At 34.9% G+C, this 144179-nt stretch overlaps 1 protein-coding gene across 6 annotated transcripts; it reads left to right on the top strand.

Moving 5' to 3' along the window:
- The first annotated feature begins 34979 nt into the window (after positions 1 to 34979).
- On the top strand, positions 34980 to 140623 carry POT1 (protection of telomeres 1). Of its 6 annotated transcripts, none has more exons than XM_004478252.4 (19): positions 34980 to 35412; positions 45722 to 45794; positions 51025 to 51116; positions 62506 to 62613; positions 63577 to 63624; positions 68329 to 68443; positions 87761 to 87891; positions 89391 to 89681; positions 96125 to 96280; positions 101115 to 101284; positions 102317 to 102405; positions 111182 to 111238; positions 114401 to 114557; positions 115838 to 116043; positions 118281 to 118416; positions 129030 to 129118; positions 132369 to 132460; positions 133761 to 133866; positions 139508 to 140623. In XM_004478252.4, the coding sequence occupies exons 5-19, from the start codon at positions 63616 to 63618 to the stop codon at positions 139618 to 139620; spliced, it is 1917 nt and encodes a 638-aa protein (XP_004478309.1). In that variant the 5' UTR covers positions 34980 to 35412; positions 45722 to 45794; positions 51025 to 51116; positions 62506 to 62613; positions 63577 to 63615; the 3' UTR covers positions 139621 to 140623. The 6 variants fall into 6 exon arrangements, with proteins under 6 accessions (XP_004478309.1, XP_058153301.1, XP_058153297.1 ...); XM_058297318.1 differs by having other exon boundaries at positions 35083 to 35412; positions 115838 to 116001; XM_058297314.2 differs by lacking the exon at positions 51025 to 51116 and having other exon boundaries at positions 35106 to 35412.
- The last annotated feature ends 3556 nt before the right edge of the window (positions 140624 to 144179 follow it).

Here is a 144179-nt window from a genome sequence, read left to right as displayed (position 1 = left end):
GGGAGGTCCACGGTTCAAACCCCGGGCCTCCTTGACCCATGTGGAGCTGGCCCAGGTGCAGTGCTGATGCGCTCAAGGAGTGCTCTGCCACACCGGGGTGTCCCCCGCGTAGGGGAGTCCCACACGCAAGGAGTACAGCCTGTAAGGAGAGCCGCCCAGCGTGAAAGAAAATGCAGCCTGCCCAGGAATGGCGCTGCACACATGGAGAACTGACACAAGATGACACAGCAAAAAGAAACACAGATTCCCATGCCGCTGACAACAGAAGCGGACAAAGAAACACACGCAGCAAATAGACACAAAGAACAGACAACTGAGGCGGAGGCATGGGGAAATAAATAAAATCTTAAAAAAAAAAACAGTACTGATAACACTTTTTTAAATTAAAAAATTAATTAAATTTTTAAATTAAAAATTAGTCCTAAAATAAATTTTAATATTTTTGAATAAATTAGCAGAACCGTAAGAACAATATCAAAGACCAAATACAAATATTTAAATTCTCTAGAGATTTTCCTTGCTGTCATAGTTCCTAGCAGTTTTTCTGATGTATGTGTATTTACAGAAGCACTTTGAAGCTCAGTATGAGATAATTATTGAACCCAGGAAAGAGGAGTATTTATGACTTCATTTTCATTAAAAATATCTTTGTTCCTCAGATTCAGTTTAAACTTTACATGCATTCTGTATGTGGCTAACACATTGTGAGGACATACTCTTCTCCCTGTCGATTTTGCTATGTTGTGCACAATCTAAAATTCCAGTTACCGAATAACAAAATAGCTAGTCTCTCTGGTTGCAGAGATAGCCTTCATGCTATAAATCAATGCACCAGCTTCTTGTAAACTGCTGTGAAGCCAGACAGCCTGGAACAATTTAACACCAAGAGAGGTGTGAATTTCCTTTATTTATCTTAATAAAGTGCTAACTTCAGACTATTTAAGTGTTTACACTTTTATTCTAAAATAAAAATGCTCAGATCAAAAAAGTTATAGAAATTTCTCATTTCTCAGTGTCTTTCTTATGCTCTGCTATTTAACTTCTACTACATAAAAAGCCATTTCTCCAGAAATTATGGAAATAATTGGTAAATTAAGTTTCTGAAAATAAACATAAGAAGCATTTTACTGTATGGCCAAAACTTTATCAATAATAACAATAACACTGAGTTTATCTATCATGTAATAAAACTACTATGTTATTGTGGATTTTTATGTTGGTATATAGTGGTGATATAGCTTGGTTGTAAAGAGTACTATGTCTGGAGTGAGATTTTATGAGTTCAGATCTTGGTTCTATTATTTACTGCCTGAAACTAATCTTGGAGAAGTGATAAAATCACTCTGCACCTCAGTTTAGTCATCTATAAATGCAAATAATACTGGTACTAACTCACAGAACTCTGAGTTCAAGAAATACTTGATCTAATAACAGATTATTAGATCATGTAATGATTAACATAATAATTTCCAGTTTTGTGATGTCTACTTTCATTCTAGATATTGAATTGTTCTAAAGAATAGCTATTCCAAGTACAATTCTCATCCAGAGGAAAAATAAAAGTTATAATTATTAAATTTGTGACTAATCAAAACTAAGAGTTGTTAATAGTTTGGACAACACATCCAATAAGACCAGCTAGAAACAATGAGCTGGTTCATTTTTATCTGGCTAGAATCAGCTCATTGTTTCTAGTGGATGTGGCTCAACCGATTGGGTTCTTATCTACCATATGGGAGGTCTTGGGTTCTCTTCCCGGGTCTCCTTGTGAAGTCAAGCTGATGGTCCATGCCTGTGGAAAGCTGACAGCCCACTCCTGCAGAGAGTTGATGGCCCGCGTCCACGGAGAGCTGGCACAGCAAGATGACACAACAAAGGGAGACAAGCAGACACAGAAGAACGTGTAGCGAATGGACACAGAGGGCAGACAGCAAGCAAGCGGCAGCTGGGTGGGGGTGGGGGAATAAATAAATAAAATAAATCTTTAAAAAAAAAAGGAATCAGGGAAAATAAAGTTCTGCATTTAGATTTTTAAAATAAAGTGCCAACTTGAGAATGCTGGAATTTAGTTTGACAGAGTTTCAAAGTTCTAGTAAATGGCAAGTTCAATTTAACCAGCCATGTTATAGTTGTCCAAAATAATTGCTAAACTTTAGACTGCATTGATAAATATGTATTGTCTGTTATAAAAAAGGAAAAGAGAGGAAGGAAGGAAGGGAGGGAGGGAGGAAGGGAGGAAGGAAGGGAGGGAGGAAGGAAGGAAGGGAGGGAGGAAGGAAGGAAGGAAGTTACACTGGATCTGGACAGTTCTGAGCATTTCTAGAATATCAAAGAACACCAGAGAATATATTTTAAGGAGGACATTGACTAGCTGAAGTATGTGTGAAAGAAGTCAGGACAAATAGAGAATGGAAATCTTAAACCTCAGTAAATGTGAAACAATTGAAGTAAATAAGCCAGTTTAGTCTGAAAAAGAATATATAAAGGCACATGATAGCAGTCTTCAATATCTTCAGCTTGATCAAGTTCTTAAAAAGAATACCTTTTGAAAGCAGAATTAGTTCCAAAGTGATTAAACATCCTTATTTTAACAAAATTTTCTCTTGCTAAAATCTGTCTTGACACATACAATGGTAGATTCCTTAGTTCAAGTCCTCACTCTCTTTACGGTGCCCACAACTGGTCTATCTTAAACCTTCTTCTACCTTTTCTTTACTACTTGCACCCTCCTGCTTCTTTGCCTTCCTTTGCCTTCTCCTTCTCATGGTCACCTTCCTCCTTGCATTCTTTAGTCCAGGTGTTCAGAAAGGTTCTATGATTTTTCTGTATATTCTCTTTCAAACATAGCTATGTTCTCTCTATAGCTGTAAGGACACCACTGGAACCGTACTTATATTCTCTCCATTCATCCTTACCCACCAGTTGTGTCAATTCTTTTTCAGTGTCTGCCACATTCATTCATTCATTTTCTTTAGCCCTATCTATTGGTGTAATATCAACATCCTAGTAACCCAGAATTTCTTTTATCTCCCAAACCATCTAGGAACAGCAAATTACAGGTAAAGATATAAAGGAGGAAATGCAAATGAAAAGAGGAAAGGCAAAGAGAGAGCCTCAGTCATGTACCTTCAGTCTTAAGATGCAGAATATTCAAGTGGCTAAAAAGAGAAATCCAAGACATTGGGGTTTTTTAACTGCTTTTAAATGAGTGATGATATCAAGGTAAACTATTTTCATTAAGAAAGAAACTTAAAATTATAGGAAATATTTACTATTTATATCTAATGTAAGTACAGCCAAATAAAATTGTTTACAAGTGTGAAAAAACAACTTTGTTCATATATGCTCCATTACTTATTACTATAAACAATGTAATAAGGTAATTGACAAGCTAAAAAGAATTGCACTGGGAAGCTTTGATGGCAGCATTTGCACAAACAAAAGCATTTCCCAGAATACACTCTGAGAAAAGAAGAATTCTTATAAACTAAGTAAAAAAAGGATTGTGCTGACTTCCCTGTGTCAGAGGTTCACAAGGCACATTCTCATGTTAAGTCCTCTGAGAAGTCCAGCATTTAAGAAGCTCGTTTAACTTTTGTGGAAATAACGACAATTATCCAACTGAGAATAAACAATCTATTTCTTCAGAGCTTGCTATAGATAGCAAGGGAATCAGCCAACATCACTTGCATTTTGGCAGACTCAAAGGCAGGCAGGTGAGTGAGAAAGCTTTATAGTGAAAAAGGGAAGAGTTTAGGTGTGCTCTGATTGGATATTGTGGGCATGGGGAAGCTCGAGGTGAGATAACTGGAAGTGGAGACTCTTCTATGATTGTTTTGGGGGAGCATATTTAGCTTTCTCAAAGCATCATTCACTACAGTCCTGAGTTGGAAATGAGGGGGAAAAAAATTGGGAAGGTGGCAGTCATTGTGCAAGTCCTCATGATTCTGACAGATTCCTGTAGAAGTTGTGGTTTGGCTGGTTGCTGCAGAAGTTGTGGATTAGAGTTCTGTCATATATGGTCGGGCTATTGTCCATTTGTGTATTCAGTCTCTCACTTCATTTAATCCAACATTCTTAAAATTATTATTCTGACCTTGTGTAAGAAGATGAAAAAATGGCCCAGGTTTCTCTGTGTCTGAAACAGTTTATAATATTGGGGATTTTACCCATTCCTTAAAGGTTTGAAAGAACTTGTCCATAAATCTGCTGCCTTCATATTTTCTCAATTAATTTTCTTTAAATGTCATGCAAATAAGTTTTATTAACTTCAACAGCTCCAGGGATATAGTGAAAATGAAATCTCACTCTCACCCTTGGAAATTAGTCTCCTGGTTCTCCTCTCCAAAGGTTAGTTCTCATGGCAGATTTATATGTCTTTGCATACATGTATGTAATTCGTTTTTCCTCTTGCAAAGAACAGCACCTTGTTCTTTTTAAATTTAATGTATCTTGGTGGTCATGGTAGATTAGCACTTAGTTAGGTGTTTCGGTTTTTACCAGTCTTCTCTTTTTATAGAGAAGGCTGTTGTAAATAGTCTTGTCTACACATCCTTGCACTTATCAACCAGTCTATTACATAAACTAATTCCTATTTCTGGATAAGAAAAATTTTAAAGTTAATAGATACTACTTTGTCCTCCAGAAAAACTGCATTAATTTTCATCCCTACCAACAACTTTAAAGATTTATGTCCCTACTCTCTTAACTTTTGTTCTACTATTTTTCTAACAAGTTATTTTTTTGCGCTTGACAATATTACTCTCTTATACCTAGTCAAACAATTGATGTCCCTTGCAATTTAAATAGATTTTGAGTTAATTCTCCTGGTTTTTCAGGCACACAATTTTCTTAACTATTATTAGCGAATAATAATAATTTCGCTTCTTTATCTCTTATTCCTGTGTCTAGCTATTAGCAGCTAATGTCACCACTAAGGTGGCATAATGTACCTCACTTTAATGAAAATACTGCTAATGTTGTTGGCTTTTATCCTGAGATAGAAGAAGGATAAATGGATGGATGGACAATGGATAGAGAGAAGGAAAGAGTGGAAGACAGAGAACATGTAATTTTAAGGTAGTATAAAGAAGCCATCAATTTTCATTTTATTAAGAATTTTTTTTCTCTTAATACAGAGTGGATTTTGACATTTATAAATGAATTTTCAGGATTCTTTTAATCTATTATTGAACTGCATTAAGATATGCTATTATGGGATACCTTTACATTCCTGATATAATCCCAGCATAGTTATTTTCTTAATGTGCTATATGATTCTAATCAGTAATGTCTTATTTAACTTTTTCCATCAATACCTGTGAGCGAAGTTAGTCTACAGTTTCATTTTACTATAAACAACTGGTTTTAGCATTTGATATCTGTATTACACTGGGCTCATAAAAATAATTTGGAAGTTTCTATCTTTCCTCATGTTTGGAATCATTTCATTTGAGTTAGAGTCTCTCCTTGCAGTTTTGATAGAATTTTCCCCTATGAAACCATCTGAAATTGATGTTTTTTGTATTTGAGAAATTTGAAGGAGAGATCAGGAAAGAAGTCACTTGAATGAAATTTCTATATCTTCTATGCTATATTTTCTGTTTCCACGTTCTAATGTTTCTGTGATTCAGTTTCCATAATTTACATTTTTCTAGGAAATCATTCAATAAAGTCTTATAAACAAGACTTTGAATTTATTTTCACAGAGGTGAGAAAAATATTGTAATATTTTTAATATTTCCTTTTTATCTTTTATTATTTCCATATTTCAATGATTTTATTTTATGAGTTTATGCTTTTGTGATTTCTCCATTTTTTCTTGATTTGATAATCAAATAGTTTATTATTCTAAATTCATTAGATTGTTCTTTTTCTAACTTTGCAATTGGATGATATATTTATTCATTCTTGTTTTTATTGGCTATTTATATATAAGTATTTACGGCTATGCTTTCTCTCTAAGCACATCTCTTTGTATTCATCAAATTAAACTTCATTTGCATTATTTCATGCTTATTAATATGATTATTTAAGGCTATTTTTTTTCCTCCAAGAATGTCTCTCTGTACCTTTCATAGGTCTGGAAATACAGTGACTAATTGCTATTTTCTAGATGTTCTGGAATTCCTAGATTTTATATTTATAAAATAGTTGTCTAAGAAATAGATTTTGTTTTTCAAATCCTGCACTTAATGTCTAGTTTTACTGCCCTATGATAAAGAACTTTCTGCCTTTTGGAATATGTTGCTATTTTCTTTCAGATCTTTTCATTATGTGACTAGTTTTGACTACTGGTCACGTGTAAAGTTGTTATCTTGGCTATCAAAATAGAGGACACAACACACCAAGTAAACTTATCTGAGGAATTATATTGGCATGTAATTCAGGTTTTCTATTATTACATTTTTTTTCTCCTTGACAGGTCATATATGAAAGAGATAAATTCATGCCCCATAATATTGTCTTTCCATTTATTTCCCCTTGCAGTTCTGTTATGTTTGCTTTGTAAATTTTCTGGTTTGCTCTTTGGTACTTAAATGCTCCTGGCTACTTCACTGCAGTCTCCCTTGCTTGTCTCCCTGCTCTCATGCTTGCCTCCCTACAGGCTATTTTCCACATAACACCAAGAGTGAACTTCAAAACTATGTATTTTATGTGATCTATTTATCTTTAAAAAAAAAAAAAGACAATAAATGGAAATTACTTAAAAAAAAAACAAAATTATGTAGCAGATCATATTGCCCCTCTGTTCAAAAGCCTCCTGTGGCTTATGTCTTACATGGCATATGTCTTAGACTGGATTCTGCAGAAGCAGACTCTGTGAAGAGGTTTCACCTACAATAGGTTTATTGGGACAAGCATTGTGGGAAAATACCTGTGAGGAAGTGAGGCAAGCAGGGTTAGGTGGAGAGAAAAGTTAATGGTGGTACAGTTGTAACAAAGGTCTTGGTTAAGGACCTATGTACTCCTCCTTCAACCAGGGACTTGATGTTGTGGCCCTGGAAATGGGTGTTGCATATCCTTACTGCTGAGAGAGGCAGCAGCAACCAAGAGTCCGGGCAAATGGAGGAATAAATGCCTTGTTCACAGCATCCCCTGGAGTGAGCAGCCACCACCTCATAAATAGCCCTGCATGACTTGGCCTGTTTATCCCACTGACCGTATTTTTCTTTCTGTTCCTCTCCAACTCCCAACACCCCCCACACAAACACACACACACCATCACCACCTTTTCAATTCAATGCCTTTGCATTTGCTTTATCCTCTGCTTGGAAAAGTTTTCTAGCAGAGCTCTGTATGTCTGTTTCCTCACTTCATTTAGGTCTCAGCTGTGATATCATCTTATTTGAAGAGTTTATCTAAAATCTGCTTCCCAGTTACAAGGTCCTGGGTTCAATCCTTAGTACCTCCTTTAAAAAAAATTTGATGGTGGTCTTTGTTTTTATATTTTTTCTGATTTTTTTTTCTTTTTTCATGTTCCTTTTATATTGTTACATGCCTTTGCATATGAGGAGTTCTTCCTAGGCCCCAGTTATTTACAGAATTTAATGTGGGAAGAGAAAGGAGTAATACTTCAGGCAACATGAGAAGTATAAGTGCTTTGTGCAAATATGGACTATATGGAGGTTTCCTTCTTCAACCCCAACTCCCTTGCCATTCAATGAGGACAAACAAGAATCAGGAAGTCTTCCTCAGCCAGCAAACACCCTCAGTCTAGATGTGCAGCATGAAGATTAGGTTGTTTTTCGTTCACAATGTACCAACCACTTTGGAAACCCTCTGCTCTCATATATCAGACCAAGACCTGCAGCAGCTAACAGTCTCTATCTTTTCTCTCAGCCTAGTTCAATGTTTAATGTGCTTGGAATGCTTTAGTAAAATATATTACAATTTGGGATTATTGGTGATTCCTAATTTCTTATAAGATAAAATTTCCATTTCTATTTCTCATATTCCGAGGGGTTTACAAAGAAAAGTAGGCATAGGTTTTGTTCCTCTTCCAAGTTAAAAGTTAAATTCTCTAAAGTGTATTTTTTAAGAATAGATCTTTTACTATCTTTTGTGTTTTATCTAGTTATTTATCTATTCATATTTACTACCACTATAGAGCCAATTTGTGTAATTTATAATCCCCTAGAAAATTATCCATTTCATTTAGCCTTGAAATTTACTAAGCATTATTTATACTTGTTTAATTTATTCTACTTGGTGCTTTATGTTAATAAAGCATAGTTTCCTCAAAATTTTGGTTATGTTTTGTTAGCTCCTCATAGTTTTACTTAATGACTTCCTGTTGTCTGGCTGTGTCTACCTATTCTGACATCAGAGCTGGGCTCCGGAGACTGTGGAAACAAAATAATGGTACATTTTGTCGGGAGAGCTGTCTGATTGTGTCTGGCTTCTATGACCCAGGAACACACCATTAGCAATTTGCTTTGAGAGCAAATGCCCCTCATGCCCAGAGAAGAAAAGGACTCTGCCAAGCTATTTCACATGCATTCTCCCAAATATTCATTTCCCTGGGAGCCTTCCCAACTGTTTGTGTATTTTGTCTCTGGTACCATTCATTCCACATCTGCTGCAGAATCCTCTTCTGTGTATCTTTTTTTAAGGAGATTTATTTATTTACTTACTTTAAAAAAAAAATTATTCCTCCCATCCCACAGATGGTTCTTCTCATCTATCTGCTCATTGTTTGCTCACCTTCTCCAGGAGGTACCAGAAACTGAACCTGGGACCTCTCATATGGGAGGCAAGTGCCCAATGTCCTGAGCCACAACTGCTCCCTGTGGGCTACAGTGTCAGCCGGCTTGTGGCATCTGCTCATTTAGGTGTCTGTTCGTTGTGGCAGTGCAATGTCTAACTCATTGCAGTGTTGAAAGAGGGTGTGGCATCTAGCTCATTGCTGTATGTGCAGTGTCTGCTCATCTTCTTTAGAAGGCACCGGGACCTGAACCCAATATCTCCCATGTGATAAGTGGACACCCAGCTGGTTGAGCCACATCTGCTTCCCCCATACATCATTTTTTTAAAATATATATATATATATATTATTTTTTAAAAGATGCTTAGATTACATAAATGTTATACAGAAAATATAGGGATTCCCATATGCCCCACTCCCCGTACCTCCCACACCCTCCCACATAAACAATATCCTTCATTATGTGGCACCTTCATTGCAATTGATAAATGCATCCTGGGGCATTGACACTGAGCATGGACCATAGTTCACTCTCTCCCACACAATTCTGCATGACATGGGAAAATATAAAATGGCCTCTATCTGTTGTTGCCCTTTTAGCAAGCAGAGTCTCTGCCCTTGGGCCTGCGTGCTGTTGCCTTCTCCAGTCCTCTCCCCTCAGAGGCAGCATGGCAATGGCAGAAAGCTTCAGGGGCTTGCCCCTCCTACTGGATCCATGCCTTTGCAGGCCCTGCAGGCAGGCAGAGCCTGAATGGATGCTGTGGGAGTTCCCTTCCCCAGGGTGGTCACAGGCCAGGATACCCTTGCATAACTAAATTTTACCCATGTTTTACCTTCTTACTTACCTTGAATTTCTCTTTACAAGTTTGTGTTAGAATGCTTTGTTAAGTCTTAAAAACTGTGGAAATGGAAATACCTTTGTTAGCAAGGAAGCTATTGTCTCAGGGCTCCAAAGCTTATTAGACAGAGCAATTAATCATTGATAACTTAATGGTCTTTTGATGGCTGGTTTAACTGGAAAACTATCAGACAGTAAAGTCATAGAACTAAGACTGCTTCTAAGACTTCTGGAAGGATAGGAAGAAGAAAGTTTCTTGAGCTTGGAGGGTATCTGATCTATCTGATCTGTCTTCCAAGTCCAGGCAGCACCTAAAATCCTAATGCCAGGGTCACTATTCCTGGGGTGTCAAGAACCAGAGAAGTAACTCTGAATGTCTCCAAGACTTTTTTAAAATTAATTTATTAAAATATATCACACACACACAAACATATGTAAACAATAAGTGCATAGTAATAGTTCTGAACTTACAAAACAAACATATATAATGTCATACAGGACTCTCATAACTCAACCTACCACCAACACCTTACATTGTTAAACCTTTTTAACTAATGATTAAAGAGTATTGTCAAAATATTACGACTAACCAAAATATTACTACTATACGGTTTTCCCCCAATCCTATTATTGTTATCTTTATATCATTTATATATGAATATACATAAACAAGTGTATAGTAAAAGTTGTGGACTTACAAAGCAAACATGCATAACATCATACAGGGGTCCCATACATCAACCCTCCACCAATACCTTGCATTGCCATGAAACGTTTGTTACAAATTATGAAAGATTATTGTCAAAATCTTACTACTAATTACAGTCCTTACCTTGCATTTGGTATGTTTCCCCCCAACCCACCCTAATATTATTTTTTAAATATATTTTTTATGACAGAAGTTGTAAACTTATAAACAATCATGCACATGTGCAGAATTCCCAAACAACACCCCTCTCTCAACACACCACACTGTGGTGGAATATTTGTTACGGATAAGATAATATCATCTGATTGTTACCATGTCCATAGTATACATTTGGCTCACATTTTCCATACTGCCCCATTATCAACACAGTATATCTTTGGCATAGATGCAAGAATATTATATTATTATTGCTAAACACAGTCCATAGGTCACTCCAGGTGTATTTTTCCCATGCATACCCAACACCCTGCAGTAGTGATGTACATTGGCTATAGCTCACAAAGGACACTTGCATTTGTGCCATCAACCACAATTCTCATCCACCTCTTGGTTTACTGTGCTATTTGGTTCCTGGATTCTTCTTTGGCATTCAGTCAATTGGCATTTACATACCTAGACTACCATTATCAGTCACATCCCCATCTATAAACTAGCTGTTACTCACTATTTGTTACTATCCATTCTATACATTGTCACACTTTTGGAGTAAAACTAATTAAAATTCTATATACATTAAATATCAGTAGTCCATCTCAGTCCTTCTCTTATCCCCTTTAAGAACCCACCACCTCACTGGGTCTTGAAGATATTTTTCCTAAAATTTCTTCTAGAAGTTTCATGGTTCTTGCCTTTATTTTTAGGTTTTTTATCCATTTTCAGTTAATTTTTGGATAAGGTGTGAGATAAGGGTCCTTTTCCTTCTTTCATCTATGGATATCCAGTTCTTTCAGCACCATTTTGCTGAATGAACTGTTCTGCCTGAGCTGTGTGGGTCTGACAGGTTAGTTAAAAATCTCTGGATCATACATGTGAGGGTCGGTTTCTGAACCATTCAGTTTGGTTCCATTGCTCTACGTGTCTGTCTTTATGCCAGTGCTATGCTGTTTTTACCACTATAGCTAGGTAATACATCCAGAGATGAATGTTAGCTTTTCCTTTTATGATGTTTCTGACTATTCAGGAAACATTACCCTTCCAAATAAATTTGATAATCGTGTTTTCAAATTTTTAAATGCTGGTGGAATTTTTATCAGGATTGCATTGAATCTCTTTATCAATTTGAGTAGAATTGACATCTTAATGATATTTAGTCTTCCAATCCATGAGCATGGAATGTTCTTCCCATTATTTAGTCTTTGGTCATTTCTTTTAACATTGGGTTGCAGTTTTCTGAATACAAGCGCTTTACATTGTTGGTCAAGTTTATTTCTATTTGAGTTTTACCTTTCATATTTTATTTTCAGCACTCTTTTGACACTTTTAGTTACTTTTATTGATATAATCTTCATTTCTAGACTCTCTTCCATGCCTTGCTCTCCTGTCTTCTTTTCAGGCTCTAGCATGCCTTTTAGTATTTCATGACAATCTGGTCTCTTTCTTAGAAATTCTCTCAGTTTCTGTTTATCTGTGAATATTCTCATCTTGCTCTCACTTTTGAAAGACAGTCTTACTGGGTATAAAATTCTTGGCTGGAATTTTTTCTCTTGTAGTATCTTAAATATATCAGACCACTGTCTTCTTGCCTCCATTGTTTCAGGTGAGAAATCAGCACTTAATCTTATTGGGTATCCCTTATATGCTGTGCACTGCTTTTCTCTTGCTGTTTTCAGAATTCTCTCTTTGTCTTTGGCATTTGACATTCTGATGAGTATGTGTCTCAGAGTTGGTCTATTCAGATTTTTTCAATTGGGAGTACATTGTGCTTCTTGGACTTCAATATCTATGTCCTTCAATAGGGTTGGGAAATTTTCTACCATTATTTCTTCAAATATTCCTTCTGCTCTTTTCCCTTCTCTTCTCCTTCTGGGACACCCATGACATGTATGTTTGCATGCCTTTTGCTGTTATTTAGTTCCCTGAGAACTTGTTCAATTTTTTCCTTTCTTTTCTTCACCTGTTCTTTTGTACACTTTCAGAGACCATTTCTTCAAGCTCATCAATCCTTTCTTCTGCCTCCTCAAATCTGCTATTATATGATTCCAATGCTTTTTAAATTTCATTTATTGCACCTTTCATTCCAATAAGATCTGCTATTTTTCTATCTGTGTATGCTTTCAAATTCTTCTTTGTGCTCATGCAGTGTCTTCCTAATATCCTTAATCTCTTTAACCATCTCATTGAATTTATTAAGGAGATTTGTTTGAATATCTATGATTAGTTATCTCAACTCCTGTATGTCATCTGGAGGCTTATCTTGTTTCTTTAAGTGGACCATATCTTCCTTTTTTCTTTGTGTGGATTGTAATTTTTTGTTGGAGTCTTGGCATCTGGCTTACCAGAGTATTTATTCTGGGTGCAGTTTTTCTCTTTAGTTTAGGGCTTCTGTCCTTTCTCCTTTGATGGTTGTGTAATAGGAGCCAAAGTTGTAGTTGGTGTTATGCTGTGGAGGCTCAAGCTGCCCTCATTGTCCTAGCAACCAATGAAGCTTCTCCCACCTTCCTCTTTTGTCAGAATTAGGGACAGAGTCACAGCTGTGTGGAATAATCCAGGCCTAGAGAGACTGGTGAAGCTTCAGGCCCCTTTCTCCCCTGCCTGGGTGGGAATGGAGTTGCAGGTGTGTGCAGCAATCTATTCAGTATAGGTCCAAGATAACCTCAGTTGGCCTGGTAGACTTCTGATTATTCAGTGTGGCAGCCAAATGTACCCAGCGTTACCTGGATAAGCTGGTGCAGGGCTTACCAGGTTCCTCCCTGCCAGGGGTGGTGCTGAAGCCTAGTCTAGGGCTGCAGGCTGATCTGGGTGAAAAAAACCGGTTCCTATCATCACTGTGATTTTAGATCCTGGCTTCCCCTCAGGCTGGGGGTGGAGCCAAAATGGCAGCCACCAGCCTCTTTCCAAAATGGACAGATTCACACTCCACCTGTTCCTAGGGTTATTCCTTAGCCATCTGATTCTACCAATCAGTAGCTGAAATCGGCAGCTAACCATCTCCTCCCCTATTTTTGGAAAATGGGGTTTCCAATTCTCACCACAGAACAGCTCCTGGGGTGATTTCTCCCACCAGAATAGGACAATCACCAGCCTCTGTGGCTTGGCTGGCAATTTCCTGCAGAGGCTAGTGTAGGTGCCCCAGCTTCCTCCCTGTTGGATGTGGCACTGGGGCCTAGACTAGAGCTTCAATCTGATCTGGATGGAAAGAAGTCGATCCCCACCAGGACTGGGGTTTTCAGTCTACCTGCTTCCCCTTGTGCCAGGTGTGGAGTTAAGATGGTGGCTACCAGCCTCTTTCTGACTTGGACAGGCTCAAACTCTAGCTGTTCTTAGGATTATAGTTTAGCCCACTGAATTTATTCATCAGTAGCTGAAGTTGGTGCCCAATCGCCTCTTTCTCCCCTGTTTTGGGGAAGTGGAGCTTTCAATTCCAGCTGCAGAACAGCTCCCAAGGTGGGCCCTGGCCTCCATGGCATGGAGTGCTCTACTTATGAATCTTCTCTGCAGATGGGTGGTTTCCTCCTTTCATTTCTTCAAGGATGGTTCAGGAGGTCCTTCTGGCCTCCTGAAGCCCCCAAATAGGTGCTTCAGCTACCTCCAGATTACTCTGGGTGTTTACTAACTGCCCTGTAGCAGGTGCTGATTCTAGGAACTCCTTATTCCACCACCATCTTGCTAGTTGTCACCCCAAGACATTTGAAGACTTGGGCACTTCAATTCAGGGAGAAGTCGGTCTCAGACACTGGAGTATAAGGGTTGCCAAGAACCAGAGCAGGAAACTGAATGGCCCCCATTCCTTGGGCCCATCCATTCAGTGAGTAGCCAAATATCCCCTGGGACAGATGTCTCACATGCTTTGATTTGGGGCCACTGCTCAGTCTCATCAACTCAGCTTGGGCTCATTGATCTGATATCTGGAATCAGATATCCCCCAAGACCTAGATTGCCCACAAAGATATTTGTGGGTCAGATAGGCTCTGAAAATTGAAATTCTCAGGACACTGGGACAGAACATCTGCTCCAAATTATATGGAGTGGTGAGCGTTAGTCCAACTAGGACTCTGGGATGCCAGATTGATTGACCAAAAAGGTGCTTCTTCATTCTTCCTAGAATAAATGGCATGGTCTCTAGCCCACCAGTAAACTCCCCATAGGAGTCTCTTCTCAGGAATCAGGAAATTCTGTCTACTGCTGGTCCATGTGGCCACAGTATAGCTGAAAGCAGTCACTGTATAGGACCCTGAATTCCAGTTAAACCAATGTAAGAAAAGAGAACAGATAGATCAGAGGCCCAGAAACCTCATGCCATGTCTCCTTAAAGAAATGAGGAATTAAACCTCAAACTTCCATTAGTTTAAACTCAGTTGTGCCTATAAAAGGTGTGAACAGAGACCAAGATCCAAACTGAGTTTAAATCATCAATTAAGATCAAAGAGTTCCTAGAAATGCTAAGGGTATAAAATACTCTCTTCTGTTTTAATCTGTGCTTAACTTTGTGTTCAACTTTGAAATCTGTTTAACTTTGTCAGTTTGCTTGTGCTAGGAAATCAGATTTTGGGGTCTCCTGTTACAAATTGGATAACAGTGAAAGGTAACCTAAAAATGAATCTTTGAATGTCAGTACTGTCTTGCTAGTGGATTTAATGCATAAATCACAAATGAAATTAATTCAATTGTTAGAAAAGCAGAGAAACTTCACAAAGTTGTTTTCATTTAGAGCCAAAATGTAAAGAACTTTACTCTGTAGTTCTGATCACTCCCAAAGCTATTAAAGTTAAAGGAATTTCCAGCTTGGCATTAATCCTGAATGAAGCCAGCTGCCCAAGAGAGTGCCAGCTCACCAGAAGCACCTGACAGGAAGTACAATTGCCAATCATTGGATGACCTGACATACCTTTTCAAGAGAAAAGCTAAGCTGTGTCAAGTCAGCTATTCTCTCTAACTCTAGCCCAAATGCCTTTGCTAGGGGGAGTGCAAACCAGACACCCCTTTAAGAGGCCGTATCTGTTTTCATCTCCTTTATCTATAACTAAAAAGGAAATGCCTTTTCCATTCCCTCTCCTACCATAGGAACTGGAATTAGCAATTTATACCAAACCCCATTGTCTATTGTAATTTCTCTCTATATTTAACCAACAGCATAAAATAACCAAAGGAAAAATACTGTTTCCCACCATCTTTGAGAAAATGCAGGCTTTTCAGACACTTAGCCTTTTCTATGTCTGTGGTTCAGTATCCTCTTAGTGGGACCATGTATTTTCAAAATTCTAATCAAGTCTATTTCTTCCAAATCAACATCTTGTTTGCCATATGAGAAGTTCATCCAGTTTCACCCAGGATGCCAAATCTATCTTCCTCCAAACAAGATAGAATAGCAAGAGGGTTTTACACCTTGTCAGGTAGGGCCTACTGTCCCTAACCAACAAGAAGTAGCTACAGAAGAAAGATAATCTCCCTTTAGCACCCCTTTAAGATTAGAGGTGTAAACTCCCTGAAGAAAGAGTGAATGAGGCAGGCTAGTAAGATAGGGAATCAATAGGTGGATCTGGAATCTGGCAAGAAGTCCATATGGATATCAATAACCCCAAGATGGCTGCTGGAAGACCCTCCCCCAAGATTGTGTCACTAAGAAGATTTCCTCTGGATGCCAGAAGCCTCAGATATTCACCAAGGACTTTATCATTTGGCCCTCCTGGGAGATTGATGGGAGAAATAAGCAATCAAAATGGTGAACACCTGAAACTCCTCCCCTGCCATTAGCAAAGGGGTGGGATAATTAAAAGTTCAAAAAGCACCACCAGGCCTGAGTTCACTCTTGCCTCTGGACCTGAACTCCAACTGCCTTCTCCCCCACTTGTATCACCACGAAAGTAAAACCTGGGCATTCATAACCTATAATGGGAAATTTTAGCCTGTAAATCAGCCCTCTTTATCACTTTTCAGTCCCTTCCTCTCTACCTGGGACCCCTGCTCTGTTATTTTCTCCCATTTCTCTTCCCATCCTAGCTAAATAAATTACTGGCCTAACTCACCTGACATGCTTTTGAAATTCATGTGTGCAGCATAGTCAAAGAACCTTAATGAAATCTTGTAACAACAGTATGCTATACTCTGAAAGAACTGCATGAGTTTACCAACTTATATAGACAAATCAGGGGAATATGTGTGGGAATGTATATCAAGAGTATGGGATAATGGTGGAAGGAATATAAAGTTGGAACAGGATGAATTTATTGATATGGGCCCACTAAGCAGAAATTCTGGATTCAATGCTGTAGCTTAAGGGGTTAAAAGGGCTCTAAGAGTTTGTTCAGGTGGTTGACTGAAGCATGGATCATAAGATGGCCTAGCATGTCTAACATTGAGATACCCTATTTGCCCTGGTATACAGTAGAAGAGAGAATTTAAATGCTTACAGAGATTGGAATGTTAGAATGAATTTACCATTTGAGACCTGCCCACCCACCTCAGGAATGTCCTGAGAATACACCTTTAATCAAGACTGTGAGAAATAAATTTGTAAGACTAACTCCATCATCCCTGAAGACTCTGTGGTTGCTTTTCCCTGTTGTCCAGATATTACTTTAGAGAGGGCTGTAAGGGAATTAGAATCCTTAAACATTATGGGGATGATCAGATCTAGGGGTGGTAAAAGTCAACTATGGGCAGTTAATCACTGAAGACAAGGTGGGTATGGCTACCACAATGAAAGGCAGTTTCAAAGCAGCACTAAAAATAGTTTGAGGTCCATTGAGTTTTGGCATTGGCTAATAGATCATGGAGTACCTAGAAGTGTAATAGATGGGCAGTCTACTAAATTTCTTCTGGGTCTGTATAAGCAGATTAGTGCCACCAACAAGGATCAGAAGGATGCAGAGGTGGTGATTCCCCATTCAATTCTCCTATTTGGCCTGTGCAGAAAACAGATGGATCTTGGAGAATGACAATAGATTATCATAAATATAACCAGGTGGTGATTGCAATTGCAGCTGCTGTCCCAGGTGTGGCATCATTGCTTGAGCAAAGCAACACAATCTCTGGTACCTGTAATGGAGCTATTGATCTGGCAAATGCTTTTTCTCAGTTACCGTTAGTAAGGACTACCAGAAACAGTTCGCTTTCAACTGGCAAGTCCAGCAGTATACCCTCACTGTCCTGCCTCAGGGGAATATCATCTCTCTAGCCCTATGTCTTAATATTGTCTGTAGAGATCTTGATCATCTATCCCTCCTACACACTGGATGTATGGACATCACACTGGTCCATTATATTGATGATATCATGTTGATTGGCCTTAGCAAGCAAGAAGTAGCAAATACTCTAGACTTATTGATAAGGCATTTGAATGAGAGAGGATGGAAAATAAACTCAACAAATATATAGGGGCCTTCTACCTCGGTGAAATTTCTAGGTGTCCAGTGGTATGGGGCATGTTGAGATATCCCTTCTAAAGTAAAGGATAAGCTGTTGCATCTGGCCCCTCCTACAACCAAAAAGGAGGTACAATGCTTAGTTGGTCTCTTCAGATTTTGGGAACAACACATTCCTCATTTGAGTGTGCTACTCTGACCCATTTACCAAGTGACCAGAAAAGTTGCTGGTTTTGACTGGGGACTGGAACAAGAAGAGGATCTGTGACAGGTCAAGGTTGCTGTGCAAACTACACTAACACTTGGGTTATATGATCCAGGAGATCCAATGGTGCTAAAAGTTTCAGTGACAAATAGAGATGCTTTCTGGAGCCTTTGGCAGGCCAATGTAGGAGAGTCATAACACAGACCCTTAGGATTTTAGAGCAAAGCCCTGCCATCCTCTGCAGATAACTATTCTCCTTTAGAAAAACAGATTTTGGCCTGCCACTGGGTCTTAGTAGAGACTAAATGCTTAACCATGGGCCATCAAGTTACCATGAGACCTGAGTTGCCTCATGAGCTGGGTATTTTCTGACCCACAAAACCATAAAGTTCAGCATGCACAGGAAACTCGATAATAAAGTGGAAGTGGTATATATGAGATAGGCTTTGAGTGAGTCCTGAAGGAACAAGTAAGTTACGTGAGAAAGTAGGCCAAATGTCCATGGTTACCACCCCTGTCATGTTCCCTTCTCTTTCCCAGCCCATAGCTTTGGCCTCTTGGGGAGTCCCTGATAATCAGTTGACTGAGGAACAGAAAACTTGGGCCTGGGTTACAGACATTTCTGCACAATGTACAGGTACCACCTGAAAGTGAATAGCTGCAGAACTGCAACCCTTTTCTGGGACATCCCTGAAGGGAAATGGTGAGGGCAAATCCTCCCAACAAGCAGAACTTTGAGCAGTGTATGTGGTTGTCCATTTTGCTTGGAAGAAGAAATAGGTGAATTTGTATAGTGTTTCATGGACTGTGGCCAATGGTTTGGCTGGTTGATCAGGGACTTGGAAGGAACATTATTGGAAAATTGGTGACAAAGAAGTCTGGGGAAGAGGTATGTGGATAGACCTTTCTGAATGGGCAAGAAACATGAAAATATTTGTGTCCTACATGAATGCTCACCAGAGGGTGACTTCAGCAGAGTAAGATTTTAATAATCAAGTGGATAAGATGACCCACTCTAACACTCAGCCTCTTTCCTCAGCCACTCCTGTCATTGACCAATGGGCCTATGAACAAAGTGGCCATGGAGGTAGGGATGGAGGTTATATATGGGCTTAGCCATATGGACTTTCCCTCACCAATGCTGACTTGGCTACAGTCACTGCTGAGTGCCCAGTCTGCCAGCAGCAGAGACCCACATTCAGGTCTGATATGGCACCATTCCCTGAGGTGATCAGTGTGCTACAGGGTGGCAGGTTGATTACACCAGACTACTTCCACCATGAAAGGGGCAGTGATTTGTTTTAACTGGAATAGACACATACTTCGGATATGGGTTTGCACGCAGTGCTTCTTCCAAAACTATCCATAAATGTCTTCATCTACTGCCATGGTATTCCATGGAAAATTGTTTCTGACTGAGGTAACCATTTCACAGCAAATGATGTGCAGGAATGGGCACATGCCCATGGAATTCACTGGTCCTACCATGTTCCCCATCTTCCTAAAGCAGCTTGTGGGATAGCCTTTTGAAGACTCAATTATGGTGCCAACTATGTGGCAATACCTTGCAGGGCTGGGGCAGTGTTCTCCAGGAGGCTGTGCATGCCCTAAATCAGTGTCCACTCTTCCGTGCTGTATCTCCCATAGCCAGGATTCATGGGTCCAGGAATCAAGAGGTGATCCACTAGGAAAAATTTTCTTCATATCCCTGCAAACTTAAGGTCTGCTGGTCTACAGATCTTAGTTCCAAAAGGAGGAGTGCTGCACCAGGGAACACGACAATGATTCCATTAAACTAGAAGTTAAGACTGCCACCTGGCCACTTTGGGCACTTCTTACCTCTGAATCAACTGGCAAAGAAGGGAATTACTGTACTGGCTGGGATAATTGATCCTGACTATCAAGGGGAAATAGGACTGCATCTACATAATGGGGGTAAAGAAGAGTTTGTCTGGAATACAGGAGATCCTCTAGGGCATCTCTTAGTACTGCCATGCCCTGGCCCAGAATCCTCAGGAATGAACATTTGGGTCACTCCACCAGGCAAAAAGGACAACCAGTTGAAGTGCTTGCTGAAGGCAATGAGAATATAGAATGGGTAGTGGAAGAAGGTAGTGATAAATATGAACTTCAATCACACAACCAGTTACAGAAACGAGGACTATAATAGTCATGAATCTTTCTTCCTTGTTTTATTGAGTATGACTATATATGTACATAAAACGAGTATCTTTGTTTTCTCCCTTAATGCTTTCTCTTATCATATGACAAGTTGTATTAGTTTCATGTCATAATATTTAAGGATGTTAAGTTTAAGAATGTATATTACCCAAGGACTTGCACTCTATTACCAAGGTTTGCACCCTATTCTGGGAATTAATGTTTCCGGTTGTACACAGGAGAGTTGAACATTTTTAGGTGGAAATATATATATATGTCTGTTCTTGTTTTTACTTAAAGACTAAGTATGGTTTAAGGTAATGTGTGTGGTTGGTGAGTTGATAAGGGATGGACTGTGATGGTTAGGCTAATGTGTCACCTTGGCCAGGTAATTGTACCCAGTTGTTTGGTCAAGCAAGTATTGAGTTAATTGTAATACAAGGACATTTATGAACTTTTTTCACCAGTGAGTTTACTGCATACATGACTGATTACATCAACTATCAACCAGAGAGATTGCCATCAACAATGACTGACATTTTATCCAATCAGTTGATTGCCTCAAAAGGGAAAGAGATTTCAGCATTCAGAGGGAATTTCCCAGCTTTGGACAGCCAGCATCTCCTGGAAACTCATCAAGGACCTTCACTGGACTTTCATTGGAACCCCTGGTTTTCTGCCTGCCTGCAGAACCTGGACTTGTGCATCCCCATGGTCATGTGAGAGAGATTTTATAAAATCTCATACTATTTACAGATATCTCCTTTTGATTCTCTTTACATAGAGAACCCTGACTAATACAACCTTTTTTCTCTGTTTTCTGTATATCATGAATTCCTCAAATTATCTTGTTAATTTATAAAAGTTATTCTAGTTTATCAACACCATTTTAGATTTATTCTTCTGTAAACTATATTTTGACATTTTAAAGATAATTAGGCTTGGGGGGGTTCATATGTTTTCATTCAGTCATTTTTTCCAGTGCTTTATTTAATTACTGATTTGAAACCTGCTGTTTTCTCTGATCTGGATTAAAGAAGATGATGCCGTATAATTGTGGATTTATCTCCTCAGGAAATTTTGTTTGTCTTAGTATGAATTTTTTTGTGAGGAAATTAATTACTTGCAGAATATTTTCTCCACATGTGCTTAAGGGATGAACTAGCTCCTTTGTTTTTTTCTAAGATTTATTTTATTTATTTCTCCCCCCCCCCACTTCCCCCCATTGTCTGCTTTCTGTGTCCATTTGCTGTGTGTTCTTTTCTATATCTGCTTGTATTCTCATTAGGCAGCTCTGAGAACCTATCCTAGGACCTTCTGGCGTGGGAGAGAGATGATTAGCCTCTTGCATCACCCCAGCTCCCCTGTTCTGCTACATCTTATTTTCTCTCCTGTGTGTCTCTTGTTGCATCATCTTGCTGCCCCAGCTGTCTGTTTTGGCTGGCACTCTTGTGTGGGGTGGCTTTTCCCGTACGAGGCAGCATTCCCACACAGGGCAGATCTCCTGAGCTGGGCTGCATTCCCACATGGGCTGGCACTCTGTATGGGCCAGCTCACTGTATGGGCCAGCTTGCCCTCATCAGGAGGCCCTGGGCATCGAACCCTGGACATCCTATGCTCCGGTCCGGCGGGGGCGAGTCCAGGGACCTGTGGGAAGCAGGGTGGGGCAGGAGTCGAGAGAAGAATGGAGACAAGACAGGATTCTGATCAAGTCTCGTTTATTGGGGGTAAAACACGGGGATATATAGAGAGGGAAGGGAATGTGTACATAGGTGATAGGCTGGTCTTGTGGGTGGCAGACATCCAAGGAGGGGATTGGCCGACAGTTCGCACCGGGTCTGCGGAGTTTCGCGCCTTGCGCATGCGTATTGCTGTGGTCACCTGAGTAGAGGCGGGAGGGGGAGAACAAAGAAGCAGGGAGGAGAAGAATAAGGAAATGACAGGGCAGATTTGTGAACTCCGCCATGTTGTGAGATCCGCCATGTTGTGAGATCCGCCATGTTGTGGGAGGCTGTAAATAGGTCTCATAGTGGGTGGCTCCCTACAGTCCTACATGGTAGATGGGAGCCCAACTTGTTGAGCCACATCAGTTTCCCTGAACTAGCTTCTAAAGACCATCATGCTAGAAGGGAAGTCCTAACTAAACCTGCCACATTAAAACACAATAATTCATGATGTAAAGTATTGGAGGATTGCATTAGATAATCAGATATTTTGTTACCTAATGATCCAAATTGAAAAACGACTTTTACACTTATGATTTAGGTGTTTTATGGTTTTTAAATATTTTGTAGTTTTTCCTCTCTGAGGTGTTATTACTACAGAATCAAGTATCATGGTTCAGGCAAAGCACAGATGAATCTGTACAAAAAATATGGATATTTGCACTCTAAGTTATATGGCTCTAATGTTCTATGATTTTTATGTTTCCTTTCATTAAAAAATGGAGGAATATTTCAAAGACACTTGAATGGTCTTATTTATTAAATTTGGAGCTATCTGAATGTAATCAAACTATATAATTATAATTAGAATATGCTTAAACCATCGATCTACAAACATGACTTTAATTGTAGGTATATATTTTATGATCTGATTCTGGAGAAAGCTGGAAAATTGTGAAGTTTATATAGATCTATAGATATTGCCCCCTATAAAATTTCTGGTAAGAGTCTTATAATTTTATATTTTATCTTTATATTAATATTTTATGACTTTTTGCAAGGTTTTGGAGATTTAGAATAGTGTTAAAATAGGGTAGTTGATAGCTGTATTTACCAAAGGGCCCCATGAGAAACTGGAGTTAAAGAAACAATTTATCACAGATCCCAGTATGTCATGGGAAATGCTTTTGTCCTTTCTTTAGGTTCCTTATTTATTCCCAAGAACAAACACTTTGAATAAGGTTTGCTTTGCCTTGAGGTACTCACTGTTTGGTCTTTTTTTTTTTCTTCCAGAAATCCTTAAGGGGCAAGTGCTTTACCTCCTAATTCTGTATCCTGGAAATAGATAGTTAAAAACTAGTCTTCAAAACTGTTATAAAGTTTCTTAGAAGGTTATACCATTTATCCTCTCTTTGCCCCTCCAGACCTACTTTCTACTCTTCTCTGCTCTCTGCCAGAGGAGGCTAACGTTTGTATAGACCACACCATTGCTACCTCTCTGGCTTCTTGTTGGTTTTGGCCAATGGGGGGCACTGTAAGTAGATCTGAGGGAGTATGGATCTGTGGGGTGCCCAGGGTTTGGCTGCAATCCTATACAGAAGGTTACAGCTCCTCTCAAGTCACTCCTCTCTATCTGTTGTTCTGCTTCTGAGATAAAAATCTGCTCCCTCCTTTTAATGTTGACATAGGTGGTCGATAGACTTACCAGGTCATGTTGACAAACATGTTCTCAAATCTCACAAATTAAAGATCAAAATCATCATTTTTAAAAAAAAGAGATGATAATAATTTCAATTGTGAGCTTTAAATAGCAGAGCCAAGAACTGTTTTTTGCTAATGGATATCAAGAACTTACATTAGTTATTTTGTAGCAAGCAAAAGAAACCTATATCAAATTGTGATAAACAAAATAAATTAGTTCTTATAACTAGAAAGTCAAGATAAATGACCAGACAGATCAAACACTGTTATTTGGACATTTATGGGCATTCATTCATTCTTATTCTCCCAGCCCCACCTCCCTTACCTCAACCCCATCACTATATCTTAGTCCTTCTTTGCTTTTTGTTGGTGTCATTCTCAGCAGGCTCTGTGAGGCTCCCTGTATGTCTGAACTTACATTTCAACTTACAATATCTTTGGAAGTAGCAAACTCAATTATAAGAGAGCTTCAGTTTTCAACCATTAGAGCAAATGTAGCTCTATAACCTTGAGTGGAAAAGTTTATCTACAAGTATCAGTCAATGTGGCTGGGTCTGTGGAATTTATTAGTAGTGTCCAGGCTTGTATATAATGACTGCCTGAAATCATATGAATAGGGAGTTAAGTTGCCACCAAAACAAGATTAATTCTAACCAGTCAACTAATATTTACTGAGTACCTACTGTGTGTATATACTGTCATAGGTGACAGGAATAAAGCCTTTAATAAAAATCTATGCATAATAGACCTTACTTTCTCATCAGGAATATAGGCAATTATAATGAACAACAAAAAACATATTTTAAAAGAATCACTCTGGCTCCTATGTAAAGAATCAAATGTAAGAGGATAAGAATGGAAATTGGGGAGCCATTTTAGGAGGCTTTGTTTTGGTTCCAGTGAAGGATTATTGGCTTGATGGATGGATTGGATTGATCCATTATCTGGATTCAGGATGAAATATGTTGTGAAGGTAGAGACAATAAGACTTGCTTTTGGTTTGCTTATGAAATATTGGAAGATGAATTAAAGATATCTTCATGGTTGTTTAGACTGAATAATTGCATGAAGGTGGTGTCATTGATTGACATGGGGAACATTTTGGGAGTTCACAAAATCAGTAATTCTATTCTGGATCTCTTATGGCTTGAGAATTGTAGATGTATTCTAGATATCCAGGTTAAGTTATATAGGTAGTTGAAAACACAAAACTGGAATTCATGGGAAATATAAATTTTGGGTGTATATCTCTGGAGCTGAAGATATAAATTAGGACTTCATCAGCATGTAAGTACACAGAAAGTAGGGAGAGATTCACCAATGGAATTTCAAGGTATTGTTGGATGGTAGATACATAAGGAGTTAAATACAATACTGTTAGAGGCTATTTTTTGTACCATTTAGAATTAATTTTTACTAAGTGTTTTAAGATTATTAGTGATGTTAGATATCGTGTACCTATGAATTCCCTGATGTTTGCCTGGAAGAAGGCTGCTTTTTATGGCCAGTAACAGAAAACACAAATTCAAATGACTTTAAAAAATAAGGGAATTTGCTAGCTCATATAACTAGATATTCAGAGATTTGTGAGGTTTTAGGATTAGTTAATTCAAGAATTTAACACTACAATGAAGGTTACAGATTCTTTTTGTTTTTATCTGGTATTCTGTCGGTCAACCATAGGACTGGCTTTATATTAAGTCTGGTTTGCTTTTGGTCATGAGATGATGTTAAGAGTAATTGGTCAACATGTTTCCTCATCAGATACCAGAAAGAGGAAAGGCTGATTTCCCAGGCTATCACTAAAGAGAGAAAAAAATGAAATTCTCCCCAAAGTCCCCAGCAAATATCTCTCCGCATCTCCTTTGACTTCATTGGTCACGTGTTCATTCCCGGATCTGTAACTGTGGCAAGAAGGACAGTAAAAAGTAAATGGCAGAAAAAGAAAGGAGGTATTTTTAATATAAGAAAATATTAGAGAGGAGACTGCTCAAGAAGAATATTATTAGTATTTGTAGGTTTAATATGAATAGAATAAACAGATCGTTTGGATTAAGAAAAAACTTCCAATGGTCAGATATCAATGACAAGATAAAAAGAATAAATTTGCCTTTCCCCATTGTTTTCAGCCTAAGAGATTTATAAGACTGTTATGCAAACATGTTTCTAGACTTCGAAACCATTTATATCATCTTAACATGACAATAAGAAAGAATGGTATTTTTTTCTCTATTCTGTTCCTTTTGTTGTTGCAGACTCTGACTTCCAGCTCTGGGTGAATATACCCTCATTAAACTCAAGTTTAACTGAGATGATTATAATATAATCATTTTCTATTCTGCTTTAATCATAGGAAAGATATCCTGGAGTAATGTTTTACTATTAAGGGCTATATAAAAGTAGGGACAACACAATTATATTTTATTCTCTAATTAATAAAGGCGATGTAACCCTATCATTCTAACAATATACAGTCTTTGCTAGGTAAGTTGTGGGGAGGAAAAGATAAACTAACATATAGCCATAAAAAGTTTCACTGTTATTGCACACAAGTGTAAAATGAATAAAATACCCTTATTTTCATCAAGGAACCCCTATGATATCGGCTTTCCCATTTACTGTAAAAATATATGAACACAATGTAGGTTCTATTTAAACTAACAGCAGAAAGCTCTGACAAACTCGTTGTCTCTCTGTGCTAAAAACGCATTTTGAACCTGAAGGAAATGATTTCAAATTTCTCCAAAACACCATAATGAATTAAAAAACATGCAAACTCTTAATCATTTTTACATTATTCAAACTATTTATTATAAACTTTTCTAGGAGTGTACATATTTTTATCACTCAAAAATAGGGGTAGGGAAAAATAAAGATAAATTGCCAGTTGTTATCATGCTCTCTGACTTTTCTAAGCTGTATCATCATTATTTTAAAAAATAATAATAAACCATGAAAACACATTCTTAGTTTCAAGTTATATAGAAAAGAGACTATATGTGAGTGTTAAGTGCAGGAATTTCTAGGATATATCCTTCATGATATTAAATGTAGCACATATATATGAGGGGGATCTAACTAAATACAAGACATAAACATTTCCACTGTGTTCAACAATTGAAAGATCTGCTTTGATGAATCAATCTATCTTCCATGTTTGTTAATCTCCAGCAATTTTTCCTTCATTTTTTCTTTATTTTACATTTGTACTGTGTGTTCTGCCTAGTTATAATTGTCTGTTTCTGAGCACAAATTAAGCTCCTTACCAGTTTTCTCAACAATTCCTCTCTTTCTAAAAATTTTGTGGGGGCAATACTTTTACTAAAGATATTTAATATTTTTTTTGGAGTATGTGAATGGAGGGGGAAGTATAGGCATCTTGTTTTGAGAATCATATATACCCTCGGACTTTTGGTGGCTCTACCTCAATTTCTCTCCCACTCCTTCCCCTCCTTTATGAAGAACCTACCATTTTCTTATGCAGCATGGTTTGTCCTACACGTAGGTACCTGGGGGTCTTGGTTTTTATTATAAGCAGGCTTGTTAAAAAATCTTTTTCTGAATTAATGTGAAATTTCATGAATGTAGTTTTTAAATCCTAACATATAACTTTGGTATAATTTAACCAAATACAATCTCTGCTGATACTGTCTATCCCAACACTGCTTTGTATATACTATGATTCATCCAGGTGCCACATGACATGGTCCAAAACAGGAGACTGACCCATTCCTCTTCAGGATGAAAATCTTCGCCCTTCTTGCTTAGTCCTTTCTTTGCACCACACATTTTGACCTCTTGTTACGGTAAACTGGCTTCTGGACTTTTATTTCTGTTTCTAGCTTTCCTCTTAGATGTGCCTCTCTGGCTTCTCCATTAGTATTCCTCTCAGACACTACTTTACACTGAATTTGCTCTCATCTACGGCAAGTCACTACCTGTATTAGTCAGCCAAAGAGGTGCTGTTGCAAAGTACCAGAAATCTGCTGGCTTTTATAAAGGTATTTATTTGGGGCAGAAGCTTACAGTTACCAGGCCATAAAGCATAAGTTACTTCCCTCACCAAAGTCTGTTGCCATGTGTTGGAAAAAATGTCTACTGATGTCTGCAAGGGTTCAGGCTTCCCCTTCCTCTTAAGGCTCCATGGTCCAGCTTCTTCCAATATCAGCTGTAGGCTGGGATAAGTCTCATCTCCCTCTGGGCTCACCTGCTCTGCTCTCTCCACAAGGCCCGCTGTAAACCATCAGGCAAACAGCTCTTCTCTCTTCCTGGAGCTTCTGCTGTGTCTAATGGAGCCTTCTCTTTTTACTCACATATCTGCTTCTCTGTGTTATTCCACTGTGTGTCTACTTCCTGGGGCTCCATCTCAAAACTCCAACTCTCTTCTCTTCCATGTAGTTTCTCTGTGAGTCCCTGCTACCCTTGGTGGCTGGGGACTCAACATCCTACTGACATGGCCCAATTAAAGCCCTAATCATAATTTAATCATGCCCAGAGGAACATACCAGTTTACAAACATAATCCAATATCTTTTTTTTGGATTCATAAACAAGGCCAAACTACTACACCTTGTAGTTAAAATATTGTGACTTTTACACTTAAGCACTGCAAAGCCCTTGGATGGTTTTAAGCAGAGAAGTGAATGACCTGACCTACTGTCTGTGTTGAGAATGGAGTTTTGTATTTTGTATTTGGGCAGTGGGTAGGTTTTGAGAATTCAGGGGCAGAGGAGAGCCTAAGATGCCATTGTAGAAATCCAGCACAGAGAGATAAGATAGTAACTTGGACCACGGTGCTAGCAAGTGGTCAGATTCTGTCCATACTTTAAAGCAACAGCCAATATAAGTTCCTAAGCACTGTTGGTTACAGTTTTTTTCATTGTAAAAAACAAAAAACTCAACAAACAGAAACTAATAAATACTGGAGGAATTCAAAAGCATCTCATGCAACCCAAGGGCAGGACAGTCAGCTCTTTTATGAAGAAATTAGATCAAAATGTTAAGAACCCAGTACAATACTTGCTGTCGTTTTCTTTAGGATTGCACAGTGTCTGGATTCTGTTTCTCTCAATGCATTGTATTAGTCAGCCAAAGGGGAGCTGATGCAAAATACCAGAAATCAGTTGGTTTTTATAAAGAGTATTTATTTGGGCTAGAAGCTTACAGTTACCAGGCCATAAAACATAAGTTACTTTCCCCACCAAAGTCTTTTGCCAAGTGTTGGAGCAAGATAACTGCTGACATCTGCCAGGGTTCAGGCTTCCTGGGTTCCTCTCTTTCGAGGGTTCATTTCTCTCTGGGCTCAGCTGCTCTGTTTTCTCCAGCTGTAGGCTATCAGGTGATCAGCTCTGTCTCTCTCCCCGGGGCTCGATTTTCTCCAGGCTCAGCTGCTCTCCTCCTCTGTGTGATTACTTCCTGGGTTTCAGCTCTGTGGTACAGTTTTTCTGTGAATCCCAGCCCACCAAGGCTATTGATGTGGCCCAATCATTATTTAATCATTATTTAATTAAGTAAAAGTAAAACTTCTGACTCTAATACACTCTAATATGCCCAGAGGAGAAGACCAGTTTATAAACATAACCCAATATTTCTTTCTGGAATTCATCAATAATATCAAACTGTTATAGCATCCTTTTTTCTTTTTCTTTGCTGTGTTTTCTCTTTCTTGTCAGACTCTTGTGTTCAATAGCTACCTTAGCATCCTATAAACCCTCTCAATTTGAGTGTAAAGACAAACTTTCATCCAAATTCAATCTTCTTAAAAGAGAGAATCTGACTGGCTCAGTCCAGGCAAAGCATTGACTCTCTCCTGTGTCAAGTGATGAAGTTAGCAACCTGGTCCAGTCAGGTGTAGTCAGGGTAGAAGAGGATTGAGTAATATCAGCATGACTGCATGGTTCCACTTCTGTGTGTAGGAGGGCATATCTTAGAGAAGTGGACTAACTATGAGCTACATAAATATCAAAAGTGTTGTCTGTCATACAAGCTTGTCAAATAATTTCAGCAAGAAAGTTTGTACATTTTCAATGCCTATAAGTCAACTATTTTGAGTAGTATTTTTAGTTATATGGGGTTGTATGGGACTATTAATTTATTTTTATAAAAAGGATACATTTTGTTCATTAAAGAGGCCAAGTGATATAGAATAATCAAAAGGGGAAGGCAACTAGCCACCCAAATCCTGCCGCTCAACAATAACCAGTATTAACATTTCATCAACATTATTTCAAACCCTTCTCTATGAGAAAAAGAATGTAGCTATTTGGCTAGAAAACTATTATTTTAAATCAAAAGAAGCATAACATATATACTATTTTGATTTAAAATTATTGACTTAAATTTTATTTGAATTAATCAGGAAAAAAGTCAACTGAAATAAAACTGAAAGGATGGGTGAACTTCAAGTAATTATTTTTTCCTAAGACATATGAATTTCTATAAGAATCCTCTAAGCATTAAGACAAAACTGTCTGTTCTAGTTGTAGTGTTGAGATGAGCCTTGGCCTTCATTCAGTGCTCAGAGAAATAGGCAATTCTGAGTCCTGAGTGAAGACAACTGATTTGACTTTCAGCAGCAGGACATCTATTTCACAAAGAAGCCTGTAGGTTTAATCTCTGTTTGGAAAGAGGTGGAGTTATATCCAGAAAAATAGGATTCTATATCTTAGATGAAAAGACAAAAAAGAGATCCCAAACTCTCTTTTAGGATCACTATAGATATTATAGTGATTGTACAGAGAGCCCTGATATTTACAATGTCTTAGAAAACTAAGAAAAGGCACATGCCACAGATACAGACTTCTAAATATTATAGGGTTTATAGCTGAAATCTCTTTCTAAACCAGTTCAAGGCAGGAAAAAAAATTGGAAGAATCTGAGGAAAGCTGGTTGAGCACGTAGGAAAGAGACTATCTGAGAGGCAAACATAGACATTGGTTCTGGCACTATCCGGGGGATATAGTGTCCTTACCCAAACATAGGAGAATACAGGTAGATTCCTGTGGTGGACTGCTAAGTCAAATTCACATGCCTGTGTTATGTTAAATTGTAAGGTCATCAAATAAACTCCCTTTGTTGAAATCCTCTCATCTTTATTTACATCTTTGTGAATTTGTTTAATGTGACTGAGTCTTACAGACTCTGAGTATGTTCTTATATTTTCAAATCTAATATGTGAGTACTATCACATACCATTATTACAGGTCTGAAAATTATGTCTATATTAGTCAATAATCTAGAGAGAGCAAGAGCAGTGATGAGTTTGGCCTGAAGATCAAAATAAAAGCTGGTTATAAGATTTCGAGAGTATTAATAGGAAGGACACTAAAATTTGATTGAGCCAGAATAAACAAAGTTTAATAACACACTCTCTTACATAATTGTTTTTAGAAATTCCCAAGTATTTTACAATTGAAGCAATATACTGTGGTGGGGATAAAATTTATTTCCAAGAATCAATTTGCCTTTATTTTGTTGTTAATACGTTGATATTGTTACATTATCATTTTTGTTCAACTCTTACTTCATCAGGAAAGACTTCAGTGACCTTCCTGACTAGATCAGCTTCTTCCCTTATATGCTCTCATGGTAGCATGACAACCCATTGTATCTCATATCACAATCAAAATTTTGCATTGATTTCTAATATTTTAAAACTTTTTGTCTCCATTAAGCAAGAGATTGTGTTCACCTTATTGCTCCAGAGCATTTTTTCCACCCCAGGTACACTGCAGATTTTCTATGGCTATTCAATGAATGAATGAACTTAAATTCATATAATGCCTTTTTTCTTCTTCTGAGAAACAAAGAAAATATTGCATATGAAGAAGCATTAATATATTCTTTGGAAATTCTTTGAACATCCATAAACCAGAAATACTGATGTGTTTACATTTTATAACTCATATTTGAATATAGACTTTTTTCTTAGAAAACAGACATTTTAAAAAATGAGTAGGATTGGAAAGGAACTGAAACATATAGAGGAAAAATATTTACTATTAAAATACAAAGATTTTGGAAGAGCTCTTCAATAGACACATGTTTTCCTTAGTTTTTGGTACTCATCGGCTTGCTTTTAATGTATCCCAGAAAAGATCATGTTCTTGGAGCTAATCCATTCCTGTCAGTGTGGGACCCTTTGACTGGATTGGATTCAGCTGGGGGCTTTTGACTGGAATACTCCAATAAGGTATGACCCCGGGTGGGTCTTTATCCTCTGGCTGGAGTCTTTTATAAACTGAGGACTGAAGGCAGAGAGACATAGAGAAAAAGCTGCAGAGACAAAGGAGCCCTTGAGAGGCTGAGGCAGGACCCGAATGCCAGAGTCTTGAATCAGCAAAGCACAGAGGCACGGAAATGAGGCCCCTTATAGGCTGAGAGAGATGCCTGGAGGAGAAGGGATAGACAAGCCATATGCCTGATGACCCACAGCTGAGCTCAGGGAGAGAGCTTAAATTGATGCCCTTTGTAGGGGTACCTACAGCCCAATAGTTAAATGGCCTAATTGTCCTGGATACTTCTTGCTACACCCAGAAAACAGTGACACAGCAAAACTGCACTCAGCTTCCGGGGTGGTCTTGATTCCAGCTGACCTATGTGCCAGCTCATCAGTATACATAACATGATAGGTATGCCACTGTAAGAGCCAATCATATATTCTGATAGTAATAACATAAAATTAGCTCCCTTGTAAACAGAGGAGCAGGGAGAACAAAGGAAGCTTAAAAGAACAGGAGAGGGAGCAGAGAAAGGTGGAAAAGAGCATGGAATAAAATCAATATTCATAAACTCCCCATGGCTCCATGTGCCTCTATCTTTGCTAACAGCCCTGACTCCCCCATTCTGACTGAGTGCACCTTGCTTTAGGCAGAGCTGCCAGTATGCCCTGCTGTCTGCCTGATCGCCCACAGCCCACCTTCAGTGAAACAGTATCTTCGATGATGCCTTGATTTGGACATTTTCACAGCCACAGAATTCTAAGCTTTTAACCTAATAACTTCTATATTAGTCAGCCAAAGGGGTGCAAGGTACCAGAAATCTGTTGGCTTTAGTAAAGGGAATTTATTTGGGGTAGAAGTTTACAGTTATAAGGCCCGAAAGAGTCCAACTCAAAGTTACTTCCTCACCAAACTCTGTTGCCACGTGTTGAAGCAAGATGGTGGGATACTTCTGCTTGGTCTCTCCTTCCTTCTTCCTCTTAAGGCTTTGTGGGCCCAGCTTCCTCCAATCTCAGCCGTAGGCTGGCATTGGGCTCATCTCTCTTCCTGGGGATTGTTTCTTTCTGGGCTCAATTGCTCTTGGTCTCTTCACAAGGTCAGCTATACACTATCAGGCAAATGGATCATCTCTCTTCCTGGGGTTTCTGCCATGTCTGTGGAGCTGTCTCTCTCTCTTCCTCTGTGTGCTTCTGTGTGTCTACTTCTGTGCGTCTCCTTGATTGTGTGTTCATTTATATAGCCCACAAAGGGGCGGGAACTTGAAATGAGTTATCCTAGGTATAATAAAATTTAATCAAAGGTATCTCAGCTGAATCTAATAGTCAGAGTGTTACTGGATTTTATTTAGGTTCTTGACTATGCTGCAGAAATGAATCTCAAGAGCATGCCTGGTGAGTTAGGCCAGTAATTTATTCAGGTAGGGAGGGAAGAGAAATGGGAGAAAATAACAGATCAGGGGCCCAGGTAGAGAGGAAGGGACTGAAAAGTGATAAAGAGGGCTGATTTACAGACTACAGTTCTCCACTATAGGTGATAAATCCCCAGGTTTACTTGCGTGGCCACATGGCAGAGTTAAAATGGCGAGAGTGGAGTGCAGAGGAGAGGAACGGGTCTAGAGGCAAGAGAGCAGAGGGCACTCAGGACTTGCAGTCTGCTTCATAAACTATAAATTATTCCACCTCTTTGCTAATGGCAGGGGAAGGGTTCCAGCTGTTCATTGTTTTGATTGATCACCCCACCTATCAATCCCCCAGTGAGGACCCAATGGTAAAGTCCTTGGGGAATATCTGGGACTTTTCCTTGCTTCCAGAAAAAGTCTTTGTTCTGGATAGCAGAATATTGGGGGTGGGGGTCTCCCAGAAGCCATCTTGGGGGTTGTTGATGTCCCTGTGGACTCTCTGCCAGGTTCCAGATGTATCCACTGATTTTCTATTTCACTAGCTGCTTCAAAAGGTTATCATGCCCAGAGGAACAGATCAGTTTACAAACATAATCTCTTTCTGGAATTCATAAATAATCTCAAACTGCCACAACTTCCCATTATAAAAGCCAACCCATTTGGTGTATTGCTCCCAGCAGTTCTTAGTAAGCTAAAACAGATGTGTAGAAGTGTTTGGGGTCCTAGAGAAACTGAGAACAGATACCACAACAAAAAATCATATTTATGTATACTTCTGTTAGATATCTTCATCACATCCTGTAGGATTTGGACATTTATAAGTAAAGCAGAGGAAGAGGAAACATTTAAATACATTCAGTTTATAGACAGTAAAAAAAAACTAGGAATATATGGTAGCAAAATGAAAACTCTAAAAAAAGTAAGAAACTGAAGAGTCCTTTTGGCTTAGCAACAAAGAAGTCTTCAGTGACCTTGTGTAATGGGGAGGAATGAGGGATGGGTAGAAGACTGACATGAGAGACATATTTTTTTCCTGAGCATTTGCTCAGGAAAAAACTATTTAGCATCTACAATGTGCTCTATGGGTATAATGGTAATAGATTATTCCCAACCTCAACAAGTTTATGCTAGTGGAAGAATGTGTTTAAATGCTGATGGGAAAAAAACCGGTAGGGAGGGAAAGTAGAAAATGTTGAGGGGGGGGATATATATATATATATATATATATATATTTTTTTTTTTTTTATATAATATATATATATAAAATAGATAAGTGAGATGAAAGTCTACAGGATCCAGAGCTCAAGTGGAGAATTTCATTTCCAGAGAAACAGTATTTTTGAGTTGGGTGATCTAGGCAAGAGAGAGCAGAGGATGTAATCCATACTCAGCATTGTTTTCCTCAACAGACAGCCCTAGAGTTCAGACTATGTTGTCACCCCTGGTTTATGCATAATACAACTGAAATCAGGGTGAGAAGTAGAAAAGGAAGATAGGCAAATTTGTCAAAAACAAAATAGCCTTCTTAAATTAGCTATTTCCTTCCTGCAAATATATACCCACAGCAGATATTTTAGTCCAAACTATCCTGATAACGATCCATGTCATTATTTATTATATTATGATTTGACACTGAAGTGTTATATTTAAACCAAAGGATCAAGGCATAAATCAGACATTAGCAGAGGATTCACAATTAACATTGTGTCTTAATAATGCCAAAAATAATCATAGCCCTATAAAACAATGAAAAGGTTAATCAAATATGCCAATGCCCGAAAATTTTAAAAAATCCTCAAAAATTTACTTTGTTATTGTAGATACCTCCTTGTTAAAACTGCATTTGGATGCTAGCTTCATACAAGCAGAGAACAGGAAATTAATGCATGGCCCTGCCCTTAAGAGCTTCCAGTCTACCAAACGAAGCCTCAAATCCCGCCCTAATTTTGGAAAGGCTTTTTAGTGGCTCCAGGATTTAGGAACCAAGCAGAATACACCCAGACCTCGGGGCACTGCCGGGGGTGGGTGACTAAGGCTAAGGGAAGCAGCGGTAATCTTCGGTGGGTGAGACCAATGGGCCGAGGTTATGCTGCATAGCCACAACCTGTACGTATTCAGCGAATCCTTTTGGGAGCTTAAGGCCGGCCAGCGCCGTTTTTCATCCGCTTGCACGGCAGCGAACGGCGGTTTAGCTATACTGCACGCATGCGTGTTAGCTGTCCCGCCGCGTGCGAGATGACGTCATGGGAGCGCCGGTGTAAACGCTTCCTGGTTTTCTTCGTAGGGCGCGGGTAAGTGAATTTTCATTTATATAGAGAGTTCTTGCCTGGGTGTAAGGTGGGCTGAAACCCGAAATGGTATTAAAAAGAGATTGATTTAGCTTACAGCAAGATTTTATGTAGTTTTTACAGACTATCCTTTGAAAGACTGTTTATCGTGCGTCTGCTGTGTTCAGCATTTTGCTTGACACTTTGAGAGAAGCAGATAAAAGTCCAAGTGCCTGTCCTTAAGAAGCTGAAAGTCTCCTTGAAGAAGGGAGGTCTTAAATTTTGCTACAAATGGGCCGCCCAGTCAAGAGGTTTGGAATATAAGATTTAACTTAGAGTGCACAAGTTAACATCGGTTCAATAGTTGTTTCTTTCAGTTACTTAAAGGGGTGGAGGAAAGAGGTAACAGATATATATATATATATATATTGGAGTTATTAAGCTTCGGTGCACATTTTGGGCACAGGATTTTACAACTGCCAAGGGGACTAAAAAAAACAAAACTTTTCAATTTTCTCCCCCATTGTTGGTGTAGTTTTCACATTTTTAAAACTATGTAATACACAAGCTAAATAGAAAATACGTCAGTTCCAATATTTAAGGACCTCATGTATTGCTCTTTATAATAAAAGTGTAGAATAAACTACACTTAAAGGAAAAGCAAAACTAAGTCACAGAGGCTTAAAGCAAATTGTTGCCCAGATTTTGGATAAAATACTGGTCTTTGTGTCTTCAGCTGCAAGCTGTCAACTTCTTAGTGGAATTTGCTTTGGACAGCACTGTGGAGTAGAACTGATATGCCACTTGAATTAATAAAGGAAGTCAATGGGGTGCCTGAAGTTCAGCGGCTAAGTAAATTACACAAAATAGATTTCAGATCCCTTCAGCCAGGTTGTAATTATAGCAAGAAATATATCCAGGTAAGAATTATCATAACTTAGAATAGAATGCGTTTTCCTTCTAAAAGGAATGCTAATTTTTAATGCTGAGTTTTTTTATTGGAGCTATATTTGGAATAGTATTTCTTGTGTCATAACAGACTTTTGAGACTGAATATTTTGATGATAAATTATTCTTAATCATTTTGCATTCATTTAGCTTTATTCATTTCTGATACACTGGAATAAGTTTGGAAGGTACAAAGATGAAAAATACAGTCGCTTAACTAAAAGTGACTGCATTCTTGTGGGATTTGACAGATTGCCTAATCGCTAATTCTGATTAATAAATGTGGTATCAGCGCTGTGTTATGTGAACATTTAGGGGAGACCTTTTTGTTCTAACAAGTTGGGTCAGGGAAGTTGAACCGAAACTTAGAGGATTACTGAGATTGTACCTTCCTTTTGGGTAAAGCAGTCTTTAAGTGTATTTTGAAGACTTTGGATATTATTCTAAAAATTATAGGTCGTACCCCTTACAAGATTCTAAGACAGAGATTTGATTCACTTTGAGATCTGAACTACTCTGCCTTCTAGGTGAAGAATGTGTTGGAAAGGGTAAGATTAAAGGGAGTATATGTTTTGTTAAGAGGCAGTTGCAGTAATCTAGGTGAGGTTTGAAGCTGATCTGAACCAGTGGCAAAGAGAATGATGGGAAGGTAACAGGTATAAAAGATAGTAATAAATTATAATAATTATAAAAGAGGCTTTATTGAGCTTTTTCATTGTGCTAGGTAGTATTGCAAGTGCTTTACATATGTTCATTTATCATCCCAAAGATCTAGGAGTTCTGTACTGTTAATATTCCTAATCTGTAGATGAGGACCTTGTGTTTTAGAAAGGTTAAGTAATTTGTCTGGGGTCATGTAGGTACTAAGTGGTAGTGGCTAGATAATTCAAATCTAGATAATCTCCTTCAGAACTGACAAGATAAAGAGGGAGGAGAAACAGATCTTGGAGACCAGTTAGATCTAAGGGATGGAGAGGAGTTCAGGAGACTTCCATGTTTCTAATTCCTGGTCAGCTTGGAGAAGATAATTGGAAATGCATATTGAGGAAGAAAAATTATTTCAATATTGGATGTGACATGTTTGAGGGGGTTTTGGAGATATCTAGGTGGTAATATCCAACAGGCAAACAGATATGGGAGTCTGGAACTCTAAGGATCGCACTTAAGAGAGATTTGAGTCAAACGATAGAATGAGAAGTGTGTTTAAGAAGTCAGTGAAAGAAGGTTGTATGAGTAAGACGGCCGAGAGAAGGAAGAATCAGGAGGGAGTGGTGTCTTGTCCACTTAAGAAGGTGAACATTTCAAGGAGTAAGTAATATCAGTAACTCTTCTATAGATTGCCATCTGGTAGGCACTTTCTTACCATCTGTAAGAGATATACTATCTCTTAAACCTCATAACAACCCATGGGTACGTATTATTATTTCCATTTTATAGTTGGAAAACAGTAACTCATCCAGAGTCAAATAGCTAGTAAGTGGTTGGTTGAGTTGTGCTCGGACTCCTATTGTCTGTACTGCTTACCTAAGGTCAAGCTAACTAAGGTCTGAAAAACATCTGTTGTGTTTAGCAACTGAGAAGTTACTGATAACTTGGCAAGACTGGTTTTATTGGAGCACTAAGAAGCTACTCTACTTTTCAGTGGTTTAAGGATTGAACATTAGGTGAGAAAATGGAGGTAGGAAGTAACGTTTGAGAAATTTTGATATCTGACCATGGGCATCATAACCCCTGAAATGGGAGAATGGAAGGCTTTCCAATCCTAGCTGATTCAGTTTTGCATTTGGGTAGCAGTGATAGGCTTTAGGCTACCTAAAATCAACTCCATAACCCATTATTTTTTCTTATAACCTGTAGCTTCACTCAAATTAAACAAAACCAGTAAGAAATAAAAAGCAATTAATTCAACTTTAATAGTGTATTTACATTTCCTTTTATCTTCTATTCTTCTGTTTCCCTCTCTGTCCTCCTAAGATCACAGGCCACAATCACAAGGTTGCTCCTATGGTCAGTAGCATTCTGAAAAGAAGTGTGAGCCCTGAAATCAGAAAGCTTGAGTCCAATTACAGATCTGCCAATTATTAGCTGTGTGATTGGGAAAGTGGTTTAATCATTCTGTGATTTAAGTTATTTGTAAAAGGGAAATTATATTAGTATCTGCCTCAGAGAAATGGTGTGAGAAAAAATATAAAATGCTCACTTAATGAATTCTAAGTATTCGATAAATGCTTGTTGTTGTAGTAAAGATGATGATAACTTCAACAACAGTACCTTTAGATGTTACATTCACTTTGCCTGTCAGTTTTTTCAGGGTGAAAATAATGTATCATAACCCCACTGATCAGAGGTAGGGTTATGTGATTAGTGAAGCTCAAGCTTCAAAGACTTCACTTGCACAGGCCCTTCTAAGGCCCTGGTAGAGGTCTTAGAAATGAGTTTACATATTCATGTGTATTTGTAAAGTTTACAAAGGCAGGACTTTTTAACCTCAAGTGGTTAAGACAGCTGTCTTTCCGCTTTTAATTTCTCTCCATCACAATCCTCATATCAAGTGATAATGGAAGTGACTGACATTTTTGGAATCTAGCTAAGGGGGAGTTGACTTACAGAGTACATTTAGGTAGGGTTTATGTGGTTTACAATAACTTCCATGTGGTCAGGATATTGCTAGGTCTCCTGGTGGAGGAATGATTTCTAGGAACCCTCCAGATCGCTGGGCAGCCTGGCACAAAGGTATGAAGCCAGAAGATGTATTAGGGTGTGAATGTGTCTTGTGGCACCTAGCATGGGCAGTGAGGAGTTAGTGGAAGAAAAACAGGTATTGAAATGTATGGATCCCGAAGCTGGTCTGAGGAGAATTATTAACAAATCTTACAGCATATGTATGTAAGATACTTAATAGAAATTTTCTCATACTTGACAACATTCTGAAAAATTTTCATCACATTACCAGTAATGAGTGGTGAAATTGAATAAAATTGTAAACTACAAATAACAAAAAAGAAATTTTAAACCACTATGCCATAGGAATCATTGAATTATCTCTGTATTCTCTATAAAAACCATTATAAAATAGTTGAAAAGATGATCAAAGAGTATATAGTCAAAAAATGAAGAAAACTGTATTAAAGAGACATATCAGGGAGTTAATAACAGATTATGTCATTCTGGGTTTTTAAATTATTTATATTTTTCACCTTTTAAAATTTGTAATTTGGTTTGATTTCTTTTAATTCTAACCAAATCTTTCCTTTTATAATAAAAATTTTGTGAAGGAATGGAGAAGAAAGGTGGCAGTTGAAAGGAATCCTAGGTTGAAGGAGTTAACTTTAGAGAGAATGAGGATATGTCTAAATAGTTATTGTTATTGATTGGTAATTAAATTTAGCAAAATTTCAGTTTTTAAAATTTGAGCCTTATTTAATAGGTTTGCTTATAGTCTGCATTCCTGAACATTCTGTGTGCACTTGAAAAGGATGTGTAGTTCGCATTTTTCAGGGGTAGTTTGTAAATTTCAATTCTGTAATGTTTCATGATGATGCTGTTCGGAACTTCTGTATCTGTTTGATTTTCTTCACTTGTTCAGTCAGATACTGAGAGAGGATTAATTCCAAATGATGCTGATTTGTCTATTCCTTTAGTTAGGTCAGTAGTCACATATTTTGAATCTCTTATTAAGTACATACATATTTAGGATGTTATATCTTCTTGATGAACTGATCCTTTTACCATTATGGAATGTTCCTCTTTATCTCTCGTAACTTTGACTTGGATCTATTTTGTTTTAATTAAGAGAAGAGGGAAAAATCTGCTTTTATCTTTACTGGTATTTTTACCATTTTGGATGTTCTTCATTTATACCTGTATACTCATGTTTCCATTGGTATAATTTTCCTTCATCTTGAAAAACAGAGGTTAGCATATTTTGTAGTACAATTAAGGTAAAGATGAATTCACTTAGCTTTCATTCATTTGAAAATTACTTTATTTCATCTTTATTTTTGAAGGATGTTTTTCCTCGTGTTTTAGCTTCTGGTCCTGGGCTTTTCATCTTTAAGAGATTTTTTATGACTGTTTCAATCTCTTCACTTATGATTGATTTGTTGAGATCTTCTGTATCTTCCAGGGTCAGTGTAGGTAGTTAGTGTGTTTCTAGGAATCTCCTCTACATTGTCTAGTTTTTTTGGCATACAGTTTTCATAGTATCCTCATGTGATCTCTTATTTCTGCATTGTCAATGGCAGTGTTCTCTTTTTATTTATTTTTGTTTTCACTTTTTTCTATCAGTCTAGTTAAGAGTTTGTCAGTTTTGTTATCTGCTCAAAGAACCAACTTTTGGTTTTGTTATTCTCTCTGTTTTTTGTTGTTGTTGTTCTTGATTTCATTTATTTCTGCTCTGATCTTTATTTATTTCTTTTCTTCGGCTTAGTTTGGGATTAGCTTGCTATTTTTCTAGTTCCTCCAGGTGTGCAGTTATGTCTTCAATTTTAGCTCTTTCTTTAGCTCTTTTTTCAATTTTAGCTCTTTCTTTAGCTCTTTTTTTTCAATGTAATATTGGGGGCTATGAATTTCCTTCTCATCACTGCGTTTGCAGTGTCCCATAGGTGTTGATATGCTGCATTCTCATTTTCGTTTCTCTCAAGATATTTGCTGAATTCTCTTGCAGTTTCTTCTTTGACCCACTGATTATTTAAGAGTGTTGTTTAATCTCGATATAGTTATGAATTTTCCCTTTTCTTATCCACTACTGATTTTCAGATTCATTCCTTTTATGATCTGAGAAAGTGTTTTGTATAATTTCAGTCTTTTAAAATTTATTGAGTCTTGTCTTATGATCCACCATTTGGTCTGTCTTGGAGAAGGATCCATGAATACTTGAAAAGAATGTATATCCTGATGCTGAAGCATGAGTACCTTAAATACATCATATCACTTTCTTCTCTCCTCCATGGTTTCTGATGAGAGGTCATCACTTTTATTGAGTTTCCCTTGTATGTGATGCATTGCTTATCTCTTGCTGCTTTCACAATCCTCTCTTTATCTCTGATATTTGTCATTCTGAATAGTAGGTGTCTCAGGGTAGGTCCATTCAGATTTATTGTGTTTGGGGTGCAATGTCCTTCTTGGATATTGATATTTATGTTTTTTATAAGGTTTGGGAAGTTTTTGGTCATTATTTCCTCAAATATTCTTTCTGCCCCTTTCCCATTCTTTTCTTCTGGGACACTGGTAATGCAAATGTTTGTGTGTTTTGTGTTCTCATTCAGTTCTCTGAGACTGTTTCATTTTTTTCTACTCTCCTCTTTCTGTTCTCTTGTCTTTTCTAATACAGATGTTTTCTTCTGAATCACTGATTTTGTCTTTGAGCAGGTCAAATCTTCCCTTATGTGCCTCTAATATTTTTTTACACTTTAAAAAATTTTTTAAAAAGACACAGAGGGAACACAAACTAGTTTTTGTCCTTGGAATTTCCAGACTGTCCAGCATGTGGCACTCATTGGCACACCTTTCCATGGAGGTGTTTCAGTCTCGGCTTTCCTGTGTTCCTGTGTTTAATGTCCTTAGTGGTGAGTCAAAATAGGCTCTGCTGCACTAATTCACTCAAGTAAAACCCTCTGATTCCCCTCCTTTTTCCCTTGAAACAGCTGACAGGGAGGAAGATGTCTGTTCCCCTCTCAGGAGTTTTACTCCTTTTTCCCTTGAAACAGCTGTCAGGGAGGAAGATGTCTGTTCCCCTCTCAGGGGTTTTACTCCAGCTTAATATCATGGCATTGGGGAGGGGAGCCTTGGTAACTCATGTCTGTTGTTTCAGATTCTTTGTCTCTCTGTCCCTCACCCTCTTGGAATTTGTGTAGCACTGTCCTTTTTTCCTAACCCCCAAAGCAGGTGCCTTGGGCAGATTTTGGCTCTTTCTCCATTGTTTTTGTAAGAGCCATCTTCCCACAATCCTGTGTGTTTTTTAACAAGACTGTGTTTAGCAGGGCTCCATGTAGCAGGATGAGACTTGGAGTATTAATCTCAGGCATGCCGCTTAGTGGTCCTGAATTTAGCCATCTGAATAAATCCCATTAGCCTTCAGAATATACCTTGGAAAGCCAGGTGACTTTCTCTGTAGGGTTTTTTATTGGCTTTTTCCACCCAGCCTGAAACATTAATCCAAGTACAGCAGGGTATTATTAACCTGCACAGATTTCTCCTTGGCCTGCAAGTAGCAAATCTTTGGCAAATTCTCTTTTCTATTACAACTCTGACTAGTGATTTGAAGCTGAAATGAATGCCTTTGGGACTGAGATTGTATCATTGATTACCTCAGTTAAAGACTGGGACAAATTTCATACTACCTTTCTAATGAAGTAACTCTCCTGGGGGTTAAACTGCCCACATAATATGTATCTGAGGCCTGCCTGACTGTTACTAAGGATGTTTTCTTAAACATCTGGATGTCCCTTGTAGCTATTCCTACTTGTAAATATCATTGTTTTTGTGGTTAATTTCTGCCTTTTCCACAAGAAACACAATCTTGAGAATACTTGTAATCTGGAACCAGAGTTTACTGTTGTTGAGGGCCCCTCTGGGAATGACAGTTCAGGCAGCACAGCTTCGCACTGTCCCTAGTAGTTTCCTCCAGTTATCCTTCTCACCCCCCATTTCAATATCAGTAGTTCATTTTATCCTTGTTTTCAAAGGCAACTGCTTAAGGTCAGTTAGTGAAATCTATCCTGCATGTCCAATTCATTCGCCTTAAAGTTGTGGAGGACATTGGAGGTGTTCTGCACAGAAGGTATAGGAGTTGGGCTATTCCCTGCCATTTTATGTCTTATATAGGTCTATCAACAGTTAGTTTACTTACAAAGCTTGCAGTACTTGTGACGTCAGCACCAGTGCGTTTTATTTTTTTTAACACTCCACTAGTGGTTTATTTTTTTTACACTTTTTTTTATTAAACTTAATAGATCACAAAAAACGTTACATTAAAAAACATGAGGTTCCATATACCCCACCCCGTCATTTTTGTAAATTGTATTTTTTTGAAAATACATACATCACAAAAAAAAGTTACGTTAAAAAATAAAAGAGTTTCCCGTATACCTCCCACCCCACCCCCCACTCCTCCCACACCAACAACCTCCTCCATCATTGTGGCTCACTAATCACTCTCGGTGAACACATTTTGGAGCTCTGCTATACCACACAGATAATAGTTTACCCTGTAGTTCACACTCTCCCCCAGTACCAATGTATTCTACTTTGTGAAGAGGGGAAGGCTCCTGGGTCATTTTTGAAAGACAAAGATCAATAATGCCTCCCCTCCCCTATACCACTGTAATCTAAGGTGTTTTCTCCCCAGTGCTGGGGATCCCTCCCTAGTTTTCTGGGTTTTTTTGCTCACTGTTAAAAAATCAGTATGTCCCATTCCAATAACTATCACTTCACATTTTTTTTTGGTCATTCCTTACTTTCATCTCTTCTTGACTTTTTTTCCAGTTGGGTCAGGTGTGAGAAGACCAAAAGCACCCACTTTGAGTTTAACTTAATCTAATTTAATCTGATTGTCGGTCTCTTGATTGCTTTGTGTTTTTTTTTTTCCCCAAAGATTTATTTTATTTATTTCTCCCCTCCCCCCATTCCCCCTGTTTTCTGCGCTCTGTGTCCATTCACTGTGTGTTCTTCTGTGTCTGCTTGTATTCTTATTAGGTGGCTCCAGGAACTGATCCTGGGATCTTCTAGAGTGGGAGAGAGATGATTACTCTTCTTGTGCCACCTAAGTTTCCCGTTCTGCTACATCTTTTTATTTTTTCTCCTCTGTGTCTCTTATTGCGTCATCTTGCTACACCAGCTCTCAGTGTCAGCCGGCACTCCTGTGCAGGGCAGCTTTCCTGTGCTGGGCGGCATTCCCACGCAGGGGGCCGCTCCTGGGAGGGTGGCATTCCAGCATGGGCCGGCACTCCACTTGGGCCAGGTTGCCCTCACCAGGAGGCCCTGGGCATCAAACCCTGGACCTCCTATAAGGTAGATGGAAGCCCAGTTGGTTGAGCCACTTCCGTTGCCCTGCTTTGTGTCTTGACAGTGAGTTTTCTTGCTTCGTTCTGTATACCTCATAGTTTGTTGTGAAAGCTGTACATCTTGTTTAGGACAGTGGAAACCAAAGTAATGGTTTTTGTTTTTAGGAAATGTGCAGGTCTTCTTTCTGCTAGTGTGACACTTTGAGTTAATCTAACTAGGGGCTGAGCTGCATTTTGGATTCACATTCATCTGGAGCTATATTGTGTTTAGGATATAGGGTCTGGTTGACCAGAAGTTTTTTCCATGTCTTTTTTGCCCTTTAGTTCTTCCCTTTGTGATTTGTTCTGGATAGGGTCTCTCTCTCATCGTTGCTCTTTGGTTTCTTTCTCTTTGTTCTGGTTGCTTCCCAGTAGCAGACCATTTTGCTTTTTAGTGGTGATAGGGGACTGTTCCTTGTTGTTCTGAGTAAGCATCAATCAATCAATCAGGCTGTAGGTCCCTGGGTCTTGTGGGTGGGGCCTTTTCAGCGATCTTTCCCTTCCCCTTTCTGGTGGGTCAAGAAAAGTTTTCAAATGTGAAGCTTGTCTAACTTTTTGTTATCATTAAGTGTGTAAGTGATTCTCTTTCCATCTTCCTACCTTTTTAATAGAGCTATTTTTAACTATGAATGATTATGTGTTAATAGTCATATTATTACTTTTTTTCTGATTCCTAACTACAAGCAGATTTGATATATGAACATAGATTTTTTGTTTTTGTTGGCTGTATCAAAATCTGGAATATTAGTGTGGGAGTTATGTACTATAGGATTTACTTTTCAAATTTATTAAGTTAATACATTAGATTTCTGTATGGGAAGTTTTCAAAGTGCCCAGTAATATACTTCAGAGAATCATTACATTTTGGAGCCAGAAGAAATCATAGGGAACTCTCCAGATTAAATAATTTTATTTTAGTCTTTGATTAAATAACTCATTTTAAGCTGACGTAACTGCCTACTGACAGAAGGAGAGCAAAGACTAAAATGGACTTGTGTCTTAATCCATTGATGTGTATAGACTCTCCTTATTTATGAGATCATCTTTTTGTACGCTTGAATAAATTTTTATTCCTTTCCAAAAACAAACTCTTTATTATAGTTTTTCCTTAGTAGAGAATAATATTACAGGTTAAAATGAGGCTGGGGACAGTTGATTTTTCTCTGGAAGAAATAAAATTCAGCTATATTTCATCTTAAAAGTAGTTACTTGAATATAGTGCTTGGACTTCTTGAAACATAAAACTGTTGCTGTTTAAAAAAGTGTTTTAAATTTTACTTATGACCTGGTGTTATAATAAACCCTTTTGCTTCTTTTGTATAATGGTTTTTCTCTCATTTCAGGGAATACTTTCACTTACATCTCCTTTGACTCACCGTGGAAATGGAACAGTTTTTTTGAAGATTGGCCTACAAGGTATATTATCATAAGCAGACTATTTTTGCATAGCTTCTTGCCTGTAATCTAAAAATGGGCAACTTAAAAAATGTGTGTATACATTTATACATAATCTTAATAGATAATATATTTATAGTAGTACAAAAATCTATAGAATGAAAAGTTATTCTTCACAGAAAAAAATTTTTTTTTTTAATACCTTTTTTCTCCTTTCCCCCAGTGCTTCTTTTTAGTTCAGATCCCTTTAACCTCATATCTGGACTACTGCAGTAGCTAAGTGTTCTTCCAATTTCTAGTTTCACTGATGTGGCCCATACATCTTAGCTAACTTAACCTTTTTAAAACTCTGCTTTCAATATACTATTTTTTACTTAGGTGCAGTTCTTTGAGATAATTCCCTCTCCTACATAAATCTCAAATAATCCTGGTAAGCCAGGAAGAACTTCTTGGAAATCTTGGAAAAACTGGTTTGAAGGATGATCTTGAGTACTGAATGGGAAGCACATGCTGAACTATAGCATTCTGCAACTTTTGAAAATAAAGTATACACCAGTCACTGTTCTAGATGCTGGAGCTTCAACTGTGACCAAAACAAAGTCCCTTGCCTCATGGAGTTTACATTTTAGGGGAATAAAGAAATTCAATAAATAATTCAAAAAGTAATGTTAGGTAGAAATAAGTAGTTGGAAGAAAAATAAAGCAGGTTAAGGTGATAGAGAATGAAGAGGGGTTGTAGAAATAAATTTATTTTCTGAGAAAATCTAATATAACTACATCTGTCAAGTACCAGGTATATGCCAAAAACGGAGCTACTTCAGGATAGGGATGTTGGACTTTTTTTTTCCCTACTTCTTGCATTTCCAGTGATTGGTGTCTTGCACATAGCAAAAACTTGATAAATGATTATTAAATGACACATCAGTCAGGGCCACCATAGATTAAGTAAATAGAAACACAATTTTGGAACTCTAGTATATGGGTGTATGATCTTTTCAGGTAGAGAAGTCATTCATTAAGAAAAAAAATGACACATGAATAGAATATAACAAGATACTAATTAAATTCTGGTGATAATGGCTAATTTCTGCCAATCAGGGTACATTCTTGGAGTCACTGAATTTATTTTAACATTCATACATATGTAAAACATATAGAAAAATGCACAGATCAGTAGTACTTGTTGATTTTACAGAGACAACATAACATTTGTGATTAGCATCCAAAGCAAGAAAAGAATATTATCAGCATTCAGAAGCTCCCCTTATAACCCTTTTCTAGTTACTGTACTCTGAGTTACCACTCTTCTTACTTATAGTACTGTAGATTAGTTTATTTTTGAAATTTATATATAAATTGAATTACATAATATGATCTCTATTGTGTCAGACTTCTTTCACTCAACATTTTGTTTGTGAGTTTGATCCATACTAGTATATTTTATACATTTTTTTCATTGTTCTGTGTGAATATATTACAATTTAAATATCTATTTTATCTATTCTGTTGATGGCAGATTGTTAATTTTTATGTTTTTAACTATACTGAATAGCAGATCTGTGAACATAGTCATACATATTTTAGTTAATTTGTGTACTCATTTCTGTTGAGCAGAAATGCCTAGTAGTATAATTGCTGTGTCAGGATATACCTGTTTTCACCTTTAGTAGATTTTGACTGATGTTTCCCAAAGTGATTGTAACAGTTTATATTCCCACCGCAGTTTATGAGAGTTCAGGTTGTTCTACATTGTCATCAACACTTCATATTTTTCATTTTTAAAAATTTCTGTTATTTCAGTGGGTGTGTAGTTGAATTAAACACCAGTTCATGAACTTGGTGAAGATAGTAGGAATATAGGGAAACTTCCTTAATTTGATAGTGAGTTCAAAAACCCTACAGCTAATGTCAAACTTGATGATACAGTATTGAAATTTCCTCCACTGAGATCTGGAATACTTGTACTCAATATTTTATGGGAGTCCTAGTACTTAAATAAGTAAAGACAAATAAAATACATAAGGCTCAGAAAAGAATTAATGGAACTGCTATTATCAGTAGCTAGCATGAAAATATCTAAAACAATCTATGGAAGAAATGTAAGATTTAATAAATAAACTAGTGAGGTTGCTAGATAAAAGGCCAGTATACAAAAATGAGTTGTATTTTTATATATCAGCAACAACCAAATGGAATTTGATTGCTGTTGCATTGACTTGGTAAGTAAATTAGGGAGAATTGACATTTTAATAATATTCCATTTTCTTATCCACAAGCTTGATATAACTCCCCATTATTTAATTTCAGTAGTGTTTTATAGTTTTCAGTGTATAGATCTTACACATATATTGTTAATTTTTTCTGAAGCATTTCATGCTTTTTGGTGATAGAGGAAATGATATATATTTATTTTTGGTTCCGATTTCTAGTTGTTGGCTGCTGGAATATAGAAATACAATTAATTTTCATATGTTTAATTTGTGTCTTGTTTCCTTTCTTAACTCTCCTCTTATTAGTTCAATTAGATTTTGTAGATTCCTTAAGATTTTCTGCATAGACCATTATGTCATCTGTGAATTAAGATGGTTTTACTTCTTGCTTTCTCTCTTTTTCTTTATTAACTTCATTGGAAAGACTTCTAGTACTATATTGAATAGCTGTGAGAGCAAGGCTTCCTTTCCTTGTTCTGTTGCATTAGGTCTTCCACCAGCAAGCAGGACTCTAGCTGTAAGTTTTTCAAAGATACCGTTGTCAAATTGAGTAAGTTACCTTCAATTCCTAGTTTTATGACAATTTTTACTATGTGTGGGTATTGGATTTTGTTATATGCTTTGTCTCTAGTGATGATCCTCTGGTTTCTCTATTTTAGTCTATGTTTTAAGACTAAAGGTTGCCAAGGCAATATGCTGGAAATGGATTGGCTTTTACAATGTGAATTTATTAACTTAAAAGGTTACAGTTCTGAAGTTATGAAAATGTCCAAAGCAAGGCTCCTTCAGGCTATACTTTTTCCTTAAAACCAGCACATGGAGGCATCTGCTTTTTGTTGATTCACCTTCTGGCTTCTTCGTTCCCTGGTTCCATTGATTTCAACTTCTGACTTTTTGGTCTTTTTCTCTCTCAGATTCAGGAGTTTCTTTCTGTTTCTGCAGCTATACATCTTTGTAGTTCATCCTGTTTATAAAGGATTCCTGGAAAAGGATTAAGAGCCACCCTGGGTTTTGCCTTTCTGCAGTAATCTAATCAAATGGGCTTAACAGAATGTAGTATAGTCAGATCAAAGGGTCCTCCCCTACAATAAGTTCATACCCACAGAAAGGGACCAATTTAAGAACAGTTTTCTGGGGGTCCACAAAACAAACTATCACAGTCTGCTGATAATTTGCATCCCTTAATTTTGGAATGTTAAACCAGTCTTGCATTCCTGAGATAAACAGTCTCAACATATCCTTTTTATATATTGCTGGATTCCATTTGTTAAAAATTTTTGCATCTCTATTTATGAAGCCTGTTGGTCTGAAGCTTTTTTTTCCTGTAATGTCTTAGGTTTTGGTGTGAGTTATGCTGTCCTCATAAATTGAGTTGTTAAGTGTTCCTATTTTCTGGGAAAATTTGTATAAAATTGTTATTTCTTCCTTCAGTCTTTATAATTCACCAGTGAGGCCAAGCTATACCTGGGGTTTCTTTGTGGAACATTTTTTAATGTGAACATTTAATATGAATATTTCTAAGTTCGATATCATTAATTGATACAGGTGTATTCAGGTTACCTATTTTTTTATTGAGTTAGCTCTGGTAGTTTGTGTTTCTAAAAGGAATTGATCCATTTCATGTAAATTGTTGAATATGTGTGGCATAAAGTTGTGCATAATAAGTCTTTAATATCCTTTTAATGTAACTAGGATCTGTAGTTAGTTCCATTTGTAATTTTTGCTTTGTATATTTCCAACCACTCTCTATTTTTATAAAATAAAAGTTATAATTTTTAATTTTATACTTTGAACAAAGAAAAGGAAGGTTGGTGCAGTGATTTTTTTTTTTCTTGTGAAAAGGTGTTACTAAGTCAGTGGTATATCTTACGATCTCACTTTAGAATTAAGGACTTAAAGTAGCTGCCATACATAAAGTTTCCACTTTACCTGGGGGGAGGGGTAGATCCTACAAAGTGGGGAGTAGATATTCTTGATTATCTGCTTATTCTGATACGCTGCCCTTGCAGGACCAAAATTGCTTTATCACCAGTTGTTGCTTATCTGCAGCTTTGTTAGGGGGGTTCAGTTCCATTTTTTCACAAAGGTCCTGCAGATCAATTGCTTTTTTCTTCTGAAAAATCCTTTCAAGGGAAGGAGCCTCTCCCAGCAGTGTCCAATCCAGGTGGCCATTTCGTTTTACTTAACATACTTCAGCTGATTTAGTTATTCTATCCTACTTCATTTTGTGATAGATATTTGGATAAATCTGGTTTCAAAATTGAATTATATTTTAAATGATTTTGTCATTTATCTGACCCATTATATTACAGATTTTTTTACTTATTCTTTCAGATTTCATTAGAGAGACTCAAATGTCACAGTGCTGAAATTTGAAATTTGTCATTAAATTAGGATAAAAATTATATGCAAAATCTAGACTATTAAATTTGACAGTATTTGTTAATTGTCAGTGAAATTTCTTTCTAAACTACGCATTTATTAAGATTTTTTTTCTAGACAAGTGTGGTCTTCCATATAAGGAGGCGCAAAGGAGCCCATTGTGTATTGTTAAAGACCCAACTATCTGTGATTTTGACAGTGAAAATTACTGGGAAAATAGGGAATGGAAAAATCTGGGAGACTCTGCACTGGTAACTGTAGATTAATAAAATTGAAGTTCAATAAAAATGAAACATTTTGGGGATGATCTTTTATGCACTTTTAAATTGAGTATATAAGACTTTATATAATTTCTTTTGGTTATAAACGGAAGAAGAATTAGTATAAGTTGGTCATTATGTGATGCTAATGTTACATTTACAAAAATTTATATAATATATATTCTAGTTAGAACTTGTTACAATTTTGATTTGAGTGCCTAGTAGCATACTGTGCATTATTATTGTAATACTTAAAATTTAAAGGAAACCTAAAGTGGATTATAAACATTTTAATTATTCATAATTACATTTTGAAGTAACTGCAGTTTTTAGAATTGTCATCAATTCTCTTGTGTGTCTAAAATTGCATAGTTTTTTTTTCTGTGTGTTTCTTTATAGAAAAAGAAAATTCAGATACAGAGTTCAACACTATCAATGTATTATTTTTTGGAAAGCTAGCAAAGGACTGTGCGAAAGTTTTCTATCACGGGGTAAAGTACTATTTTATTACTTTACTGTTTTGGAAGTATAGTTTTACTGATGATGATGGTGTAGTCATCTTATAGACCATTTTTTAATATATACATGCAAGTACATTAAAAATGATCATTAAATGAAATATTTAAAATTGCAACAGTCCTAAGAGGTCAGTACAACTGTGCCATTAACATAAAAAAGGGCACATTTTTTTCCTCTCACTTCAAGTTTTAGTATTCTGTAGAATTTCTTAAAGATAAATACATTTCTTTCTTACTATTAAAAACAATTATTTCTAACTAGAAAATAATTTGAGCTATAACTCTGTATGCTTGTAATATTTTCATGCAGTTTTAAAAAATGTATGTTTGCTATGCACTATTGGAGAATACAGATATGTAATGGAAAATGAAAGTCCCATGTGATCTTAGTCCTTTGGAGCAGCAGCATCCAATTCAACTTTCTGAACTTTTTGCAATGATGGAAAAGTTCTTTACATGCAGTGTCCAGTATGATGGTAACTAGTCATATGTGACTATTGAACACTTAAAATGTGTTTAATGTGACTGAGAAAGCAAATTTTAAATTTTTATTTAATTTTAACTAAATAGTCACTTGTGGCTAGTCCATATTCTATTAGACAACACCTCCTCAGAGATTAATCATTGTTTGGTATAGGAGCTTCCAGGTTTTTTTTTCCTATATGTATATATTCAAATAACTAAGAATTAATTTTCTCTTAAGAATCCTATGGCACCTTTGACATTATTTGGAGATCCCCTAGCTATTTGCAAAACCAGATTTGGAAATATCTGATCTCCAAGCATGAAGCTATTAAATATATTTTTGAGTCAGCAGGAAGTCTCTAAATAAGTTGTTAGTTCTTCTAAAACAGTGTTGTTGTAAGAATATTAGAAATATGGTTTCAATCTTCTTTGATTAATGGTTGTTTCTAACAAGTAAATGACATGGAAAAAAATCTGGTTTCTGCAAAATCACACTGTCAAATGAGATTGTACCATGTCTCTCTTTCCTCTTATATTCATTTAGATTCAGCAAGCCTTTAATAAGGACTGATATTTTGTTAGACATGATGCTAGGCTCTAGAAAAACCAAAACAAGTAAGACATAGTGCTTGACCTTATGGAGCTCACCATCTCTAGCCTAATGGGAAATAATTTAATGGAGCTAACTATAATAGAACTATAATAGTCTCAGTAAACTGTGAAACTGCCCAGAGGATTTGGGAAAAATATCAAACAGTGGGCAACTTTATCAGCTGAACATTTTGTTTACTAGTTTTAAAACTTTTGTTATGGAAAATTCCAAATATATATAGAAGTTGTAAGATTTACATAATTAATTTCCATATATCTGTCGCCTAATTTCAACAGTGATCAACATATAGTCTCTCTTATTTCATCACCACAGATTATTTTGAAGCAGTTACCAGGAACTACATAATTTACACCATAAAAATTCAGGATGTAAAAGTGAAGGGCTTCTAAAATTGTATGTGTATGTATACACACACATACATGTATGTGAATGTGTATATGTACATAAATGCATACATACCACAGTACCATTGTACAACCTAAATATTAACTTCAATTTCTTGATAGCATAACATATCCAATCAGTGTATGTGTGTATATATACATGCAACATACATCTATGTCATCTATATGTATTTTTCTATTTAGACAAACAATTCTATTATTATATCGAAAAGAATTTAACAATAATTTCTTCATATAATCATATATCCAGTCTGTTCCAATTTATCCATGAAATTATTTTTCTGGGTTTTTTTTCTTGGATCAGGGTGAAACTAGGAAAGGGAAATCAGAATGGAGGTGTTACAGATATTCAAGGGTTATCCTGAATCTATAAAGACCAAAACTAAAGCATTGGTAAAATTGGCATGGAATTGATTAGTTTTTTGTGTATGTGTGTCGGGGGGCTAGTTGTAGGCCCTTTGAGACTATCTGGATCATGTAAATCTCTAAGAACATCTGTTTCCTAAATTAGAATTTGAATGTCTAAATGTGGAACATTAGTTTTCCTACTTTTTTCTACATTAAATATTTGAGTAAAAACAGCTGGTCATGGGTGATTGTTTGATACTATGAAGTACACTGTATAGGAAATTAAACTCTCCAACTTTGGGGAAGAAAAGCTTTTTTAGTATATTCTGAAATACTTTCTCATCTCAAGATTTTTATTTTTTGAAAAAGCAAGTTAAATTCTATATCCTAGATTATTTAGAAAAACAATTTGGCAGATTGCTGATGTAGTGAAAAATAAAAGTTGTTCTAAAATGTTCAAAGTCAGCTTTAATCACAAAATCCTTTTTTGTTGCTGCTGTTGTAATCGTATAAGCACATGTATGTGGACTTTGTAGACATTTCTGGTAATACTTGAGACCTGATTTTCTTAGATGAGAATATTTTTACTTCTTAACTTCTCTTAAAAAGGTAAGATTGAATATCACCTTGCAGTCCGTATAATTTTTTTTCTTATTTATCAGCTAATAAAATTCTAGAGATAAAGTATCTAGTAATTGGTGAGTAGATTTTATGGCATTTGGCCAGTTAGATGAATTACTTAAATAATTGTAATAGTGCTAGAAGTAAGGAATCTTCCATGACTAGTATTCAACCAGTCTACATCTGCACAAGTATATGACCAAAGTGGTTATTATTATATCATTATAATTCTGTACACAATGATAAATAGCTGTTTGCAGTCCCCCAGGACTTCCTAACCATTCCAGCCCCGAGTTTCTATGACCTGCTACTCCTTCTCCCATCCCTACCTTCCTTCCTGGTGTGGAGGGACAATCGCATGCCTCTGATGGTGGTTTTGGCACTCTGGTAGGTAAATACTCATGTTGTACCATCCTCTGGGGCTGTGGCCATCTACTGGCTTTGAAGGAGCTACTAGAGCCTCTGCAGTTTACCTTAGTAGTCTTTTGTATTTTAAATATTACTCCTGAGTGCATCTATGTTTTCTAGTGGAATCTAGAGAATCAGAATGGATTCATTCACATTTGTTGAACACTTATGAGCAGGCTTTTTTCCAAAAAAAGTTCCCATCCTCATACAACTTACTTTCTAGTGAAGAAAGATGAAAAGAAACAGACAGGTAGACAGATAATTGTTCAAATAGTGCTATAAAGAGAATAAAGCAGTGGAAGAGATAAGGTGAGAGGATGAGGAGGGTATGGAATGTATATTTTTATCTTGTGGTGAATGAAAGACTTTAATAAAGAGACATTTGAGCAGAGACTTGAAAGAAGTGATGAAGTGATCGTGTCAAATATTTGAAATAAGAGTGTTCTAGACTAGGGATTAGCAAATACAAAGGTTCTGAAATACGAGTGCATATTCCAGACATAGCAAGGTAGTCAGAGTGTCTAACACCAGGAGGAAGGTGGATGAGAAGAGTCTGTTTGAGGTGGTGGTGATGGTAGTGAATGGTTTTGAATTTACAGGATGGGCATTTTGTGACCAATACATGTGTGGCTATCTTTTCCAGTTGCAAGTTTTAGCTAAACATTTTGAATACTAGTATAAAAGGCTCTGGCTTTGACATCATTTGATTGCTTATTGTTTCTTTGTTGTTTTTGGCTTGGTTTATGTACCTGTATCAGGTTTATGTAGGTAAGCACATCAGGTAAGCTCAAGTGTATTCACTCACCTGATGAAGAGTCAAGACTGGAGACTTAGAGTCAGTTTTCTAAATTCCCTTTGAATTGTATAAACTCAGCTTCAAAGCACTTATCAGACTTCCCCTTAGATTTTATAATTTTGGTGCTTGAGTTTTGTGTTAGTTTGGGTCTGTCCTGTTTATCTTAAGGAGATACTACTGGATGTAACAATGAATTCTGGGGTTGTATTTGAAATTAAATGAAAAGCTTAAGGTCATATTGTTGTTTAATGGCAGAGTTAAGAGTCCTGGGCATTTTCTTATCAGCAGTTGTATTTAATATTTAGTGCTGAGGTACATGAGAGTATACTGATTGTACACAATGCATAGCTTGAAATAGTGTCAAGAGCCAATCATCGGTTGTCAGTTTACCAGCAGGTGTGACCTTAAGCAGAACCTTTAATTCCTTTTAGCTTCAGCTTTTGTTTTTGTTTTTTATTCTTTAAAATGAAAATAATAACACATGCAATCTGTCAGGATTTTTCAGGAGTATAGTGAAGTATATTCTAATACTTGCATGACATAGGAGCTCAGTACATGGCAACAATTTTTATTATCATCATCATCTTATTGTGATTAACTAGAGAGTGCCCCAGTGAGGAAGAACAGGCTAGAGAAATGACATCTTGACCTGAACTCAGGAGTTTGACTTCAATCCCTCCATTTCCTACAGTTAATTATTGGACCTTGAGTAACCATTGAATTTCTCCAGATCTTAATTCAATCAAATGTTAAGTGAAGGTTTATGTGATGATTTACAAATAATTCAGTGGACTTGATAAATGGAGCTGTTTTTCCAAAATCTGTCTTTAGAGTCTAAATCAAAGATCCATTTTAAGGGACCTGTCTGAACACCTACTTTTTTTCTTCTACAAGGATTTTGTGCTTTCATTGTCAAACCCAAATTTTATCTGTTTCTTAAAATTTCTGTGAGGTTGCGGTAAATCACTTGTTATAATTTTTTATTTTATACTTTGAACAAAGAAAAGGAAGATTGGTGCAGTGATTTTTTTTTTCCCTGTGAAAAGTTGTTATTAAGTCAGTGGTATATCTTACAATCTCAATTTATAATTGAGGAAGTAAAGCAGCTGCCATACATAAAGCTCATAGTACTGTTCATGTGACTAGAGTGATTTTAGATACAATTTCTAAATTTTGGTTGTGTCTTAATCTAGTTGACATGGCACAGTGGTGTTCTAGACGCAAGTACACTGTAAAAGAAGTGTTATCTGATAGCCTTATCAGGGAGGGATACTGAGGTGGAAAAAGCTCCTGAATGCAAAATCATAGATGCTTGAGGCCACTTAGGGAGGAGTCAATAGCTCTAAACAAGTCCCTGTATAATTTGTCTGTTATGATGAGGCACTTTTGTTAGTGGACAATTCCAGTAAAGGCCTGCTATCATTTTTCTAATAATATGTTATTATTATTTTATTATTCTTGACCATGAAAGCAGGAATTTACTTTAGCATAGTTACAATAATTAATATTCACGGAAGACTTTAAATCATGTCATTTGTTTTAGTAAGATGTTCTTCAGAATGCTGACGTTGAGAGAAAAGAAATGTGAATGAACATGAGAATGTAAGTTTCAGTATGTAGTGGGAGAAGATTCACTTATGGAAAGATAATTAGGGAAGTGGACTTGGCCCAATGGATAGGGCTTCTGCCTACCACATGGGAGGTCTGAGGTTCAAACCCTGTGCCTCCTTGACCCATGTGGATCTGGCCCATGTGCAGTGCTGATGCGCGCAGGGAGTGCCGTGCCATGCAGGAGTGTCCCCCGCGTAGGGGAGTCCCACGCGCAAGGAGTGTGCCCTCTAAGGAGAGCCGCCCAGCACGAAAGAAAGTGCAGCCTGCCCAAGAATGGGGCAGCACACATGGAGAGCTGACGCAACAAGATGACGCAACAAAAAGAAACAGATTCCTAGTGCTGCTGATAAAGATAGAAGCGGTTACAGAAGAACACACAGCAAATGGACACAGAGAGCAGACAACTGGGGGGCGTGGAAGGAGGGAGAAATAAATTTTAAAAAATCCTTTATAAAAAAAAGATAATTAAGATCTTTTTCCTTCTGAACTAGAAAAATATATTTTACAGTGCTGTGTTGAGATCAAGAAAATGAACAAAACGGTTTAATGACTAATTTGCATATGAATACTAAGCTACACTACATGTTTTCTGACTCCCCATCCCTCTAAAAAAAACAAAAACAAGCTATTTATGGCCCAATACTTCAAGCTGCTGAGTATACATAGATAATCTTTACCATAATACTTTGAATTAGTAGTCATTTAGTTTTAATATAATTGAAGTTACCATTCCTTTCTTCTCTCCCTGTATTTTTTAATAAGCAAAACATTGAATTATTTGCTTCTAATTACTTCAGGGGAGAAAAGGCCATTTTAGTGAATGATAAGGAAGAGGCTCTAGTATCCTGTTTTAGCGGTAAAACTTAAGTGCATACCTAATTTTGGTGAAAAGAACCAGCAGTTTGTAGGTGAGGATGAGTATCCTAGAGTATCCACTTATGTATAAGCTTTTTCACCCAGATGACTTTAATAGCCATAGTGTTGTATAGGTTGTTTTCTTTTCAATTAGTATATTTTGGTCTCTTAGAGAACAGTTTAAAAAAATAAATGAATATTAAGGATATTACCTTATTTTAAGTAGTCTTATCTTCATCCATCTTCAAGATTCTTATTTTTATTAAATAGTTTTTTGCGAAACAATATAAAAGGGTTATAAGATAATAAAGCATGTACAATACGTTTACAAAGCAAACACAGTATTAGATTATTAACATTAGGTCACACTGACAAATGAAAGACGTTTTCTGCTCTTATAATAAATTTTAAACCAGTATTCATTAAAATAGAACTATACCAGCTAATTAGTACTTGTCAGATAACAGGATATTAATAATGGTAAGTCATAGTTTTCTCCTTTTTAAAATAGAATGGTGAGAAGACTGAGATCACAATTGAATTTAAATTCTTTCTGGGTTTGAAATCAATGAATGTTGATCATTTGAAGGTCTAAGTAGTCTCTTTATTTCAGGGTTTATTGTGTCATACTTAAAAGATTGTTGAAACTGAAAGGTAAAACTTTTTGTGTAAAGGAATAGATTATTCTAATTAGGTTCCTTCAGTGTAGTTAACTAACAATACCTTTCTCCTTTGTCACTTTCTGGTTTCTTTCATTTAGCTCTGTGTTTGAATACAACAAAAATTCCAAAACAATAAAATGAATTTTAACAAAATTTAACCCTTGGTTTGCTAGAATAATATACATTTTTCAGGATTACACATGCTTTAGTTGGTCTTCCCTCCTTATGAGAAATTTTTTTCAATTTTCATTTAAAGTAATTTTAACATTTACTGTGTGGATCAAAATAAAGATTGATTTTTCCACAGTCTTTTGAAAGTACAAAAAAAAGAATTCTTCCCCAAACTGTTAATACATTTTTTTTTTACCCCTCTAAGATTTACTTCTCAAAGAGGAGCCAGAAGAGAGTCTAGCTTGGTAGTCAGGAAATCTGGTTTTTGTCTTGGTCTACAATTAAATAGCTATACATGATCTTAGACCATTGATTTAACCTCTCTTGTCCTTATTTTCTTATATGAAAAATGAAGATGTTTGATTATATGATCTCTAAGGTCCTCAGTTCCAAATTGCTGAGATTCTGTGCAGTAAGTTTTTTAATAGTTGTGTAATTTATTTTATCTACAACTCCATGAAGCCATGCTATGTTGGTGAGTATAAACTCAAGAAACTTGATTATTCATTTAGTTGTCCAAATACTTGTTTAATTTTCTGTATTCTGTTATGCTAGGTATAGGGGATGTAGCAGTGAATGAAACAATCATAGACTTTGTCTTCATGGAGTAGAGTCCAATGGAGAAAAGTATTGCTAAACAACTCTTACATAATTAATAATATTCCAGATGTGATACCTTACTAAGAAGACTGAGAGGCAGAATGAGAACAGCACAGGAATGTTGGGGGAGTGGATTGTAAGAGAGCAGCCTAGGAGAAAGGCCCTGTGTGAGGGATCCTGGAATGTTTAGGGAATTAAAAGAAGGCAGAATATCAAGGGGAGTCATACAATACGTGGCTGGTAATAACTTGTATAACTTTTAAAGATTTTGGTGCACCTTCTTGCTATTTAACAATGTGTTAAAATATGATAACCTAACAATTATTTAACTAAACATTATTTAATGCTCGTTAAGGTCACATGAACTTTTCTGTTTGGATTGTTAATTGTTTCATGTTTTTCTGCTCACTTAGATAATACATTAACACTCAAGTTGTACTATTAAAATCAGCAAATTTATGTACTAGTCTTGAAATTTACATTTATGTTAGTCCCTTATTCATTTTCTTATTTCACCAGTGATCTCTTTCTTCAGAGGAGATATTAGCATGTAAAAACATATTTGTTAGTATGCAAATAAGTGATATAGTAATTTAATCGTTGATTTTTAAAGAACATTTATTCATATTTAAAAGACCTATACTGATTTTATTTGTTTTCCCTGAGAGTTATCTGTAGTAGAAATATTCCTGTTGGCTAAACCAAACAGGGTTTGATGATAGGGGCTCACTCTGTAACACTGGCTGATTAGTACAGACATTAAGGGAGGTGACCCATTTGCTGATATGTGAATAACTTGAGTAAATTCATGATTTCAGCTATACTAAATGTATTTTTACATTCATAATATTCCTGCGTACATACTCACTGATAAGTCTTATTATTTTCAAAAAATTAGTATTCTTCCCAGGCTGGTCTTTATTTAATAGATTGAGATAAACCCCTAATCTGGTTTGTGGGATATACTTTTAGCACTGAACTGTGTAATTCTCACTGTTATTTAAATGACCTCAGCTATTAGGATGCTCTTCTCAGAAGCTTAGAACTTACAGTATTGCATATTAAATCTCATTTTTACTCAGTCTAATGAGGGTTTGTACAAACATACTGCCTTTTATATATTAATATCTATCATGTTCTGCATGTACTTGAGTTAATTTAAAATTCACTATGATTTGTAAAATCATGGGAAATGGATCCTAAGAGCCATTTTTTTCCTACTTTTTTGTTTATGTCTGTATTTTTTTTTTTTTTACCAGGTATTTAATTCATTCACCAGGTATTTGTTGACTGTTAAGTAAGAACAGAAACTTCTTTTAGTCACTCTTACGGGATTTACAGATGGATATAAGACATTATTCTTAGTCTCAAGGAGCTTACAGTACAGTATAGTGAGGGCATTAACACAGGTTCATAAATAATACAAAAGGTAAAATATACCAAAATTCTATATAGGAGATTTCAAAGAAAGCAATGATTACTTTTTCTAGGGTAGGGATAGTCTAAGATAGACTTCACAAAGAAGTAGCATTTGTAGGCCACACTTTGAAAGATGAATAGTCAAATATATGTAAATGGGGAAAATGCTATTTATTCCTAGTCAGGGGTTCAGAATAAGTAAAAAATGTGTGTAGGAAAGTACTAGGCATATAAGAGAAGTATGGAAATATGAGTAAGGTCAATTGGAGTAAGATAATAGTTGACCTTCAATTAAATGTATATATATGTATTCAATTATAAATCCATGTTTATAATACTAAACATTATTTTTCTTAAAAATTGTTTTTGGTTATTTCCATGTTGTGAAATATCTTTTAGAGGAAAAGTTTTAACTTTTTACTAAATTTTAAGTAACTAATGTTAAAATAGAAAAAATGAAAACTTTTTCCTATCAGTACTGCTGTCCAGCTTTTAATCATTTATTCTCTTTCTTTAAATGTTTTACTCTTCTGCCATGTAGTTTTCATATTGAAGGTAGTTTAATTATTGTATTATCTCTTCTTAAGTATCTGTAACAAAAAAATGCTGACTATGTTGATGCTTTAAAAAAATTAGAAATTTGTGTAAAAGTATAGGTTATTAGTGGTTTATTTAGCTCTCCCAAATATTTAATGAGTTGTTAAAGTTTCAGTGTCCACATTTTTTTCAAAAGTTTTTCTCCATCATAAAATAGGTACATACTCATTTTTAAAATAGTTTAGGTTATACAGAAAAATAGAAAACTGTTCATCTGTTCCTGTAACAGTTTATTTGGTATATTTTCATATACTATTTATGTTTGAATACATTTTTAGGCAGAATAGAGAATAAGGGCAGTAGGTTATTTTTTATGTGTACTAAGAGTAATTACAACTGATAAATCAGTAGTTACCCTACTTTAAATTATCTTACTGTGTTAGTTTGATTAAACAGTTTTTAATCTTTAATTAACATGTTACTTCCATTGAAATCATAATGTATTAGTTTGGGGCAAATTGAAAGCATTACTTATTTTTCAGTTTGTAAAAGTGCTTTGTCCCAGAATCATTCTTTCATTATTATTTTATTCCCCTTTTAAAATGCTTAAAACATAGTGTAGCCGTATAAAATCTTCAAGGAGAAAGAAAATTTTCTGCCATTTAGTTATGAAGCATTATGGTTATTTGACATTTTCAGCTCACTACAATTGTGTTTGCAATCTCACCTGAAGAAAAAGTGTGCAGGATTTGATAGGGTCAAAGATATAGAAGGACAACATAAGATCCTTCCTTTGATTGAGTATGTTTATGGAGGGCTTCCATTGTGCCACCCCCTAGAATTATGACCCCTGTCTTCAGGATGCTCACAGCCTAGTTAATAGATAAGAATAGAGAATTCTGGAGATTGACATCAGGCCTTTGTAGGTTCAAAGCACATAACAGTAATGCAGAAGACTTCTACCTGACAGAGAACAAAATTATTGAAGTGGTTGACCTAAAATCCAGAAATTTCTATTGATCTTAAGATTTAGGTGTTAAAATTAGAGTAATGAGGTAAATAAACCAACTAGCAAATACACATTTCTCTCTCTCTCTCTCTCTCTGTGTATAAAATCTATGTTCCAGTATATAGAAAGTATGAGAAGAGAAATTTAAATAATGAATGAGAAAGGCAGGAAAAAAATGGAGAATGGCTTCCTATGACTATTATACAACTATATAGAAGGAAAACATCCCTGTTCTGGGTAGTATATAATTGTAAAGTTTATGTACTTTACATGCCCTGAATTTATATGTACAGATAATAGTTGCACTTTCTTTCACGCTGGGTGGCTCTCCTTATGGGGTGCACTCCTTGCGCGTGGGGCTCCCCTATGCGGGGTACACCCCTGCATGGCAGGGCACTCCTTGCGCGCTTCAGCCCTGCAACATGGGCCAGCTCCGCACAGGTCAAGGAGGCCCGGAGTTTGAACCGCAGACCTCCCATGTGGTAGGTGGACGCCCTATCCATTGGGCCTAGTCCGCTTCTCAGCACTGATGTTTTAAATTCCACTAGATAGATAAATTCTCTTAAATCATTTAGCATTTTCCTCGTCCACAAAGTAGTGCAAGGAATCTAACCATCATACTTATCTTTGCCTATGCAATGGCTTATAGATGTTGAAGCCCATTTTAAAGGAGGTAGTAGTTTAAAGCTTATATTCACAAAGCATTAAACAGGTTTAGGCTAACCAGTTTTCCATTTTATAAAGGTGATTCCTGTTTTTGAAATAATAAGAATAAGGATTTTTGTGACTTATACAGAAGTATAGATGTTTTGGTGTTTGATTAAAATTTTATTTTGTATGTAGGACACTATTGCCTTGACTGGATTTGTTGTTTTGTCATCATCTACGAACAGAGATGCTAAACATTCTTTATTTTTGAAAGCATTTGAAGATTTCAAGTCAACTGTTTATGTAAGTGTGCAGCTGTTAATCTCTAAGCCTATTGTGATTTCAGTGAGTCAAAGTGATGGAATAGAAGTATTTCTGCAAATCTGCAGAGAAGCTACCTAGTCTGACTGAATTATTTTAGTTGAATGTTTTAACTTTAGAAATATAACTTTTTTCTTGACTTTATGTTTAGAATGACCACACATATGAACGCAAAATTCCTTATAGATACTTACTAATGAAATTTTAAAAAATTGCATAGACCCTTTAAACCTTATCCTATTCTTTGCAGCTGTATCATAGGTTTCCTTTGATGGTGTATTTGATTTCACCTTAAATCGATCAGGTTCCTCTTTTTCGGTAAAAGTGTTTTCCTATTATTTTATTCTTTGTTAAAATGATTATCCTTTCTGTCCTCTTATCCCTTTCCCTTTTCCTCATACACACATTTAAAAACTGCCCATTTGGTCAGGGCTGCCTGTATTGGGCCAGGCCATGTGCCTACAGGCCAGTGTCTGTCTAGTGTTTTCTCATATGCACAAAGATTCTTTAAGGACTAGCAATGTGCTATGTTTGTTATTAAATTTTAACAGTAGACTGCAAATGGAGTTTTCCAGCTAGAGATAACTACATCATTTCCTTTTCTTTTTATTTCTAATAAAGTCCATGATTCTTTTAAATAAAAAATTTTGAATATCAACTCTGATTATGTACTTCCTTTGGATTGATATGTTTTTTCTCTTTTACAATTAATCTTCAGAACTAAATACTTCAGTTAGTCTCTGAGAATTCTAAGTTTGCTTAAAGCACATTTTCATTTGATTGTCTAGCTTTAATTTTTTTTTAAGTTGCTTTAGCTTAGAAAATTTTGCCTATGTCACTCTTAATTTGTAAGTAATAACCTTATGCCAGTTAAGTGAATTTGAATGTTATATGGTACAGATTATTTGTACAAAAATAAGTCCTCTTTCTATCTTTTTTTTTCAGGTTTACGTTAAATCTGTAAGAGATTTTTTGATAGAATCTATGTCTTTGGTAAGATATTCAACTTTTATATATAAAATGTACATATGTAAATATATAAATTTGATCTACTTCATAGTATGATTTTGAAATAGTATTGATACAAAGGGAAACCATAATCTCTATTTTTTGATATCTGGTTATGTTTCTTTCAAGTTATATGTTTACTTAATAACTAATATCTGATTATTTTGCTGTCTGGAACATCTGCCGATATTTTGTGTAAGCTACATAAACAAAAGAGAATAGAGTTTTGTACTTTATGAAGACAATGGGATTTTATCAGTAACTCTAGGAAAATTCATTTTTTTATCAGTTTGTATTTATTGTTGAATTGTGACTTGACAAGTTACACAATTTTAAGTAAAGATATTTATTATACTTGTGATACATTTGCTCTCTTTTCCCCCCACTTTTTTCACTTTTTCATAAAATTTTTATTTCATAGCAATAGGAAGGTTCCCATTTTTACTGGTGGGCTACTTATAAATGAGTGAAACTGGAAGGAAGGTAAAATATTGATAAAGTTTACTATAATGTTAATATTCTACCTATGTTCTTAAACCTTTAGCTTCTAATGGACAATCAGAGTCCAGGGACTTTTCCATTTCATGTAAAAATGACCAAGGGATATGGATTTTAAATTCTCAGTAATAGTATAATATAAATTTGCTTTTTGGGGAAACTGAAAAATGAAAGGATTGATGCACTTTTTAAAAAATGTGAATTAGCCTTGGGTACTAATATTTTCTCAAAAGTGTTACATGTTGGTCAACTTCAAATATATGATGCATCTGTGAACCAGTAAATATGGCAGAAGTAAATGAAAAAGCCACTGAACAGGGCAAAAATAATTTTTCACAAAGTCCAAGTATTCTAAACTCTTAAATCTCAGGCATAGATTTATGATTTTATTTTCTTTATTCTGAGATGCATGTTTTGTACATTTTCACATTTTTATACTGAACATGGATATTGCAGTTGATAGGAAAAAAATTTCTAGTTGTTGTTGAGGTTCTTGTTGTTTTCCTGAAAAGTTGTAATTATGTTGAGGTTTGTCGTCTTTTCCCTGAAAAATTATTATTAAATGACTAGGATATCTTAGGATCAGAGGTGTGTTTTTTGTTGTTTTATTTTTATTAAGTTTACTTAAAAATTTACAAATCCACCCTACCCACCAAGCAACAGCTTCCCTTTCACCCCTCTCCATAGTCCCTGGTAACCTGTAGTCCTACTTTGTCTTCATAAATTTACTGTTTCTAGATATTTCATATAAATTAAATCATACAGTATTTCCCATATATACCTTGCTTATTTCAATTAGCATAACATTTTCAAGGATAATCCATACTGTATCATGTGTAAAAACTTCATTCTTCTTATGACTGAGTAATATTCCTTTGTGTGTATGTACTATACTTTGTTTATCCATTCATCTGTTAATGGACACTTGGGTTGTTTCCACCTTTTGATTATTGTGAATAATATTGCTATGAACAGTAGTGTACAAGCGTATTAGTCAGCCAAAGGGGTGCTGATGCAAAATACCAGAAATTGGTTGGTTTTTATAAAGGGTATTTATTTGGGGTAGGAGCTTACAGATACCAGGTCATAAGTATAAGTTATTTGCCTCACCAAAGTCTTTTTTCACCTGTTGGAGCAAGATGGCTGCTGATGTCTGCGAGGGTCCAGGCTTCCTGGGTTCCTTTCTTCCAGGGTCTTGCTTCTCACTGGGTTCAGGGTTCCTCTCTTCCCAAGGCTTGCTTCTTCCTGGGCTCAGGGTTCTTTTCTTCCTGGGGCTTGGTTCTGTTTCCTCTGTGAGCTTACTTCCCAGGGCTCCAGCATCAAACTCCAGCATCAAAACTCCAACATCAAAAACCCTCAACTCTGTCCTTAGCCATGCCTTTTATCTGTGAGACCCTACCCCTTGGGCCCTGATGACGTGGCCCAATCAAAACCCTAATCATAACTTAATCACGCCCAGGTACAGACCAGATTGCAAACATAATCCAATATCTATTTTTGGAATTCATAATCATATCAAACTGCTACAACAAGTATGTTTTTGAATGCTTGTTTTCAGTTTCTTTGAATATAGACTGAGGGGTGAAATTGCCAGGTCACATGATACTTCTTTATTTAGCTTTTTGAAGACTTACCATACTGTTTTCCACAGTGCATGTACCATTTTGTATTCCCATGGAGGTGTTTTTAGCATTTGAGAAATACATTATTTTGTTCTCTGGTAAAGGAAAGGCGGCACTTGTCAAGCTACTTAGGGTAATCAGTTGATCTTATGTCCAGTATTCAGAAGCATTACTGGCCCAGTTAATTGATCTGAAGAGCTAACATAAACCACCCCTTATCTTCCTGTCTACCCTAACCTTGTTATTACCTGGGACAACTATACTCCAGCCATGTTGATCTCTTTCTAGATTTTCAGACGCCATTTTTTCCCCCTCTGCTTGGAGTACTCTTTTTTCACCCCAACTTCTATATTTTATTTAATTGGTTCCTTCCTTTACATATCTGAAAGGGACTTTCCAAGACAACCCTATTTAAGTAGTTTCCCCCCTTTTATGGTCTGTCCTTTAGTGCAGGGATATTTGCATTTTGTTCATATCTTCATTTTCAATACCCTGAATGACCCCATTGCTGAATAAATGAATGGATGAATGAATTGAAGTAGGCTGCTAGGTGTCTTATCTCTCTTAAGGCCTATGTTGTCTCCTACACTTGATTTTACCCACCAGTTAGCTTCTTGCATAGTATGTAGATTATATCTAATGTAACCCAGTGCTCACTTTTTCTTGGCCGTTTACATAATTTAATGGTTTTTAAGCTATCAGGACAAAAGGAAATCTTTCATGTCTATGAGAAATGTAGTCCCATTAGCCAACTTGCTAAGTTTTTGATAATGCTGTCAAGTTATCATTAGTTTATTTTGAGTCCATGGTTTCCTCATGAATCTATTTTAATATTTTTTTCAAGTGACTGTCTAGACCTGTTTTTGTCCAATAGTGTAGCCATTAGTCAGTATAGCTGTTGAAGTTAAAATTTCAGTTCATCATTTGTACTTGTCATGTTTAAATTGTTTAATAGCCATAGTGTGCTGATACAATACATTCCCATTGCTGCAGGAAGTTCTAAAGGACAGTACTGTTGTAGATTTGTTGGTGTGCAGTGTAATTCTTCATCAGGCATTCCCATAGTAAGTTGCAGTGGATACTTTATCAGTCTGAGTTTTGATAGGATACCATAAATACTGTATGCCTACAGTCATATAGATTAGACAAACTCTTTGCTCAGCCATGTGAAATTATTTTCAGATATCTTATCTTGTAATGTGGTCTCCATTCTCTTGTACGTGATATTCTCAAATTTGTTACTTCTCTTTCAAAAATTAGATTTCTTTCCTCCTTCAGAAAGCCTTTCCTTAGTGTTCTACCTACCCTGCTCTCATTACATTCTCCCTAACATTAGGGAGAAACTTGAGAAGAGAGAATACTGGGTCCACTTATTTCATCAATTGAGCATATACCTGTTCTTTTCTGTTCCATATGCTGACCATTACTCTTCTTTCATCATTCATGGGCTACAACTTAACTTTTCTATTAAGATGTGATTAGATTTTTAAGCCCTGCTCTTCTTGTGTTTCCTGAATGATCAGGCTCCTTAAAAAAGCTAATTGAGTATGATTAGATTTTTAATATTTGACTCCCAGAGGGATAAGTAACCTAATTTCCAGTTGGGAGTGGGGATGGCTGGAACCACATGACTAAAACCTTTTAAGAACCGGTCATCACTGTTAATATGTAGACATAGTCTTGTAAATTACCTTGTCATTTCTTTTCAAAGTTATGGACATTTACTTTAGAAAATAATCATGCTTTTCCTTTCATTTATTGTTCTGATAATTTTTTACAAACATTTCTGAACCATAACCTGGCTCTATTTAGGTCTAAGTAAAATCATTACAGCAGTATAGAATAAAAATAAGAATTATATACCATAAATTTTGAAATATTTGTTAAGGTTAACCAAAACCAAACCTTTTAAACTGCATTTCTTAGGATTTGCTCTATGTGATAACATTAGATACTAAACCCCCAAACATGATTTTTTGGCCAGATATTTTTTGGGGGAGATACTAAATTAAAGACAGCTATAATGATCTAACTACTACAGGAACACTTGGGAGTATTTAATACACTAATTGCTGTTGGGAGGCTCCTTGACTGTAGAGCTCTTTCTTCATAGTACCAGGTTCTGTTGCCCTTCCAGGAATTCTAGAATTGACTCATTATATACCATGTCATCTACCTTTAGAAACTCTTGTCTTGGCTCTTTAACAATGAAAATGTATATATATTTCTTATTTCTTATTCTATATTTCTTATTTTATGTTATTGCTTCAGCATTTACATTAATTGCTGGCATTTTAATAATGCAGTTTTCTACTGTTTGAAGATTTATTATATTTCATTTACTGATTATACTTTTACGGGCTGACATGCAAATTGTACCATTTATAAACAGTTTGAAGGAAAATTATCACACAATTGATGTAAGTTGTGCATAGCCTTCTTTCAGGCTACAACTTTTTTTTTTGACACTTTAAAAGGATAAAATATAGTCATATGGATTTGTGAATTTACAAATTGATCATAACATGACTCTAAAAAATAATTTATTAACTGTCTTCTCATCCTTTAGGTTCCAGCAACTCATTATACTTACACACCCCTGAATCAACTTAAAGGTGGTACAATTGTCAATGTCTATGGTGTTGTGAAGTTCTTCAAACCCCCATATCTTAGCAAAGGAACTGGTAAGTACTAAAATTGGTGGAACTTTTAATGGACTTGCACTGCTTTTTTGGTTCCAGGAACACATTTCCTTCCATACCCTAAGTCTTAGAGTAGAAATTAAATTCTGATTTATAATGCTGAACAACACAGTTATATTTTCTGTGGGCATTGTTATTTATGCAGTAAATATGATGTTTGGGTTCTAGAGTTGAGAAAGGGCAGCAAGAATAAATGAAAATATTAGAAGTTTGACATTAGGCCTCTACATCATTTTGATATATATACTTGGTTGTTTGTTTTTGTTTTTTAATAATTTACAACTCATTTTATGAGGAAAATTACCACAGATAGTACAATAATTGAACAATAGTACAATTAGAACCAATAAGTTAATTTTAAAAAATTGTAACATAAACAATCAGAATGCAGGAATCAAAGTGGAAAAATTATATTTAAAATTAATGCGATTATAATAACATTAAATTATTAATTACTTCAGACTAACTTTGACAAAATATCTGCAATATCTCTCCATCGAAAACGACAAAACCTTTCCAGGAGAAATGAAGACCTACTTAAATGCGGAAATATTATGTGTTAATGAATTGAATGACAATACTGTTAAAATGTCAGTTCTCACCAGATTAACCAGTGGATTGAGAATCTTGATCAAAATCCCAGCTTAGTTTGAAAAAAATTTTTTTTCATTTTTTAAAATTTTAATTAGTCTTATTGATATGTATAAATAAAGTGTGCAGTCTATCCAACGTGTGCAGTCAGTTGTATTTGGTATAATCACACAGTTGTGCATTCATGAGTTGAATCATGCTTGGGTACTTTTTAAAGTAAATTAAAAAGGTACAACTCATAAATTGCTATATGATATGTAAGCTTTTTAGACAACAAATATGTAAAAGAATACATAAAAAAACATGAATTTCAGATTATAGAGAGGTAATGAAGTGAAGTTTAATTCAGTTCAACTAAATAATGTATTTAAAACATCACCATTTGTAAGAGGGACTAATATTTTATGTATCATTAAGAAAAGAAAAATGCTGCTGGTTAAACTACCCTTCACTATCAATTATAAGATGTAGCCATGATTCAGGAATGTTTAAAATGTGAAACAATGAATATTATAAAATAGAGTCTTTATTGCCAACCAGGAGCTGTAATTCATTCTGAGCACACAGAGGTATGCTTGTTGAGTTCATATTATAAAAACATTTTATTCATATACATATATGCACATTAGTTTATTGTGGAATTATCCCACAGTATACCCTTCAGTAGAGTGGATGAGGAAAAATCTCATTTTCATGTGGTCAGAATATTAACATATAATTTAAAGACAGTTTATGTGAAAATGGGACTGTGAAGACTCTTAAATCTGGAGATAGGGGAGAAGCTTGAAACAACTGGCGACTAAGTATAAAGACTGTAAAGGGGTGTTTTCTGGAAAAGCCTGATGATTCCTTTTTGTATAAGGAGAAATGGAAACATTAAACAAAATTGAAGAAGAGAAATTTTTGATTAAATATGTGGTTGTCAGATATTTCTATTCCAACCTTCCTGTTTTCCAGAAGCCTACCATTCCCTCACCCCATCCTATATACCAACACATACTCCCACCAGTAATTTCTTTTCAACCACTGGATTTTTTCCCTGAATCTTTTATGTGCCCATTCTGAAATTAGCCATAAAGGTGATACCACTGTGATCCTCTTCCTATCATAAGAGTCACCTAGCTGGCTTTAATTGGCCTACCAGACTTTAATAGTATAACATACAGTTTTCCATCCAGCTAGTTGGGGTTGAATTTGCTACAATATTTAAGAATAAGCTACATTACTGCTAATCATGTCCATTTACTTAGTGGAAAATATAATTTAAAAACTTGTTTGCACTTGGTATCTGGCATATTTACGTCATTGAATGCTTTTTAGTAAATTGTTCAGCAAGTGCATAGTTTTCAAGACTAACAAAAATAATAGTAATATAGAACAAAAAGTAGAATACTGATGACTCAGTGTATTTTAAAAGCTACTGTCTTTTTGTTCATAGAGTGTAATCATGTTTTCTTCGATAACAGTATTAAATCATGCATGAAAAATGAAAACCATATGGAATGATAATATTGACTATATAATCATGTGTCTTGTATGTTCATTACATATGTTTAGTTGGATCCAGTCCCTTAGTAAGAAATTTATGACTAGTAATGAAGCCATCTGTTATTACAAAGATAACACCTTTCTCTCTTTCTTCTGAAATACTAAATTAAAGTGAATGTTACCAGTTTTATCTGAACATACTCATTGAAAATCTAAAATTTATTTCCAGACATAGCAAGATGTTTTTATCTCTAGAAAGACAGTAAAGTTTCAAAACTATTCATCTAATAGCTATACTTACACTTACATCAGATCTTTCATTGACCACTTTTAATTTCTGTTGATAGAACTCATTTTTCAGCAGAAGTGTTTGCTGAAGAAAAGTCAGACAAATAACACTGGTTTTTGCATTCAGAAAAGGATCAACTTCATTAATATTTTCTCAGAAAAGTACCTCAAAAGTACTAGAATAAGTGTACAGTACACAGCTCTGCCTTTTTTATATTGCATAAAACAACATTCTTTCACAAATACAGAGCTATAATCCAGATAGCATCTAGATTTACATAACTACTTACATGGAGGAAAGTTACCTTTCTGCATTTCACATTCAGCTAGATGTGAAAAAATTCTTTGTCAGTAGCTAGCATTTTTCATTAAATTTCACTTTATAAGCATTAAATCAAGACATTAAATGTTAGAGACAAATAGGTATAATTTGGCATCCTTACACCTTGACTAAAATTTTTCTTGAAGACTTCCCTTCAAACCAATATTATCTATATCCACAATATGGATAATATTGACCATATGTGTCCTGTAGCCTGCTGCCATCTTATTTCTGGTAGCAAATGCTGTGTTTCTCAGACTTTATATTTAGTCCTGGGGTGTCATAGCTTTTACTCTTATTTATAAAAGTCTAGCTGTCCTGTTGTTAAAAGGACAAATAGTGCTGTGGACACTAATATTCTTATTCAGTTATAAGATTTATCATGAAAACTGAGAATTCCTCAAGGATTATGAAAACATACAAAGATCGTTGGATCATCAAAATTGATTTTGATAGTAACTCATCAGAAGTATATAATATCGATGCTTTCATATAGCAATACGATGCCATTGCCTCCTTCTTAAGACTTGAAATTTTATATCAGTCATCATTTTCTTAGATAACTGTGTAATGAGAGTTTAATTTTAGGTTTGTGTCAGATTTTAAGAAATAACCCATTATTTTTTAAACTTGAGACAGATTTACTCAATGCTCTTATTGTCAGCTCTTGGAAAAGAAAATAAATAGATGCAGGCCATAAAATATCTCATACTGTTATTAGTAAATGTTTATTACTGTTTATTAGTAATGTTTGTTTGATTACTATTATAATGCCTGCTTACTTTCTAAACAAGTAGGAAGAGAAGGGGAACCCTGCTTGTGCTAAATCACTATAATGGGTTTCAGAAAAGGGAGAGAACAGGCAAAATATTCATGTCTTCATTATTTACAATTAACCACCCTTTTTGTTCTTTTCCCAACTTTTAAAACTCTGTTTTAAACTGCAGATCTCAGACTTTCTGTGCCAAATAATACGGAACATCACCATGGCTCTCTTCCTTATTTCAGCTGTGCTCGTGTGTTCAGAATTGGGTTTTCCCAACTCTGAGTCCCATTACAGGTCTTCTTTTTAAGAAAGAAGTTTGATTAAACATTAGCTTTTTTGGGATACTATAGTGTGTCTGGAAGCAGACTATTCTGTTCCTGCTCTTTATCTTTTAAAAGGACACCCTGTGTCTTAACCACTTTCTGCACATTATAGTAAAATTTCTTAGAGCAGTAATCAAAACTTTGGACTTTTGGACTTCTGAGAGTTCCTGTCAGTTTAAAAATTATTTTTAGTTCTTAGAATAAGATTATAAGATATAAGGTCATAGGGAATTGTCCTTACTTTTTCTGTAAAATCATTCTAGCTAGCCCTGGAATATTATTTTTGACTGTTTAAAAGTAATATTAATTATTTTCACTGATAAGAGTAGTTTGTCATTTATGCATTAATGTCATAGAAGGTAATGTTTTGAATTTTTTGTTTGAGCAGTACTGGTTGTATATTATATGATTATATTCTTACTGCCTTTTAATTTAAAAAATTATAACAGTAAATATATATCCAGAATTAAAATGATTGAACAAGAGTGTGCTAATTAATGAATAATTATCGACTCATTGGTACTTCATAAAAATAAGGAGTCTTCTCATTCATTAAAGAGAGAGGAAAGTGTGATAAGTTATATTTAATATTTTACTTTTAAGAAAAATTTTAATTGATAATTTATCTTTGTGAGTTTAAACCTTTTGGCAGCATACATGCAGCCTTATGAAATGTGATGATAGTTGTCAACCCTTTCCTAGGAAAGTGCATGTACATTCATACAGAATTTTACATATTTATGCATAAAGTATCAAGGTGTTCATGGATCTCTCATTAAACCCCCGCCAATGAACTGCTGTTCTGTAGTATATTTATATTCACTTACCTGAATAGTAAGAGAGCATTAAAGCCACAAGAATGCCTTCTTGGCTTAATGTATGGCATTTAAAACAATAAATAAATCTATAGTTTTGTGTTTTGGTTCATTCATTTGTTCCATTTATTCAGCAGACATTTACTAATTACTTCTTATATGTCAGGCATTATGTCAGGCATGGGAAAGTCTAAAGTTATATGTCCTTGTTCCTACTCTTACGAAGTTAAATTTTATAGGGAAGGTAGAAAATGAATAATTGCAATACAGTATAATTATTTATAACTTGACTTTTTTTCAGTTCTTTCCCAATTTGTCAAACTCTATTTGTCCATTTTACTGTTGGCTGTTTGGGTTAGAACCTTCATTTGTACAATTGCCATGCTTTTGAACATATATCTTAAAGTTGAACCATAGACTTAACTATTATAAAGGAGAGGGAGGTTGCAAATTGGGCAGGCACTGAGTTTTCCATTTCCCAAAAGCTAAAGAGTTATCTTAATATGTCTAATTGAATGAGATGGGATTCTTCCCAAGCCCTTGGCTATTTAATTTTTAGAAAAGGATGGCATCCTGGATATGGCTACTCATTGCTTATATCTTCAAGAATTTGGAAAGCTGAGGTAAGCCTCTCCTTTTCCACTGACTCCCACTGTTTTCTAAGTATCCTGTTCATAACCAGTAGGAAGTAGATTTCCAACCAAAAGATGGAGGTGGGAAAAAGATCTTTAGTCTCCTCTCAGTGCACCTTTGTGTTGCTTACTGTTTCTCATATACAGAGACATCTTTGTAGCTTGAGGCTTCCATCTGGCTTTCCACTCATATCCTAGCACTCTTCTTGCATGATCTTTTTCCTCTAATGAGTTGTGCGCATGCTAATTTAGAGAATTACGTCTGTGTTTCATTAGTTTAGAATGTAGGTTGTTTTAATGTATCATAAAAAACCAATACTGTTTTCCCATTCTTTCTTAAAACTTGGGGTACATTCTTTTATCCATTCATTTTCAAAAAGAGTATCTGTTGCCTTCTGTAGCATTGTTCTAGACCCGGTTGTTGTCCATAGTAATAAAATGTTGGACTCTCAGAGGATTTACAGGTGAGGAAGATCTGAATGTAATCAATTAGCTAATATAAGGCACTGTAATTAAAAAGCATGCAAAGTGCATTGGATGTGCCTTTTTTTCTTCAAGAGTTCCAGGGAAATATTTATAGTCCACAAATGCCTTACTTATCTTAGTTTTTTGCTTCTGTGTCTTGTTCTTGCTGTGACTCTTTTCCTAGAATGTTTTACTGGACTAAAAGGTAATTGTTAACTCAGAATAGATGATTTCCTGAAGCAGAGGTTCTCAACTCAGGACGATTTTGCACCTCAGGGGACATTTTGTAATATCTGAAGATATTTGGGTTATCATAACTGAGCCTCTAGTGGATAGAGGCCAGGTATGCTACCTAACATTACACAATGCACAGGACAACCCTACCACTATAACGAGTTACCCAGCCCAATATGTCAGTAGTTCTGAAGTTGAGAAACCTTGCTCTGAAGAATTCTCTACTCACTTTTCCCCATACTCAACTCCTCTCTGGATTTGATGTTTCTCTAAGTACCTTTTATTGTACTAACCATGGTGTACTTTAATTATCTATTTGTGTGATTCTGACACTTTTCCATACCATCTAGTATATGTCAGGCCTTCAGTATTTCCTGTGTGGATGAATTAATATTTAACTCATGTCTGTTTCTATAGTTATTTGCATAATTATAGAAAACAGTTTTTAAAGTCTTTTGACATACTGTTTTTACACTAGAAAATATAGACTTCCTTTTACTGCCTTCTTTCTTCCTAAGACTCTGGTAAGAGTATATGTGCTCTGAGGGGATGGGGAGGGGTGGGCAATACTATCACCAGTGCTTCTCCATTTTCTTAGAGAAACAAGTCATCCTCACATAGTTATCTTCAATTTGGATAAATTTGGTGCCAAAATTAATGTTTGAAGTTTAAATGTATTACTATATTTTTTCTTCCATTTTCAAAGCAAAGAGGGAATACCAAATTTTGAGTAATACTGTCTAAAAGCTATTAAGGGAGAAAAGGTTTGATGTGTTTATTTAAGAAAAACTGTAAGACTATATATAATGTAGAAAGTGGAGTAGGCCATGAGAGAAAATAAAGTACAGTAGGAAGTTCAAAAGTGGATTATTTCCTTTTGGGAGTCTGGAAGGCTTTTTAAAGAGAAGGGCCTGCCCAAGTGTTTAGTGCCTTGAAGCTTGTATAAAGTTATACCTAACTTGTAGGAGTATGTTTTATAAATTTTTAATACTTAGAAAAAACTCTTGTTTCTTAGGTTGTTATTACTCAACAGATAATAATCTGAGATAGAGAGTTTATGTAGCTTGCTTAAGGTCTGATTTGACTTGAAGAAATGAAGAAGGAAATTTAAGCAGTTCAGGTCTAGAAGAATGTCCTCTGCATGGGAACACTGGGATTTTTATAGGGATTGTTAAATTCAGTTTGTCTGAAAAGTACGGTATTGGAAAATAATGTCAGAAAATAAATTTGGAGGTGTAGATGAGGTGCAGATTATTTCAAGTTTCATTCCTGGCTAAATATTTAGGATTTCATTCTGTATGCAGTAGAAAATGTCTAAAGATGTTGTAGGCAAGGAATAAGATTGAGGAAAAACAACATGGGAGTTTTGTTCTGCTGAGAGGGAGAGATGAAGATAAAGGGACACTATTAATGTTATTTCTGTCATCTAGTTATGAGAGAAAAAGGACATGCATTTGAACTGTGACATTGAGAAGGAGGAAGATGTGATTGTAAGACATGAAAGTAGGATCAATGGAACTTTGCAACTGACTAGATTTACCCACCTTACAAGGATATTGTATTGTTTATGTTTATGAAATAGTGAACTTTTTTGAAAGCAATGAATGTATACAAATGCACCTAGTTTATCTAAACCTGTCTGTCTAATATCTAATGATATTCAGTATCAAGAGACACTGAAGTTCTGCTGAATATGTTCTTAATTGCCCTTTTTCCACAGTAGATTTGCTCTTTGGGTGATCTAACTTGTGGCCATTTTTCATTAAAGTCTCTAATGAGGTAAGGATGACTTTTGCCCACTGAGAGATTAATTTCTCTTCCTTCTTAAAATATCTGCCAGTAGTGATTATTTTTAAAGGTTTGCATAGCAATCTTCTATTTACTATTAAAATAAAATCTGGAATAAAAATGGTTTCTTTCTGTTGGTGTGTTGAAATTACATGCAACTAAATCCTAAAATCTTAATTTATGTAATAATCCTGTGCATGGGATTGTTCATACTTTGACAAGTATTTTAAATGGGATAGTATGATTTTCTTTTTAAAAGGAACATTTAGAATGAGATTTATAAATATAACAAATGGTTGAATGGTGCAGTTATTTGTGAACCACAGAGATTGCCCTTTTGTTCTGTGAAATGTGTGTTCCCCTATTCTTCAGGGGCATGACTCTCTAAATAACAACCACACAGCTATTATTTACTATGTCCCTATTAGGTCTTTCATACATGATTGCCATTTACCCTTTACAAAATCTCTTAAGTGTGACATTCTGTCTTCTCCAGTTAATAGATGGAAATACTTGGTCTCAGAAGGATTAAGTAACTTGCTGATGATTAGTAAGGATTATGCTTTTCCCTAGTCCAGAAGGCATTTAAACAGATAATTAGTAAACCAGGCATAGTATCACACACACCATGCAGGAATGCCACTTCTCCACAGAATTTACTGGCTGTTGCTTATAGTGTGAAACTTGCTTATCAGTGTGAAACTTCACTCTAATTCAAGCCCAATTTTATGAGTCTTTTAGAATTGTGGAAGGGACTATCAGATATCTTAATTGGAAAGTGTTTTTAAGGAGATAACCTTTAAGGGGTAGCCATTTTAGTAATCACTCTTTCCAGTTTGAGGGTGTTGGCTTTGATTTTGCATATTTAGATTACTATTAGTAGTTAGTAAAACCTAAAATAAGATGTATAAAACAAGATGATAGTTAATATCTATAATTACATGGCACTTACTGTGGTGTATACATTAAGTGCCTTGAAACAGCTCTTTTACCAGATGTTGATAGTCTTTTTTTTTTTAAGTTTTATTGAGATATAATTCACCTGTCAAATAATTCACCCATTTAAGTTTATAATCCACTAGCTTTTAGTATATTCACTGACTTGTGCACCTATCACCACAGTCATTTATAAAACATTTTTATTTCCTCAAAACAACAAAACCCCACCTTGTACCCCTTAAGCCCAGCAATTTAAGGAAAATACCTTATATGAAGGACAGAAACCAAAACAAATGAAAAGGTGCTCAGAGCAGAGATATTGTGTGGATTAGATAAAGATACTTCCCCCACAGCCTCTAAACAAAACAACTTAAAAAATACTTAAAAATTCACAGCCTGTATTTAACATCTCTGTTGCATCTCTGAAAACAGAGCAGAAAATTAAAATAATCCCTGAATATTTGGAAATAATAAAAAGCTTGTGGAATTTTTTTCAAGTTGCAGAAATGAAAAATAAAACAATTATCAGTTTTGAGAAACTCACAGAAAGAATATTGGAAAGGTAAAAGACATGAAAAATGGGAGAGTAAAGGTTTTTTTTTAATTGGAGAACTAATTAAGACTCAAATTCTGAATAACAGGAATTCCAGAACAAAAGAACAGAGAAAATGAAGGTGAGGAAATTATTTAACAAATAATATACCTACTCAAGGACAGTTTGCTTGGATTAAAGAATCTGAGTGTCTAGACTAAGCCCACTGGATACACAGTACAATTAATGAAAAGAGATCTATACCCCCAGGTGCATTTTTGAAATCTCATATCTTTGGGGCTTACACAAAGATTGTCTTTTTAACGTTTTGAGAAGCGAGATAAAAAAGGCCCCATATTAAATCTAAGAATCAGGTTTGCATTCCTTGAGTTTTTCTCCACAACATTTTATTATGAAAAATTTAAATCATACAATAGTCTTGAAGTAGTTTTACAGTATAGCCCATATGTCTACCACCTAATTCCTACCATTTTAATATTTGCTTTATCATGTGTCTAACCATCTAGTCACTCATCCATCTTATTTTTTTGATTCATTTAAAGGAAATTGCAGGTACCTGCACACATAATACTTTAGCATGTATTTAATCAAGTAGAGTTCAATATTTGCTATACTTTTTCTTTTCATATAAAATTTGCATACAATAAAATGCACAAGTTTTGTGTACATTCATTTTACTTGTAACAAATACATACATATCTTAAATATCTCCAGTACCCCAGAAAGTTTTCTCTTGCCCCTTGACATCATACTTGTTAGTAGTCATACTGAAAAATAGAATAATGTGAAGGAATACTGTATATTCTAAAGGAAAATTATGTCTAAACTAGAATTTTGTATAGTTTTTCCAAATGAGGGTAGAATGAGCATTTTCAGATAGGTTTGTTTAAAAACATGCCCCAGCCTGAAATCTGTTCTTAGAAAATTACTTTGGGATATGCCTGACCAAAGCATAGACTCTATGAATCAGAACATCTAATACAAGAAAAATTTGAAGGGATACCAAAGATGATGGCTAAAGGAAGACTTAGGAGGACAACTTTGCAATGCAGAGCAGTCATATATGAACAATAACTTGGAGGGATAAGGGAAAGATGTTTCAAGAAAAATGTTTAATGAACTGAATATCTGATATATTTCACCATACTGAGAAAAGATTCTCTCTCTCATTTCATGTATCTCTTTGTTTTTAAAAAGACTTCATTGCCTTGATTCAGTGCTTTGCCTTCATAGTTCTTGAGTGTTTCAATAAACTTTTATACAAATACCAGAGTGTTGCTGAAATACTGATTTGTTTAAAACACAGTAGTGTTTTTAAGTAATAAAGACAAAGCAACTTTCGTGGAAGAATTTCGTGTGATTGTTATTTATATATGCATGTTGCTTTGATTAAAGATCTTACTTAAATCAACTAGCAACTTGCCCTTATAATACAATTTAAGACAATTTACACTTAATCATACTGAGGAAATTAGGTGAATTGCCCAAGATTGCAGAATAGAGGGGTTTTTTTTTTTCCATTTGTTTTCTTCTCTAGATTTATATCAAGCTATGTGAAGTTTTACCAGTGTGTTAAAGTAAATATTTGTCAACAGTTTAAATATGAAGTATTATTAAAACATTGAGGTAAAATCAATACTGTATTAACAATTTAAATATGTATTTTTAGGGATTATATACTACTTAGGTGAGGTAGGAATATTGGTTTATTAAAGGTCTTTTTATTCTCCGTCTTCCCTGCCAATGTTCACTTCAAGGTCGACCTTTTAATACACCGTTTAGATTTGTATGTAGATTTGTCATTAAAGTAAGAAGTCTTAAGTTCTCCTTTTTCTAATTTAATTTACTTTTTTTGTCTTATTTTTTTTTCATTGGGGAAAAGTGAAAAATAATGCATGGAGAAAATAATTATTTTTTTTACTGTTTTATGAAGTCAAAATTGAGGATTTTGTTGTTTTGTTTTGTTTTTTTGTGGGGTAGAACATTTCTTTGAAGCCGTTAAGTAAAACTGACTTTAGCATTTTGACTTCTTAACTGTTGTTGAAATGAGTAGCTTGTTTTCTATTCATGAATCTAATGCTAATTGAAAGAACCCAGGGAAGCGGATTTGGCTCAACAGATAGAGCATCCGCCTACCACATGGGAGGTCCAGGGTTCAAACCCAGGGCCTCCTGACCCATGTGGTGAGCTGACTCACGTGCAGTGCTAGTGCGCGCAAGGAGTACTGCGCCATGCAGGAGTGTCCCCCGCATAGGCGAGCCCTGTGTGCAAGGAATGCACCCTGTAAGGAGAGCTGCCCAGCGCGAAAAAATTGTAGCCTGCCTAGGAGTGGTGCCGCACACATGGAGAGCTGACACAGCAAGATGACGAAACAAAAAGGGACACAGATTCCTGGTGCCACTGACAAGAATGTAAGCAGATACAGAAGAACACACAGGAAAATGGACACAGACAGCAGACAACTGGGGAGGGGGGGCAGAGAAGGGGAGGGAAATAAATAAAAAATAAATCTTAAAAAAAAAAAAGAAAGAACCTGAAAGCCATTTAATATTCCATTTAGATTGCTATTTATTTTTTTTTAAAGCAGATTATTGGACAGATGTTTTTAAAGCCATTTGTTTCTTTTATTTGAATTTTTGTTTATTATATTCTTGTGTGTCTGTTTTTATAACTTAACATTTAAATGTAAAAAGGAAGTATGTCAAAATGGTATTTTAATTTGAAACTCCTCTTTTTTTATACATAACCTTGGGAGATTCTGAAAATATTCTAATATGTAGTTATGCTTGCCTTGTAACAGGTAGATGATGATTTGAAGACTGTTGCTTTTACATCCTTTGCTGTTAAGTCATTTTTTATTTGATCTGTAATATACTACATGCATATGTATGTATATATTTTTGTGTATTAGCATTTTTTAGCAACTTAGAAATTTCCATAGACAATGTGTTATCTCTAGATGTTTTTTGGTAAGATTGGTGACATCCTGGAAATGCAAGTTTGTATACTGTATTTTCATTTTGTTTCCTTTTTATTCAGCTTCTGTAAATTAAATTGAAATGTTGACAGTTAAGTATTTTGCACTTTATTGTTTGCTTACTCCAGGTAGTGTTTAGAACTCTAGATATCTTTTACCAATATCTAATTTCCTTTGAGCATTAGACCTAATTTCAGACTTTTCAGTTAAAGTTGAATCCCTGTGAGAAATTTAATTTGAGGTCTCTTTTGTTGCCTGGGGTTTTGAATTGTAAGGTCGGGTCTGAAAATTAAAAATTTCTCTTACTACTTTTATAAAATGTGAATGCTTCATTATGATCACCAAAGATCTATTAATATCTTAAAAGTTGTCTATTTATCCAATGCCAAACTTAAATGTCGGTTTCTAGAAAGAGGCATGTTTATTATTAGTTCTGCCTTTATCTTGGTGAGTCATTAAATAAATAGGGAAGATAAAATCTATATAGCTGCAAATGATCTTGATATGCAAAATACACAAATTAAGATTATAGTCATTAGTTTTTAAGAACTTAAATTTATAAGGAAAATACAAACTTTGTTGTAGAAGGGAGCATGCCTTATTTATTACAATATTTTCACTGAATAGTAGTTGTACCTAGCACTAAGTAGACATTCCACATATTTTAGATTAATTTATATACTAAAATTTTTTAAAGATGGACCAGGAAAACAGTAAATCAAAGACTAAGTAGAGTTTTGTTGCTGTTAAATCAAAAGTACTGACCAATACAAGGGCAGTTGCCATTGTGGAGTGGTGGAGGGAATTGCTAAGGAAATTTAAACTTCAGAGGAGTTTTTTTAAAGTAAGCAAGCATGGTTAGTCACTCAAGTACATCAGGTGATTCTGCTGTTGTATAAAATCCACTCTACCCCCATCACTGCTAAGATCCTTACTGGATTAAGAATGTTTTATATGCCTAGAAGTTTTTGTTTATCATTTCTGTCTTTTTACAAAAAAGAATTTGAACATCTGAGTCCTTTTTGCTTACACTTGCTAAATGTCACAAGTAGTACTCCCAGAGGAGAAAACTTAGGCCAGGTGAAAGTAAGGGACAGGAACTTAGCATACAAGTGGACAAGATGTGCAATGCAGAAGTGTGTCCTATGTAAGGAGATGTCCTTTACTTCCAGATTCAGAGTTGCTTAGATGAAAGCACACAGGTATGGAAATTGCAGGCATCCCAGCCAAGTCTTGAGTTCACATAAACCAATACCAGCCCACATAGCTCTTTCATACTCCTTTACACACACATTTGTGACTGCATTTTGAATGTCCCACGAAGGTTCTCCTCTTGATGATCCATTCCTACCCTAACTTATGAACTTAACACAGTCATTTCTGGGGTAGTTAAGCAGGGAAAGTCTGGATAAAGAATATGCATTGCAGGTGACATGCATTCCAGTTTTGAAGGCTTGCCTGAGAAGGCCAGAATATGGATGCATGTGAGTGCAGCTAGGGATGCTGCTCTCTTTGGCTTAGTAAAGTTTCTCTGTAGCTATTTAGGTTGTGCAGTTTTTCTTATTTTTTGAGGAAGGGAAGTCTTTTTCCAAACTGTACAAAGGCATTACAAAAGTTAATGGTGGGGGAGTGGATGTGGCTCAAGCAATTGAGCACCTGCTTCCTATAGGTTCGGTTCCCGGAACCTCCTAAAGACAGAACAAACAAGCAAACAAATGAAAAAAACAACTTAGGGGAGATGATGTGGCTCACTAGTTGAGTTCTGGTTTCCCCACAGGGGAAACGGGTTCAATCCCCAGCCTCAGCACCTCAAAAAAAAAAAAAAAAATGACCATTAATGGTGGTCTTGAGGCAGTGTTTCTCAGAGTGTTACACATCGTCTTTTGCAGTCCATCAAGTCACCTGTAGGAAGGTTGGCATTTCCCAGGAAAAACAAAGCAGTAAACAATTTTCAGTATTTTGAAATTTCACCTAAGCCTGATTTTTCCCAAAATCCCAGTACCTTTATCTCATCTATTACGTTGTTTGATATGTATGTGATATAAGGACTTGGCTCTGTCAGGTCATCTTGGCTAACATATAAATACAGTTGTTTATTATGATTTATGCCTGTTAACTTTGTGGTTTTTATTGTTGCATCATATCCCCAATGTATAAAGGCAGCTCCTTTTAAAGCATTGAATAGGAAAGGATTAATATAAAAACATTGCAACTTAACATTATAAATATTAAGTAGTGATTAGTTCTCTGGTTCAAATTATTTTCTTGATCGTTATTTCGTGATTTTTCCCTTTGTTTTGCTGGAAACTGCCTAACAAAGATTGTAGAGAGGTAAAATTTCTAATTTACTCCAAGTTTGAAAATGTTCTTAATCTGTCCTTATACTTCATTGATAGTTTGCCAGGTCTTGTAAAATGCTAGGATTAACATTATCATCACCCCCAATTTTGAAACCATTTATCCCATCATCTTCTAGTATCCCTCATGAGGTTAATGGAGACATCTGTTTCTAGTCCATTTTCAGTCATACCCAGATGACCAGTTTTATTCTCTGTAGAAGTTTTACAGATCTTTTATTTATGGGTAGTGTTCTCTGATTTCACAGTAATGTGGTCACTTATCCACCATTGGTGTGGTCATTCATCCTGTTTGAATTCAGTGGACCCTTTTAATCTGAAATTTGTGTTGTATAGTTCTGGTAAATTTTCCTCCCCTTTTCTTAGGCAGTTTACTTTTGGGACTTCTCTTTGACAGGTATTGTGCTGCTGTGATTGGTTTTAAGGAATATTACAGATGAGATATTGGCTGCTATTTGGTTCTGACATTTTTAGCCTGGATTAGATAGAGTAGGAACAGATATGGTAGAATATCTTTGTTTGGCTTTTCTTTTGCCCTTTGTTCCTTGGGAGTGTTACTTGCTGCTTTCTCCTACAAATGTATACCAGTACTAGGCTGTTCTATATCCAGGTGTGCTTGAACAGAGTCTCTTTCTCAGGAAACAGAGTTCGCAAAGTCTGTCTCTCCTGAGTCTTGCCTCATTCACTTATTTTTTTTTTCTCCTCTGTATTTTGTCTTATGGTCCTTTTACTTCAAGTTCTGGGAGATTTCCTCAGCTTTATAGCATCTGTCCTTTTATTCTCCTCAGCATACTAGGAAAAACAATCACTATCATCTTCTACTATACGAGACCAATAATTTGCTTGAAAAATTAAGCCATTTTTCAAATATGTAAGAATAAAGGCATAGTAAAAACCAACCTTATTAAAAATTTATTTTTGGGAAGCGGATTTGGCCCAGTGGTTAGGGCGTCCGTCTACCACATGGGAGGTCCGCGGTTCAAACCCCGGCCTCCTTGACTTGTGTGGAGCTGGCCCACATGCAATGCTGATGCACGCAAGGAGTGCCGTGCCACGCAGGGGTGTCCCCCACGTAGAGGAGCTCCACGTGCAAGGAGTGCGTCCCATGAGGAGAGCTGCCCAGTGCAAAAGAAAGTGTAGCCTGCCTAAGAATGGCGCCACCCACACGGAGAGCTGACACAACAAGATGACACAGCAAAAAAAGAAACACAGATTCCCATGCTGCTGACAGCAATGGAAGCCGACAAAGAAGACAACGCAGCAAATAGACACAGAGAACAGACAACAGAGGTGGGGAACGGGGAGGAAGGGGAGAGAAATAAATAAATAAATGAATCTTTTTTTAAAAATGTATTTTAATAAAAATTTAAGCACTGCAAACCCAAATTTTTATTCCCTAATTCCATATTTTCTTGATTTTGAAGACATGGTTCTAGCTTATTGTGCTTCTGGTTCTTCTTGTATTTGCATCAAGATTCTTTTGAAAACTTTTTCATGGTCCAGGAATGTTTTGATGAGATGACAGCTGTTTTTGCTCCATAATTGCAAATCATTGTCAATTTTATATTTATAATATCAATTCAAATGATTAATCCAATGATTTTTAAAATCATTTCTATATCATGTCTTCATTCTAATCACCTTTGTATACACACTTGCCTTTAGCATGTGTTCCCAAACCATGTCATTTAAAGTTTGTTGCACAAATGTTGCATAAGATGAAAGATTTATTATCACAGGTCCTTTTAGTAAAATGATGGTCAGTGTTCCTTCACAAAATACTACATGGTAAATGAATAACTTCCTGTTGAATGAATGGCTCAATGAATAGAAATATATTCCCTTTCTTTTCTTAGAAATATTTTGTATTTTCTTTCTGTCCTTAGGAACATTTTTCATTCACCAGTTCTTAAGTTTGAAAGACTTCATTCAGTATGTTCTCTATAAAGAGTGTAAACTACAATGTAAACTGTTATCCATGTGGTGCAGCATTGCTCCAAAATGTATTCACCAAATGGAATGAATGTCCCATGATGATGGAAGAGGTTGTTGATGTGGGAGGAGTGGGGTGAGGTTATATCGGGACCTCATATTTTTCTAATGTAACATTAAAAAAAAATAAAGATGCATAATGATCATCATCAGAATCCAGAGTACTATTATGTGTCTCTACATTCATCTTCTGATTCATTTAATAATGGTGAAATGACTTCTTCAGTGAACTTCTCTGTGACTATTGGTGAAAATTTTAAAATTTCTAAATTCTTAATTGTGTTTGTTTAAAGCTAAAAAAGAAACTCCAAAAACAATGTCTCTAAAACTAATTTTATACCTCCTTGAAAGGTGATGAAATACTTTGAGCAACACAATAAGAAAACTGAAGGATGATAAAACACTGATGATTTATTTCACTCTTGTATCTTCTAGGCAATTTCCTCATTTTGCCATTTTTAAAAATTAATTTAGTCTTTTTAGCTTATTAGGAATAATCGATGATATCATTACTAGGATAATGATATAACAAGTTTTTCCAAGATATGGGAAAAATAACATTATTAAGATCCCATAATGTATTTTAGATTTACAGAAGAGTGCAGTAAACCCATATAGTAATTGCAAGCCAGAATGTATTTTTTTTTAAGATTTATTTATTTATTTCTCTCCCCTTCCCTCCCCCCCACCCCGGTTATCTGTTCTCTGTGTCTATTTGCTGCGTTGTCTTTGTCCGCTTCTGTTGTCCGCGGCACGGGAATCTGTGTTTGTTTTTGTTGTGTCATCTTGTTGTATCAGCTCTCCATATGTGCAGGCACCATTCCTGGGCAGGCTGCACTTTCTTTCACGCTGGGCGGCTCTCCTTATGGGGCGCATTCCTTGCACATGGGGCTCCCCTACGCGGGGGACCCCCCCCCCCACGTGGCAGGGCACTCCTTGCACACATCAGCACTGTGCATGGGCCAGCTGCACACGGGTCAAGGAAGCCCGTGGTTTGAACCGTGGACCTCCCATGTGGTAGACGGACGCCCTAACCACTGGGCCAAATCGGCTGCCCCAGAATGTATTTTAGTAAGTAAAATTGCTAACTGATCTTTGGAAGAACCTCTGAGAGGGAACAGCATGAAATAGCACTCCTTAATAGTTAGACTTTCTTAAAAAAAAAAAAAAAAGAATCTCAGAAACTTAAATTGGGTCCAGTGGATCCTGCTGGTATAACAAAGGATGAGAATAATAATATCTTTTTTGCTTTTCTGAAGATAATAAGATTTTTATTTTTAAGCTTTTTCATAATTCCTTGAATAATTTTCTCTTCCTCCCTCAAAGTCGAGTCTCCTTCCTCCCTCCCCCTCTCCCTTCCATTTTTCCTCTTACATCTGATAATTGTTTGCTATCATTTTGTACTTTAAAAGTAATATTGTTTATTTTAGTTAGTAGACATTTATAGTCTTTGTATAAAAAACTTGTTTTTCCAACATACACTTTTCTTGCTTGAGAAATCTCATAGGGATTAATATTGCTAACATTGATCATGTTGATTCAAAAGTATCAATTTTAGGAGCATGGGAAGAAAACTGCCTGTCAGGCTGTAAGCCCCTAATATCCGTATGAAGGCAGATTTATTCTGGGAGCTAACACACACATTAGAAGTTTTACCTCTTCTGGATTATTTCTGTTTCCTTGGAAAAAGAGTCTCTGTTCAGGAATTGGGTGGTGTTAAAGACCAAGATCTGCCTGAGATCAGTTACAGTGGGAGTGGGGGTCAAAATGGGTGGTCAGTGAAATAATTGTCCTGTATGCAAACGTTTATTTAATCCTCTGATTTTAGCCCTACTTTTCAATCCAGTCGTTAGTCTAATGGCTTCTATCCTTACTCTAGCCACTTCATAATATCTTCTGCATTGGGGTCTTCTCTGTTCATTTTATTCCTTAACCATTTTCTTTCCCATCTTCCTGAAATATACTGATATCTTCTCCCCCACTCCTTATCTTCATTGTTTAGGGTGTATTCTTTTTTGTCTATACCATCATTACTGTAGGGTACTGGAAAGGATACGAGCTGAATGCATCTATTACAGTGTTTTCTACTGCCACTAGTGTTTGAAGTTAATATTTTTATGATAACCTAAATATCATTAAAAAAACTTTTGGCCAGTCTAAATTGTATAACATATTTCTCTTTTCTTTTAATTTATAATCTTTTATAGGTATCTAGTAAAAGTCATCATTTCCCTTTTTTGGGTTCTTATTTTATAGTTTTCTATGAATTGTGTGTTCATTTGTATTCATTTACTATACAATCCTAGGTTTTGTAACCAGATTTCAGGATCTTTATGCAGTATAGTTACTCTTCATCACATTTGCTAAGAATACCTTCTAGTCTTCTGTGCTTGCTTTAACTTTAGTTTTGTTTATTTTACAAATATTTTACTTACTTCAGTATGTTTATCTGCTTCATGATTTCTCAACTTTGAATAGAAAAGTTACTGCTCTTATAGACAATTTATATTCCGTAGGATTTTTATTTTTAATGTTTTACTAAACTTCCTGAAATATTAATTTTAGTGAAACACTTTTGCAAAACAGTTTGACAATGAGAGAGCCAAAAAAATGTCCCTACATTTTGATCCTCTTCTTAGAAGACTTAATTAAAGGGAGGAATAAAGTTCGTTTGGTGTTTTGGATACAGCATATTTTTATTTTGTCAAGTGGCTTTGAAATACTAAAAGACAGTCAATGCTAAATTCAAAATATTTTTGTGTTTTCCAGATTATTGCTCGGTTGTAACAATTGTGGATGAGACAAATGTAAAGTTAACCTGCCTGCTTTTTAGTGGAAATTATGAAGCCCTTCCAATAATTTATAAAACTGGAGATATTGTTCGTTTTCACAGGCTGAAGGTATAATTCATGCAGTCTCAAATTTATATTTGTTTGAAGAGAACTGTTGTTAACTAAAGCTAGTTAGCACTAATTGTATGGTGCTTTGTTGAAATAGGACATTATGCATTTCAGGAGATAAGAAATATAAATAGTATCAGACTTCAAATAACTTACAATGGGAAATGTCTTCATTTGAACAAACTGCTTATCTTCCTTCTCATTCAGGCTAGTTCCATTTTCACTTCTAAATAGAGATTGAGGCTTTAAAATTTTCCCCTGTAGAGTTTTAAAAGGAGCATTTGTTTTTTTAAAAACAAAGTGTAGGAAGATTGGAAAATTATATTATTCTTTCCCACTTGTTGTATTCAAGTGCAATGAGAGTATTGAGACATTCTCAAACAGAAAATGAAAGTATGTTGTTCTTCATTTTTGAAAAGTGTGTTAAAATATGACCAGGTACTTTCTGAATTATGCTAGCAGTTAAATAAACCAGTGTAAGAAAATCAATATGAAAGTAGAGCTATTAAAATAGTGTTTTTAGTAATAATTTTAAAATTTAAGAATGCAAAATGTTGCCTTAAAAATGGTTACCATTGTTGCTATACATAGTTTCCAAGCACCCTCTTCATTATTTTGGTTGTTTTTTACTTCTAATGCTTCAATTTATCTGTGTCCCTCGCTGTCACTGTGTCACAGTGATGCTCAATAACTGAGGACAGCATTCCAGATGTGTTCTGTTCTGAAACAGTGAGAATATTACCTCTCATGATCTTTTAATGCTCTTTCTTTGAGGATAGAGGAATAGTAGAGAGTATTTGCATGAACATAAAAATGCAATTATTATCATCATAGCAATTTACTGCAGGCATTCAGCCTTCAAAAATTGTGTATTTTGTATACTCTTTTTTTCCTAGAGGATTTGTGTTCAAACAGTGCATCTTCCTCTTTCATTGTTTTTAGTGATCTTATTGTTTAGTTGAAGTAGAATATACATTCAAAAAAAGTATACCTTCATAATATACAACTCATTTGTTGAAATAAAAGCATACTATAGTAGGGTCACTGTACATGTGGCCCTTTTGGGGAAAAAAGTCTTTACAGATGTAAATAAATGAGGGATCTCCAGATAAAATCATCCTGGATTAATTAGGTGGGCCCTAAATCCATTGGTAAGTGTTCCCTAGAAGACAGGAAGCAAAGAGACAGTGGGAAGAAAGCCATGTAAAAGACGGAGGCAGATATTGGGGTTATGCAGTTACTAGCCCAGGAACATCGGAAACCAACAGAACCTGGAACAATCAAGAAAGGACTCTCCCTTAGGACTCTCAGAGAGCACTTGGTCCTGCCAACCCCTTGATTTCAGACTTCTGACCTTCAGAACAGGGAGAGAATATTTCCTCTATTAATGTATTGACAAGATACTGTAATTGCTCAAGTTTATTCAGTTCCTGGGTTCTGTACCAGTAAACATTTATGTCTGTTTCTGTTTTGTTGTCTACTTTGCCCCGTTTTCTTAGATCCAGGTATATAAAAAGGAGACTCAAGGTATCACCAGCCCTGGCTTTGCTTCTTTGACATTTGAGGGAACTTTGGGAGCTCCTATCATACCTCGTACTTCAAGCAAGTATTTTAACTTCACCAGTGAGGACCACAAAATAGTAGAAGCCTTACGTGTTTGGGCATCTAATCATATTTCACCTTCTTCAACATTACTAAAATTGTGTGATGTTCAGCCAATGCAGTATTTTGACTTGACTTGCCAGCTCTTGGGCAAAGCAGAAGTGGATGGAGCATCATTTCTTCTAAAGGTGGATGTTTTTTTTAAATATTTGATATTATAAGTTAGCATCGTCTATATGTCTGTAAAGAGCTTATATTTGAGGATTCTGATGGAATAAATATGCATGCTCCATTACATTAAGGAACTTAAAAATAAACATCACTTTTGGTGAACCTGTGTATTCATGCTACTCCAACACTTCTCTTTATACTTTTCTTGCAGAGAAATGTAGTTTTATCAGATATGTATTTTAAATATAGTTTATACTATATTTATTTATGGGATTCTTATTTTAGTAATAATGAAATATGGACTTATTTTCACTGTTAATTTTTTTAGTTGCTGTTCTGTAAATGTTGCTTTCAGGGTAGCCTTTCCTCTCATTAGTTTTCTTTTTTAGTCCATCAATGTTGGGTTCTCTTCCCACATCCTTTCACTGCCTGCTTTCATGGAGAAATCACAGACAGTTTTGAAGTATTTGTTTTTATTGTTAGGTTTTTTGTTTTAAAATCGGCAGGATAAAAAGGTAACATAAGGCCATCTGAGCTTTGTTTATACCTACCCCACTTTAGCACATGAAGAGCTTCTGAGGAAGACAATTTCCAAATGTTTTCCATCCCTACCCAACCTAGGGAAGATACATTTGAAGAAACAAAACAAACACTCTTTCAATCCTGTGCCTATAGTACTTTACTTCTCAATCCTTTGACTCTTATAGAGCAATAGGACAACAGTGGCACTTAGACTAGTATCTGGGTTAAGCATTATTATCATTTGCATCTTGTCCATATTAAGCAATGATGAAAATAGAAATCTTTGATTAAAACATGAAGTTTTAGAAGTTGAAAATAGCACATATTTATATACACATGAAATACTCTGAAAGAGTACATCCATGTTATATAGAAAGTAATTAAGTCAAGCATGACAAACCTGAAACTAAAACAATGTAGAATCATCCAAAGTTAGAAGGAATCTTAGGTCAACAAGTGTATTTTACTGTACATTTACATACATGAAAACCAAACAAAGGGTATTTGTTGTCCACTGAACATTTCCAATGCCAAGGAATATACTACTGTGCAGAGAAGTATACTTAATTTTTGACTGTTTTGTTATTGGAAAATTCTTAAATTCTCAGATAAAATCTGCCACCTTTTGACTGATAAAATTGGATCTACATTTTTCCTCTAAAGCAACACAACGTATTCCTGCATCCCATCTTTATAGATAGCCTCTTTAAATAGATGAAAACAGCTTTCATGTAGCTTTTATTTTAACATACAGCATTCAGAAGTAAATAACAGAAGTTAAATTAGTAAGGCTTTCTTGAAGGCAATTTTAAAATAAATCTCTAAAGTCTTTGTATGCCATTTGATTCAACAGTTCTATTTTTGTAAATTTATTTTAAGGAAATAATTTAAAATGTGTACAAAAACAAATTTATAAAAATATTTATCCATGTATTTCTTACAGTAACAAAAATTTGAAAAAAATGCTAACAATAGAGAATAAATTATGTGAACTGTTTATGTATGACTGAACACTCTGTGACCATAAATGACATGTCAAAATGTACTTACTGAAATGGATGTTAACACTGTTCTGTTTAATGATGGATACAGTTTCATTAATAAATATAGATGTAGGTGGAGATATAGATATATAGATATAACAAGAGTATATCAGACAATATATAGCATTATTTTACTAATATTATCTCTGGAAAGTAGAATTGAGTGGTACTTTTTGTTCTGGCAATGATTTTCCTATCACATATCTGAAATAATTTCTTAAATTAATATTTTTTAAAAACAGAAAGGAGCTAGCTATTAATCCAAATGACGTTGGTTAGCATGAAATATGGCATAATTATTTCTTGTTTCAACCTGCACATGGTACTAATATTAGTCCTTTTTTTAGTAACTATAATGCATTCCTTTTCAGTTTTTGTAGTAGCCTTATTATACAACTGTGGTTTGCATTAAAAGTATGATTTAATAAATCTGTAGACTTAACATTAATCCAAATTTCTCTTATTCTATGCTCATATAATTTATCTTTCTGAACAATAAACTCTTAAATTGGATTTACTTTAAAGACATATAGTATTTTTTAAAAGTTTCCAAAGTGTTGGTACAGCCTCATCTTTTGAGTGTTTTGTTTGTTTGCTTTTGGTAAACAGCCAGAAGTCATGCATAACCAGAACTAGTGGGTAGTTTGTGTATCTAATTTGTAATGCAGTTTGGAGACCCAAAAAGCTTAACATGAATCAGAAAATCATCATATTAAGAGATTATTCATATATGTGCCTTTTACCTCTTTGTAGGGAAATGGCAGAGATATGCTTTATCTGATAAAATAATATGATTAATCCCAAAGATATAATTAATGTTAACCTAATTTATTAAGGATTAGCTATTTTACTGTGTATTTACATATATGAAAAACAAACAAACAATTTTAATGTTTATTTCTAACTCAGGAGTTAAAAGTCAATTTAAAGGATTTATAAAAAGAAATCTGCTGACTAGATTCCCATCGCCTGTATTTGTAATTTGTGACATATTACAAAATAAAACGTTGAGTTAAAATTTGAAAATTATTTTATTGGAAATTATATACTTCTTTTGAAACCCCATTGTAACAATTCAGTGAGGATATTTGTACTTCCAAGATAAAAAAAAAAAGTTTGAGTGCTAAGATAATAATTTTACCATAGCAAAATTACTGCAAACATTTATTCCCCAAAAAAGACACCATAGGGAAATATTTTCTTTTGGCTCAAAATTAATAAAATTATAAATTCAAAATTTTGTTAGAAAACAAAGTTAAATATTTAGAGGTTAAGGAAATACTGTTGTTTTAAAGAGAAATTATGATTAAAATTACTAAGACTATAATTTTCATGGGAATTGATTAGAGGATACAATCAGAGATATACTCAGAAGCAAAATAAAAGCCTTAAATTAACATGAACAAAAAAATGACATAGCATTATTAGAATAAGCTTTCAACTGAGAAACTGAAAAATAGCAAAACAGAACTATAGAATGCAAGAGAGAAGTATTTTATTAAGGTGTTTAATTTCTGGATAGATCATTTTAGCATAGTCCAGAAAATTTTCAAATATGTTTAAGTGATATATAGTGAAAAGTCTTCTTCCTTGCCTATATCCCTTGACAGTGTCTTCCTCCACAAAACAGATAATTACTGAAGTTGTTTTCATGAATACCTTTTCAAACATATTTTAGCACATATATAAATACAAATTCTTTTTTACATACATGATATCATACTATACAAAATGCTGTATCGTTGCCTTTTTCTCTTTACTCTGTCATGGAGATCTTACCACATCACAGCCTAATTAAGCTTCCCTCATTCCTTTTTATTATTTTTTATTTCATTGTAAGTATGTATCACATGATTTATTTTAACTTGCATTCTATTGGTGAGTATTTAGGTGGTTTATTTAAATTTATAGTCCTTTACCATATGTGCTCAGATCTGTGACGATGAATTGATACAAATAGAATTTCAGAATCACGGGCTATGTGTTTTTCGATAGCGTTTGCTAAGTTACCTTCTATAGCCATGTATTAGACTGTTTCCTAACAGTAAGGTATGAATAAATTCTTATAGTAAATTATCTTTTTTTAAATAGAAAATGTTAAAATAGATAAATTCAAAAGCTAAGAACAAAGTTTGGCTATTTAAGTTAATAAAAGACAAAGAATTTTATAAATCAGGAACAAGACAGAGGATATAGCTGATATATATATATATATGTGGAGAGTTTAAGTAAACATGGGCTATTGTATTCATATCTTATGCTGTTAATTATAAAAGTTTAAATTAAATTACTTTTTCATTTTTTTAATGGTTGAAGGATTAATTCCTGAAAAGGTCATTATCCCAGATAATGAGCTCTTTTAAGCTAAATTATACCAAAAGCAGAACAATGTAATGCAAAACAAGGGCACAACATCCAGTTTCATTTGTAAATATAGAAACCAAAATTCTTGATCAAATACCATCAAACAGATTACAATAATATATTAAAAGAATAATACACTCTAATCAACACTGTTTATTTTTAGAATTCAGACATAGTTTGATGTCATATCAATATGGATGGAGTATGTACTGAGTCATGACACTAGTGGGCGAAAGCATAAAAATTATGTTATCTCCATGGTTATTAAAAATGTTTGTGAAAGCTTTTAGTATGAATAAATAGTATGTTTCTTTTTTAATTGATTTATTTATTTTTAGTATGTTTTATTAAGCTGGTAAAGAGTATCTATATTAAGCCAAAGAAGCAAAACATTTAATGGTGAAAATCTAGAGTCATTAATGCCAGGAACAACACAAAAATACCCATTATATTCTTAGTTGTATAATATTGTTTGGGAAATCTCAGCCAATTCAATAAGATAGGGAAAACAAATGAAAGATTTAACTTTTTTAAAGAAAAAAAAGTCAGCATTCATAAGATAAGAAAAATCCTAAATAATTTATTGAAAAAGTAAAAATTTGAATTAACGAAACTATTCAATAGGATAACCAGGTTAAAACCATTGTTAAAGTATATCTTTATATGTATATAAGCAATAAAAAGAACATATAATTGAATAAAAGATTTTTCAAAGCAGCAACAAAACTCAAACTAATACAGTAACTAAGAAATATATGAACTTCTATGAAGAAAACAAAACTTTACTGAGGAGCATAAAAAAAACTTGAACTGTTAAAAAACATTGTTTCTTCCATAAAGTGCTCTGAAAAAAAAAGCGATTTTAATTTAAACCATATTTTAATTGACTAATTCTGAAGTGCATTAAAGAAAATAAATTATCATGAATAAAACAAAAACGAGAACTTTGAAAAGTGAAGTGAGACTTTCATAGTAGATATTAAAACACCGTGAAACTATAGCAGTTAGAGCTTTAGTAAGATAAATCATTGGAAAAGATAAGAAGCCCCAAAAAACAGTCTATACCTATAAAAATCAGCATATGATAAAAGTAGCATTGAATAATTTTACATTAGTGAAGAAAGAATATATTATTAAATAAATGATTGTTATCATTTTGGAAAAACTAATATGATTTGTATATAATATACAAATTCCTAAAAGTTTAAGTTTTAGTTTGAAACTGCTAAAGTTCTGGGAATAAAGGTATATATTTTTATGATTTCTAGGCAAATAAAGCCAGAGCATAAAGGCAATGTAGCCACTCTTCACCCTTTCATCCTTTGCTCTAAAATTCTTAGGTCTGTAAAGCCATTTTAAAATCAAAAGAGCAATGTATACAAAATTAAAGAAATAAAAGTGAAGAAAAATGCCTGTAATTAATAATGTTACTGTTCCCGTAGTGATTGACCTGGTTCTTGAAATATTTTAGGGCAGAGTGACACAAACGCAGGACGTGATTATTAATTTGAAACTTATTACTGTCACCAACATTATTCAATACTTTTGTGATCTGACTCTAGCAGCTACCTTCTCTATAGATATTTAGTGTTTTCCTTCCAACTGCCTTTTTACTCTTGTCAGGTCAAACTTCTCACAGGCATCTGCTCCTCACACCAACTGCCTTTTGTCATTTAGCCCATTTAGCCCTGAAGACCCCAGCACAGCACAGGCTAGCTTATCTCTTGCAGATAGGGTAGTGCATACTCATCCCGTTTCCATGTCCACTTTCTTATTTAGTATAGCTTGCACAGCAATCCTTATATATCTTTCCCATTTCCAGCCCCCACGATTTCTCATTCGTGTTCAAAATATTCATATGATTGTGTGCAAAATATTCATATCTGTATTTTTGAAGGGCTTTTCTAAAACAGAGCAAAATTAAAAGATGGGCAAAGGTCATGATACATTCCTGACTAGGAATTTGTCTTAAGAAGGTTTGCAGATACTCATAAAGTTTTATATAGAAGATGGTAATCACTGAATTATTTATAGTAGCACAAGATTTGAAACAACCCAATTGACCAAATGATGGTATTGGTAAATAAATTCAGGTGCTTTCAATACCAAAAAATAATAGGAAGCTTTTGAAAATCATATTTGAGAAGGATAGTAAATTGCTTAATAGAGTGTTCAGCAATAAACCAAGAAAAGGCAGAAAAAAGATGCCAATTTGTAAAAAAAAAAAGCAAGCAAAAAACCTCACATTAAATACATACACACACAAAAAAAGATGAAGTAAATGCAGCAATATGTTATGATTTTGTTTATGCTCATAGTGTGGATTATTTTTATTTTCTTCTTTGTACTCTTCTGCATTTTTCACATTACCCAGTTTGTATAAATCAGAAAATAATACACATATTTAAAATGCTGCACATATTTAGAAGCATACATTTAATTACTTTTAAGTTATATTTCCAGAAATTAAAACTTTTTTCAGCTCAGCAGTTTTATAAAATATTAAACCTTGTTCTGTCTCCTTATGGCAGGTATGGGATGGCACCAGGACTCCATTCCCATCTTGGAGGGTCTTAATACAAGACCATGTTTTTGAAGGTGATTTAAGTCACATCAACCGACTGCAGAATCTGACAGTAGACATTCTAGTCTATGATAATCATGTACAAGTGGCAAGATCTCTGAAGGTAATGTTGAATAGCAAACAAGTTTACTCTTTTATATTTTTCATAAATTTAGGAATAAATTACATTTATAAGTGATATTTAGAGTTTAGAAATGAACTTTATTCTTTAAATTGTAATATATGTTTAAAATAATTAAAAGGTATCTTAAGTTAGAATGGATTGAACAACCTTTTATAAATTTGAGAACTTTTCCTGAAAATCTTAAATCCTTACACAATTTTACTATAAAAATAGTAAAGAAAAAATGTATAAGATGTATTGCCTTAAAATGATAAAGTATGTATAAAATGCTGTAACTGTAAATGTTATTGATTGTTAATTGGTTTAATACAATTTAGCTGGTAACTTTGTACTCAGTTTAAGATTGTTAAGTCACCTCTATTTTAATAAAATTGTGTGTGTATTGGAGTATTGTACAATTTTTAGAATTTGCTCACTGATGAAGTACAGTTTTTCTAAGTACTGTACAGTTTAGATACGGTACTTCTTGATTATTAACAATGCAAATTTTAGGGGCTATTTTTTCATTTTATTGAATCTTTTATTTGCAAGTGTCCTTTCTAGCAAAGAATGCTATCATAGTAATGAGTAATGTGTGTTAAGCACTTCTTGGATAGCTATGCAATAGGTACTCTCATCATCCCCATTTTCCCATTTTACACAAGAGAAAACAGAGAAACTTAGAGTTTAAGTGAATTACCCAACGTTTGAACACATGAAGTTAGTATTAAAACTCATGATGTCTGTTTCCAGAGCCAGTCCTCTTATGCACTAAAACGAAATGACTTCCTTCATTGCAAATATTTTCTAGCCTATGTATAAGAAGTTAAATAAGATCTATATTAATGAATCGCAACTTTTCAGATCTGAATTTGTTTTCATTTGTAAATAAATGTCCATGGTGAAGGAACTATTTGTTCTACCTCAGTGTTACAAATAAACTCACCCAACTCAAATCAATAAATTAGGTTAAAGGCATAGTCCAGGATAGTAAGGACAGCACTCTCTGGTCCTTTATTCATGTGTATATATAGAAGCATACCTGAAATGTCAGAGAAAATTAACTGAAGGTACAGTTTTATGCCCTTAACAACTTTTTCATTGATTACTTTTTTCAAAATAAAAATGAGAAAGCCAATTCCAAAGTGTTTTTGTAAGAAGTCCTTTTATGAATGAAAAGAATTTCCATTCTAGAGTCACTTCATGTATACCGTCTTCATAATGACTTTTACCATTTAATTTTTTTCTCTTTCCACATGCTGGCCTTCAGAGGCCTTTCAAATCCCCCTTCCTTGTCCAAATCCTTACAACACCTCGTACAGTGCTTTCTATGTATTAACACAATATAAATAGTATTTGCTGGTAAATGAATGTATGTGAGTACTGGAAATTTTTTCACATATTTTTCTGTTCTCCTTTTTGATTGTCTGCTTTATTCCATCCACTAGAGGGTGATATGAGCACACACAATTAAGAAACTCTATAGTTCTTTATTTCTGAGCTATCAAAGCATATTATTTATCTGCAGTACAGAAAAAAAAATGTAAAGAACTTTATGTGTAAGCAGTATAACTTTACACTTAACATGCACTGACATCACATTCATTTGTTCTGAGGCAACCTCTGTAACACTTCATATATTAAATAATTTAAGAAATCTCAAGAATCAGATGACATTTGATACAAATGATTTCTTGTCAACCCTTGAAGACAGTTTATAAAATTGTGTATAAAATTGCATTTTATACACAAACACATAGAACCAATTAAAAAGATTTGTGTGGTATAGAAGCAAAAAATAATGTTATTGTTTTAAATAGAATAGTTAGGGCAATTCTCAAGTATAATATAATTAACAACTATTAATGATACATTTTACAGCCTAAATTGCCCTTAATATTTTCCTAAATCTTGCTTTTTAAAGTACAGTATGTCATTCCCTAAACATTTCACAAAGATACACAGACATACAATGGCATTTCAGACACTTTGCCTAGAAATTAAAGTTGCATTTTAAAAATCCTCAGTCTTATCCTGGCACAATTTTAAAAAATTATTACAAAATATACATAGTCATATTATGCTTTCACCTTCACTGGCCCAAGAGCTGTACTATGTTTGTTTTAAGGCATGCACAGGGAATGAAAAATACTAAACCTAGAGAAAGAGTCTTGACTTTTTATAGGGAATATTTTATTTTTGAAGGAATAGTTATTGCTATATTAGCCGAGTTTGCTTTGCTTTTTTATTAGTGTTTTTGTATTGAAATGGACTTTTCTAACAGTTTTGTAAAGTAGATTTTTGTAATGTTTGGTTATGACACCCTCACTTATACTTTTGGAATCTTAGCACATTACTGACAAGACTAAACAACATTTGTCTATAATTGTAGAGCATCTGGCACATTTCATTGTATATTTAACCAAGTTTTAAAAAAATACAATGCTGCCTCCAGAAGGAATTTCTGGAAATAACAACTTATTGTCTTTAAAGCCTATTTAAATAAATAAATTCTACGTTGGCCTTTAATTTTGATTTTATTATCACATATAATAGTAGGACAGGTAAGATAATAATCCATATGCCTGCCATCCAAATTTAACATTTATAAATGTTTTATGACATTTATTTTTAAGATTTATCTCTGTGGATGCATATGTCTCTGCATTAATATCAGACTTTTAAAATTACTGTACCTTTATTTTTATACGGTATTTTATAGGACAAGCACCTTTCCTTATTCTTTGAAATTTAGCTTGCTGTTCTCATACATATAAATTTTAGGATCAGCTTTATAAATTCCATGAAAAACACTGGAGATTTTGGTTGAAATTGCATTGAAATCCAGGATGAATTTTGAGGAGATTATCATCTTTGTTATATCAAAGATTTTCCTCTATGAGTATCGTATTTATTCCCATGTACTTAGTCCTTCTTTTAAGTCTTTTATAGATTATATAGTTTTATTTATTATGGATAGCAAAAAAGTATCACAAAATAGTAAATATTCAAAAATAATGAGATAAAAGTAATTAGAAATTGAAAATTTATATTTTCTTCCAGTTTCTCATTTTGTAGTCCAGGAAGAAAATGAATGTTAACCTTTTTTTTTCTTTTGGTGTTTTCCTTCTCTGACTCTCTCCTTTGCTTTTTCCCTGCCATGATTTAGATGTAAGTTAAATAAGTCAGAGAAAAAAGGCTAATAAATACCCTGCCTCCCCTTCCCTCATTAAAAAGCCTACATTCGATGGGAAAAGACCCTTGAGTATGAAAGAGTGGGATCTGGGAGGGTGGATTTTCCTCCCTTATTTTTCTTTCTCTTTTAATCCTTCTGCATCAGAGCTAGAAGTCTCTGTGAAATAGAATTAAGAGACATAGCCATAAGCACAGGTGGGAAGGTTGGTTTGCTATATCCTCTTTATTTTTTTTAATCTTTTATTCCCCATTATGTAGCTTTTCTGTCATATACAAGCTCACCATTGTTACTCAATCCTGAGCTCATAGGCAAAAAGAGAATGGCAGTCCCTTCAGGTGTCCAGCAGCCAGAAGTATTGTTTTTATCTAAGTGAAGTAAATTTCCTAGTTTAGAACTCTGTTTTAAAAACAAATCTGTCTTTCAGCATGTGACTTAGGTTACATTTCTTTTGGTAGGTGGCAGTTTCTTTGAATAAAATTCTGCATTTTTCTCATTTGAAATCTTCATTAGAAGAAAATTTCGGGAAACGGACTTGGCCCAGTGGTTAGGGCGTCCGTCTACCACATGGGAGGTCCGTGGTTCAAAACCCAGGCCTCCTTGACCCGTGTGGAGCTGGCCCATGTGCAGTGTTGATGCATGCAAAGAGTGCTGTGCCACGCAGGGGTGTCCCCTGCGTAGGGGGACCCCACGCTCAAGGACTGCGCCCCATGAGGAGAGCTGCCCAGCATGAAAGAAAGTGCAGCCTGCCCAAGAATGGCTCTACCCACATGGAGAGCTGACACAACAAGATGACACAACCGAAAGAAACACAGATTCCCATGCTGCTGACAACAACAGAAGCAGACGAAGACGACGCAGCAAATAGACACAGAGAACAGACAACCCGGGCAGTGGGGTAGGGGGTGAAGGGGAGAGAAATAAATAAATAAATCTTTAAAAAAAAAAGAAGAAGAAAATTTCAAATTCTCTCTAATGAAAGACAGTTTAAAGACATTTGGCAAAACATCTAAAATTAACTGTAGAATAATTATGCTAAATAGTCCAAGTGGAAATTGTCTAGTCTATAAAAACTTAGTTGTAGAAGCCACAAGTCAAGATCAAAATTCAAAACTATAATTGGTTTAATCCTGTATTTGCACTCATAGAGTGCATTTCACACTCTAGCAGTGTGAGGCACAAATGCTTTATTATAAAAGTTTTTCTTTCCATAGAACTTATGAGATAGGGGAGTGCTTATTATTTTGAGATATAGCATACTTAAAAATTTTTTCTGGTGTTCCTGTAATGAGGGTGTTATACTGATCATAATTAAAGCAAGTTATTTGCAGAAACCCTAATGAAATAAAGGATTTCATTTAGGTACTGAGTTTCTTAACCTACTATATTTCATTTATGTTAAGATATAATTTCTTCATATTTTAAAATTTTTGAACTGGGTATATGTATACACATATACACACATTTTAGTTTTGTTAGTGTCCATGGGGCTCATATTCAGCCGGTACACACCAGTGTAATATATCAGCCAATATCCTTTCTGTTTGGTAAATGTCCCTCTCATATTGGTTGTTAAATATTTTGAATATAAAAAAAGTTCATTTGTCCCCTATTTTCTAAATAACAAATGTCTATTTTTAGGTTGGAAGCTTTCTTAGAATTTATAGTCTCCATACCAAACTTCAATCAATAAATTCAGAGAGCCAATCAGTATTATTAGTTCTAGAATTTCATCTCCATGGAGGTACCAGTTATGGTCGAGGAATCAGGGTCTTGCCAGAAAGTAACTCTGACGTGGATCAACTGAAAAAGTAAGCTTATTAAATAACTATATAGAAAATATGATTAAGATATTCATTAAGCTGTTTTAAAGATAATATTGTTCCAGAGGGCTTTCCGATAGGTTCCTTGTAGTTGATCCTCATAGCTTTGTACTGTTATCCATCTTTTTCAATTGTGAAGTCAAAACAGAAATCAAGGGTTTTAGGTTCAGTTAGCTTATTATTAGGAGAACCAGGATTATAGTCTGTTTTGCAGCCCTTGGTACCTGCTCTTACACTTACGCTTTCCTCTCCTGTTTGCTATACTCACTAAGTACAGCAACAAAAGGAGAAAAAGGAGCCTATCTAGGGTTCCAAAAATACTTAATCCTGCCACAAAAAAGTATTACCTTTCCCAAGTGCTTATACCAGATTAAATAGGGAACAGAAGTGTTTTACTGTGTCACATTTTTAAAACTTTCAGATGTACTCAGAAAGTGAAATGCCATTTGTGGAGTTTTCTTTTTCCTAAAGTATGCTTAATGGTTACTGTGTACAGAAACTTTTTGACTACTATTGTAGTGTAGAGATAAAAATATATCCTGTTTTTTCCAAAGAGATAGAGAAAATATTGTTCAGTAGAAGGAAATGAAACTATTATTTCTTTTAAATTATTGAAATCACTGTGACTTTAAAACCAATTTAATAATCTATTTTAATAATCTTGTCAGTTTCACTTCTGTACATCTCATATTGCAATGTGTAGCAGCATAGTATTTTACTTTTTTGAATTGAGTGAAATTTTTCAGACTCAATGTCATCTGATAAATTCCTAGCTTAATTTTATTTACTGCATTTTATCATTCCCCTTTTCCATTTCTGTCTTTGCATACTCAAATTTTTATTAATAACTTTTGAGGGGCCTTGGTTAAGATAAAAGCTATATACCCTCAACTGAAAAAAAATGTATGACACTCAAAGTTTTGTGTATAATTTCAGTGAGTCCCTGGATTCTGTTGGTGGAGCTAAAGTATATTGACTTTGTTTCACACATATTTTGAAATCATATTCTTTCAATTTTAGGGTATTAGAATCTGTAGATTTGACGGCCAATCAACAGTTAGATGGTATCTCTCTGCCAGAATATGAGGACAGCTTTCCAACCTTTTCAAGTAAGGAAAGTTTTTAATGTTCACAATTTAATTCTTACTAAATGTTTATAAATATATATATGTGTGTGTTTATATATGCTCACTCACATATACACAATGTATGTATATATATATATTCATTAAAAATTTGCATTAATTTCCTAGGAAACTATTTTGCTTGTCTGTTTCTAAAAGGAGCAGTGGTTGCCTTTGCTGCTTTATTTCGGCCAAAGTATTTTTTTAAAAGCAGTTTTACTGAGATATGATCACATACCATACATACTATCCAAAGTGTGCAATCAGTAGTTTTTAGTATAATCACAGTGTTGTTCATTCATACCCACAAAAAGTTTTAAAACAATTTCATATTCAAAAAAAGAAAAACTCCTAATCCCTTAGCAGTCACCTCTCAATTCCTCTATCCTTTCCCTGTCCCACATAACATTTAATCTAATTCTATCTTTATATATTGATTTATATTTACATTTTATATAAATGGAATCGTATAATATATAGTACTTTGTGTCTGGTTTCTTTCACTTAGCATAGTGCTTTGCTTTGTTTTGTTTTGTTTTGATATTAACATCTTGTAACAATAACATAAGCTTTTCAGTTTCAAAGAAAAACAGTCGTATATATACAATATTACCTATATTCGTATTTCACACAAGGTGTTACTGTGCTGAATAGTTGCATGTTACACCTTTTAGCTTTCCTTTTGGTAATATACATGACCTTAGTCTTCCCTTTCAACCACTGTCACATGAATGTAATAGCACTGCTAGTTACAAAAATTACGTTGTGCTTTCACCTTTTCTACTCATTTCCAAAGATTAACACATGGCCTTTTTACCACTTCTGCATAAATTAACCCTCAGCTTTCCATTCTTTGACCTAATGTATTTTCTGATGACCCATATTCTCCTTTTAACTCCATGAGTTTACACAATGAATTTTGTTCATAATAGCATAATCACACAGTTTTTCGTGTCTGGCTTGCTTCACTCAATATACTCCAGGTTCATCCATGTTGTCATATGCTTTACAACTTCATTTCTTACAGCTATATAATATCCCATCTTGCGTATGTACCACAGTTTATTTATCTTTCATTGGTTGATGGACACCTGAGTTGTATCCATCTTTTGGCAATCATAAATAACGCTGCTAAGAGTATCAGTACACAGATGTCTTTTCATGTCTCTGCTCTCAGTTCTTCTGGGTATATACCCAATAGTGGTATTGCCGGTCACAAGGCAAATCTATATTCAACTTCTTTAGGAATTGCCAAACAGTCCTCCACAGTGGCTATACCATTCTACATTGCCACCAACAGTGAATACGTGTTCTAACACTTGTAGATCTCTGTGCTTTTAATAGTGGCCATTCTAATTGGTTTGAAAGGATATCTAATTGTAGCTTTGATTTACATTTCCCTAATCACTAGTAATGTTGGACATTTTTTCATGTGTTTTTTTCACCATATATATTTCTTCTTTGGACAAATGTCAATTCAAGTGTTCTGCCCATTTTTGAATCAGGTTTTTTTATTGTGGAGTTGTATGATGTCTTTATATATCATGCATATTAAATCCTTATCAGATATGTAATTTCCATATATTTTCTCCCATTGAGTCAGTTGCTTTTTCAGCGTTTTGACAAAGTCCTTTGAGGTACAAAAATATTTAATTTTGAGAGGGCCAATTTATCTATTTTTTATTTTGCTGCTTGTTCTTTGGGTGTAAGATCCAAAATACCACCACCTACCACAAGATCTTGAAGATATTTCCCTACATTTTCTTCTTGGAGTTTCATGGTTGTCTCTTTTGTATTTAGGTCTTTGATCCATTATGAATTAATTCTTGTATAGGAAGTAAGATAGGGGTCCTCTTTCATTCTTTTGGTTATGGATATCCAGTTCTCCCAGTACCATTTGTTGCAAGAGACTGTTTTGTCCTGTTAACATGGGTTTGGTAGGTTTGTCAAAAACCCGTTGGCCATAGAGGTGAGGGTTTATTTCTGGTTTCTCAGTTCTCTTCCACTGATCAATGTGTCTGTCTTTTATGCCAATACCATGCTGTTTTGACCACCTTAGCTTTGTTTTATGTTTCAGTGTCAGACAGTGAAAGATCTCCCACATTACTCGGCTTTTTAGAATGCTTTTGGCTATTTGGGTGTATTTTCCCTTCCAAATAAATTTGGTAATTGCCTTTTCTGTTTCTATGAAGTAGGCTGTTAGAATTTCGATTGGTATTGCATTGAGTCTATAAATCAGTTTGGGTAGGATTGACAGTCTTCACAATATTTAGTCTTCCAATCTGTGAACACAGAATATCTTTCTATTTGTTTATGTTGATTGATTTCTTTCAGCATTATTTTATAGTTTTCTTAATATAGGTGCTGTATTTCATTGTTTAAATTGATTCATAGTTATATGAGTCTTTTTGTTGCTATTATAAATGCAATTTTTAAAATTTCCTCTTCTGTTTGATACTAGTGTTCAGAAACAATACTGATTTTTGTGTGTTCTTATATCCTGCCACTTGCTGAACTCATTTATTAGTTCAAGTAACTTTGTTGTAGACATTTCAGAATTTTCTAAATATAGGATCATGTCATCCATGAATAGTGAGAGTTTTACTTCCTCTTTTCCTGTTTGGAAGTCTTTTATTTATTTTTTCTTGTCTAATTGCTCTAGCTAGAACTTCTAGCACAATATTGAATTACAGTGATGACAGTGGTTATCCTTGTCTTGTTTAATCTTTACCCATTTAATATGATGTTGGCTATAGGCTTTTCATATGTGCCCTTTATTATATTGAGGAATTCTCCCTCATTTCTTATCTTTCGAAGTGTTTCTATCTAGAAAGGACCCTGGATTTTGTCGAATTCTGCTTTGAGAGAGATGATCATGTGGTTTTTCTTCCTTCAATTTATTAATGTGGTGTGCTATGTTAATTGATTTTCTTATATTGAACCACCTTTGCATACCAGGAATAAATCCCACTTGGTCTTGGTGGAGAATTTTTTTGGTATCTGTTAGATTCTGTTTGCAAGTATTTTGTTGAAAATTTTTGTTTTTATGTTCATTAGAAAGATTGGTCTGTAATTTTATTTTCTTGTAGTATCTTTATTTGGCTTTGGTATTAGGGTGATTTTGGCTTTATAAAATATATTGGGTAATGTGCTGGTTAGGCTAATATATCAACTCAGCCAGGTAATTGTACTCAGTTGCTTGGTCAAGCAAGCACTGGGTTCATTGTAATACAAAGACATTTATGGACTTTATTCACCAGTGACTTTACTGCATAGATAGCTGATTACATCTACATCAATCAGGGAGATTGTTGTCCGCAATGAATGACACTTTACCCAATCAGTTGAATGCCTTAAAAGGGGAAGTGATTTCAGCATTAGAATTTCTCAGCTCGTCTTTGGACAGCCACCATCTTCCAGACATTCATCAGGGACCTTCATTGGAGTTTCATTGGAGCCCTGGTTTGCACCCTGCTTGTGGAACCTGACCTTGTGCATCCCCACAGTCATGTGAGAGACTTATAAAATTGCATACTATTGATGGATATATCCTGTTGATTCTATTTCCCTAGAGAATCCTGACTAATACAGCTAATTTTTCCTCTTCTTTAATTTTTAGGAACAGTTTAAACAGGATTGCTATTGATTCTTCTCAAATTCTTGGTAGAATTCATCTGTGAAGCTATCTGGTCCTGGCCTTTTCGTTGTTGGGAAATTTCTGATGACTGATTCAGTCTCTTTAAATGTGATTGGTTTATTAAGTTCTTGTATTTCTTGTACCATCGGTGTAGATTGTTTGTGCATTTCTAGGAATTTGTCCATTTCATGTAGGTTGTCTCGTTTGTTAGCATACATTTTCTTAAAATTTCCTCTTATGATTCTTTTTATTTCTGTGGGATCAGTAGTAATAATCCCCTTTTCATTTCTGATTTTATTTGTATCTTCTTTCTTTTTTTCCTTGTTGGTGTAGCTAAGGGTTTGTCAATTTTACTGATGTTCTGAAAGAACCAGCTTTTGGTTTTGTTGATATTCTCTATTGGTTTTGTTGTTCTCAATTTCATTTATTTCTGCTCTAATCTTGGTTATTTTTTTTTCTTTCTGCTTGCTTTGGGATTGGTTCACTGTTCTTTTTTTAGTTTCTCCAGTTGTTCACTGAGTTCTTTGATTTTAGCTCTTCTTTTATAATATAGGCATTTAGGGCAATAAATTTTCTTCTCGGCACTGCTTTTGCTGTATCCTGTAATTGTTGATATGTTGTGTCCCCATTTTCATTCCTCTTGAGGTATCTACTAATTTATCTTGTAATTTCTTCTTTAACCTCATTATGTATGCATTGTTTAACCTCCATATATTTGAAAATTTCCCTGTTTCCTGCCTATTATTATTTCAAGCTTAATTCCATTATTATTTGAGAAAGTGCTTTTTATATTTATTTTGAGACTGGCCTTGTGACCTAACATGTGGTGATTCTGGAGAAAGCGCCATGAGCATTTGAGAAGAATGTATAATCCACTGCTTTGGGATGCAATGTTCTGTGTGTGTCTGTTAGGTCTGATTCATTTATCATATTGTTCAAGTTCTTTGTTCCCTTGTTGATCTGTCTAGTTATTCTATCTAATGATGTTAGTGGTGTGTTGAAGTCTCCAGCTATTATTATAGAGATGTCTATTTCTCCCTTCAATTTTGCCAGAGTTTACCTCATGTATTTTGGGGCACTCTTGTTAGATTAATAGACATTTATGACTGTTATTTTTTCTTGGTGGATTGTCCCTTTGGTTCATATATAATGGCCTTCTCTATCTATTATCATTTAAAGTCTGTTTTGTCTGATATTAGTATAGGTATCCCTGCTCTTCTTTGGTTACTGTTTGTGTGAAATATCTTTTTCCATCCTTTCACAACCTGTATGTCTGGGTCTAAGGTGAGACTCTTGTAGGAAACATATGGATGACTCATGTTATTTAATTCATTCTGTCTTTTGATTGGGAAGTTTAATCTTTTCACAGTGAATGATGTTACTATAATGCATTATTTACTTCTACCATTTTATTCTTTAGTTTTCATATCATATCTTATTTTCATGTGTTGTTTTACTCTTTTTTTTATACTTTCTGCTATTCTTGCCTCTGCATTCTCCTCCAAGCCTCTCTCTCTCTCCTGTCTTTTGGACTGTAAAACTCCCTCTAATATTTCCTGCAAAGGCAGATTCTGTTCTACGAACTTTCTTAGTTTTTGTTTATTTGGGAGTATTTTAAACTCACCATCATATTTGAAGGACAATTTTGCCAGATAAAGAATTCTCAGGTCGTAATTTTTCTCTTTCAGTATTCTGTTATATCCTTCTCTTCTTGCCTACATTGTTTCTCTTTTTTTAACTTTATTTTGTACATTTAATAATTGAAAATATAAATAATTGAAAACTAAACAGAGGGAAGTGGCTGTGGCTCAATCAGTTGGGCTCCCGTCTACCATATGAAGGCAGGCTCACCCACACGCTGCAGAGAGCCGCCAGTCCAGGCGCCACGGAGTGCTGCCAGCCCGAAAGTGCTGCGTAGTGCCACCGGCCCGCTAGCACCGCAGATAGCTGACTCAGCAAGGTGACACAACAAAAAAAGGAGACAAGCAAAAACGCAGCAAATGGACAAAGAGAGGAGACAGCAAGGAAGCTGCAAGGGTGTGTGTGTGTAAATAAAATAAATAAATAAATACACAGAAGAACACACAGTGAACGGACACAGAAAGCAGACAGCAAGCAAAAAGCTGCAAGGGAGGTGGATAATTAAAAAAAAAAAACTAAAAACATAGTTGAATAAAAACATACCTTTCTCATTTAAATGTATTAGATACATAGTATATAATTTTTTTTTAATCATTTAATAAGTGACACACAAAAAATAAGTGACACAATATAGAAATCCATACTAGGTCTTACTAGGCATCCCTCGTATGTGATGTTTTGCTTCTCCCTTGCTACGCTCAGAATTTTCTCTTTATCTTTGTTGTTTGACGTTCTAAATAGTATTATCTTGGAGTAGGTCTTTCATATTTATTCTGATTGGGGTATATTGCGCTTCTTGGACATTTAAATTCATTTCTTTTGTGAGAGTTGGGAAATTTTCAATCATCATTTCCTCACTCCTTCTGCTGCTTTTCCCTTTTCTTTTCCTTCCAAAATTCCCTTGATACATATGTCATTGCACTTCATGTTATTCAGCTCCCAAGCCCCTGCTCAGTTTTTTCCATTCTTGTCTGTGTTGTTTTCTCTTCAATTTCAGCTGTTCTGTCCTCTATATCACTTATTCTTTCTTCCCTCATTTGTCTGCTTTTGTAAGCCTCTGTATTTTTTACCTCACCTATTGTGTCTTAAATCCCATGAGCTCTTTTATTTTTCTAATCAAGTTTTCAAATTCTTCTTTGTGCTTGCTTGGTGTCTTCTTTATGTCCTTTATCTCTTTAGCCATATTTTCTTTCTACTAATTAATTTGAGTTTTGAAATTTGTATGATTCTTGTTGATTAGTAGTTACAATTCATGTCTTATCTGGGTTTTTGATATATTCCTTTGCTTGGGCCATTTCTTCCATTTTCTTAGAATGGCTTGTAATTTTTGCTGATTTCTAGGCATCTGATTATGATGGTGAGTTTACGCTGATGCTCAATTTCTCTCTCTTTTCTAGGGATTTAGTGGTGGGAGACTGTATTATTGCCATTGTTTGATTCTTGGTTCAACCTTTTCTAGGTCATTAGGATTGTCCCTGTTAGTTGCTCAGATCTGGGCCCTGGAGCCAGTAATGGGCTTGCAAGTGTGTGGGAAAGGAACATGTAAAGACTGGAAAAAGCCTTTCTTGCTTGCTTTTAATTCCCACACATGCAATCCTCAGTCTGCCAGTAGATAACGCTCTTTGGAAGGCCTCTCAGTTCAAAGTCTGGTGGGAGAGTGTTCACTGCAACAGGGATGGGATCAATGTGAGGGAGGATCCTTTCTCAAGGCTAAGAGCTTACAAATCATACTTTCCCAGAGGCTGTTCTCCAGCTTTTGCTGGCTCCTCCATCTGGTTTTCTGGGTAAGAAATAGTTCTTCTCCCCTCTGCATCCTCAACAACAAGTCCATTCAGTAGGGAGGGTGATTTAATTCTGTGCTGGCTCCCAGGGCATATGAACAGACAGAAGATTTAAGGATGACAGCATTTTAGCTTGATCTATGATTACTTACACAACCATGAAGAATCCAGTTTAGTTCAATTGAAAACCATTTGGAGACAGTATAATGCTTTTGTAATTTCTGTTTTTCAAAGGATTCTTTATTTTTTTTAATTACAAAGCTAATATGTTATGATATCAAGTTGAATAGCTTTTCACATCCTCACTCTCTGAGGTAATGAATGTTAACAATTTAGTGTGATTCCTTCAACACCTTAATGTTTATACAAATATGTATACCTATACATAAACAACTAAGACTCTTCCCTCATTTTTCCACTTTTACAAAAATGGGACCATGCTATACCAATTGTTCTTTTTAATAATGCATCCTATTTTATGATGTTCATCTAGTCATCTTTTACATTTAGTAAGAGTTTATTACTTTATCCACATCTCCATTTATTTTTTTCACAATGTATTTTTCCAAATAATGAAAGTTTCCGAACAAATAGAGAAGTTCAAAAATATGTACAGGAACACTCACATGCCACTTAGATTTTCCAGTTAACAATTGGTTCGCTTTATCTTGTATCTATCTCTCTATCCTTCTGTTCATCCTTTAGTGCCGCTTACTTTTTGATAAATTTCAAAATAAATTTCAGATATCAGTACAATTTTTCCAAACACTTCATCATGAACATCATTAACTAAAATTCATATTTGTTTACTATTCTTTTTTTTATTTTTAAGGCAAAATTACATGCAATTGAAATGGACATCTTGAGTGTACCATTCCATGAGTTTTGACTAATACATAAACCTGTGTAACTCAAATCCCTCTCAAGATATACAACAACACCATCACCAGAAAAAGCTCCATCACATCTCTTTCTACTCAGTTCCCACCTCATTCCTACTCCAATAGCAACCAGTGTTGTGATTTTTGCCTTCTCTAGAACCTCTAAATAGAATCACATATTATATACTCTTGTACAGATTATATGGTTTTGAGATTCATTCACATAGTTAATATCAGTAGTCTGTTCCTTTTTAATGCTTAGTAGTATGGTAGGAGGTATACTTTTTTTTACATGAATTTCCATTTATAACACCATTTGCTGAAATGTTTTCTTTTTCCTCTGGAGTATTTTGTTGCTTTTGTCAAAATCAAATACCGTATAAAGGTAGACTTATTTTTGGGCTTACTATTCAATTCCATTGGTTTATTTGTCCATGCTTATTGCAATATAATATTGTCTTGATTACTGTAGCTTTATAAAAAGTCTTCAAGTTATGTCCTCCAACTTTTTCAAGGTTTATATTCCATATCCTAGGTTGTTTTTCCTTTTAAGTGAGAATCTGCTTGTCAGTTTCTACAACAAAATCTCTGAATTTTGACTGAGATTGCATTAAATCTATGGATCACTTTGGGGAGAATTGATATATTAACAATAATTGAGCCTTCTAAACCATGAACATGGCATATTTCACCAATTATTTTGATTTTCTTTATTTCCTCTCAACAGTATTTTATAGTGTTTAGTGCCAGTGCCACATTGGATTTTTAAAAGACTTAGAAAATGTGTGTGTGTAATTCTTTTTTCCTTCCCCTTCCTCTAGGCTCTGGATCAGTATCACTATATGAGGTAGAAAGATGTCAACAACTATCTGCAACAAGTAAGACCATGTATCCTTTTTTTAAGCATGGACATAAAAATGAACATAATAAAGTTTGTCCTTATACTTATCAACTAATCTATTCCAATATAGTGAGAGAAGATATCCATGAGGGCAAAAATTATGTTCATATTTAGTTTATATTCTTCTGTCTTGTCTTATACTGGCATAAAATGGAACCAATAAGGATGCATATTTTTACAGTGGCTACATATTTTAAGTCATGTATTTCTTAAGGCTTAGAAAAGATATTATATTATGTAACGGTGCAATGGTACTTATTTTTAGATTAAGGATACAAAATATCTTATCTCACATTAATTTTAATCAGTTCATACTATGCATTTAGTGATGTGTCTATAATGAACTCCTTCCAGAATACCCCTAAGCTTTAATTTATTGTTAGTTATGATAATTTGTCTATCAGGTGCATCCTTTTACTTCAGCTGTGGTTAAAAAATTGATACAAATATTTTTGTGAGTCTATTAAATGTACTGTTGTAAAAATGCTGGTTTCTCACTTTTAAAGAAAGAAGATTAAATATGGAATGGAAGAAGACTTAGGAAGAAGCTTGTGGTGTTAGGTTGGAATTGGAAGTATCACTAGGTACTGAGGGTTTTTTAGATAGGAAAATAAATACAGATAATATGTTTGTGTATATATATTCATTCAAATACATATTCTTATATATGCAGGGGCATGTGTGTATGTATAGATATGAACATTGGTGTATTTATGCCCTTGCTCTGAACATGAAAGAGCATGGAGGCAATGGAACACATATAGCTTCAAAAACAGCAAGTGCACAGATCTTGGTTTATAAATAATATTCCCCCATAAAAGGATCAGGGCTAGGACAGGGGATTTAAAAGATGAGTTTGGAACATTTTGTTCCAGAAAATAAAGAAGTTTTTGGTAATAATGGAATGTGTCAAGTGGGCTAGGCGCAAGCTTGAAGGGGTTCCCACCTTCCAAATCTAAGGCAATATGAGCATCAAAATAAATAATAATAGTAATGGATTAGAACTCTTTGAATCCATGAGTAGGAATCCTTATGTCCATGTTGAAAATAAATAGATAAATATGCTTGACTGAAAAACTCTTCTTTATAGTGGAATGGCTGTTAGTAAATGTGATTTTCAATTTTACAACTATGAGAATAAAAATTGATTTAGCTGAGAATTGTCAATAGATTCTAAACTAGTGGGTGAACATTTGATGAAGAATACAGTATTTACTTTGTCCTAGTTACCTCTAATATATTAAAAGGGGAAAGATAAATATACAGTGGAGAAACCTGGTAGACACAATCTTAACCACCTGATCAAAGTTAACATCCAAGCAATGAAAGCAGTAAAATATGCTTCTTGATATGATGTACTGAAAGGATACCATATCACTTATAAAGTATTCCTGCCAAAAATGCATAACCTGGGTATAAGCATGAGGAAAATGCACATACACCCAAATGGAGGTTCATTCTACAAAATAAGTGGCCTGTACTCATCAAATCTATCATGAAAAACAAAAGCTGAGGAACCATTTCACATTAAAGGATTCCAAGGAGACATGAAAATGAAATGAAGTGTATGTAGAAATAAAATTCTACAAAGGACATTATGGACAGTTGGAGAAATTTGAATAATGCCATTTGATTAGGTGATAGTATTATATCAACTTTAAATGTTCTCATGTTGAAAATAGCACAATAATTAATGTCTGAATTTTCTTGTTTTTGTGAAATACACGATGAAGTATTTTTCAGGGATAAAGTCACATGATGTCTGAAACTTTTCAAATGATTCTATAATATACATACATACATACATATACATGGAGTCTTACATATATTTATACACACACCTGTGCATGTGTATGTCTTTATCATATATATATGGAAAGAAATAGGTAAAGGCAGATGCAGAGACAATGGTAAATCAAACATGGCAGACTGTTTACTATTGGTGAATCACGGTGGAGGGTATGCAGGAGATATTCTTGTAGTTTTTCTGTATGTTTGAAAGGATTTTACAATTAAAAGTTAAAAATTTTATCTCAAAATGTGAATTTTAAGAAGTTTCTCTTTTCACTAATTATCATTTTGCACTAAATTGATGAATCTGCCTGTGGTCTTTTGTTTTTGAAAACAACATAAAATATTCTACTATAAACTCTTGTCTGATTTGCTTCTTAAAGGCAAATATATTCAACAAGGATTTGGTTGGACAAAAGCTAGGTACAAAAAGGAATTGTTTTAGCCATTTCAGGTTCATAAGGTTTCCACATATGTTCCATATTCCAAAACACAGCAAAGTGTTTAAATACAATATCTAGCAGGTTGAGTAATGTTTGTTGCCATATGCTTAGGGTCACCAGCCAATTTAACCCAGTGTAAACTGATCAGTATTATCCCAAGCCTTCTTTCCAAAATTAACTAAGGACATCTATTTCACCTGCAATTTCCCAGGCAGTTACCCAAATGCTTTTGGCTGACTTTTTCCCTATTATATGTTAATTCTTCCTCCTTCTACTCCACCCCATCCTCTTCTTCCTCCACCACTCACCACCAACGTGATATTGAATTAGATTACCCCAATGCCCCTTCCCACTCTAATAGTCAATGATTCTATTAATTATCATTCAATAGAGTCACTAATGTGAAATGCCAGGGAGGGAAGCCTGTCTGACAAATTTTAGCAAATGTGTTTTGTTACTTCCATTTTTAATAAATACCGTTTAGAAGCTAAATAAACTGTTGCCTAATAGAAGTGGTTAAGGGATCAATCATTTAGTGAATATTCTTAAATGTTTTGCAGTTAGCATATTATTTTTTGTACTTCATTGATTAAATCTTGCTGTTTTCCCTAAGTCTATCAGGAAATCCCCATTATTTCCATATGCAGATACTTTTTGACCATTAATTAAATTCTTATTCAGTAGGTATTTGTTGAGCACCCACTGTGTGCCTAGAACTATGCTATTGGGTCTTAGATGTACATCAGGAAATAAAGGAATAACCCTTAGAGCTCACAGTTAATGCAGTTTACATCAACTAGATTTTATTGTATAATGTACTTCAAGGGGATTCATGTTGCGTACTTAAAGAATATACTTATTGGTTGTTGTAGATTATTCTGATTCAATATAAAAATTCTTTACAGTACTTACAGATCATCAGTATTTGGGGAAAACCCCATTGTGTGATATTTTGAAACAAAAAGCCCCTCAACAGTATCGCATCCGAGCAAAACTAAGGTCATATAAACCCAGAAGACTCTTTGAATCTGTTAAACTTCATTGTCCTAAATGTCGTTCACTGTAAGTATTTTCTGTTTTCATTTCTTATTTTTTGTGAATATATGTGTATGGGGGGATATGTGTGTGTGTGTATAATTTTATCTCCAGGCAATCTGTGAGTAAATCAAAATTTTATGTATTGTATTCTGAAAGAATGATTGAGTTTTTAAAGGAAAATACCAGTTTCTTAGTGAGTACATCCTCTTATTTTTCTTTGTAATAATAAGTAAAAGTAGATGCTAATTTCAGATCTAAAATTCAGTAGCTATAATAAATGCAAATGAGAAATAACAAATTATGAAAATGTTTGAGGAAGCTTTCTCATTTGTCACTAAAACATCATCTAACTACAACCCTTTGTAAGCTAAAATCCTTAGATAGAAATTCTAGTTAGTTGAAATTTCTTTTTAAGTGTTACCAGAAAGCCTTGTTAGAAATACTTTTTCTATTCTGCTTAATAGCTACAAAATAGTAAATATAATTTAAATTTTCTTTGATATTTAAGAATTTCCCAGTGTCTTACAGTCTTTATTCCAAACTTTTATTACATATAAATATATAAAGAAATTTTTAGGGCATTAGAATTCATATATACTTAGCTTATGACATATTCTGAAATTAGTTTTTAATCATCATTTTTATGTAGGTTGTCTATCTTCCCTCCAAATATATAAAATGTTACTTTGGAAAATGTAGGTAATTATTAGATATGAGAATTTGTATATTATTAATTAAGTTTGCACTATAATATGCTATAAAATATAGATATATGCATCTCTATTTGAATGTATGTGTACTTTTAGTTAGCATACGTTTGTATATACATCTGTGTACACTAATATACATGTGTCTTTTTTCCTTCAAAAATCTAATTACATTGTTGCTTTGAGGGATTTTTGATAGTCATATCTCTTTAAATTAAATGAGCAAAACATGTCTTCTACTCATTTGATATAAAATGTTACTTGGGATTAAATTATATATATAGATTTTAGACCATTTTTGAGATATCAAATTTTGGTTCATTGAATTGTGTAAAATCATATAGCTTTGCAAAAGAAAACCACCCTTTATTATCACTTCTTTTGAAGTTAAGAGATGTTACCTCATGAAACAGCGATACTTACCAGTTGAATAGTTACTTCAGATGACTGACAAAATCAACTGTCTCCGTAATTTTAAGAGGAAAGAAGCTGGCTCATCAGCATATTAAATATATTTTTATAAATAGGTAATTTATTAAATCATTTCTAAACTTATCCCAAATTTATTTTCTGTTATTGCATTGTCAATGACTATAGGCAGGATGTTCCACATGAAGGCGATTTAGATACCATTTTGCGAGATGGTGCAACTAGAACCCCAGATACCAAACTACAAAATACGTCATTATATGATTCAGAAATGTGGACCACTAAAGATCAAGGAGAACGAAAAGTAGCTGTTCATTTTGTGAAAAATAATGGTATTCTTCCACTGTCAAATAATTGTCTAATTTTGATAGAAGGTATTTGTTACATTTTATTAGAATACTGATTTTGCATATCTTTCTGTTACTGTTAAATATATTTTATGTGCAACAGTGTATATAAAGTTAAAATTTTGTAAATTTAAATTTCATAAAATTGAGTGCATTTTATATAACAAGATTCAAATACATATATATAAATCTATTTGAATTAATACATTTTTCAATTACACATTAAGCTTGTGTTTGTATATATCCATTTTGTTGGCTTCCTGCATGTAAACATAAATCAAAGCTGATTATTATTGAGTTAAGTAATAGTAAGGAGACTACTTGTTTGTGTACAGTTGCTATTAACTTGGCCTCTGGATGTCAGTGTTGTTTCAAAAAAGTAGGATGAAAGCCACATATTAATATCTAAATCAAGGGATGGACCATTGAAACAAGTAAAGATAATTTGACTTTTTTTATTTGGAAGAATGAAAATTTGAAGCAGGTTTATTTCTGCATTTCCTTTCCATATGTGTCTAGTTTTTATTTGGTATTTATCTAATATATATTCTATATATATTTATTTTTTCATTGCCAAATTTTAGAGTTTCATTTTTTTCTTGAGATTTTATTTTTCTTTCATAATCATCCATAAGAATTTAATTTGCATTAGAAAAACATTTGGTTTTCTTTTATAAATGAAACTTAACCTTTTTTATCATGGGTTATGGTCATTTGTATTGCTGACATTTTTGTCTTTGTAAAAGTAATACATAATCGTTTTAGAAGATTTAGGCGTTGTCAGGCACTTTACTACATAGTTTAATATTTCATCTTTAATTCTCTCTTACAGTTATTCTGTAAGCTAGATATTATATTATCTACTTTTATACAGATGAGGATACTGAGATCCAGAGAAAATGGTAAATAGCCCAAGAGAAAATGGTAAATAGCCCAAGGTTAAAACCTACTAAAAGCAAGAAAAAATTCAAACCTTGATCTTTCTGTCTCCAAAAAAAAAATTAATTTATTTAAGATGACTCTACATATAAAAATTATTTCTCAAAATCCTTTGTATCTCTGCTCTATACAAATACAATTCTAAATGTTTTTATTCACACTTATTTATTTAGCATGTTTATTGAATGCCCTCTGTATGTCAGGAGACTTATTTAGGTAGGCCCAAGTAGTATTTCAGCAAACAAGAGAAAAGTACTTCCTCTCCTCTCACAAAATTTATGTTTTTGAGAGGACCACAATGAATAAATAAAAATATTAATAACAATAATAATAGGCATACATGGCTTTAGTGCTTTATAAATATTAACTCATTTAATTATTATGACAACCTTATAGTATAGTATAATTGTTATTCCCAGCCTTACAAATGAGGAAACTATCACATCAAATGTTTAAGTAGCAGAGCTAGTGTAGCTCAGTGGTTGAGCATCTGCTTCTCATGTGCAAAGCCCTGGGTTCAATCCTTGGTACTCCTAAAAAAAAGAAAAAAAACAAAACAAAAACAAGTTTGAGTAACTTCCCCCAAAGTAGTCATCCACCTCATGTGGCAAAGCCATTGTCAGGAAGACGAGTGCAGATGGCCAAACTGGATGCCCTCTAGACCTCTGAAATGGTATATTTGGGGAAGGAGCTCTTAAGAGACAGTAGCTAGGGAATGGTCACCCGTTGTACTCTTGGGCAGCCAAAGTGATGGTTTTGATGCTTACTCTGTCATAGAAGTAGAGGAAGTGTGATGATTTTACCAGAAATAATCGTCAAACACTGTACACAAATTCATATTCCATGGATGATTCTTTGCAGCTATATTTAAACTCAATGTTGACTTTAAAGTTTAGTTTATATCAGAATTCAAGTCTAAATCTGCCTAGATATTAATAGTAGGTTGCATATTTAATAGTGAGAATCCTGTCAGATTTCAGCTCTCAACTTTATTCTATTTTAGTTATTTGAACCAAAATGTGATTGGTATAGGGAGCTATTTGTATATATTTTACAAGATCCTTAAAACTTTACAAGCCTTATATTTTACTCATATCTCAGCATTTTTGTACAGTGGTGTCTATAATCCACATGTAGGACCTTAAGTTTTCAAGTTACTATTTTTCAGAATAATGTATTGAATCTCTTAAGTTCATTATTTTCATTGTCTTTTTCTGTCAATCCCTTAGGTCTTTTACGAAAGCTCATGTGTTACTCAATAGGTATCCCGTTTTGCCGACATTGTATTCTTACGTGTGAAGGGTTTATTTATTCTCTTTTAACAGGAGGTACACTCAGTGAAATCTGCAATCTCTCAAACAAGTTTCATAGTGTAATTCCTGTGAGATCTGGTGCCGAAGACCTGGAACTCCTCAACCTTTCAGCACCATTCCTTATACAAAGAAAAATACACCACTATGGGTATGTTTTCAACTCTGGGAATTTTTTGAGTTAGAAACTGTTTAAGAATAACTTTTAGTTTTATTATTTATTTTATTATTTATCCCACTAGTTACTTTATATTCAACAGATACTTATTGAGTACCAACTTATAGGTTGTAATGGTGTTCTGGTATGTATCTATTCTTTTTTATTAGCTTATTTATTTATTTATTGAGTACCTATATAATGTGCTAAATGTAAGGCTACCAACATTTTGTTTCTCCGTCAATGGCTAGTACTCATTTATCTTCTTTCACAAGAATTTCAGTACTAGTCACAGAGAAAGGTTCAGAGCTGCATAACTAGTAAGAGTAAAGTGATTGAATGCCATAAATCCTATAATACCTAGTAACAGATTTATTGCCATTGAGGAATTAAAAGATTTCAAAATATATTAGGGACAAGAAAGAAATTTCTAAGTTCAGAAGGAGGGGGGGTGGAGACAGTCTCTACTGCTTGATGCAGTAATCATCAAGCAGAAATGCTCTGCTTTCAGAAACCTTGGGTTATAGGATACGTCTTGTCATATCATCCCTCTCCTTTTTCTACCCCCAAATCTGTAGTAGTTGTTACTCATTGTTAAGAATGTGTAAATCTTGAAGTCAGTTGAAAAATTATATACTGCAATATTGATCTCTCTCTGATTGTAATCGCTGAAGTCATTGGTAGCTATGCAGAACTTGCCATGGTTCTGTTTGTTCCATATACAAAACATCATAAAGACTTAGTCATAAAGTGAAACTAGTAGGCCACTGGGTTAAATCACCAAGGTCAAGCTATTTTTACTCTGCTATATCTGATGTCTGTAATTATTTCTCTCATTGGACTCATGACCTCAAAGTCAACTTCAACAAGGTTTAACCACCAATTATTTTAAAACTAAAAACCCATAACATTCTGTTTTGTTAAGTTTTGTTTAATAAACATTTTTTTAAATGGTCTCCATCTTGCCTTCTTAGTATCAGTAACCTTGGCCAGTCCAGAACACTGAAAGAAAATATTAGTTATGAGCCCTGGAATATAACTCTTCATTTACTAAAAATCTAAAAAAGTTTTCTTAAGACTTTCAATTTCTTCACCAGTTTCAGCATCAAGCTGAGACTAAAATTTGCTCATACTCCATATATTAAGATACGTGATGTGGGGGCATTTTTGGGACTTTGAGTTGTCCTAAATGATATTGCAGGATCAGATACTGGACTTTATATATCCTGCCATACCCACTGAATGTACTGGGAGAGAGTATAAACTACAGGGTAAACTATTATCCATGTGGTGCAGCAGTGCTCCAAAATGTGTTCACCAAGTACAATGAGTGTGCCACAATGATGGAGGAGGTTGTTGGTGTGGGAGGAGTGGGGTGGGGGTGGGGGGATATACGGAAAACTCATATTTTTTAATGTAACATTTTTTTTGTGATGTATATATCCTCAAAAAAAACCATTAAAAAAATGATGGGGTGGGGAATGGGGTATATGGGAACTTCTTATGTTTTTTATGTTTTTTAATGTAATGTTCTTTGTGATCTATTAACTTTAATTTTAAAAAGTGTAAAAAAAAGCAAAAAACATACTTTTAGATTTCCATTAATTTGAATGTCATCAACAGAAGTCAGCACATATTTTTATTGATTTTTTCTTTAAAGTATGAAATAATTTTAACTTACAGAAAAACATCAAAAATGATAAAACAGTTATGTATAAACCAGTTAGATTTGATAAATGTTAGCATTTTAAGATATTTTTTCAAATCTTTATAATTAAATAAAATTGTACAATTAGAGACATCTTCCCATCTCAATCCCAACGTTTGTTTTTAGTGTTATATATGTGACTCCACAAGCAGTATAGCATATTATTTTGTTTTTAAAATTTATGTAAATGATTCCATACTATACTATCCTTTTGCCCCTTGTTTTTTTTTTTTTTACTGAATGTGAAAAAAAATGTGTTTATCCCCATTGATGCATTGCATGTAGATTTAGTTTATTCATTTTGCAATCTCTGGATTATTTAAATTTTATGAATATGTCATAACTTATTGTATTTTCCAATTAATGGTTATACATTATTTCCATTTGTTTCATTTACAGACAATGCTAAAAAAAGATATGTTTTCTCATATATCTCCTTTGTCATAATACCATTTTAGTGGATTGGGACCAGCTTTTTTTTTTAATGATATGGTATGGTATGATGTGGTGTGGTATGACGTGGTATTGGTGTGGTGTGGTGTGGTGTGGTGTGGTGTGGTGTGGTGTGGTGTGGTGTGGTGTGGTGTGTGGTATGGTATGGTATGGTTTGTTATGGTATGGTGTATGAAATACAGTGAGACAGGGTGAATAATAGAGGACATTTTAAATAATAGAGATGTGTTTTGTCCTAAAGTTTTGTTTTACTTGTGAGAATTTTTATATACCAGCACATGATATAAAGTGAATTTCTTCCTGTGAGTCCTTGCCAAAAAGATTTAAAAGTTACTATTTCAAGGTGTTGACCTAGAATTGCCATTACTGGATCATAAAATGTGCATTGTTTTCTACTTTATAAGATATTGCTAAAGTTTTCTTTTAATGGCTATAATAATTTATGGTCCCACCAGTAGTATATAAAATTTTCAGTTTCCCCAAATGTTCTCCACTCAACCTAACTTTAAATTTTGTTAGGCAATGGAATCCATTGTGTTTTTGTTTGCACCATAGATTCCTAGTGTACTTGAACAACCCTCATGTTTATCTGGCTATTTGAGTTTTCTAGTATATGAATTCCATGTTCACATGCTTTGCCTGTTTTTCTGTTGGGTTGCGGGACTCTTTTTTTTTTTGGTTCTTAGTTATATGTCTGTTAACTAATTATAAGGATTCTTTCCATATTATAAATATTAATCTTTAGTCAGTTATATGCATTTCAAGAAAATTCTGGTCTAGCCTGTGCATTTTCAACTTTAAGTTTCTTTTGTTTTACTGATTCTAAAAATATTAATCTAGTCTTATTTACCAAAACCTTAAAGGTTTTTATGTAACTTTTCTTAAGTTGTCTGGGTGGTTTAGTTTCATTAATGATTATTCATCTTTTAAGGTTTTCTTTCTTCTTCTTCTGTTTTTTTTTAAAAGATGTATTTATTATTTATTTCTCTCCCCTCCCCCCACCCCCCCATGCATGGCAGGGCACTCCTTGTGCTCATCAGCACTGCGCATGGGCCAGCTCCACACGGGTCAAGGAGGCCCGGGGTTTGAACCGCGGACCTCCCATGTGGTAGACGGATGCCCTAACCACTGGGCCAAGTCTGCTTCCCCTTCATCTGTTTTATTATTGAAATTTTTCTGGAAAAGTATTTATTTTTTCAATTTAAACTTACTAACATGTAGTTCATAATATTCTCTGATGATTTTTATTTATTTTTTTCTCTCCCCTTCCCCTGTTGTCTGTTCTCTGTGTCTATTTGCTGCATGTTCTTCTTTTTCTGCTTCTGTTGTTGTCAGCGGCATAGGAATCTGTGTTTCTCTTTGTTGCGTCATCTTGTTGTTATGTCAGCTCTCCGTGTGTGGGCATCATTCCTGGGCAGGCTGAACTTTCTTTCACGCTGGGCAGCTCTCCTTACGGGGTGCACTCCTTTGTGCTTGGGGCTCCCCTACGCGGAGACACCCCTGCGTGGCACAGTACTCCTTGCGCGCATCAGCACTGCACGTGGGCCAGCTCCACACAGGTCAGGGAGGCCCAGGGTTTGCACCGCGGACCTCCCATGTGGTAGATGGATGCCCTAACCACTGGGCCAAATCTGCTTCCCTCTGATGATTTTTAAACCACCACTTAAAAGTCTGTTTTGTTTGTTTATGCCTTCATTTTTTTTCTTGACCTTTATTGCCAACACAATTGGCTTTTGTTTTTGTAGATGCTTTCTCTTGTTTTATGTTATTCTTATCTCTATTTTCTTCCTTTACTTTATTTAGGCTTCCTTTGTTTTTCCATTTTAAACTTTTTATATTGAATGCTTATTTCACTTACCTCGTTGTTATATTATAATTTTAAAATTTTTATATGGTTTTATCCAAATTTTGATATATTGTTTTTCTGCTACTCATTTCTGAATGTTTCATAATTCGCATTATGATTTTTGACCCATTAATTATTTAGATGTATATATATTTTCACACATGCATTTTAGGTACTATTCTTGTTTTATATTTTAGTGTGTTAGTTTCCAAGACTGCTGAAGCAAATACCATAAAATGGGTCAAGTTAGAAAATGGGAATTTATTCCCTTACAGTTATGGTATTTGGGATCTAGCTGCTGGTGATCCTTGGCTCCACTGGGACATAGCAAGGCACATAGTGGCATCTCCTGTCTCTTCCTTCTCTTCTGGGTTCTGTTACAGCTTTTTGCTTCTTGTTTCTCTCTCCCTTTCTCTGTCTGAATTCTGCTTGTACAAATTTTTTTTAAAAACTTGTCAGCCTTGCATGTAGTTCACAGGCTCAAACCATCAGACAATAGCATCTCCAGTCCTGGCTTGCAATGTAATGGCTGACTGGATCCATGTTCAGTTAAAGCCTCACATGGAGTACTAATCTCTAGGGACTTGCTTTCTAGAATTTCGGAATTTTCTATACCATCAGTTTCTGGTTTCTTTTTACTCAGGAGTTCAGTTCTCAGCTTACCCTTTTCCTCTTGTATTTTACTATATGCTGCAAGGAGGAAACCAGGCTGCAGTTTCCATACTTAGCTTAGAAATCTCCTCAGCAAAGCATCCAAGTTCATTACTCATGTTCTGTCTTCCATCTGACATCAGATTTCAGTTTGCCAAGTTCACTGTCACTTTAAAACAAGGATTGCCTATCCTTTAGTTTTTAATAACATATTCCGGGTTTTTTTTTGTTTTGTTTTGTTTTGTCTAAGGACTCATTGGAAGTAGCTTTAGCATCCATATTTTTACCAGCATTCTCTTCAAAATAATGCAGGCCTTTTCTAACAAGCATTTCACAATTCTTCTAGCCATTATCCATTACCCAATGTGTTCAGTACTGCTTTATCCTAAAGTACATTTGTACAGATTTTGTATGTACTGCAAGTGTTTAAAAAGAATATGTATTCTCTAATAGTTGGATTTAGAATTTTCATATGTCCACTAGATCAAGCTTGTTGATATATTTAAAACTGTTCCTTTGTAACATTGTCTATACTTAATCATTTTCTTTAGAGAGCAGTGCCAAATGTCTACTGTACTGTGACTATAGATTTGTCACATTGTATTCTGTCAACATTTGCTTTTCTCTGTTGTTTCAGTCAGATTCAGTATTGTTATATCTTCTGGTGAATTAATAGTTATGTCTACACTTATTACCCATATTAACTCCAATCATGATTTTCTTTCTAAAGGTTTATTTTATTTAATATTTATATTACTCTGCCCACTTTGTTTTACTAATAGTTGGTAATTGCTTGGTATCTTATTATATTTCTTTGTCATTATATTTTAGTATCTGTCTTAGTTGTCTTATCTACCTTAGTTGTCTAGGACTGCCATAGCAAAGTAGCACAAACTGAGTTGCTGAAAACAATAGAAATTTATTATTTCACAGTCCTGGGGTCTAGAAGTCTGAAAGTGTTGACAGTTCATATCAATAAGACCATGTAATATCTGTCCTTTTGTGTCTGGCTTCCTTCACTTAGATTCACTGATGTTATCATATGTGTCCCAATTTCATTTTTTCTTACTGCAGCATAGTATTCCATCATATGTATATACCACAGTTTGTTTTTCCATTCATTGGTTGATGGACATTTGGGTTGTTTCCATCTTTTTGCAATTGTGAATAATGCCGCTGTGAAAATTGGTGTGCAGATGTCTGTTCATGTCACAGTTTTCAGTTCTTCTGGATATATTCCTAATAGAAAAATTGCTGGATCTTACAGCAGTTCTATATTTAGCTTTCTGAGGAACCACCAAACTGTCTTCCACAGAGGCTGCACCATTTTACAGTCCTACCAACAATGAAGGCGTGTTTCTATTTCTCTACATCCTCTCCAACACTTATTGTTTTCTGTTTTTTTAATAATAACTATTCTGTGCAGTATGAGATGATATCTCATTGTCGTTGTGATTTGCATTTCTTTATAGCTAGTGATGTAGAACATTTTTTCATGTCTTTTTTGGCCATTTTACTTCCTCTTTGGAAAAATGTCTATTTAAATCAACCTTTTGCCAACCTTTAATTGGATTGCTTGCTCTTTTATTGTTGAGTTATATGGTCACTTTATATAGAATGGAAATCAAACGTTATTGGATGTGTGATTTCCAAATATTTTCTCCCATTAATTGGGCTGCCTTTTCACCTTCTTGATGAAGTCCTTTCAATCACAAAAGTGGTTTTGAGTAGGCCCCATTTATCCATATTCTCTTTCATGGCTAGTGCTTTTTGGTGTAAAGTTAAAGAATCCCACCACCTACCACCAGATCTTGTAGATGTTATCCTACATTTTCTTTTAGGAGTTTCGTGCTTCTTGCTTTTATATTTAGGTCTTTAATCCATTTTGAGTTAATTTTTGTATAAGGTGTGAGATAGGGTTCCTCTTATTTTCTTTTGGCTGTGGGTAATCCAGTTCTCCAAACACGATTTGTTGACTGGGCTGTTCTGCCTGAGCTGGGTGGGTTTGACAGGCTTATCAAAAATCACTTGACCATAGGTGTGAGGGTCAGTTTTCTGAACCATCAGTTCACTTCCATCGGCCTATGTGTCTATGTTTATGCCAATACTGTGCTATTTTTGCCTGTGTGGCTAGGTGATATGATTTAAAGTCTAGAAGTGAGAGTCCTCCCACTTCACCTTTCCTCGTTAAGATGTTTCTGGCTATTTGGGGCCCCTACCCCTCCAAATAAATTTGATAATTGTGTTTTCCGTTTGTTTAAAAAATGCTGGTGGAATTTTTATTGGGATTGAATTGAATCGGTATATCAATTTGTGTTACCCTTAATTTTTAATTTGTTTACTTCAACAATATCTAAAGCTAATCAGTTTGGAACTCTCCTATTGTACTATAGAGTGAATGACCTTAGAATGCTCCTCTATGACTGACTTCCCTCTCATTTTCTTTGTTATTATTGTCTACTATTTTGGATTACAGGGTTTTTAAACTGACCCAAAAGCTGCCATTATTATTTCTCTTGTTTTTCAGTCAATGCTTATTTACTTTTTCAACTTGCTTATCACTTTATTCATCATTGATTTATGCATCCTACTTTTTCCTTCTTGGTTTAGTATTCATGCTAAAGTATATTATTTAATAGCAATTTAATTCCTTTCATAATTTAGTTGGATATGGAATTCTAAGTTCATAGCTGTTTTCTAGCAGCAGTACTTTTGAAGATATTCATCTATTATTTTCTTTGCTATATTGTCACTGAAAAGAAGTCTTTTGTCAATTTTATTGTTGTTTCATCCTTTGTTTATAATCTATTTTTTTTTCTTTTGCCTTGAAAGTTTTTTTTCCTTCAGTGTTCTGCAGTTTCTTTATGATGGGTCTTGAAATTTATTTCTTTTACTGAAAATATCTTGCTCTGCAGTCAATGAGCTTTTATTGATCCTTAATTTTCCTTAATTATCTTAATTTTCAGCCATCATTTGTTTTTCTACATTTGCTTCTGAAACTCCTGTCATTCCTGTGTTGGAACATGTCATTGTGTTTCCCATATTTCCAAACTTCTCTGTGAGTTTACGTAATCTACCTTTTTTTTTTTCCTTCAGGGTTCTCTTATCGGGTCCTTATTCCCTTTTTGTTAAAAAAAAACAACAGTTTTTCCCTCAAATTCTCTCTCTCCTCTCTCATTTACTGTAAGCAGCAAGATGAATCAAGGCTACCCAATTCGGGCTGTACCTTCAACACTTCGCTTGGAAGTCAAGGTTCATTATGTACAAGCTCTGCTTTCTGTATAACTGTAGGACACAATTTCTCTATGCATTCTGCCATTACATAACAAGGAATCCCTTTCCTACAGTTTCCAGTAACTCATTCCTCACTTACTTCTAAGCCCCTCAGCAGCAACATTTTCATCATCCGTATTTCTATTAAGAGTCTGGCAGTCCATTCTGTTCAAGGTAATCTAGGCTTTTTCTCTCCTCCTTCCCCAAAATTCTTCCTGCCTCCACTCACTAACTGATTCCAGAACTGTTTCCACATTTTTAGGTATTTATTAAAGCAGCACATCACCTCCAGGTAGTTTTCTGTTGCTGTGTAACAAATTACCAAATATCAATGTCTTACCAACAACATCCATTTTTAGTTCGCAATTCTGTGGATTTGAAATCGGGGGCAGGCTTAGCTGGCTTGTTTGCTTTGGCCTTATAAAACTGAAATTAAGGTATTGGCCAGGCTTGACTTTTATATGGAGGCTCAAAGGGAAGAATATACTTCCAAGCCCATTCCCTTTACGGGCAGAATTCAGTTCTTGGCACAAGTAGAACTAAAGTCCTCTTTCCTTGCTGTTTGACAGCCAGGGACTCCTCTCAGCTCCTAAAAGCCACCTGTGTTCCTTGTTACATGGTAACCTCCATACTCAGAGCCAGCAGTGCACACTGAATCCCCCTTATACTGCAAATCTCTGTCTTCCTTTCCTCGCAGCAGCTGGAGAAAACTCTGCTTTATAGAATTCACCTGATTGAGTCAGGCTCACCCAGATACCACTCTGTCTTAAAAGTCAGCTATTAGTACTTCAGTTACATCTGCAGAATCCCTTCACAATAAGTGTTTGACTGAATATCTGGGGTGAGAATATTGGAGGAGCCATCTTTAGAATTCTGTCTAGTGCACAGTGCTGTTTATAATAGAGGAAAATTGAAAAGAACTTGTCTAACAATTGAGAAATGATTAAATAAAATATTATACACCCATATAGAATTACTTACATTTAAAACTGTTTTAAATTTTATTAATAATATGGAAAATGCTAGCAATTTGTGTGCAGTGCAGAATATCAAATAATATATACAGTATGCTCCTAATAGTTTAAAACAACTGCAAAAACAAATGTACATTGAAGTTACATTGTTAAAGGGTTATTCTGTGATGGCTTAACTGGTAATTTTTATTTTCTCACTTGTACTTTTATATGTTTTCTCTCTCCCCTGGAAATGTGTGTAGGTATGTGAGTACACCCTAGATTGTCTAGATAGATAGATAAATAGATAGAATATAGAAATTTTGTGCAATTCAATAAAGTATATTTTAAAGTCAAGAAAAAAGATTTTTAATGTAACTCTATATAGTTAATTGGATTTTCTTATTGGTGTTTTGTAATTTAGAAATTATTTAACATTTTCACAGTCTAATCTAGGGGATACTTAGTCCTCCCCCTTGGCAGTTCATCATTTGAGAAACAAAAATTTTTAAGTGTTAAGTATATTTCTCTTTTGAATAATAATTTGAGACTTTGGCTTAAAAAGTAAACTTTAGTTGTTAGGTGGACCTAAGTTCAAATCTTGGCTCTGTTCCTTATTAGTTATAGTAACTTAGTAAGTTTAGCTAATTTTGCTTGTTTCAGCTACTTAAATTTTAAAATGAGAATAAGAATAATAATAAAACCTATTCCACCTGGTTGTTGCAAGGATTAAACAAAATAATGCTTGTAAATCATTGAGGAATTTTTTTTTTTTTTTAATAATTGCATTTACTCCTGCTAATCTTTTTGCTGTTGTGGCTACTGCTGATAATAACACATATTTTACCTTAGCTGTTTTTAAAAAATTTTTCTAGGCAATAATATTTCTTCAGTTAGTCTTTTTTTTTTTGTTCCCTTCAAAAAAGAGGGGTGTGTATTTACAGGGTGGAAGAGGATGAAATTTAATGTAGTTACTCTGTGTTTTTCCCACAGTGCAAATGAAAGAGTCTTCATGGACCTTTTGAATTTGATTTTAATATTTGTATTCAAGTTTATTTTTTTAAGTATATTTTTATCAACAGCTCATAAACATTATGATGATGCTTGTATACTCAAGTAAAAAATAAATTGCTTATAGTTGAACTGTGTTTGTATCTAAGTAAAGCCCAATACCTATACTAAACTCTATTTTTGTATATTGCGTTGTGTAGTTTTAGATTTATTCCTATTACAAAAGGTAGCTATACTTTTGGTCATCAGAAACTATTAACCTGACTATATGCTTACTAAAAATTTAAAAAACCCAAAAGACTGACTGTTTTAGTCTAAATAATTTTCTCCTCTTGGCTATAGTTAATTAAGACCTGCTATTACATATTGCTCATAGAGGCATAAAATGAAGAATTCCTTAGAGATTATCACTTTCAACTTTTCCATTCTATTAAGTAAGGAAATTAAGAGCCAAATTGATTAAGTAACATAATCTGGACCTGGAATCTAGTCTCTTCTCATAGTGTTGTTTATTCTGAATCATATTACCTTTTTTATTGTTTCTATATAAGATTTTTAAATAAGTCTTTGAAATAGCATTTTAATATAAGAGGTGCAATACTCTTGTATTTAATAACTTTTTATAAAGTACATGCTTGGGTAGCAAAAATAAGTTATAACGAAATGAGCTATAATTATTTTAAAATATTTAAATTTTTTTTCTTAATTTCAGATGTAAGCAGTGTTCTAGTTTGAAGCCAATTCAAAATCTAAATTCCCTCGTTGATAAAACATCTTGGATTCCTTCTTCTGTGGCAGAAGGTTAGCAAACTATCCATATCCTACAATTTTTAATGTCTTACTGGAATGTCATCTCACTGTTTTATATTTCAGTATTTGGATATTCTAAAACCAGAGCAAAGGCTGAACTAAAGTTTACTTTTCTTAAGCAAAACCACTCACAGGATTGTAATAAAAGTATAGAGGTAAATATTTAGAATATCTGCAAACTCACTTTCAATTTTCTGTAAGTTATTTTTAATATTACATATTTTACTATTCATTAATCATAAATACAGGTTCTGAAAAATCCCTTCAGTTCTCATATCTTAGGATTGAAAAGGGCTTTAGAGGGAGCAATTACAACTCACCCAATAGTAGACTTTAGCTGAAACAAGAATATTTTTGTATCACATTCTTAACTATGGTCATTGTCTTTGCTTAAAACACTTCCAGGGACAGGGTACTCAGTACATTGCAAGGAAGTATGTCCCCTTAGGGGCAGTTTTAAATAATGAAGCATAATTTACCTACCTATAACTCTAACATAGTCCAAGTTCTATCTACTAGAACATTTATTCCCTTTTCTGTAAAGTAGACTTTGTGTATTTAAATATCTCTCAAGCCTTCACTGAGTATTTCTGTAGACATACACTCCATCTTCCTTTGGCAGTTTCTCGCGCTCCTTACTGTTTTGTTTTTCCTCCTCAGTAAATATCCCACTTTGTCAATGCTCTTCTCAAAGCTTGATATTTAAAGTTGTACATAAGACTTCAGTTGTAGTTTGGGCAATTCACAATATAGTGAGAACCATTATTTCTCTAAAATTGAACATCCTTTACAAGAATGAAATTTCAGTGCATAGATATTTATTTGTATACCCTTTGCTTGCTTCCTCCCTCCCTCTCACCCTCCTTCTCAATCTTAACCCAGCTATATGACACAACTGTATTTTGTTGGTGGTCCAGTGAAATTCTGGGTTACTTGAATTTCTTGCTGTCAAGCTTGGTCTCACCATCCTATTCTTTTTTTTAAAAAGATTTATTTATTTACTTAATTCCCCCCCTCCCCCAGTTGTCTGGTTGTCTGTTCTCTGTGTCTATTTGCTGCGTCTTGTTTCTTGGTCCGCTTCTGTTGTCGTCAGCGGCACGGGAAGTGTGGGTGGCACCATTCCTGGGCAGGCTGCACTTTCCTTCGCGCTGGGCAGCTCTCCTTACGGGGCGCACTCCTTGCGCGTGGGGCTCCCCTACGCGGCGGACACCCCTGCGTGGCACAGCACTCCTTGCGCGCATCAGCACTGCGCATGGGCCAGCTCCACATGGGTCAAGGAGGCCCGGGGTTTGAACCACGGACCTCCCATGTGGTAGACGGACGCCCTAACCACTGGGCCAAGTCCGTTTCCCCCTCTTTTTTTTCTTCTTCTTTACTTTCTTTTAAATGTTACATTAAAAAAATACGAGGTCCTCATATACCCCTACCCCACTCACACCACCATCCCACATTAACAACCTCTTCCATCATTGCGGTACATCCACTGCACCTGGCGAATACATTCTGGAGCTTCACTGCACCACATGGACAGTGGTCCACATTGTAGTCCATTCTCTCCCCCAGTCCACCGAGTGGGCCGTGGCAGCACACACAACATCCAGAATCTGTCCCTGCAGCACCACCCAGGACAACTCCAAATCCCGAAAATGCCCCATACCATATCTCTTCTTCCGTCTCCCTACCATCAGCAGCCACCATGGCCACCCTCTCTACATCACTACTACAATTTCTTCCCTTACTAAATCACAATAGTTCCCCAGCAGAACGCCAGTAAGTCCACTCTGATCCATACTCTGTTCCTCCATCTTCTGGACCCCAGGATGGTTATGTCCAGTCCCCCTCTACATCAAGAGGGGGCTTAGATTCCACGTGGACGATGGGTGTAATTTTCCTGCTGGCAGCTGTAGGCACTCTTGGCTCCCTGGTGTGGTGGTTGACACTCTTCACATCCCTGTCACCTGGCCAGGGTAACCAAGAAACCAGAGGGTAGGAATCACAAGTCTGCTGAGACCCAGGGCCTGGCTGTGACATGGACAGTCTGTAGATTCCAGTCCCCTGAGTATAGACCAACCCAAACGCCAACCACAAGTCCAGTAAAAGTAACAGAAGAGGAATGTTTAGAAAGGTCATACCTAAGTCCAACTCCATCACACTCAGGAACACAAACTCCAAAGTGGAGCCAGCTGACATGTCCCTGAAATCCAGAGCCATCTGCCATGACCATAGAACCTGTGGGTCTCTGTAGCCCTCAGGAGAACCAGCACCTGGGTTTCCATCTACCTTGGCTATCTCTGGTACCCTGCTGAGGCACGCATAAGCATCACCCCTCTGATGACCTCCTGACTCTTTTTTGGAGACTCATAACCATAAAAACTCACTTGTCCTTTCCATTTCTCCCTTTTATCCATATTTTGGTTAGTTGGTCTCTCATGGTAGTGTTGTTATTCAACTTGCTTGATTCTATGTCACAATTTTAACTTACTGAGACCTTTTTGAATCCTAAAACTCTTTTCTTCTGTATTTTCAATCCATCATATTCATATGCCTAATTCATTCTTACTTGCCACTTAATTGGTTCCACAGTTTAAATATGAATTCTATGATTGGAAGGTAATATCTCTTTGTGTACACATATTTGTTGTCTTCCCTTTCCAAGAAAAGTAAGATGGTCATCTCAATCTCTGAATTTTCATGCAATTTAGGATCTCTTTGATTTCCTCTTTATTCCTACTCTTTCCAAATTGTGAAGTCCCAGATTCTGAGATTTTTGTCCATTCCACCAAATCATATATTTTATATAATAATAACTGATCCCTGTACTTACAATATAAAGGGATTTATATTGGGATTATAAAGGGAATATAAAGGGATTTATATTATATAATATAAAGGGGTAAACATGTAAAATCATAAATATTGAACTGCATGATATTTTTAGACATTTTGTTACTTTAATTATGTCTTTCATAAGGCCAACATGCAATGAAGTCCATTTCATGAATCTGCTTTTATTGCGGTATCAACTCATTTTAAAGGTTTTTAATGTTAATATTAATCAAAAAAGAATGGAATCACTTGTAATATTGTAAGATTGTCACTGACAAAAAATGAAACAGCAAGTCCTATGTATACTTTTTCTTTTATCTCTTGATTTATTTTAATAAATAAAACAGATACTATCATGAAAGAATTTTTAATTTACAACAGACTCCTATGATTTGCTCTTTTTCTCCTTTACTAGTACTGGGCATTGTACCTCTCCAATATGTGTTTGTTATGACATTTACTCTTGATGATGGAACAGGAGTTCTTGAAGCTTTTCTCATGGATTCTGTAAGTAACAGAGATAGTAAAGATATTTTTAAGTAAAAATTAATATTTTCTGAATTTTCATACATTTATTTCATACCTATCTTATTCCTAAAAGGATTTAAGGCAACTCTGAAGAAAAAATAAAATAAGATGGAGTAAGTCTTAAGTTGTCTGTATTTTTATCTCTCTTTTGATTTCACATTGTAAATCTTAAAATCTGAATAATTTTGAAAGTTTGGCGAATAGGGATTTAAGGAGAGAGTCATTCTACATGCAGAAGTTCTACTCCAGGAGCCATAAGGCATAGGTATGACCATACTTCTAGGTATTGTCTATAGAAGCACTTCACTATCCTATTTTTACCTGTACATTTCATGTTAGATGGAACAAAGTTACTTTGATAGGGAGATTGAGGTTATTGGAAAAGAATATGGGGTGAAATTGAGAAGAGAATTTTTCTTCTGCCTACAGTTATATCTCTTCATTTATTAAATAAATATTTAATTAGCACGTGCTATGTGCCAGGTACTACACTCTATGTGATTGGGATACAACAATGAGCAAATCAAGCAAAGACCTTTCCTTACTGAAGTTTATAATCTAGTAGGGGAAATAAATATTTAACAGATAAGTGCATACTATACCTTTTATTCTTTTTAACTTAATAGTAATTTTTTTTTCCTGTACTTAAAGAGAATAGTCAGCCTCACAGTTTTTTATTCTTCATTGTTATTACAGCAAAGAAATTTAACTTACGTTATTTCTCAAAGCTATTTGTAGAATAGAGTGGCAAATCAGATTGCAGAATCCAGACTAATACTCTAATTCATAAAATGTGTACTTTTTTTTTTAATATTTATTTATTTATTTATTTCTCTCCCCTTCCCCCCTGCCCTGGTTGTCTGTTTGCTCTGTCTATTTGCTGCATCGTCTTCTTTGTCTGCTGCAGCACGGGAATCTGTGTGGGCGGCACCATTCTTGGGCAGGCTGCACTTTCTTTCGCGCTGGATGGCTTTCCTTATGGGGCGCACTCCTTGCGCGTGGGGCTCCCCTATGTGGGGAACACCCCTACATGGCACAGCACTCCTTGCGCACATCAGCACTGTGCATGGGCCAGCTCCGCACAGGTCAAGGAGGCCCAGGGTTTGAACCACGGACCTCCCATGTGGTAGACAAAAGCCCTAACCACTGGGCCAAGTCTGCTTCCCAAATATGTACTTTTGATAAAGTGAAATCATCTAGATTATTTAAGTTAAGTAGAAAATATTAAAAGATTTTTGTATTATGAATTTTTAAAAGAGTAACATGTTTTTTTTTTAAGGACAAATTCTTCCAGATTCCAGCATCAGAAATCCTAACCAGTGATGACCTTCAGAAAAGTATGGATATGATCATGGATATGTTTTGTCCTCCAGAAATAAAGATTGGTAGGAAATAATATTTTGACAACCCTACTATTTTGTTTTCTTGAAACAGCACCTAGTATTTATCTAATCTGTGAATTTTTAAAGGTATAAAAATTTTGAAATATGAAACCAAATGAATTACTGAGTTATTAGTATATGGTCTGCCCTTTGATAGCATGGATAAAATAAGTATAAATAATTTCTACAATGAAAGAATTTTAAATTCTCTGGAAATATATAGTAAAAGGCAGGCAGTTTTGATCACATTTGTACATGTAAACATTTTAGTTGAAATTATACCAACAAGAGTGTATTTTCATGGAATTAAGTTAACACAAATGAAAGTTTGCCAAGACAACTATTTTCCGTAACAAACTCCATTTAGCTAGTTTAATTCATTGATCAGTATTATCTACCTTCAGATTTTACAAGTTTTTATTTTCTTACTATCTTCATCAACTTTGGCTTTTTTTTTTTGTTATAAGCATTTGATCCATATATCAGATCTTTTTCAAGTCAAATAATTATTGATCACACGTTGCTGCTGAGTTTTCTTTTTGTGGCCGTTATTTCTATCCACCTTGAAGTTTGCAGATCTAAATTATGTTGAGACAATTTGATTCTATTAACAGTTTTTTATTAGTAACAAATCTTACCAGCTGTAGGTTTAGGCTATTTAACTTTTTTTTTTTTTAATTCATTTTTTAAAAATATTACATTCAAAATATATGAGGTCCCATTCAACCCCACCGCCCCCACCCCATCACTCCCCCCACAGCAACACTCTCACCCATCATCATGACACATCCATTGTATTTGGTAAGTACATCTCTGGGCATCGCTGCACCTCTATTTAACTTTTTTAGGTTATATAATTAGAATTTATTTTTTCTTAGTAAATTTTTGCATTTTGTAAAAATTCCAAAAAGTTACAAAGTTTTGTGTTACAGATTGTAACAGTTTCACTAATAAATCTTTAGTTGTGGCAGTTTTAATTTGTGTTGGCTATTTTTTCTGAGAACAAAACACATTAGTGAGTGCATGAAAAAGTCAAAATGATGTAATTAGGACATTGTTCTTTGGAAATTTACTATGAATATACAACCCTAATGCTGGACACTTATATTTTCTCTAGTTATCACAACATTCCCACAGAATAGAGATTTCCTTATTCCCTGTTTTATACAGAAGAAATTGAGTTTCAGATAGATGAATTTACGTATTCTTGCTCACACACCTAATAATTAACAGAGTATTTAAATCTAATTCTTAGTGATTTCAGAACCCAGTGTCATTCTAATTATTATACTACCTCCCCAATATTATAAAACAAATAAGATAAATTAAATATATACATTGATATATAATGAAAAACAGGCTATGATACGTTAAAAATCATACAAATTGCATGATAATTGATTGTAGGAGTCTAGAGAAAGAAATGATTAGTAAGATCAGCCAGGCATGATCAGAGGAATCTTCATGAAGACATGAGATGTATCCTGGAAGACTTGAAAGGGGAGAAAGAAGTGAAACTGTAAATTGCGGATATGGTAAATAGAATAAATGAAATGCTGATGCAAATGGCTGTGGAAATTTGGGAGACTGAGAAAATGAGCTTACTTTAAGCAAAGAAGTAAATTTGAATATGTCGGAGAACAGAATAAGTTTTGGAAAGGCAGATATAGAACAGTTTGCAGAGGGCTGTTCACACTAGCTTACTGAGTTGGGAGTGCTCTTACAGACATTTTGGAAGCAGAGGGATGCCATAATGAAATTCTGGTGCTGCAAAGTGGGTGAATGCAAAGTACATACCAGAAACAGGGAGAAAAAAAAAAGCTAACCAGCAATTTTAGTAATTCAGGTAAAAGGTGATATAGGCCTGAATTATCAGGGAGGTAATGCAAATGGGAAAAGCATGTTCTTAGGCAACCTCAATAATAATAAAAACAATTAGAAACCTAAAATGAAACTAAATATAAACTAACCACATCTGTTAGAATAGCTAAAATTTTAAAACTGACAACACAGAATGTTTACAGTAATGCAGAGCAACTGGAACTACTGGTTAGGATGAAAAGTAGTACAATGGCTTTGGAAGACTCATTGCTTATAAAATTAAGCACATGTCTACCATATGGCTCAACCATTTCATTCCTAAATATTTGCATAAGGAACATGAAAACATGGCCACACAAAGACATATATGAATGTTCATAGCAGCTTTATTAGTAACTGCTAATAATTGGAAACAACCCAAATGTCCATCAGGTGAATGGATAAGCAAAATGCGGTCTGTTTACGTAGTGGTGTTGTCAGCAATAAAAAGAGCGAAGTATAACAACAAGGATAAATCTTAATATCATTATGCTAAGTGAAAGAAACCAGATACATAAGAATATTAACTATATGGTTTTTATTTATATGAAAAGCTAGAAAATGCAAGCTAATCTATTATGGCAGGTCAGGGTTGCCTGAGGTACAGGGTGAGGAAGGGATAGATAAAGAGAAATTTGGGGGAGTGATGGATATGTTCTATATTCTGACTGGTGATAGTTTATGAGCATATACATCTGTCAAAAAACACACTGAATTGTCCACTGTAGTGAATGCAGTTAATTGTAAAAAAAAGAAAAAAGACTCTAACCTTCTTAAACTTTTTTTTTTAAGGCATCATTTGATCTTCACAATAGTATTGGATTTTGTAAATTAAGAAAGTGAAATTTAAGAAGCGTATCGAGAGCTTAGATGTCACCCCAAGTCTGCTGATATCCATAGCCATTACACTAAATTAATATACAATTCTGTCTTTCTAGATAACACTAGAGCAGGTGTTCTTAACAAGGGGTCCGTGAGCTTGAATTTAAATTCAAAAGCCATTATTCTTGTATGGACGTGTTGGTACAGGTTGATGCATTTATTAAATAATACCCAGTGTAGTGTAGACTTAGTAAGAGGTCCGTAGTTTTCATGTGACTGGCAAAGGGGTCCATGGAACAAAAATAATTAAGAACCCCTGTACTAGAGATTGACAGAAGAGGTGGGGGAAATCGTGGTTTTTTGGGGGGTGTGCTCTCTGCCTTGAAGCTGTCAACATCTTTTGTAGATTAGCCTTTTTCTGTAATTCTTATCCCTCACTTGTCTCTACTGAAAGTAAAAACATTTTCGATCAGTTTTCAAGAAGTAACTCCAGGTATAGCAAATTTGACCCTGGTCCCATTATATGGAACTACCAGTGATAGCTCCTCTTATGTTGGACATCAAATTCAAATATAAATCTCTAAAGTTACGGTTGGCCACAGGCTGCCTTTATTTCTGACAAAATACTATCACCAAACCTTCCTAAGTACATACCTACAGCTGAGCTATATTCCCCAAATTAGATGTTATATTCCTTCAACACTTGCAAATAAGACACGAGGTACCCTTATAGCAACATGAAGTTACCCTTACTACCACTCTGCACTATAATTAGAGTTTATTGCGTGGAAGGACACAGATTGTTTTTCACCCAGCTTCTAGAGTGTGAACTACCTGAGGGTAGCAGCCATGACTCTACTCCATCACCAATGCCTAGAAAATGATCATCAAATCCAAGCAACTCATGTTGAAATGTGACTTCCTGAAGGTGTCTCCTATCAGATCACCTCTAAAAATAGAAGTAGGGAATGTACTCAGTGAGGATTGGGAATAGGAGACAGAATGTAAAATGGTTGGTTAGGATAAATTAGATGCTTTATACAAGAGGAATGCAGGAGAATTGGACTGATTAAAATGGGGTGAATTCAAGAAAAGTAAGGCCAAAGCAAATCAAGGTACGAATGGACAGCCAGAAATTAATTTCGTTTTGAGACTGAGGTGAGTCAGTGAAGAAGCAAAGTAGTACATGCAGAAGGGCATAGATTTTTTTTTTTAGGTTTTCTATGTTTAATTGAGGTACAATTCACATATAATAAAATGTGTTAACTTCAGTTTTATGAGTTTGGACAGTCTTATGATGCCATGTAACCAAAACTCTAAACCAAATGTAGAACATTTTTATCACTCCAAAAAGTTTCCTCATGCCCCTCTCCAGGCAATCTCCCATACTCTGGAAGCAATCAGTTTCTTATTTCAATCTCCATAGACGACTTTTGCCTCTTCTTATACTTTCTATGTGTATGAAATTGTACATTAGGAATTCTTTTCTGTTTGGCATCTTTCATTCCACATAATGTTTTTGAGATGATACCTTATCATTGTGTTGAGTATCAGTACTTTGTACCTTTCTGTTGCTGAGTAGATTTTTGCTTTATGATTATGTTGCAGTTTATTAATATCTTCTCCTGTGGATGAACATTTAGGTTTGCTTCCATTGCTGGGCTATTATAAATAAGGCTGTTAAGAACATTCAGGTGTTCCACACCACAACTTTGCTAAACTGTGGTATTGCCATCTTTTTTTTATTTTAGCCATTCTAGTGGATATGAAATGCTATGTCATTGTGGAATTTTCATTTCCTTGATGAAATGTTGTTGAGCACTTTTTATGTGCTTATTGGCTATTTGTCTGTCTTCTCTAATATCTGCTCATCATTTTATCTTTATCTCAGCTTTTTATTACTGATTTTTAGTAATCCCTTTTATGTTCTAGGTACCAGTCCTTTATAAAAAAAATAAATTGCAATCTAAATAAATTTTTGAAATATAGTTAGCAGATCTCCAACTGTGGTCTTACTACAAATTGTCCTATAAGAGCTGTATTTAAAGTCATTAGGTATAAATTTGACATGTTTGACCTCCTCAACAATTCAGATCCTGTTTGACATTGAAATTTAAGCATGTAACCACATTTTTTCAGCCTAGTTAAAACAATTTTTAAAATCTCTATATTATCACTTCTTAAAAATATCCTGAGTTTTTTTTACCTAGTTTCCTTTTGTTGAACATTTAAGTAGTTACTAATTTTTTCACTAGTATAAACAAAGTTTCGTAAATTCTATTTTTTACATCTTATTATTCTTTTTTATAGATTTCTGGAAGTAAAACTGCCATATCAAAAAGCTTGATCTATTCTACCTGATTGCTTTTCAAGAATATTTTACCTTTTGCAGTACTACCAATAATATAGGAGAGTGCCCGTCTTGCTTCACTCTTGCCTTGCCAATATTGAGTATTATCTTAAATGACTTTCAGATAGGAACTTTGGAAAGCATAAACTTTCTTAGAAGTTATCAATAGATGTTCCATGGTCATGATCAAGTTTGGAAGTGGCATCTATGGCAGTCAGCATTGCCTGAGCTCAATACATGATATCTGTTAGGAGTTTCAACCAGACAAGAGGAAGGATTTGAGCTGATTGGAAGTTCAGGCTCAGTTTCTTTCTAGTTAATTAAGAAAAGAGCAGGGGGTGGGAGTCATTAATAAGTAAACAGAAAAAAAGGAATAAATGTTAGGGATGAGATGTGTTAGAGAAAAAATTCAAATTAGTCATGATAGCTACCAAACAGTAAGATGAATTCAGTGTGTATTTGAAAAAGTGGATAATATTAAAATTTTTAAGTGCATTTTTATTTACTTTTTTAAATGTGTTTATTTTTCTTCCTAATTGTTATGCTTAGATACATATTTTAGAGTTATATGTTTAGTTTTATCTCTTAAATAACATTTTTTTTTATTTGTAGATGCTTACCCATGGTTGGAATGCTTCATCAAGTCATATAATGTCATAAATGAAACGGAACAGCAAATTTGCTATCAGATTTTTGATACCACAGTTGCAGAAGATCTTATCTAATATTGCCTTTCATCTTAGCATATGTAAAATATTGTAATTTTATAAAACATTACTATTTTGTATGAGATCACTATAAAACATAAGCAATTTAGCTCTCTTGTTTTCTTTTGAAATATTGTCCACATTTTCATTTTTGAATATTTTTTGGCAAATAGACATTGTGTTACCTTAATGACTTCCTATGAGTGTGCTAAAAATGTCCTTTTGCTCTAAATATCCAGCGTGATAGCTTCCAGGGCTACAGAAAAAGAGAGTATAAATAAATAAGAACTCTGTTTTCATTTATTTGCTCTTTGCAGTCTTTACAGAGGACCTAGTGTGGTATCCTGTACTAAAGCTGCTTTTCCTATGTTTTTTCCACCTACCAACCACCATACCTCTGCCGTCCCATATCCCAAGTTGTGCTACATTTTTATATTGGTAATGTGGATGATTTTAGCTTGGATATGGGATTAGAAAATACCTTTTCCTTAACTTTTTGGCTTTTAACTGAGTACAAGGTAAATAGCTCATTCTTTTGCTTTGTTTTGCTTTGTTTTGTTTTTTTTCCAGAGGGATCTGTTTAAACAAGTACTCCTTAAAGAAGTGGCTGCTTAAATGAGCTACAGTGTATTTAGGAGAGTGAATGTTTTAAGGGAAAGTGGCAGAATTGTTTTGTTTGGGACTGATGTTGACCATTTTAGGATAAATCATTTTTGTCAGGCTTGAATTACGTACTTTGATTTCTTGTTTTTCTCCACAATATTAGAAGTTATTCCATTCCACATCAATCTTAGGAATGTTAGTGATTGAATGAACTCTTAACTCAGTATAATAGTCTGCTTTTTACCTGATAATGTTTTTCCAAATTTTAAATCATGAATATTCAGTTTTGTACAAATATTTCTACATGTTTGTGTGTGTATTTATATTTATGTATGTTATTTGCTATGTTAAAGACTGAGATATAGATCTGCTTATTCTATATTAAGAATAAATAAAAGCACACATATCAGCTGTTTAATTTATTTATACCATGTTGAGTTGAGGCACGATGTGAGTTGAAGAATCAAAGCAGGTATATCTATTAGCAGATATTTAGGGCTGTCTACAAATGAGGCACTCCACTAAGCCCTTAACATGTATTTGAACCTCACAACAACCCATTTTCCTGATAAGAAAACTGAGGCCTGGTTGATAAACTAATACTAAGTTCACACACTTGTAAAGTTCTACAGTCAGGACTGGAATTCAGGTATCTCTGTCCAGATCCTGCACTGATAATTACTCCAGGATTCTGGGTGACAGTTTTTAAGGTTTTGGCTTCAAATAAATCCTTCCCTAAATATTTGAAGTAACATTGGAAGTAGATTACAATGGGAGCAAGTGATGTGTTTTCTTTTACTTTTCTTTTTTCGTCTTTATTTTTTTAATGTTACATTAAAAAACTATGAGGTCCCCATATAACTTCCACCCCCTCCCCCCACTCCTCCCCACATAACAACAACCTCCTCCGTCATCATGAGACATTCATTGCATCTGGTGAATACATCTCTGAGCACCGTTGCACCTCATGGTCAGTGGTCCACATCATAGCCCACAGTATCCCACAGTCCACCCAGTGGGCCATGGGAGGACATACAATGTCTGGTAACTGTCCCTGCAGCACCACCTAGGACAACTCCAATCCCCGAAAATTCCCCCACATCACATCTCTTCCACTCTACCCCCAGCAGCCACCATGGCCACTTTCTCCACACCAATGCCACATTTTCTTCAATTACTAATCACAATAGTTCATGAATAGAATATTAGTAAGTTCACTCTAATCCATACTCTATTCCTCCATCCTGTGGACCCTGGAATGGTTGTGTCCACTCCACATCTATATCAAGAGGGGCTTAGATTCCACATGGATGCAGGATGCAATTCTGCTCTCAGTTGTAGGCACTCTTGGCTCCCTGGTGTGGTGGTTGACCTTCTACACCTCCATGTTAGCTGAGTGGGGTAAGTCCAATAAACCAGAGTGTAGGAGTTGCAAGTCTGTTGAGGCTCAGGGTCTGGCTATCACATGGTCCAGAGATTCAGGTCCCCTGGGTATACATTAAACCCCAGCACCAACTACAGTTCCAGTAAAAGTAACAGGAGAGACTTGTGCACAAAGGTCACATCTGAGTCCAGCTCCATCGCACAGAAACAAACTCCAAAGTAGGGCCAACTGGCATAGCACTAAACTCCATCTGCCATGACCATAGAACCTGTGGGTCTCTGTAGCCCTCAGCAGAACCAATACCTGGGGTTGTATCTACTTTATCTGTCTTTGGGACTCTGCTCAGGTGTGCATAACCTGATAACCTCCTGGCTCTTTTTGGAGACTCATAGCCATATAAACTCATTTGTCCTTTCCATTTCCCCCTTTTGTTCAGGTCAAAAAGCATTTTTAACTCCTGGTATAATATGCAGACTGGGATATTCTGCTGGTCTGGGTTGACCCTTTTATTCAAGGTCATTTTCTAATTACATCATCAGCTGGTACTTGGTAGTGATCCCTCGGCGCCAGGGAAGCTCATCCCTGGGAGTCATGTCCCACACTGGGGGGGGGGGGGCGGGGAAGGCAACACATTTACATGATGAGTTTGGCTTTGAGACTGGCCACATTTGAGCAACATGGAGGCTCTCAGGTGGTAACTCTTAGGCACCCTGCAGCTCTAGGCCTTGTTCTTATTTCAGGTGCACAGGCTCACAAGCATAGTCATTAGTATCAAGGGCTCATTGTTGGACCTTCCTTCTTTTTTGGTCTTTGCCATTGCACTTGGGGGATTGTTGCTGTTCCTTTAGGGACTGTGATAGAACTCCCCTGGCTAGGAACTCAGCACTCCCTCAGTTGTTGTTTTTAATTGTAACCACTATGAAAATATCCAAACATTTTTATGTACCCTGGATATATGCCCTGGAGAACTCCCTGCCAACCATGTGTCCCCTCTCAGTAACATCCCACACCAGTATTCCTCCCCTGCCATTGTTGAACCTCTCTGTGATCCAAAACTTCTTCAAAAGTGAAGCCCATTTTTAATAGTAAAATGGAATATAGTGATGATTTTAAAGGTTAGATAGAGAATACATGTAAATCATAATGTAAAACATAACTAAAAATTTAGAAAATTGTATAGTCTAAAATATAAACCACAATGTAAACCCAAATGTTACCTTGTTTGAAAGCTATTGTCTCAATATCTGTATATCAGTTTTAGTAAATATAGTATGAATATGTGAAAAGATTATTGCTGTGGAAGGGAAAAGGGTTTTATGTTGGATATGTGGGAGTACTGTATATTGTTTATATGAATTACTGTGATCTAAAGCTTTGTGAAGATAAGCTTAATAGAGGAAAAAAAGAAAAAGGATGTAGACACTGAGGAAAAGACGGAGGTAGTTGCCTTGCCAATTTGCATACAGGGCAACACATCGCAGTGATGGAAGGCAAAATATCAAAAACAAAGCTTTTGCTTTTTTAAATTTTTTGATACCCCAATTTATTCTTTTACTTTCAAAGACTTTTACCAGGGGAGCCAATGTGGCTCAGGCCATTGGGCATTTGCTTCCCATGTGGGAGGTCCTGGGTTTGGTTTCTGGTGCCTCCTGGAGAAGGCAAGCAAACAATGAGCAGACAGACAAGAAAATCATCTGGGGAAGGTGGGGGATAAATTAAAAATAAATGAAATAAATCTTTTTTAAAAAAACTTTTACCGGACTTTCAGCAAAAAAGGATGGACTTCCTGATTTACTCTGCTTAAAATAACCCAAAATCTGGGTACTTAAGCACATCTTAAGACCTAACTACCCATCACCACCATCTTTGAGTGAGCTGTATCAGCCTGCTTAAGACAGTGAGATGGACTAAAACTGCTGTATAGGAAAAAAAAAAAAAACAACATTTAAACCCTGCAAGTGAAGAGATGTGTTTCTATATCAATGATGTTTTAGAGATACAAAGGCAAGTTAGACACTTTCTCTGCTTTTAGGAAGCAGCCAGTCAAGAACAGTAGGGATCAAAAGGTATACTGGCCTCAGAAAGTGAACATGACGCGTCTCCAAAGTTCACAAAGTAAAACTCGACCTATGAATCTTCATGATGATAGGTCAGTTCTTTTTCTTCATTTTAATTTTTTAAAATAAATATCCCTATTGTCATTTGTTTTGGTTTGGTTTCTTTGTTTTTTAAATACTTTTCAATTTGGAACAAGAAGAATTCATCAACATCACATAGTGTTTATCCAGTGGAGATGTATGTGCCTTACCTTAATTAAGAACCTAGACTGTTAGGAGAATTTGTTTCTGGAACAACAACTAGATGGCAGTTCACTGTTCCCAGATTTGAGTTCTCTTTCCTTTGTTTAGCAGACATATAACTTAGGAAAGGCTGGATTGCTGTAGGTTCTGTATTTATCCCCAGAGCCTGTTCTCAGAGACTCTGAATTGATGGAATCACTCAAAACCAAAATACCAACCATGAGCAGCTACATGGTGCTTTCTTGCCATCTTTTTTGCTTATTGTTTTTCCCCTGAGTTAGTCTCCAAAC

The sequence above is a fragment of the Dasypus novemcinctus genome, chromosome 5 (assembly GCF_030445035.2).
Source record: "Dasypus novemcinctus isolate mDasNov1 chromosome 5, mDasNov1.1.hap2, whole genome shotgun sequence".
NCBI classification, from domain to species: Eukaryota; Metazoa; Chordata; class Mammalia; order Cingulata; family Dasypodidae; genus Dasypus; species Dasypus novemcinctus.
Note: the sequence above shows the minus strand (reverse complement) of the source record. Positions and strands in the feature narration are given on the sequence as shown.

Excerpts from the sequence above, each read along its gene's own strand:
- POT1 (XM_058297312.1), top strand. The coding sequence starts at position 68,126 with ATGCAAATTGTACCATTTATAAACAGTTTGAAGGAAAATTATCACACA. Across the intron at positions 68,180-68,328 it reads AAAATTATCACACAATTGAT|GTTCCAGCAACTCATTATAC; the intron begins GTAAGTTGTGCA and ends CTCATCCTTTAG. Across the intron at positions 118,417-129,029 it reads AGAAAAATACACCACTATGG|ATGTAAGCAGTGTTCTAGTT; the intron begins GTATGTTTTCAA and ends TCTTAATTTCAG.